General features: G+C 38.4%; 7 protein-coding genes and 1 long non-coding RNA gene across 12 annotated transcripts; 2 read left to right on the top strand and 6 right to left on the bottom strand.

Moving 5' to 3' along the window:
• Positions 1-4,566: 4,566 nt before the first annotated feature.
• On the bottom strand, positions 4,567-13,173 carry tsku (tsukushi small leucine rich proteoglycan homolog (Xenopus laevis)). 2 transcript variants are annotated; one of them, XM_033976951.2, is made up of 3 exons: positions 12,881-13,173; positions 8,729-9,043; positions 4,567-7,703 (listed from the first exon to the last, which is right to left on the bottom strand). In XM_033976951.2, the coding sequence occupies exons 1-3, from the start codon at positions 12,908-12,910 to the stop codon at positions 6,963-6,965; spliced, it is 1,086 nt and encodes a 361-aa protein (XP_033832842.1). In that variant the 5' UTR covers positions 12,911-13,173; the 3' UTR covers positions 4,567-6,962. The 2 variants fall into 2 exon arrangements, with proteins under 2 accessions (XP_033832842.1, XP_033832841.1); XM_033976950.2 differs by lacking the exon at positions 12,881-13,173 and adding an exon at positions 12,460-12,652.
• A 2,912-nt stretch (positions 13,174-16,085) lies between these two features.
• gucy2f (guanylate cyclase 2F, retinal) lies at positions 16,086-26,897 on the top strand. 2 transcript variants are annotated; one of them, XM_055226006.1, is made up of 19 exons: positions 16,086-16,262; positions 16,425-17,204; positions 18,001-18,302; positions 18,791-19,142; positions 19,247-19,331; positions 19,696-19,792; positions 19,881-20,006; positions 20,088-20,168; positions 20,312-20,488; positions 21,107-21,263; positions 21,390-21,539; positions 21,702-21,850; positions 22,716-22,879; positions 23,190-23,382; positions 23,721-23,895; positions 24,394-24,492; positions 24,578-24,672; positions 24,747-24,832; positions 25,760-26,897. In XM_055226006.1, the coding sequence occupies exons 2-19, from the start codon at positions 16,466-16,468 to the stop codon at positions 25,839-25,841; spliced, it is 3,309 nt and encodes a 1,102-aa protein (XP_055081981.1). In that variant the 5' UTR covers positions 16,086-16,262; positions 16,425-16,465; the 3' UTR covers positions 25,842-26,897. The 2 variants fall into 2 exon arrangements, with proteins under 2 accessions (XP_055081981.1, XP_055081982.1); XM_055226007.1 differs by lacking the exon at positions 25,760-26,897 and adding an exon at positions 24,970-25,048.
• A 1,252-nt stretch (positions 26,898-28,149) lies between these two features.
• Positions 28,150-31,566, bottom strand: serpinh1b (serpin peptidase inhibitor, clade H (heat shock protein 47), member 1b). 2 transcript variants are annotated; one of them, XM_033977392.2, is made up of 7 exons: positions 31,438-31,566; positions 30,277-30,426; positions 30,005-30,197; positions 29,633-29,903; positions 29,453-29,551; positions 28,954-29,186; positions 28,150-28,737 (listed from the first exon to the last, which is right to left on the bottom strand). In XM_033977392.2, exons 2-7 carry the CDS (start codon positions 30,393-30,395, stop codon positions 28,435-28,437), a joined length of 1,218 nt encoding a protein of 405 aa, XP_033833283.1. In that variant the 5' UTR covers positions 30,396-30,426; positions 31,438-31,566; the 3' UTR covers positions 28,150-28,434. The 2 variants fall into 2 exon arrangements, with proteins under 2 accessions (XP_033833283.1, XP_055082090.1); XM_055226115.1 differs by lacking the exon at positions 31,438-31,566 and adding an exon at positions 30,979-31,292.
• Positions 31,567-37,928: 6,362 nt separating this feature from the next.
• Positions 37,929-83,974, top strand: gdpd5b (glycerophosphodiester phosphodiesterase domain containing 5b). 2 transcript variants are annotated; one of them, XM_033976902.2, is made up of 16 exons: positions 37,929-38,344; positions 53,555-53,733; positions 62,730-62,833; positions 64,936-65,029; positions 65,846-65,905; positions 67,196-67,294; positions 67,816-67,909; positions 69,169-69,314; positions 71,382-71,464; positions 74,856-75,006; positions 76,047-76,268; positions 77,068-77,228; positions 77,417-77,564; positions 77,696-77,778; positions 80,364-80,476; positions 83,283-83,974. In XM_033976902.2, exons 2-16 carry the CDS (start codon positions 53,617-53,619, stop codon positions 83,366-83,368), a joined length of 1,761 nt encoding a protein of 586 aa, XP_033832793.1. In that variant the 5' UTR covers positions 37,929-38,344; positions 53,555-53,616; the 3' UTR covers positions 83,369-83,974. The 2 variants fall into 2 exon arrangements, with proteins under 2 accessions (XP_033832793.1, XP_055081865.1); XM_055225890.1 differs by lacking the exon at positions 83,283-83,974 and adding an exon at positions 82,106-82,332.
• A 134-nt stretch (positions 83,975-84,108) lies between these two features.
• Positions 84,109-88,977, bottom strand: hspa13 (heat shock protein 70 family, member 13). The gene is made up of 4 exons (XM_033977314.2): positions 88,795-88,977; positions 88,353-88,693; positions 86,850-87,063; positions 84,109-85,916 (listed from the first exon to the last, which is right to left on the bottom strand). Exons 1-4 carry the CDS (start codon positions 88,817-88,819, stop codon positions 85,183-85,185), a joined length of 1,314 nt encoding a protein of 437 aa, XP_033833205.1. The 5' UTR covers positions 88,820-88,977; the 3' UTR covers positions 84,109-85,182.
• Positions 88,978-89,546: 569 nt separating this feature from the next.
• On the bottom strand, positions 89,547-97,045 carry samsn1a (SAM domain, SH3 domain and nuclear localisation signals 1a). Its single transcript, XM_033976954.2, has 8 exons — positions 96,892-97,045; positions 96,118-96,189; positions 95,094-95,222; positions 94,148-94,250; positions 93,695-93,843; positions 92,581-92,802; positions 91,790-91,937; positions 89,547-90,096 (listed from the first exon to the last, which is right to left on the bottom strand). Exons 1-8 carry the CDS (start codon positions 96,946-96,948, stop codon positions 89,945-89,947), a joined length of 1,032 nt encoding a protein of 343 aa, XP_033832845.1. The 5' UTR covers positions 96,949-97,045; the 3' UTR covers positions 89,547-89,944.
• A 2,855-nt stretch (positions 97,046-99,900) lies between these two features.
• LOC129456728 (uncharacterized) lies at positions 99,901-100,502 on the bottom strand. Its single transcript, XR_008648911.1, has 4 exons — positions 100,460-100,502; positions 100,243-100,329; positions 100,048-100,145; positions 99,901-99,954 (listed from the first exon to the last, which is right to left on the bottom strand). It is a non-coding gene; the product is annotated as an uncharacterized LOC129456728 (long non-coding RNA).
• Positions 100,503-109,565: 9,063 nt separating this feature from the next.
• Positions 109,566-116,326, bottom strand: LOC117380386 (P2X purinoceptor 5-like). The gene is made up of 12 exons (XM_033977189.2): positions 116,181-116,326; positions 115,392-115,542; positions 113,884-113,955; positions 112,548-112,623; positions 112,370-112,466; positions 112,223-112,303; positions 111,995-112,136; positions 110,825-110,961; positions 110,663-110,756; positions 110,500-110,565; positions 109,698-109,780; positions 109,566-109,644 (listed from the first exon to the last, which is right to left on the bottom strand). The coding sequence occupies exons 1-12, from the start codon at positions 116,315-116,317 to the stop codon at positions 109,575-109,577; spliced, it is 1,206 nt and encodes a 401-aa protein (XP_033833080.1). The 5' UTR covers positions 116,318-116,326; the 3' UTR covers positions 109,566-109,574.
• Between the last annotated feature and the right edge of the window lie 1,116 nt (positions 116,327-117,442).

The following is a 117,442-nucleotide window of genomic DNA, read 5'->3' as shown; positions in this document are numbered from 1 at the left end:
TACATCTATACTAATATTTATACAAAAACTGAATGTATTTTCTTGATTAAAACTTTACTGTCCTGTCATTAGAATCTGTCACTATTACACTATGTCTTTAGGCTCACCACTTTGTTGTCATTGGCACATCTGTGTTTAAATGGTGATTGTGTTGTGGTAAACTGCAAGAAAAAGTCATGACAAAAGAAAGAAGAGTAAACAACAGAGCTCATTGTTCAGCACAAGGCCGGTAGTGTTACAGCGAGCTCCGGGCTCAAAGTCTGCACCAAACACTCTGCTCTCTACAGTTTTATAAGCTTATTCCAGAACGAGACCCTCAAAATGACCATGTGGACGACTCTGGACCCCCACCACAAAATTAACGGATGCAAATTGTAAGCAGGTGTACTAAGAACTTTAATGTACAGTTTAATTTGCAGCTTGATAAGTCAGAAAATGTCACTTACAAACATAAGATTCAGTGCAGTTTGCTTCAGTCTAAGATGTGGAGACACTTTTTAAAGCGTAAATGTTTCTGTTTGTATTGTCTCTGTCCTTGTCTGTTTTAAAAATGGACCATGAGTCTGGAATAAAAATGAACTGACCTATAATTTGTAAAGTCAAAACATTTAATCACTGGTTTATTTACATTTATCTGAGTAGTTTGTCCTGTCATTATTGTTAAATTAAAAGCAAACCCACGATCTAAGACTTTATTTTGGTGCATAGATCTGAAAAATGAAGCCAAAAGTCATGAAAACCTGTGATGAAATATGTCCTTCCCTTCATCACTTATCGTTATGTTGATAAAAGCTTATATAAGTTTATCAAGCTCAGTTATGACTATCCACACCACTTTGCCCCACTCAGCGGTAAAAAGAAGTTATAAACTAGAATTTAGACGGATGAAGTTTGAATCTTTGTACTCTGTATTTTTCCTATACATTCATGAGTATTTCTTTAGTAAAAATACAGTATAAAACCAAGATTAGGGGATTTTTAACTTGTAGATTTAATGTTAGTGCAGATTTATCAAGTTGATGTGTCTCTAGAACAATGTTGACAGTAATTCACAGTCTAACGGTCTAATTTGATCCTTGTGACACAGGCTTTACTTTAATCATGTTACACTGTCCTTTAAATATGCATTAAACCCTTTGTACACTGTAGTTTTATCAGTTCAATATCCTCATTAATACTTTGTTTCATCCCCTGGGACAGAGTTGGAGATGAAAACCGTCCTTTGGTTGTCGTGAGTTGTGATTAAAAGCAGATGTTACAGCAGCGTGAGGACCGTGTGAGTCCTGGGGAAAGTACCTCCTCACACCATAAACCCCATAAACAAAACTATCACTGTGCATTTCTACACTTTTATACTCAAGTGGTTCAAGAGGTACTATTTTTCAATTAAGTGTTTATATTCATGAAATGTTTTCAAACTGGAAAACTGTGACGCATTTTAGAATGATCATTTAAAAAATATTATTGTAAAAATGATCTGTTGAAGGAAATAAGAGCAAAATAGAAATGATTCACATTCTAATCTATGTGTACCTTTATTTTCCATAGAAGAACTATTAAGATAAAGAACCACGTTTAGCTCTTCTGTATTATTGTTCTGCTATAGTTCATTCTTGTAGTTTTCATGTGAAGACGAGGACTAGATCACAGTGTGTGACGCAGATATATGATCAGAACATGTACAAGATATTCTGTATGTATCTAATCAAATAACTACATGTCTAATAGATAGACATGTGCTGACTCGACTCGACACCCTGATCAATCCACCAAAAGATGCTTCACTAATCGGAGCAAAAGAGATAACCCCCTGAGGGATGCTCGTGTCAGTCTGATAAGACGGTGCAACGTGCCAAGAGCCTGTGCACCAAAGAAGAGGCTCTCAGTCTAAACCTGGTGGCCTCCCACTGTAGTTTAAGTTTAAAACTCATTGTGCAGGTGTAAACATTCAGTCTCTGCCTGTGAATGCCAGTTGCACAGACTCCTTGTACTTGTTTTGCTCTTTACTGGTTGATTAAGTAAATTAATTTATTGAAATAAGTTAAGTAAAATTAAGTACATTTCATCTTTGTTTCAAGGCTAGAAACAAACACAAGAGGAAAGGGCTGTTTTCCTCCACAGAACATTACGTTTGGATGTTTTCCTTCTTGTTTTGCAATAGCCTATTTGAACCTATTTACGGCTTTGTTTATTTTACCTGCTGGTGCTGGTATGTGGAGAAAGTATGGACCCTTAAACTTGTTCAAAACACTTAGTATAACCAGAGGCTCTTTACAGCGGCGTCGTAAAGCCACTAGTTCCTATTTACTTGTTCCTGTCTTTAAAGTTCCTCTTATCTGAGGCTCTTCAGCAGGCCACCATCAGGTCATGTGCTTCTTTTTATGCCCCTGTGCTGCATCTTTGACTCTGCTGAATCCTATTGACAAAGACACAAGCATGTAAACCAAAGCAGTTACATTTTTATCAGATTATCAGCAAGTATAGTCATGTTTGTACTTGCACTGGATATTCAATACTCTGCCCACGCCAAACAAGATATAATCTGGTGCAGTTGTAACTAGTCTGTTCATTATAGAGCCTTGTGTTTAATGCATTCATGGAGAATACATTAAAATAAATGCTGTTACATCACTGACTCCTTGGGGCTGGGGATTTTTTGACAGCCCCTTGTGAGAAACTGTAATATAACTGTACATATACTTTGTGAAGATTAGAACTAGATATAAACAGTGTGGAAGATATTGTGTGTTTTATTATCATCTGAAACCTAAAACCTTGAGTCTGACACTGTTTAGGCCTCCAGGGATCTATTGTCAAAACACCGCTCGTATTATTGCATCATAAAAGAATTAGAAAAAGTAGTTTAAAGCACATTTAACAAACACCTGGAGCCACCCACAAAAGCTTCAGAAACTTCTCATAGTGAAGGTGATCTCAAGTTTCGCTGAGAGAGAACAGAACGACCATGAACTTAACAATTGGTGCATTTAGTGTTTGAGCCAAGAGAACGGGCTGCAGGACACGGGAAAACTGATCTACTCAAATAATCACAACTATACTGCAAGTTTGCGTTTTTCTCTCAACTTTTGTGCAAACTTTTCCTTGAGGCGCTGGTGAATCGATGCCCTGGTGCGCGCATGGCTCAATCTATATAATTTAATAGTTTTAATTGTGCGTTTGATTCATTTAAAACATTTTCAGGCACTCACTCAAGACACTGTGCATTAATTATTCCACTCCTGGTGCTGGTAAGTCACTATTGTAGTCAAAGTTACCCTGGAGTAGACTGACAGACGGAAGTGACGCCTCCAATAATAATAAGGAATAAAAAAACATGCACAAGTTTTCAAAAGTTTGTGCATGTGATAAAGAAATGGCTAATAACACAGCAAGTTTGCACCCATTAGTGAATGTGTATGAAAGAAAGAGGATTTGTATATCTGAAATTGAGTGATTGTGTGTTTGTGTGAACTGAATGTTTTTAGAAATGTCGTATTTAAGGGTCGAGATCTGCTGTATTAGACGTATGTACCATATTTTTACAGGTCTTTTATCCACTTACACCAAACTTTTACTCTTACTTAACATCAGCCTGTGCAGAAACGACACGTGGAAATTAGTGTTTTTGTTCTAACCTGGCACCAAACATCTTTCCTGTTTTTTTAAGGTCAATGTCGCACCAGGAGGAGACCCAAGACACGCTGGATGGACTATGTGTCTCTCTGCTGGCCTGGAAACGCCTTGAGGTCCTAATGGAGGAGCTGGAGGACGTGTCTGGGGTGAGGGAAGTCTGGGAGTCCCTGCTTAGGCCGCTGCCCCCGTGATAGAAAATGGATGGATGTATTGTTGTGCGCTGTTCCTGTCCAAATAAAAACAGACGAGACCATAACAATCTGCACTTTTACCACACCACATCTAACTTCTGAGATCAGTAAATTGCAATTGTCCTTTTGATGGAAGTGGGTGTAACCGGAATCGTGTGAAATACTACATACTGACAGACAACTGCTAATCATGTTTTGACCCCGTTTTACTGTGAGATAGAGAATATCTTAAAAATAACCTGTTGTGCTGTCCTGGTGATTACACGTTCTCGTATCTGCAGGTCTGATAACATCACTTAAAATCCCAGTGAGCACCGTGTTGTTGTTGTCTCCTTCCCTCTGCAGAGAAGATAAAGACGCTGAGGCTATCGCACCAGACTGAGACACATAACGTTTGTCCAACTCCATTATAGAGACTGCATTAGAGTTCACTATTTCTGCAACTATTACTAGCTCAACCATGGAATTACGTTTAAGATGAGCTTTTAACCTTTTTGTAAGAGAGTTTTTTTCTATGCAAAACTATCATAACAGATGTTTGCATGTTGCGTTTATCACTTTAGACCCGGGCATGTTTCCTATGTCCTGCTAAGAGACGTACGACACTGTAGCAGATTCAGTTTGTTAGTTTTCTTTGATTGATTTCCCACAGAGCAGAGTGTAGACTGTGGAACATGCAGTTAATTCAGTCTCATGCCTCTGTAATAAACACAAATCAGGAATGACACAAACACATGTGACTGCTGTCAAAATATTTAGTTAATAAATAATAAGTCTAAAGCCTAAACTGATTCTTAGTAACACAAGTTCTGAAAAGTTTGAAATGATTAACAAGATAAACAAATACCTGCTGTTTGTTGTGGGTAAAATATTGCAAAATCAACCGCTCCTCTGCTTTTAACCAGATAATCTTTTTGTGATTTTTTTTGCTGTGTCACCGCTGACGTAAAACAGAGCTTACACACTCATATAGTTATGTTTTGACTCGGTCTCCATGGACTTTAGGAGACGACGCATCTGGAAGTGTTTAGCGCAATGGGGTCATCCTGAGACAGCCTCCCCCCCCCAAACTGATGACAAATGAGGCACAGAGTTTTCCCCAACAACGGCTTTCACAACCATTAAGGCCCTGGTGACACAGAGACGCGTGTGAGGAGGACTGTCTGTGTGTGTTTTAGAGGAAATCTACGAAGGAAATAGACGATGCTTAAAATTAAAGTGACCTGTCCTGATCTAAGTCATAAATTTCACATAACACATACTTACACTTACAAATATAAGTACTTCTTTTTCCATTACTGTACTGCTAAACCTGCATATCTAACAAAGAAAGAAAACAAAACTTTGACAATCCCAAAATTAGATAGTAGACCCTAGATCAGGCATATCCAAACTGTGGCCCAGGGGCAAAATCCGGCCCTCAGAGCGATTTTTCTCGGCCCTCAAACTCCCATATTATTAAAATGATACTTTTTACTGTACATTTCTGAAAATCTACTTTAACAAGCACATATCAAATATTTAATGTGCCCCTCTGAGGATGTAAGCGTGAATAAAGGTCTAGTGGTTCAATCTAACTGGTAATAATAACTCAGATTGGAAGTATTCACTGTATTTGCGACCAGTCTATGGCCCCAAATCGGCCCTCAGCTTTGTCTGTGTTTGTGTGGCCCTTAATGAGAAAAGTTTGAATACTACTACTACTACTAAGCCTGAATCATTCTTAGTAAAATATTTGCATTAACACTAATTCATTAAGGTGTATATATGATAAAATAGAACCAAATCTATCACATTATTCCATGCTAAAACGTTTACATAACAGTAAATAAAAGCTAGCCCAGTTGAAATAATCTGTTGTACTTTTCAGCCACATCTTGGAAGAGAAAGACAGGCATTTTCTCACTGCCAAAAACACAGGAAATAATCAGCCAACTGTCTCTGGTCCGGTTTCTCCTCGTCTCCCTGCTGTAGTCACCTCTTTGGCAGGACACCAGCGTGCTATAGTCTGCCAAACCAAGGCATGTATCTGCACTCAAATGTCCTAAACTATGTAAAAGCTACAATCGGGAGTATTCTTCTCAAGTAAAACTGAGCTAAACATGTTAAGAGAGCTTTAAAAAAAGGACAGAAATGTTGTCAAACCAAACCACTATTTCTTAGAGTAGAAGGCCACACCCAGGCAGACGGGGTGGAAATGGTCACGTCCAAATAATGCCCCAAAATACAGACTTTTAAACTTGATGATGCAGTTTTTACTCAACCGCTGTGATTTCCAGTAAGTGTTGACATCCCTTGGACACATAACATTGCCAATTTTAAACAATTTGAGACGCGTAATTATAAGAAAAGTACAGTGGATGCAGCTTTATATGTTCAGATTCTTAGTTTGTTCAAAGTATTATGATATTTTGTTGTTTTCTTTCATTTTTATTCTTTATTTTAAGTAACAGCGGCTCTGAGTCTAAGAATATCAGATTTATTAAAGCATTTTTTTTACAAAGATACAAATATAAACCTCTACAAATGCAAAAAGTTATATTCAGTTATCAAAATCCCTTATACCACCTGCAGTCCTGAGCCTATAAAGTATCCACAGGAATGTTGTACACACATAACCACTATTTATCCAGACTGTACTATGTAAATATGGCAGCTCTGGTATCCAAGCAGAATCAGATTACGCAACACTTGTTTGATGACTAATTTGATCCTGACTGAAGTTGCACAATATAAAAGTCAAAAGGCAAAGCATCAGTCAGTTTATCAATGGAATACAAGTTATTTTAACCAGTAGTTTATAGGAATATTTTAACATTTCAATTGCAAATAGCATTAACACACAAAAAACTGTAGTGGTTATGCGCATAGTGGCCTCTATTGTGTCAGTCATGTTCAGAAGAAGTGCTGAAATGTTTTTTTCTACCAAAGTAAGTGCAAAAGGCTTTGTTTGGTCCTGATTAGTTAATATTTAAATCATTATTTGTCAGTCTGTAACAGCTTACAACATATTTTCCAGTCATTTTGAACAACAAATACTGACTAGAGATATTGATTAGAGATGTTTGCATAACAAGGTTCATAAGGCACACCACTGGTATTAGAATGATTGCATCGGGTTCACGGTTTTCAAAAGCCTCACAAACTTATTCCCTCCACGTTACAGTTCAACACCTCTGTCGGCTGCAGTTGCCCGAGGTGTAAGTGAAACTGCCCTGGCTTCTTAGTCTTCCAACAAAGAATATTCTGCCCCAGTTTTATACTTTTTATACTGGGCAAGTGAGCGAGCATTTCATTTGGCAAAGACACCAGTCCAGAGTTGGATAAATTCAGCTCTTGTAGCGAGTCTAGTCCAGCGAACACTTTAGGATCTAACTTTTTAAGATTTGGGTTGTTAGAAAGATCCAGAACTTGCAGACTTTGTAGATCTTTGAAAGCAAACGGTTCGATGTCCTGGAGTTCTCTGCTGCCACTGATCGACAAATAAACCAAATCTTGTAACTGTGAAAACGCTCCTTCTTTAATGCTTTTGATGGGGTTTGCGTCGATGTTAAGGTACCGCAGTGGGAGCCCGGACAACATTGGGACGCTCGTGAAAAAATTGGCAGTCAAGTTCAAGCTCTGAATGTGCAATGTCTTTCCATGCGGTACTGTTGATATCGTTGTAAGTTTATTCTTCGACAAATCCACAGTAACTGGTTCTCCGTTTACTTTGGTTGCAAACATGCTCATGTCGAAATCTGCGAAGTTGTTGTAGCTTAAATCCACCTCAGATAATGGAAGGCCAGAGAAGAAATCTGGGGCCAGCGCTGCCAGACTGTTATGGCTCAGATCCAAGGACTCCAGATAGCGCAGCCTGGACAAAGCATTAGGGCTTACCTGCGAACGATAAGACAATTACAAAGTAGGTAAAGGGTTTATCAGAAAGTTGAACCTGCATGTAAAAGAAACGGGCGAAAGGTGTAAGATAAGAAACTACACAGAGGCCAAAAGAGTAGCAACCTATGTTATGTAACGCAATAAAACTTGATTGATTTAAAAATGGATTTGGAAACAACTCAATTACCTTTTTTCCTATTTCCTAAAGATGATTGAGTTAATGTTGTGTGTGTTAACGCCAAAATCAATATTAAACGTCATCAAGAAAGAGTTGGCAAACATTAGCTGGGTGTCTATAAAAGCCTGGGAACTATAATCCGTAACATTAAATACAGGTTGGTCAAGGTAGAAACAAAAACAAACTGACATCAGCAGAACCAATAATAGACACTGTTCTGTGCAACTGTCGCTGCAATTATATCAAAATATCACCAAGGTATTTTAATTACAATACAACCAGGCGTATCCGCTGGTTTAAATTTCTGCGGACATGTTTGACTTGCGTGTTTTAAGCAACAGTCGTTTTGTGTGTTCAAATATTAATGCCATATTAAGCCATTGTAAATCATAATTGAATCACTGTAATTACACAAAGCTGCCCTCTAATACCTGGAACTGCTAAGTACATTCTGAAGAAATAATCCAGTGAAGTTCAGTTCAAGTGCACCTGAATGATACTTTATTAGCGTTTTTTACTTGTACTGTACTTCATTTGTACTGAGTTGCCTTGTACATTTATAACACATTCTCTCAGTCCTGGGTGAAATGACCAAATTAATTAAAACGTAATATTATTCCTGGGGTATTATGCCATTTTGGTGAAAGTGAGATAGCGATTCAGTAATTCTCAGTTTAAAGCAACTCAATGCTCAAACATAGACACTTTTTCCAGTCCTCCAAATATTAATATACTGCATGTACGAGGGAACTAAATCTAAGTGTACACACATTAAATTGTGCTCAATACAAGTTCATATCCTGTTTTTTAGAGTCTTGTTTCCCTAAATAGTTGAGTGTGCACTTACTGTTGTAATATGGTTGCTGCTGAGGTCTAAACTAACCAGCGTCGTGTACCCCGGCCCGGACAGCATGGTGTCCGTGAGGGGTCCCATGATGGAGATGTAGGACAGGTCCAGGTGCGCCGTGTCCAGTGGGATAGGAATAGGCATGGAGGTCCCGCGGCTCAGCCCACTGCAGTCTACACTGGTCAGGCTGAAGCTGTCGAACAGGCCAAAGCTCTCCACCTCACAGCGACAGCCCGGGTGACAGTTCTGAACCGCGCTGGACTGGACCAACGCCAGCGTGGACACAGCGAGACACAACGCAAGAAGCATCATTGTCTGTGGAAAGAGAGAACGTCATTACCACTCAGATATAACATTATAACTATAGGGATGTTAAGATTTTATAATTACAACGTTATCAGATTTAAATTCAGTCATTTAAGCTACTCACAGCAGGATAGAAAATAACTCTAACCCTAAATCCTACTTCTATCGAGTTAAAATGGTAATAAACAAACAGATTTACAGTTTACACAAAATCTAGAAGGTCAATAGTATAAACTTGGTCAATTTAAAAGCATTTACTTTACCACTATATGAATCAAATAGTAAAAACAAATAGTAACCAATATTAATTATTTGTCTGAAATGATTTAAAATGTTTTGAAATACTTGAGAAACAAACATATTTTCCATAATTGTGTAATAGAAATGCAATGTAAAGGTCAATATCGTGCATTTGTTTTTTTCCTGTTACTATAATTGAGGCAGCATTGTTTCTACAAATACAAGTGTTTTGTAAGTGAAGTTTGTCATGGGTCAAATTGTGATGGATAAACAACTTTGTCGGACATTAGTTAAAATTAAAATCGGTCCAGTGAGTCCAACAGACGAGCAGATTCTTTAAAAAGTTTGAAAAATGCAAACGTTTCACACGTACAACATAAAACAATTTGGAAACGTAATAAAGACATGGTTTTCCATTTGTAATCCCCGGCTTTTACATGAAAAACAAGCAGGACTTAAATGCTTGAGCGCAACATGAGCAGACCTAGTTCTTTCACTTTTAGTCTGTACTCTGACTTCCCAATGGGTGCGACCTAATTTCTTTAATCAAAGCGATCATTTGCACTTTTTTAGTTTCGTAGTTCTTTGAAAAATGCTGTGTAGTATCAAAGAGGCAGTTCTTTTCTTGGGCCATATATTGAACAATACAGGACTAAGCTAAAGTCTTACACTGGGATTTCACAACAAAGTCATCAATGTTAATGTACCAAAAAACGAGAAACGCAAAAGATAAACCACTCTACAAAAGGCATCACCCCAATCTTACAATGAACTGATATAAGTCAATAAATGAACGGTGAATGAGATAATAAAACATTTACCACACTTACTAGATTAAAAATAAAGCCAAGTAAATGGATAGCATTTCCAAGTAGAGTTTACGCTTAAAATTCTCGGTAGTAGATCCACAGATGACACAGCAAATACGAGGTCAATGCCACATTAGACTGATATGACTAAATTGAACCTTTAGCATGCTGTGAAATATTATCTAAATGTGCTCTTTGTTTAAACTGGTTTGAAACAATTATTCAAATATGTTATGAGCAATTATATACTTGAACTGTTAAATGTAGGTCATGGTGAACTGCACTCTCTGTTTGGATAATGCTGCTATCAAAGCTGTAACAAAGGTTAGGCTTCTGTTATGCAAGGGGACAAGGCAACAGTAACAGACCTTCATGACCTGTGAGCTTATACAGGCTATTTACACGTCCCAAAGTCCAACAATGTGCAAAGATCTTGGTGTAAAAAGTAACAACGGAGTTAACTTGCGTCTGACATTTTGCGTTGGGTCATATTAACATGACACTCCACCCACCCTGCCTAGTGTGAATAAGAGATTGGTGGTTAGAGGAGACGATGGAGGAGATTCGAGCCTCAACAGTAGCTTTCCACAACCGAGAGTGTGTGACGGAGTGTGCGGAGCGGCATCAGACACATGAATGTAAAGAAGACATTCGATTGTAGCCATTTCAAAGACAGAACATCAGTGTGCAGAACAGGCCAATCTGAAATTCAAGTTGATTCTTGCGGGGAGGCGTGGGTGTTAACCAATAAATACTCTGCATGTCGTCAATGCATGCTGAGCACTTTATGAAGTTTCCCCACCCATTAAAAAGGATGAGAACATGAGAATTATGTTAATCACTATTAGTTGCAGTGTGTTTTAAGTGGCTATTTGCAATCGTGTGATACAAACCCCACCGCAAACCCCAAAAGCATGTAACATCAGTGCTATGGCAGACTACGCAGAGGGGTGTTGTTTTACTTATTTAGTTGAATACTTCTTATTCCCAACAAGTACCTACTGAATGTCTATCCAGGTGGTTAACATCCCAAGTCCTGCTACCAAATAACACGGCACCAAAACACCAAAAAGCTGCTCCGTGTTTTTACAAGTCTACAAGGTGGTCATCAGCCGCTCATTGCCTCGTCTCTTCCTCTCCTCTGAATTTTTTACCTCCATCTGCGGCTTCACTGATGGCCGTGAACTCTCGAGACCAGGTGGTGCTTCCAGACTTCCAGTAATAAATCTCATCTAACAACAACCTCCTGTCAACTGCATCTCCCTTCAAATCTGTCCTGTAACAACTCCGGCAATCAACAAACAGTAGCTCATTCTCACTTTCCCGTTTATTTTCACACTGTGTTGTCATGGGAAATCTTGAGCTAACCTTCACTGCATCAAACAAGCATTTTACACTTTTAATTAGGCTAATAAATTCTTATTTAGGCTACGTCCCAGTGCCATTGTCTCCACTCTTTACTTCAAAGCACAAAGCTGAAAGTGGTGCCACAATAATCCCTTTAAACCACATCAAGAAAGTGACTGGGAGTTTAATTAAATTGGAGGCCCTTGAGCGGTTTAAACAATTAGGCAGAAACAGAGCTGCAGTTTTTTGTGAGTAAACAAAGTTAAGTTTCTGTCTTAAAGAACAATGTAACAGTGTTGACAGTGAACATTAACAGTTGTATACTAATTTTATCGTAGGGTTTGTCATTTACTTTTCTAAATAAGTCATGGTATTTTTTTCTAAACTGGTACTTCACTTTTACAATCAATGCCTGCAGAAGAAGTGCTCAAAAGCTAAATAAAACTTAAAGCATGTACTGGTTTACTTCCCTCTAAAGCCTTTCAATTAACGTGTAAACAATTTCATAATTCAGAGATATTTTCAAGCATGTCCCACCGGGAGGAAGCCCTAGGGAAGACCCAGGACACGCGGGAGGGAATATGTCTCTCGGCTGACCTGGGAACGCCTTGGGGTCCCATGAAAGGAGCTGGAGGACATGTCTGGAGTGAGGGAAGTCTGGGAGTCCCTGCTTAGACTGGTATCCCCTTGACTCAGCCCCGGATAAGCGGAAGAAAATGGATGGATGGAGATATTTCAGAGATGATGCACCGTTTTTCCATTTTGAAGTTGACTCTAATGACCCCCATAGTACGCTAAATTAACTTAAATTCAGCATATCTCCATCACACCTATTTCAAAATAAATGTGTTAGTATACATTTGTCACCTCTATGATATATTAAATAGAAGAAAATCTGACAGAAACCCTGAAATGTGCTTTCAATTTGAAGAATCTGTCAGTGCTGCCGCCTACATCTGTTAATCATCTGAGAATGAGCAAGGAACAAAACCACAAACCCCTGTCATAGTCTGGGAACTTCATACTTACGTAGAAATCACTGCAAAGTCTCACATTTCTTCCAGTGGTGCGTGTGAAGAGCTGCAAATCAAAACACTGACCACAGAAAAGCTCATGCATTTATCTTTACTAAACCAACCCCGCCCCTCTCTCTGCTGTCACTCAGATCTTCACGTGTTTAATTGGGTTTTACAGCACGTTTCGCACTGATCTCTCTTACAATGACATAACTCTGGTCAGTTCAGTGAGGACAGTCCAGGGGCGGTTTCTTAAACACAAGGCAAAAGTGAAATTTGATCTGACCACAGCAGAAGTCCACTGCTCTTTTCTCTTATCCCAAACCACAATATAACCAACATTTGTAGGGTTAAACCACTCATCAAAATGCATTAAATGATCTTTTCTATTATTTCCTACACGTTCACAGGTCGTGCTTTGAGTTTGCACTTACTTTGGAGACTTTGGTCCAAACTTGCTGCATTTTTCGTGGATTTTCACTTCACTGCTCCCATTTTCTCAAAGCCCGCGCAGACAGCAGCTCCTCGCTCCCGCTGAGACTGCACTCTGTCCCGGGCAACATGAGCTCACGGCCGGCGCTCTGTGCGTCTCATCCACCGCATTAAACTCCACCACAAGAGCCGTGTCTGCTGCTGGAAACACTGGGACACATTTCGTCTGGCCCCATCCCATAAAGTCCCGTCTGCTGCTGGCTTCAGTTTGGCACGTGTAAAGTTAGCTCCTCGCGCATCAAAACTACACCACTTCCGGTTAAAGTTAAGAGTTTTCTAAGCTCTTTTTATAATGATTGTTTTTGTTTAAAAGCCACAAATACACCGGGAATAGGTCGTTTAAGTAGCTAAAACTAATCACGAGAAATATTGTATAACTTAACGTGGTGAATTTATCTTAAATCGGATGTCAAGAGCAGGTCACTGTTAAAATGAAATGCTTGCTAACTTGGCTAACCGTTTCTATATATGTGTCCTGTTAATTGTATAAAAAAAACTGAAATAACTTATACCAAACACTATATTCCAATACTTTATAATTTCTTAATAATTTCTTTAAAATGTACTTTTAAATTTGAGTATTTATATATATAGTTATATTTTGAAAACCGCAGACAAGCTACTTCCGGTATTTTTCTCGTTCTTGAGCGCCCTCTTCTGGCGTACTCAAGGATCGGAAATCCCACAGGAAAAGTTTTTTTGTTTTTTTTTTATTTGCGAAACAAGGCGGTGGTTTGTTTGATTTGGCACCTGGATAAATCCGTTAAAACATTATGCGAAAAGGAAACGCTGAAGTTTCCTGTTGGTACTTAGCAAAATAGTTTTGATGGTCCAACAAGATACTACAGGCCCACGCGCGCACAGGGTAGAAGAAGGACAGGGATGTGTTGAAACTGGCCTTAAAGAAATGTTTGAACAACATAAAGCAAAAGTGTGACTAGAGGCCTTGCAGAATTATGATGTCATAGTTAGACTGATTATAATTACTGTTATTGTATTGATTTGATTGGCCTAAAACTAAATTAGAGCAACTTTAGTTTTTAGTAGGATAACAATATATCTTTTTTTATTTTTATTATAATTTTTTTTTTTTTACAAATTTTGTCCCACATTGGCTATGCAATTTAAGTTAGATTTTTTTCTTTTAAATTTCAAAAAAGTAAAGTAGTTGTGTAGTTGTTATTACCAAGAATGTCCACTAGATGGAGACTCATACAATATAATCTTTAACTCAGAAATCACTAAAATAACAGTTTGTAATTTTATTTATTTGTCAATTCTTACGTTTTATTCAAATTTTATAGTCATTAAGAAGTCAATATGAATTTCCTTTCTTCATCTATGCTGTAATTTTGATGCAATATCCCCCAGAATACTGTTCAGTCCGGAAATATAGCTTTTAAGATGTATATTTAAGTTGTATTTTTTTTTGTGCTTCATGGGTTTTATGCTTTTGTGCAGAAAATCACATCATTATCAATATACCTGGAATTCCGACTCAATGCAAACTCTACGCTGATTCATCATTTGCCGCTCTATTCCTGGAGGAGGACAGTGGTTTCAAGGTGTTACTTTAAGAGGCTCAACAGCTTATGTAGGATATGGGTCAACAAAGGTTCAGACACTCTACGCACACATAAAATATTCATTTATTCATAATTTATATTGTTTTATTTGACCACTAATCGCAATTAATCTTTCAATTTTCAATAATTTCAGAACAATGATGTGTCATACATTACAAAACAGACATTCAAGGAGAAAGAAAGCCAGACAGAAGAAGTGACACGTGACAGGTGAACTTGCATGTCTGTCTCTCCCTCCTCCTTCCCACTCTACCCTGATTTACTCTTTTTATTTTAGTATAATCATATTTTTGTTTTCATTTTCTTGTTATTTCCAAAATGAACCACTCGACATGGCGCTCACTCCACGCTTCAATGCTGTGGCAACTCTTATGTTGTGGCTGCTCGGCTGTTTGTGTCTTTTCAGAAAAAGCAGAAATGACTGACGCAGGAAAACCATAGTTGAACCCAAGGGACCTCAAAGGAGAGCCCTTCGTTATCTTTAATTATTCCCTCTCCGCTGGGGTTCAAATTAAATTAATCTTCTAGACCTGCACTGCTAACATGCTGCAGCAATTAAAGCAGGTGACTGAACAATGTGGCAGTGTCTTTACGGCAAAACAAGTGACCTTAACTACACCTGGAAATCTCAGTGTTCAAATTTGAAAACTTTCCTCTTGATATAAATACTTCACTCACTGTTAAAGCTGCCACAGGAAAATAACTTTACCAACAGCATTTGTCCAGCTAATATTACAATCTTAGCCTTTATTACATTTTAATTTTGATTCAGGGGCTTTCTCCTTATTTATTTACAATTATCAGTGTCAACATCAATGTTTCTGCAGTTATATAATGAATTAATAACATATTTGCGCTATTACAAGTTTTAATCATTCCTCTAACCCAGTGTTTTTGACCCAGGCGTTTGTGAATTACTTATATAAAATGGCCTTAGTGCATTTTAAGCGTTTTTTTTTGATAATTTTGGACATCAGTATCATAAAAACTAAATATATTTGTTATCGTTTGCCGTTTACTAGTTGAATTTATAATGACTAAACAGTTCTGCTACAAAAAAAAGGCTGGAAAACACTGCTCTGACCAATGTGTATATCATGCATTCATTCATAAAACATTTTGCATATGGGATTTTATTCTCGTTTAAGTCTTGTTTTACAGTTTTCCAAGTAGCTATTGCACATCTTTCTCGTACGTCTAATAGCTTGTGATTTTTCCAATAAACATGAATTGATTGAAGGGTCGTGGCCTCAGCAGCCTCTGTAGCCTTCAGAATAACAAAGGTTTTAGAGTAGACTAAGGCCTGTTGTCAATCCTCTTATTTTGTGCCGCAGTGAAAATGGATTAGCACCTACGTTTTGGCCCCGGGTCACTTTGTAAGGATTTGCCTGACTGGGCCTCGAGCAGACACTTTCACCTTTATTTAAATTTCCCGTCTCAAATCTTGACTTTTTCTTGTGTCGTTGAAGTCTCTTGCATGTTCGCTAACTCCTGGGTGATTCTTCAGATATGGTGCGCTGCGTGAGGGGCCCACAGGACGCTGCACAGAGGAGGTGACTAAGTAGCTCTCCAGGGTGCTGAAAACGCAACCGAGGCAGCTGTCAGGGCTTCACCTGTCACTCCCCTCCAGGCCAAAACTAAAGAACAATGGCCTTTCAAGATGAGCAAGAAAATATGTCAAGGTGATGTGGATCCAGAGGGGGAAACGTGCAAAACTGGACTGATATGACATGAAATGGTAAGTGCGTTTTTTTGTGTTTTTATGCAGATTATTTTCCTCTATTTTCCATCCATTCATTTTCTTCCGCTTATCCGGAGCCAGGTCGCAGGGGCAGCAGTCTAAGTAAGTTCCTCTATTTTAACTTTTCATTTTCTTGTCAAACTCTATTGACCTCAGCAGTGAACAAAATGTTTCACTAGCTTTAACAAACTGGAAGTACAATGCAACAAATTCCTCCAAACTTCAAATGGCCACTATGGGAGTCCAGCCAGCCACGTGTGCCAGTCGTTAAAACAAGAAACGTTTTCCCGAATTTGCCGGTTTATAACTTCTCACTATGGATTCTACTTGGAGTGTTGACTTTCCCGTGTTGCGTGCACTGTTTAATTTTCAAAGTTGGAGTTTTAGGACCTTGGAACTGCGATCCAATTTATTACAAGACGTATCCTACTGCCGCAGCCAGACTGGCGGTGAGCAGGATCAACAGAGATCCCAATCTAGACCTGGGCCTAACAATGGATTTTATCATTCTACAAGAACCATGTGAAACTTCCAAAGCCCTCACTGCGTTTATTTACTACGAGGAACGAGCTGATGCATTCGTAGGCCCCACAACCCCCGGATATTGCACAGCCGCGTCGCTTTTATCCAAAAACTGGGGAAAAGCCCTGTTCTCCTATGGATGCATAAACTACGAACTGGACAGAGCGACTGGATACCCAACTTTTTCCAGGACAGTGCCTGCACCCAGCGACGTGTTGTTCACCGTGTTCAAACACTTCAGATGGGCTACAATCGCTGTGGTTTCATCGAAGGAGAACCTCTGGATCGAATCTGCTGGAAGAGTGGCCACGGCTTTGAGGAACAGAGGGCTCCCTGTGAGTGTGGTGGCCTCTGTGGGCAATGAGACAGACATGGAAAGTACATTTAACCAGATCGAGGCAGCGCCAGACGTCAGAGGTGAGTGTGGATTTAAACATAAAGCAAACATTTAGCTACTTGTTGTATAGTTATGTATTGTAAGTGTGGCCATGTTCTAAAATGTAGATGCAAATTACAAAAAAAACATCATATTTAATCACTATTACATCACAAGTTTATATTAAGTGTTACGTAGATGTCTTTATTGTAACAGATTTTTTATGAACTATACTTGACTGCTTTTGTAGCCCACGTTTGGGAATGTCATTTTCCCCATTCTGAGCTTTATCAGACAGGACAGATTAAGTGTGAAACAGGTGTGAGGAGTGGGAAAGACCAAATTATCACTGTGAGACGAGCACAGAGCCGTGTTTAGACCTGTGTGCTGCAGCCTGGATCACTACACTATTGTACAGTATCTACAATTACGTATTTCAAAGTAATTTAGAGATTTTCAATTGCAGTTTGCTTGGTCCACATTTTAGATTTTGTTGAATACTTCATAAGTGATGCATCATATCAGAAAACAGTGTCTTAAAGTTGTGCTATGGAACGTTTCTGATGCAAAGTTAAGCACTTTTTTGTCTCCACTGCAATGTTAGTGCTTTTCCTGGCATTAAACATGTCATCTCCATGGTTACAGGTCAGATCTGTGTCGAGGTGACCCCGTTCACAGTAAAAAATGCTTTCCAAGGTGTTTTTGATCAATAAAAATGACTAAAATTGAGTAAATTCATGGTCAGTTTAATCCAATAACGTGGAACAACCCAAGAAACCACAGTGCACCTTTAAGCTTGTACAGTTCTGCTTTATGTTTTCCCTGTTTGTGTCACAGTAATCGTCATGTGCATGCACTCGGTGTTGATTGGAGGCGAGCAGCAGGCCGTTTTTCTTCTAGCTGCTCAGGAGAGAGGCCTGACGTCTGGAAAGTACGTGTTTGTTCCTTACGACACACTCCACTACAGCGTGCCCTACAAAAACGTCACGCACTTTGCCTTGAAAAACAACAGTCGACTGAGAGAAGCCTACGACGCCGTGCTCACCGTTACCATGGCGTCCGACCCCCTGTCTTTCTATGAGGCGTTCAATGCTGCAAAAATGTCCCAGGAAGTGACATTAACGGTGACGCCAGAGCAGGTAGAGACTGTTTTTTCAAAATCCACTATGTCTCCTCTACGTCTAGTTTTTTTATTGTTTTAACACTGATTGAACTGATAAGAACTAAACTAAACACATTCTTCTTCTACCCCATGTGTGCATCAAATTTACTGGTTTTATGCTTTATGTAACTCTTCAAAATTGAACATTAAACTGATTCATACATTTGTTCTTGAATATACACAGTCCATACAACACAGTACTTGACAAAAGCAGCAATAATTAAAAAAAAGTTATGTTTATTTAACATTCTACCCACAGAGAGAATCTTTTTAGCAGTTGTAATATTTCCTTTTCTTCCGTGCATGGATAAATACTTCTTCTTTATATAAAAACTTGCCTCGCTGTTTTGTATATCAATTTAGTTTTAATCTTTATAGTGAAAGGAATAATGCTAGAAGCTGCACATTGTTTATCTTTCTATGTGCTGTTTTTGTCTGCATTTTAAAATACATGTACTGCTTCAGGTAAACCCTCTGTTTGGCACCATCTATAACAGCCTCTACCTTCTGGCTGAGGCCGTCCACAGCACCAGGAAAGCCGGCATGACACTGTCGGGCTCCAATCTGGTTTATTTCACCAGAAACATTGTCTTCAACGGATTTAACCAACAATATGTAGTTGACAAGGCCGGAGAAGTCAAAACCAACTACATCGTACTGGACACTGACAAAGGCTACACTCTGTACCAAACCTACCTGGTGGATCTAAAAACATCTAAGCTGCAGTTTGCTGGAAAGTCCATATTTTTCCCTGGAGGAGGACCACCTCCGTCTGACTCAATCTGCTGGTTTGACCCGACCATTCCTTGCACTGGAGGTAAAGTTGTAGCATGTGTACTAGATATGTTTAAAATTAATACTTTTAAATTAAAAAGTTTATTGATAATTTAAATGTAGCATATTGGTGTTTTTTTTTCATAGGTTTGGAGGTGACATACATCATCATTGTCTTTGTTGTGACCTTTGCACTGGGTCTTGCAGCTCTTGGAATAAGTTTCTACATAAGGTATTTTTTGATATATCTCACTATGGATTTTGGCCGTAGGGCTTCACTGTACAAGATCAGAGTCAGAAATAAGTTTATTACCTTTGAAAGTGAACAAATTGAACTAACCTGCTTGCTTTGGCGACATCCTGCTCCTGTTATTGTGAAAATATAGGCCCGCCACTAGAGTTTTGTGTATTGCAATTTTTTCATTTTTACTGAACTTCACACTGATAAAATGTATAATTAAAGATGTAAAATTATCAATTAAAATCAAATTTTTACAAAACTATATTCCAATATTGTCACATATTTATTTAATTTTGTGTTTTTAATGCACAGTTTTGTGAGTCTTTGAAAACCTTAAACATGTTTAAATCCACAGGAGGAGGCTTCAGCAAATGCAGCTGATTAAAGGACCAAATCGGATTCTTTTGACACTGGAAGATCTGACTTTTATCAACCCGCAGCTGAGCAGAAAGGTCAGTAGTGTCACTTTTCAACACGTTTTAACATAAAAACACCACAAATGCTTTACAAAATCTCAGTAGTATTTGTTACGTCCTGCAGAAAATCACTTTGGAAGATCTGAGTGAGTCTAAAAGTGCGATAGAAGAGAAGTCGCAGGATCGATCCCACTCTGTGAACAGCATGCAGACGGCCACTCACGAGAACACCAACGTCGCCATTTATGAGGTAGGTTTGGACGAAACGTGATTCAAATCCGCTCTCATTCAGTCCACTTTCATTTCATATAAAAACACATTTGTCTTTCAGGGTGACTGGGTGTGGCTTAAGAAATTTGAGGATGGACAGTTTAAAGAAGTGAAGCAGAATACCACCAAGATTTTCACAAAGGTATAAACTAAACATATGCAATTGTTTAGCCTTTTCTTCGATGTTTAATACAAAATAATCCAGTTACTTTTCCTGATTTTATAGCATTTTGGATCCGTAACACGTTTAGCTGCTCTGATAATATTTTTCCTTTATATTCCCAGATGAAGGACCTCCGAAACGAGAACGTGAACCCGTTCTTGGGCTTCTTCCAGGACACCTCCATGTTTGCCGTGGTGACGGAGCATTGTTCCCGGGGCAGTCTGCAGGACCTGCTCAGGAACGAGGACGTGAAGCTGGACTGGATGTTCAAGTCGTCTCTCGTGCTGGACCTCATCAAAGTATGAAAAACGAAGATTTCTGATGATTCATTTTTCTCATTAAAGCGAATAAATAGATATGTAAATTAATGCTTTCAACTACAGTGCCACTTAATGTGTAAAAAAGTCAAATTATTCTTCTAAAAAGTCTGAAATAAGATCCAAACAACATGATTTTATGACCACAGAATTTGCTATAGACTTATAAAATGCAAAAAAAACACAAAAAACAAGCTGATCATTGACAATTTGAAATTATTTGATTAAAATTTCAACTAACTCCACAGCTTTAATCGGTGCCATTGTGTTCTTCAGTGGCTCTCAGTCATTTTCCACATAATGTCATGTTATTACGGTACTTAAATGTTACAGTAAGTAAGACAAAATACTACTAATACTTGAACTACACTATGGTCTTAAAATGTGATTATAAAAACTAGCTACCAATAACACTAACCTGCATATTTATTTTAATATTAGATCAATTTTATCCTCATGTTCAGTGTCAAATTTACATCCCCTGTTTCTCCACCTGACCGACTCTTTCTCCTGCAGCCCACCTCGCCCACGTCCAAAACCAAAACACACACATCTGACACTCTTGTGCTTCATTAACAACAACATTTGCGTTGATTCCAGGGGATGAAATACCTTCACCACAGAGACTTTCCTCACGGGAGGCTGAAATCTCGTAACTGTGTGGTCGACGGTCGCTTCGTCCTCAAAATCACAGACTATGGTTTTAACGAGTTACTGGAGTCGCAGAAAGCCCCTTATGAAGAACCACCACCTGAGGGTAACATCGATTTTTCTGTATTATTCTGTATTATTACCCAACTGTACGGAGAAACTGTATTATCCTGTTTATTCTGCACTATCATCTGATTTAAACAAGCTTATTTTACTTGATTTCTCCACCCAGAGTTGTTTTGGACCGCTCCAGAGTTCCTGAGAGACCTTCCGAGTTCCCGCAGAGGCACATATAAAGGAGACGTGTACAGTTTTGCAATTATCCTCCAGGAAGTGGTGGTGCGAGGGCCTCCGTACTGCATGCTCGGACTGCCTCCTCAAGGTTATATCAGATATATTTACACAGAATCTACACAGTTGATCATTTCTCATTGTTAATTCAGTGTAGTACAAGTTCTACAACTGATTAAACGGGACCAATCAATGTGTCAATAACTAAATACTAAAGTTTCTATCTCAGTTTATGAGTCTTTTCTGCTTTCAGAGATCATCCGTAAAGTGAGGAAGCCCCCTCCGATGTGCCGTCCCACTGTGGCTCCTGATCAGGCGCCTCTGGAGTGTATCCAGCTCATGAAACAGTGTTGGAGCGAACTGCCCGAGCGAAGGCCGAACTTTGACGAGATCTTTGACAGGGTAAGTTTGGGTTTCTGTGACAGTAACAGTAGTAGAATAAACAATATAAATGGTATCACTACTCACACAAAAACACTGAAGTTCTATTACTACCACTGCTGCTGCCACTATGGTATTTTACTAGAACCAGTATTACTCTTATCCCGTTTCTATCTGTTAAAGTATGTGTTTTAGAAAGTGTTTTAGGTCTAATTTGGGAAGTGTCGTAACAACTGACAGGGGGAGCAAAGGTACAGAACTCGGGGAACAGTTTATCAATGTTTATTTACAGTGTGAAATGTGCAAATGAAGGTAGATTGATCAAGAAATAGAGAGCGGGGTTGTTTGCACGACAAGGTGAGCTGGGTCCAGAGTCAGAGACAGAGTCCAGGGAGCGGGATCACTGTGGATACATGGACAATCTGGCGCCGAGTGTCAGGTCCCTGGCTCCCTTTGTCCTCCTCAGGTGCAGCTTGATTAGTGATTAGTTGCAGGTGTGCGTGAGAGGAGCCCGAATCTCCGCCCAGCTCCAGGCTCTGACAAAGAAGGGAGGGGAAAACAGCACAAAAACATGAGGCAGACTGGCATCTTGACAGGGGGAATATTTATGTGTGTGTAAAATAAAAGACATTTGATTTGGTCTTAATACGAAAAATAAGATCAAATTGAAAACTGTGATTGATTAATTTGAGGGTCTTTTTTACTCTATTGCCAGGTCCTACTCCTACTACTATTATACACTTTTACTGCCAACAAAAATCTGTAAAAAATCACTACAACTACTTCAACACTAACTAAAAAAAATGACCGTACACTGCACCTACTAATGGAACAGCTACTACCACTATTTTTACAATATATTTGAGTGTCACTTTTCTTTGTCCAGTTCAAGATCATCAACAAAGGCAAGAAGACCAACATCATTGACTCGATGCTGCGGATGTTAGAACAGTACAGCTCAAACCTGGAGGACCTGATCAGGGAGCGCACGGAGGAGCTGGAGGTGGAGAAGCAGAGAACAGAGAAACTACTGTCAGAAATGCTCCCACCGTGAGTCACTGATATTAAAGATGACGTAAAGTCTTTTTGCATCCACGATATATTTGAATTTTGATGGAAGAATGTTAGATTGAGGGCAGAATAACAACAAAATATCACCTGGCCAGTGTCATGTGACTGATTGTCTCGATTTTAAACACGTGGCAAGGACATTTAATGAGAAAATATTGTCACTTAAAGTCCTTTCAGTTGACAACAAAGTGTGTGCGTGTTGTTCTGTGTTTGAACAATATCAGCACTTTTTTATAACGTGGATTCGAGGCGACGCTACATGTTGTACTTTGCTGTTGTTTCTTTGCAGTTCAGTAGCAGAGGCCCTGAAAACCGGTGCCACAGTGGAGCCAGAGTACTTTGACCAGGTGACCATTTACTTCAGTGACATCGTGGGCTTTACCACCATCTCCTCCCTCAGTGACCCCATCGAGGTGGTGGACCTCCTGAATGACCTCTACACTCTGTTTGACGCTGTGCTTTCCAACCATGATGTCTATAAGGTACACTGTTACTTTTATGGTACACTATTACTTATGTTATTTTAGACAAACAAGACTGACAGTGGGTTATTTACGTGGCCAGTAAAATCAGATAACTATAATAATCATTTACGGTAATTAAATCGAACTGGGTGTGTGTTTACATGCACAAAAGAAATCTGATCATCAAAAACACCTGGTGACCTGTGTCACCAGGTGTGAACCACTGTTAGCACATATCACCAAAACATTCAGTGCATGGCAAAAAAACTGATCTTCTATTGTCAACTCTTGGAATTTGATTTATATTTCACACACAAGCCTTGACAAATGTAGTTATCAGTCCTGTATTTGTGCAGGTGGAGACCATAGGCGATGCTTACATGGTGGCGTCCGGTTTACCGAAGAGAAACGGAAACAAACACGCCGCAGAGGTCGCCAACATGTCCCTGAACATCCTCAGCTCCGTGGGGACTTTCAGGATGCGCCACATGCCCGACATCCCGGTCCGGATCCGCATCGGGATCCACTCAGGTCAGCTTCCGGGATTTCAAACAACCGTAGTCTCTGTTATTTAAAGGTGTGCCATGTAACTTTTCTGGTAGAGGGTTTGTGTCCATAGAAATGTTTATTTTGCGTTGCCTTGTAATTGAGTAAATCTTGCGTTTATTCAATTACAGGTGTTTTATTATTAAAAAATGGCTGAAAAACATCCATTCTTACTGTGAGTGGGCTCACCTTTCTATATATCAAACCACTCATCTCCATGGAAAAAGACTTTAATGTCATACTGTGGAACCTTCCATGGAGACAAGCAGGTGACAAACCCTCTCCCAGAAAGTTAAATAGTGCACCTTTAATGAACACTGTTTGAATCTGGGTTTAGTTGTCTGGGAGTACCTCAGAATATATATATATATATATATATAGTCATCAAACATCAAATTCATTTTAATTAGCTGTATTCCAAAATTACATTAAAATTACATTAATTCAAAAAACAAATAAACATTGCTGTATTTGTTGGTGCAGGACCATGTGTTGCTGGAGTGGTCGGTCTCACGATGCCTCGGTATTGCCTTTTTGGAGACACAGTCAACACTGCCTCAAGAATGGAATCCACGGGACTGCGTGAGTTTTAACATGAAACACTATTTTCCTTTTTCTCTTTTTCACTGTTGACTTTTTGAATAATTATTTTTTCTACTTTTTGCAGCTTATAGAATCCATGTAAATCTTACCACTGTAAAAATCCTGCGTTCTCTGAATGAGGGATACAAAATCGACGTCAGGGGCAAGACTGAGCTGAAGGTTTGTTCCTGATAAACACTTTTCTCAAGTCTAGAAGCCGCCCTCTAATTCACATGTGTTTTAATCTTTTCCAGGGTAAAGGGATTGAAGAGACGTACTGGCTCGTAGGAAAGACAGGATTTACAAAACCATTGCCGAGACCTCCAGACATCAGACCAGGGTACGCACTCGCTCAAGTCCTCATTACATTACAAAAGTTTTGAAAAGCTGTAATTTACTTAAGCATCAGCGTCGTTACTTTTCACAACTCACACACAAACTCTTTTGACCTACAAACTGAATCATGCACTGCTCCAGAGAGGACAATCATGGATTGAACCCTGAGGAAATAGATAATTACAAGAGAAAGAAAGCTGAGCAAAAAAGGCTGAAATGAGGAGGTAGTGTTGCATGTTGTGTGTGTTGTGTGTGTCCTGTGTGGTGTATCTGCTGTGTTGTGTGTGTCCTGTGTGGTGTATGTGCTGTGTTGTGTGTGTCCTGTGTGGTGTATGTGTTGTGTTGTGTGTGTTGTATGTGGTGTATGTGTTGTGTGTGTTGTGCGTCCTGTGTGGTGTATGTGCTGTGTTGTGTGTGTTGTGTGTGTCCTGTGTGGTGTATGTGCTGTGTTGTGTGTGTCGTGTGTGTCCTGTGTGGTGTATGTGTTGTGTCCTGTGTGGTGTATGTGTTGTGTTGTGTGTGTTGTGTGTGGTGTATGTGTTGTGTTGTGTGTGGTGTATGTGTTGTGTGTGGTGTATGTGTTGTGTTGTGTGTGGTGTATGTGTTGTGTTGTGTGTGTTGTGTGTGGTGTATGTGTTGTGTTGTGTGTGTTGTGTGTGGTGTATGTGTTGTGTTGTGTGTGGTGTATGTGTTGTGTTGTGTGTGTTGTGTGTGGTGTATGTGTTGTGTTGTGTTGTGCTCTGAAGTTTCATTTTTTTTGTCTGCGGTTTGTAAATCGTATTGTTTTGTGATCAGCCCGTGTCATTAATCTTTTGATCTTATCAGTGTACTCTGTGCACATTTCCTTATTTTGTGACAAATGTGATGTGTAGTTGTTTGTATTTATCATGTATCTACAGAACTGTCTAATATAAACAACTGTCTTCACCAGGGACAACTGGCAGGAGATGGTGACAGAGGAAATCAAGACTCTATTTCGAAAGGCAAATCGGTCAGTGGACAAAAAGACTTGAATGAGGAGACCTGAGGACGGACACTGCAGCTCTCTCTGAGGCTTATGCAGACGGATTTAAAAGGATTGTCCATCGTCAGGCTAATCTTCCTGCAGCCAGCGCAGCAGAACAAGATGGTGCTAATGTAATGAGAGTGGATGCATTACCCAGCGCTACAGACGGGCAGTGGTCCCATGCACTCTGCACTCACTGACCACTGGGTGGTCACCTACAACTAACATGAACTTTACCAACTTCAATCAGACTGCCTATTTTATTCTCTAGATATTTACAGTTTTGCTTCGACAAAGGGCCATTCGCCTCATAAATCACATGAGGCCAGTAGATGTTAGTAGATGTTCGCTCTCCAGAGTTGGAGCTGTTGGCTGCTAAACTACTACGACACTTTATGACATTTTGATTCTTTAGAAATTTAAATGACAAAAACACTAAATGTCAGCAAAAATCAAGCCCCTGTAATGGTGAGACTAGCATTTTGAATTTATCTGAGTAAAGAGAGCTGTAGAAACGTGCTCACTGCTCCAATGATTTATTACAAACTCACACATTTATGTCATATTTGATCTATATTTTGTGAAGTGTTTTCGGTCACAGCGTATGACTCAGTTAGTTTTTACAGATGCATAATGTAAAGATGCAGTGTTAAAATGCTCAGCAGGCTTTTGCTTAACTTTGACCAAGATAAACTCTTTAAAAGGATTAAAGGAACTCTATTCTTTTAATTTTTTGCAGTTCATTGATTCTTCATGGAATTCTTTAACAATAAGTGTTAACTTTTAACTTCTTAATTTTTTTAATCTTTAATTGATGTAAACAGTATATATTGTTTTACAACTCTGTGAGCACTGACTTATATTTTCAACTTATTTGAACAAATAATTCAAATACTTTGTATAAGATTCGCAATTTTATTTATTAATTTTGGCCCATTTTCTAAATGAAAAATATTATGACAATGGTCAAAGCTTTGTGAGCAGATACTAACTGTATTATTTATTTTGTATGTTAAACCTGTCTTGTGCAATGCAAAACTATTCATAAATCTAAATGACAGATAATTATTGACATTTTTTATAAAACATCATTATTCATGCATGTCTGTGTAATCCCAGTCGTCCGGGTTTGATCCAACATTCAAATCTGTCGCTGGACAAAAAGTTGACAGATTTGGATTTTTCTTTTACTATTATTCATCCGTCTTCACTTTTATCTCGTTTCATTTGGCCAGAAGAGGGCGCTGTGGACTTGATCAGACTAGAACAATGGTTTTGTTCAGATCAAACTAAACTTGTGTTTCAGAGCTTAGCCTTAAACTATGCGTTACTTGACATAAATGAGTGCTACTTGATATTATGTAGGTTATGTTGAGGTTTTATTACTTTATTTCTTTCAACATTTGTGTATTTAAACACTGCGTTTCCTGGTCACCATGAGATCCTTGTCCTCCAGGTTCTGTCCTCTTTTAACTCCTCTATTATCTTTTTATTTAAACTGTGTAAATGTGTCTCGTGGACTCGACCATGTAATCCGATGCTTTATGGTTTGTGTGGTTATCTTATAGTTGAACGGCAGGAGTAAAAGCCTTGTGTGTTTTGTCTAATCTCCACATACCAGACCAGGAATGCACAGACTCCACTCGGACGGAAAGATCGTTGTCATTTGTATTTAAGGTTCACCATAGAGTTTTTTGCCATTGCTGCGTTTCCCTGAGACGTTTGCCTTCCCTTTTGGCCCTTGTAGAGTCATCACAGTCAATCATAGTATTATTCTGCTACTTTTGTGCAGAGATTAACATATTTATTGCGTATTATTTTTGCCATACTCGCTGCAACCAACATTTATACTGTACACAGGCTTGGGACCAGCAAAAAGGAATAATTGTGTAACCCCCTGTATATTTTTCTACTTTATACACTTTGGCAGAAATCATTTAGTTGCCTTTATGTGGTAGGATTATTAAAATGCTGATAGTAATGTTCTTTGTCACATTTTCCAGATTTGAGACCAGCACAACGACACTAACCTCTGATCTTTGGTACAATTCAATCTCTTACACATTTGTATTTTTCATTTTTTTTATTGAAAAATTCACAAAACGATCACAATTTATTTCAACAGCGTCTTTGTGGAACATACCGTCAGCAACAAAAATGACACGATATGGCAATGAGTGGACACATAAATATAAAAAGCACCAGACATGTGCCACCTTTCCAATGCGAACAAAGGAACAATTCAGTGCAACCGGTGGCCAAAGACGTCTGAAGACAATGGAGTGACTGTAACAGAAGCTTGTGCAAAAATCCTCTTTTTCTTTAAACGTTAAAGATAATGCAAGAAAAACGCACCTGAATTGGACACCACTGGACCATTGATTGCAAAACAGTATGTCATAGGAAGAGGCCATACTTAATATAAGCATTTTCAGCTCAGCCTTTTCTTAATGGACCTCTTGATCAGATGTATGTGTAAAGCGATGCTGTCAGTTCCACAGTTTTGCCTATCGGAAGGTGAGGTAACAGTAAAACCACAAACATAAAACAACGTCCTGTCATAGTTTCATTAGAAAAAGCTACCCAAAAACATCCAGACACTATAACTCATCACGCATCTTGTCCCCCTTTGGTCTAACGACTCGTCCGATGTACAAGATTGAGTTGGTCTTGTTGTCTTTGATGAGGAAAATGAAGGGGTGATCTGCGTAGAAAAGTTTGGGATTTCTCAGCTTCTCGTTGCCAAAGATGCTCGGGTCAAACGGGTTTCCGCCAACGTCAAACTCGAATGCAGAAGCGTGGAAGACATTGGAGAGGTACAAGTCCTTCTTTCCGGAGATGTTGGACAGATCTGCTTTGGTTTTGTCGACAGCCTCGGTCAGACCCAGATCGGCGAGATGTTTCTGTGGAAATAATCGAGAGTTTAGATTCAATATATTTCATTTTCATTTGATCATTTATTTATAACATTGCAGACATTATAGATCACTTGACTGCCTTTTAGTTATAGCTTTTTACTTCTAAAAACTTAACAATGTCAGTAGGTTTTAGGCCCTTGTTGACAAATACTAGTAAGATAGATGAAGTTCAGATATGGGAACACATTAGTTTATATTTACCTGCAGGTTGTGGCTGACTTCCAGAGAAATCTTGGGCAGGGAGATGGCCACAGCCTTGTTCTCCATCTTACTGAGCCAAGTGTCCACCTGTTTCCTCGTCAGCAGCTTCTCGAGTCGCTCCAGAGGCTCCAGGTGATAGGGCATAATGTAGATCATCGACGTCTGCTTCTGTCCCAGAGGCATGTTCAGGACATACAGTTTGTTCTCAGTGTCCTCATAGAAGTCGTACAGGCCTGGAGGAAGCAGGATCAGATGAGTTAATGTCGTAGCATAACATTAAGTACATATTTATGGGTTTCAAGATGATGGAAAATGTTGTTGCGATAGTGATTGACCATTAAAACTAAATATTATAACCACTAAATGAGAAAAGTCCTGCATTCTGTCTCTCTAAACCAAATGAAACTGAGGATTTAACTGGGAAAATATAAACCATATAGTAACTAAAACAATAAGGCCGCACAGCTCTAGATGTAGATTGTAAATTTAAAGCTCTTACCAGTGCGGTGCATCATGGGAACTGACACTGTGAATGAACGAGTGACCAGGAAACCACGGTTGTCCACCATCTTCTCATGGAACTTCTCATGCCAATGGGCTGAAGGGAAAATAAAAATGAAGTTCAACTCCAACTTGTAATAATAATAATAATATGTATCACTATATCTAATCTTCTCACGTTTGAAGAACATGGCGTTGACAATCATCGCTCCATCTGCGTTCTGCACGTCTTTGGTGATCTCAGGCAGCTTCCCGTCTGTGGACTTTGCTCCCCACTCGTTGATGGAGTTCAGGGTGCTCCTCTTGTCTCTGAAGTTGATCTTTGTGTGGTCATAGTTGTAGTGTTTCTTGCTGCTTTTCACAAAGTCGTCAGCGAAGGACACAGAGCTGGGGCCATACAGACGGTTGTTGATCTTCCAGGTGGTGTTACGGGTCTTGGGATCACTCACCTGCACAGACAATGTAAAATAAGTGTCATCAGTCCCTTAGGTAAAGCATGTTTTTATTAAATTATATACAGTACATCTAATTTACTGAGAGCACCCCATACCTCAGAGAGCAGCTCTGACAGACCCGCGTGCAGGTGCTCATCCTTCAGCTTGTCTGCGCTCAGAACAGTTTTGACCTGAGACGCAGTAGATGCTTTTCCTCCCAGAGCCACCAGACCCAGAGAAGAAGCAACAACCACAGGAGAGATCAGGATGTTTTCCACTCCCTTCTCCTTTGCCATGTTGTGGTACAGGCTGTAATGAGAAGTTTACATGTTAAGACTTTCTTAACCATCATAACCATGTTTAGTGATAATACTGTGACTTTTCTGACCTGAAGGCCAGGTTGGCGCTGTTATCAGCCAGCGTGGTAGCGTGGCTGCTCAGTTTCTTGTCCTCTGCGGAGGACACCAGGCCCAGGAGGCACAGAGCTACAACATTTGTCATCCACATCCTGTCTGTCTCCAACAGCAGCACGAGCAGCCTGGGAAGAACAAAAGGAAATCACAATTATCATCTGTCCACTGAATGCTTTAACTGTGTCACCTAAAATGTGTGGATTTAGTCTGAGATCCCAGTAAATGTAGTTGTTTCTAATTTACTTTACTTAGTACAGAGCCATTCAATGTGAGGGCTGAGGGCAGTGGGGGCTGGGCCTCCTCCTTCAGACATGTCTGTGCCACGTCAGCAGAGGCTGAGGCCTGCACAGCTGGAGCAGTCGACCACTCAGAGTCTGACTCCAGACTGTAACATGAGCCCTCTGTTCTCTGAATGTCTCCATTATGAGATCAGCCATTTCAAGTTATAGTCAGTGTATGTTATAAAGCTCAACTGCAAACCTCGTTAGAGACAAATCCATGCCTGCAGGCTCCATCTAAATCTAATCTTTATTTACACATCACAGCTTCTTTGAGCTACTTGAATAACCACAGTGACATTCCTGAACTTTACACATCACTTCTCCCCATTGAATGGCATGTTATTTGCATCTGTATTCACTGTGTAATTCTGCAGAGCGGCTTTACATCATGGATACCTTGAGTTGTTTTGAAGTCTGTGTTTTTCATTCTGAAAGACAAGAGGTGTATGCAGTAATCTCCAACGAGCAAGAAACAACAGTACTGAGGCTCTGGTGGAGACAGACCCACTACAGGTTAGATTTTATATTTGTAAATCATACTTTTCCATGTTAATCTTTGACACAGTCATTCAGAGTTCATTGAGTGGATGCATTTGGCCAAGGAAACAAAAATCAGACCATATCTAACTACAAGACCAACATGAAACCAACTATGATCCCAGCTCAACTATAAGAAAAGAGTCAACAACTGTATTAGTGTTTTCTGTAATATCCTGCAGTTTGGTTAGAATATAAAGGTCGTGCAGACTTTCCCATCATGCATCAACTCTACAGTCACTACTCGCATTCACATGGTCCATGGAAAAACAAAGAAGTCTATTCATTCTCTGCATTCCTCAGTGAACTCAGTCTTACCTGGCACAGATTAGCAGAGTATCTTCTGTTCTTTTGTCGAGTTGTGTCCTGTAGATGTAGTGTCACAGTCACGCACGGTGGGCCTATATATCCTGCACTGAGAAAGTTCTGGAAGTGGGACTGGTGTATTCAAATAAGTGTGTGTGAGCTCAGGAAGTTGGGAGTTGGGAGTTGGGAGTTAGGACATCCCACTTTTGCAGTTTGGTATGAAGAGACCAGCCTGGAAACTGAACCACCTCAAAAAGCAGAGCACAAAACTGACCCTGAATCAGATTATCATTATTTTTTTCTGTATCTGACTCAATCCTGATAAGCCATTTCATCATATGTCAAATATTAATATCATACTTCATGAAAAATTAAATAGTTGCATAGACATCCTCACAGTTTGTTCTGGTTTAAACTTTAAGTGCACCCAGCTATAACAGCAAGAACATTTAAGATTTGTATTTGCTCAAAGCCAAAACATAACAACAGCTATAATAAACAGTATGTGTATGTTTTATAGGTCTATATCTGATCATAGATTGGTCAAAATGATGTGAAATTTCCAGTAGAACCATCCAGAAATCCTAAATTACTGAGTGCAGTGGTCCCCGCATGTCTGGCCCTGCCCCCGTCTCACTGCCACGTCTCTCCAGCTCAGCAGCTCAGGGTGGTGCAGAGATGGGGGAGCCACAAAAGGCCGGTCTGTCGTAAAAGTAATTGGCTTTAAGGACCTAACCCCCCTGGACCTGTGGCTTCAATCCGATGGTGTTTAGTCGAGTTAAATACAGAAATGTAGTGACTTGTTGAATTAGTCATATGACATTTTTTGTTACTAGAAGAATCAAAACAGTGATGCTCCAAGCGAAATAACAGGAGCATTTTGTCTCAATATCAGTAATTAATAGTGACTGAATATAATAAAATAAATAATCAGACTTGTATTTAGTTTTGCATCCTCTTTTCTTTAACATATATTTACTCTTTACTTAAAACATGCAATATATTTTTCAATGTAACAGGTTCTTTTCATTCAAGAATTACATTAACAGGAGTTCAAAACCAACATAAAACACGACTTAATAAAATATTATGACATTATTATATTCCAGTAATAGCATTTCAATAATAATACTACTTTTCCATCCAATATGATTCATACATTTTGTTTTAAATTTAGCTTTTTTTTCCTTCTAAACCCTCCTTCTCTCACAAACATGTGTCAATTGTCCAGACTTGCCAACTCAGATTATTTATTTTGGTAAAAGTATCATAAAAAGTAAAGTTTAATCTTAGTAAAAGTACAGATATTAGAGCAGAAAAATCCTCAAGTAACAGTAAAAGTATTACCTGAAAAAACTACTTAAGTAAAAGTATTAACGTACCTGTTTAACAATGTACTTAAAGAGTAAAAAGTAAAAGTATTTTGCACAGATTCTGAGGTGTTATAAAGTTTCAAATGTGATGATTTTGATAAAGATTTGTGCTGTTTTTGTTCAACAGAAACATGTATAAAATGTTAAAAACAAATCCTCTAATAAAAATACTTTTACTTTTCAGTCCAGTTCAAAAAAGTAGTGGAGTAGAAAGTACAAACACTTGCTCTCAAATGTACTGCAGATACCTCAAATCTGTACAGTACTTTACTACTTGTACTTTGTTACATTCCACCACTGAAATTCACAAATCTGTTTTTATTTACAGTGTTATTATTTATTTTTAAAAGAAAGAATGCATTTTAAACTCCTGTTAAACACCTTTACTCCTCCAGGGGATGTTGACCGTCAAAAACCCCCAGTAGAAACAGTTTACGCTCAAATTCCACAGCTCCAGGCCACACCAGGGTCACACAAGTCCCTGCAGTGAACCTAATACACATGTCTCCTAATGAAAGAAACTGCAACGTCTTCATAAATATCACCCACACACTGTAAGACTCCCACAAAGAGTTAAAGTGCCACATCTGTGAGGAAGGAAAGGCTTCAGAGATGGTCTAAAGTGGGAGAACAATATGGTGACGTGTGTTTCAGGAAGTCTGCGAGATACATACATGTAGACCTCCATAAAAGTATTTACGTGGTACTTTGGTTTTATTTGCAGTGGAGGAAGCGAAGTATCAAAGCAAAGAACAAGTACAGATGAGATGGAAGCGTTTGGAAATAGACACAATCATCAAATTATCAAATATAATCAATCACTGACATTTAATCAGTTTAATTATTTACTGTATTGTACATTTTTATAAGTACTTTTCAAACTGTACAATATGTTTTTAAATCTCTGCATTTGAAAGTGAGTTTTTAAGATTTTACACCAGCAATGTTTATGGTTTTGCAAAGATTTCAGCCTCTGCTCATACCAAGTCTATAATTTAAGTATCAAAAACCTTCTGATCAAGAAGATTTTGGTTTAATCGCAAATTTCTTCAAGGCACTTTTTTTCCTGACGTAGACTTTTGGTTTGGGCGGAGCTGTTACATAAGCCCGACTCTAGAGCATCTGAGGACATGAGGCAACATCTGGACATCATTGCATCGACCTCAGCTCTGGGGCTCACGGGGAGATGTGACGATTCACTAAATTTAGTCTGGCCAAAGATAATGAATCAAAGTCACTGCTTAAGTCGTCTTCATCTTAAGTTTCATCATTTTCCTTTTTTAAAGTCAGGATTCATGTTTAGTGACCAAATAAGGTGATTATTGTATCTCTGAAACATATATATCCGGTATTTTCCTCGAGGGACTCAGTATGGGAACTTTGAAAGAGCCAGAGTTTATTACATTTCTCTAAAGAACTCCAAGTTCTTCAATTTTTTGTCCCCAGACGAGAACTACAAATATTTACACTATGTGGGCAACTCTTGGGGGTTTCTAATCATCCTATTGTGGTTGTGCAGCTATGAAAAAAATGTCTTTAACAAAGTTTAAGCTTATTATTTTTCTCTTAAAGTCGCACAGTTTATCTCACACATTCTGCTCATTAAAGTCTGAGTGGATGGCTCCATGTGTAATGTAGTTTTGCATCACATATGATTTACTTTTTAGAAGAGTAATGTAGAGAGTAAGCTTTGGCAAGATAAAATATTGAGAAAAAACATCATGTTTTATTTGCCACTTCTCTTTGAAGTTAAACTGCAAACTCAGCAGCTATTATCACTTAAGTAAAGTGGATTTCAAAGGCTCTGATGGAAAAAGGAAAGTGTCAATGATGCAATAACTCAAAAATATTTCAGAAGGTCTGATCTAAACTTTCAGAGTTTGGCATGAAAACAATACTTAGTACTTTTAAACAAGTTTCTCGGAGGCTGTTGAACTGTAGACCAAATGTGTGTGTGTGTGTGTGTGTGTATGTGTGTGTGTGTGTATGTATGTATGTATGTATGTATGTATGTATGTATATATGTATATATATATATATATATATATATATATATATATATATATATATATATATATATATATATATATATATATATATATATATATATAGTATAAAAGTATATATATATATATATCCACGCTCGGGTCTAGGCAGTTTGGTTGTGCAGTCTTTTGCCACATAGACAGAAGTCAGTTGCACTGTGGACATTCATCCACTAGATGGCAATAAACACTCAGAGATAATTACATGAAGCTGAAGTTCAACATAAATTGGGTTTATCTTTCATGTCTGAACATCAAAAGACATTTTACCAGCTCCATTTTACTCACACAAATATATGCATATGTTTTGCTCATTATTTGGGTCACCACTGAAAATCATCTCAAAATGTGCAGTGATTTACATATTTCAAATCTGGTGCAGCTCTCACACCAGATGCCAAAGCTGGTGTAACTCTAGTGCCGTCTGTTCAGGTTTGGAGCAGCCAGTCTGGTCACACTTGTTGAGAATCTTTGTAACTGGATGGTAATTATTAAAATGTATTTTTCAAAACAACTTTACAATACAAGGTTGGATTTGCTTCTCCTAAATGAAAACTGACAAACTCTTTACAGTGAGAACAATACAATTAACAGGACCCCACACTGAAACATTGATCCATCCCTTTAGGCAACATTAGTCACAAAAATCCCTCCATCGTCGCCCGCTGAGCCGACTCAGGGGGGTTGTGTCCGATGCCTGCGGCAGGTGGATGCTGTTTGGCCTTTACGAAAAGGTGAGTTCAAAATGCACCACAGCAGCCCATCCCACTGACTAATGCCAACCTGCAGAGAGACGAGAGGGAAGCCCAGGTCAAGCACTTCAAAAACAGATATGCCACAAACAGGAAGTCCCCAGCTGGAGACGTGGGCAGGAGCAGACGGATCATTAACAATTCTGAGCATAAATGTTTACCAAGTATAAAAGCACATGGGAAAAATAACTGCATGTTTGACACTGAAGCAAAAAGAAACTCCACACTTTGATTTCATTTTGTGTGGTAGATGAAAGAAAATCTATCTTGACTATTGTCTGTGTCCCTCAGTCGTCCAGGTCTGATCCACAGTGGTTTGGATCTGAGGAGGCCCCCATTTCTGTTCAAGGAAGGATTGTCTTTCCTAACAGAAATATCTTCTTTAACTCTCCTGTCAAACCATTTCTTTTCTCTGGCTCAGATCTGAACTTCACTCTCTTTAAAGAAGTGGTTAGTGTCTTTGAGATGGAGATGCACAACAGACTGTGGTCCTGAGCTGCTCTTGTGACAGTGTTGGTTCATTTTCTTATGAAGTGGCTGTTTAGTTTCTCCGATGTAACAATCACTACAGTTTTCACAACACTGAAAGGAATAGGCCACATTACTTTGTTTATGGCTCTGGGTTTTGTGTTGAATGAATATGTTGATTATGACTCAGACACAGTGCGAACTTAGTTTAGCTCAATAGACCTAGACTACAAACAGACACTGTAAACAAAAGCTGTTTACAGTTTCAATGTAGTTAGCTCCTCCCTTCAACGTCCAGCAGTAATCTGACTAAAACTGAAGAAGTGGTTTGGATGAGCAGCCAAACATCTACACTCCAGTTGACAGATTTAACTTTCGGCTTTTATTATCTTGACTATTCTGTGTTGTTTTTGTATTTACACTGATTTTGTATTGTGTCCTACATTGTGTCATGCCAGTGAACATAAATTAACCCCTTTGCTATGATTTTGGTATGTCCATATGAGAAAAAAACATAAACCAAACAATCCTGATCTCACTTTTTTTGTAATTCTCAATGTGCAATAACAAAAGCCTACACCTACCACCAGTAAAACATGTTATATAATCTTTTTATTGACCTTTATTTGTCTTTAAGAGTAAACCAGTCACATTAAGAGAGCTACACATAAAACACACTTTGATTAGGCTTTTGCAAATATTTCACTTCACTTCAACTTCTTTCCTTGGTGATGAACCAGGCAAGAAGCTCTGCGTTTACTTGAGCCATCTACTTTTTCTCATTTCGAAATAAATAATCAATATGGTCTGTTTAATTTACTGTATTTACTTTGTTTGCTTTAGGTCTGAGGATGGAGTTATAGATGGGAGACAGATGACGTCTAAGGCCTTGATTCTTGTTTAAGGAAGGATTCTCAAACCATTTCTTTTCTCTGTCTCAGATCTGAACCTCACTGTCTTCAGGAGTGTTTAGTGTCTTTGAGATGTTGATGTGCAGCAGACTGGGGTCCAGAGGAGCTGACAGATTATGAAACATTTTAAACATTTGCCATGATCATTTTGTCACTTTATCAGCTGTGTCTGAATTTTTAAAAAAAGAAAAAAAGAAAAGAAAGTTAAACCATAACACCGACAGGGGGCAGTCTGTCTCAGTAATAAAATCACCAATATATAAGGATAGTTTGGATTATTTTTTTCAAGTATTCACAAAAAAATCTGCCATCAAAAATGACAATGTGTCCTACTTAAATAACCAAATATTAATGAAAATAATAATAATAAAAAAAAACAAAACACCAAAACATGAACCTTACCCTCTGTTTATTTACCACAGGTGATGCTGCTTTGGGTTCACCACTGGACAAGACTCATATAAAAAGCAAGTAAGTTCAATCAAGAGGAATAAACAGTCAGTTCACTGCATGTGGACTCGGCTCTGCTATAGGAGGACTCGGCTCTTCTGTGGGTGGACACTCGATGATGCGTTCAGGGACCACAGGGAGCTCTCCAGTGTTATTGTTCAACACAGTAACATAAAATACAATTATTAATAGGCTACGTCTTTACTCTTTACCTTTTACTATCACCACAAATTTCGGTGATAATATTAAGCTTTACTTCACCTTTAGCCTGACGTTACCCAACAACTATCGCTTCATTTTTAGATTTTGAAAAATATTAGTGATAGTAAAGGGTAGTGTGGGTAGTAAATACAATATTGAGGATTATTTTACGCTTTACCATCGCCAAAATTTGTTCAAAATATCTAAAAATGACGCGCAGTGCTCCATTTCTCCTGATCTGTGGGGGCGGTCCTTCACTGTGCGCTCTGGAGTTAAACAGAGCGACTCTCCTCCCTTTCTCTCACTCATGCTTTGAATTACTACGGATCGGGACAAACAATACGCGGACGCACGCTATAACCCAGTGAAACCTTCTCTCAACCAAGATGCAACACTTAAAGACTCTCTAAACTAAACAATCCGCCCGTGCGTCCCGTGCGTAAAACCTCACCCGTGCGTAAAAGCCTAATTCGCATTCCGTCCTTTTGTTTTCGCCGTGAGAACTTCAGCGCTGTCAGCATTTTGCCATCGCGGGACCGGGGCCACCCACCCACCTACCTTTGGTTCGCTGCCTCTGCTCGGGCTGCTCCTGTTGGGTTTCCCCCCGTTTGACCCTCCTGTCTGCGGGTACAGCCCAGAGAAGAAAGAGAACAGTCTTATCTGTGCCAAAAAAGACAGGAAGAAAGAGGAAAGAGGAGAGGGTACTCAGCCTTGGACAGGTGAGTTACTTTATGTTTGCCCTCATGTTTCTAGCCTTTGCAGAGAAGAAGAATAAATGGACAAGTCTTTATTTTACAGTATGTTGATTGGAAAAGTGACAGGACAACCTTTTTTCTTAGCTTTAGAAACATTTCCTAGAGCTACAAACACTTGCTCTCAACCATTTAAGTATATTTATTTAGAATACTTATTTAATAATTTGGTCTAATTGCTGTTTAATTATTAGGTCGATGAATTAGCAGCCTATTCAGCACATAAACCTCTTCAATTTGGAGTAGCAGCCCTGGTCACACATGGTTTGTGTTAGATATGGAAGCTAATTGGGCCAGTTACTTCTAACATGGCTCATAAACTTTATTTCATGTTGCCTTCATGTTCTCTGTGTATTTTGTGACTAATTGGCTGGCTGTCTCCACTCTCCATATTGTGTAATTTTCATTTCAAATTAAAAAGGCGACAAAATTAAACCTTATTAATAATGAATGAATCTTTTGTTTGATCAATTGCTTCTGAAAATGCTGGAAATCTGAATAAAACAAGAGCAGATGATAAGTGAGCTCAGGTTTGCTTGCCTTTTTAGATGTTAAATGGGAAGCTTCACTGAATTATTCATAGCACTTAAAATGTCTGAACGGATTGTCATTGATATTAATAGTTAAAACTCCTTCATTTGACTTTAACCATCTTGGGTATGTTGCTTTATTTTTGTTCCTCTACATGATCTTCCATTGAAAACATGTACGGTCGTTAAGGGTCCAGATGATTTGCTGTTCATCATCTTTTCTTGACATGGTTTGGACTTTGGTGGCTCAATGCCCAGTGCTCATATTTTCTGCTTGGTTCAGATGAGTGTAAATCACTTCAGTTTGCACCGTGGTGGTTTTTCCTTTTGCAAAATGAATTCAATGATTGGTCGTTCCGGGTTTCTGCCGATAACTGGAGCGGTGAAGGTTATGACACGTTGTGAAATTGGGTTTGAAGCGATTGGGTTTTGAAAGTTGAGATCTTTCTTCACGCAATATAATGACAGTCATGGCAATAATATGTGCTCAACTGGGGCTGTCATTAAAAGCACTGGAGTTAGATGGTGAATTTAAACTGTTTTTTCGTGCTATAAAGTGCGTTACGTTTAAATTTCATGTTAATTGAACGAGTTTAGACCATAAACCTACGCATCATGTCTTTATTTTATCCTAAAGCTTGTACCGAATAGTTATAATGTTATTTTCTTTACAAAAAAAATCAAAAAGTACTTGTCTTTTGCCAATACTCAAAAGTGAAGCCCATGTTCTCAACGCACCTTCTCTTACCTAATGAGCTCTCCTGTTTTACACATTCCTGGACAAGTCGAGCTTCGATATAACACCTCATTTGAATGTGGCCTGTCTAGTGTCTGTATCCACGCAGGACGGCTCATTTGAGACGTGCATTGATTGTGTGTCCTGCCGTATTACCTTGCTCTGCTTATGTAACTGCAGTTGTGCTTACCACTGTCTATCGCACCTTAAATTAGATAACATGCCAGAAAGTCATCCCTGGATCAATTGAGTGAGCTGCTGCGGCTTGGATTACAGCTCGGTTGATACTTGCCAGGGTTATAGTGAAGTCGAAAGGTCGATCTCCAAGTCAAAGATCAGTTGTTTGTGTGAAGAACGAAGAGAAAACTGTTTTGCATAATAATGTAAAGCTTGTCCTACATTGCTGTTAAATATAAATTTGCTGACATGACTTTAGTTTAAGGATGTGCGCTGCCTAAAGCCCAGAGCTACTAGAATAGACCTGATTAAAATAGCTTAATTCACAAATAATCAACAACAGTAATGCATGTTTTGGGGGTGATTGTCGTTGTGTCCTTGAGCAAGACCCTTCAACCATCTGACTTTTCGTGTGGAAAAGACGCCACGTGATTGTGTCCGTGTTATCTTTGTTATTCACTGGACAAACGGGTGACCCTGCTCTAAGTGAGAATGCTTTTCTTTGTATTTGTGAACAATAAAAACACTGTAATTGGGTAAATGTATCAGCGTCAAACTAGAGGGATTCTAGGCAGAGCATTGTCATATCCATGGAGACAAGCAGATGGCACATCCTCCACAGGAAAAGTTCGATAGTACATCAGAAATGTGCATGTATTCGATAGTTTTATACCACAGCATGGCTCTGTTAACCTCCAGGATTCATTCTTATGGGCAGCGTCTGTGGTCGTTGTTGGTGATGCTTGATTCTTTCTTGTTTCATAAGAGACCTTGAAGCATACTAAGACAAACAGTGGCAGTCAACATAATGGAGTCATCCTACCCCTGTGGTTTACAAAGTGAATCTCCTCCATTTCAATTGGATGCAAGCGGCAAATGATGATTGGTGAGGCCCATTTGTTGTTTGGTGAGGCTAAATGAAAAGCTGGAAGTCACGACCGGCACTTAAGGCACCACTGTGCTACAAATAAGGCAGGTATTAAAACAAGGCACCAGATGTTTGTCAGGCCCTTGTATTTTTTCACAGATTGTGTTTGTTGATTTATTCTGCGTAAAACTCAAGGTCTTTCCAAAAGTGCAAAATGATAGAAACCTTGGTATTTCACCTGTGAGGCTGCAGAAATAGATGGATATATTGTAATGTTTATTTATTTTTTTCCTCATGCTGTCTCACATTGGCTATTCAGATATTATTTGGGAAATTCCTGTAATATGATGAGGTCATGTTAACGCAGAGATTGCAGTAAACTGAACTCACATCTAGGGCTGGGCTGTGTGTTGATAAAAGTCAAATCATGATCCCTGAGATTATTACTATTTTAGTGCTGTTGTCTGTGTCTGTTTAATGCAGCTCTTTGCTCAAACACTGACACTTTCTCCACCCACTCCTTAATGAGCAGCAGGTCACATAAAATGTGAACTTTCTGAAGAAGGAGAGACTTTGTTTACTAAATGGCAATAGAAAGACACCAAGTGAACGTGAATCATGATAAAAATTTAAATTATCATCTGGAAAATTGTGAAAAAATTAAATAAAAAGACTCTGGACCTAAACAAGGATTGTCTAATCCTGAGCAGGTGCTGCAGTGTTTCCCATTAATACTTGAGATTATGAAGGCCCTCCCTATCCCATCTGAATACACAGGAATAATAAAATCACACAGTCATTTGTAATAACAATGTAATGTTGTATAATAAGATAAACATGTAAGAATTATGTGTGTCATCATAGTCTTAACCAAGTCCATGTAAACACTGCTGATTAGCAATGTAGGAAATAGACACTTGTATTGATGTATAGATTTGTTTCTTGAACCAGGCAAACTATTGTCATGTGCTCTGCTTGTGTCCCGCTGAGTCCTGGGGGGTAGCACCCCAGCTGTTTGTCTATAGTGATGCCCCTCTGTGTCAAGCATGGCTGACATTTGTGTAAACACCACAAACTTCCTCTGTCACAGCTGATGCTAGGGCTGTAGTCGACTAAAGAGATCGACTTTGTGACTAAAAAGGGGGCGTGGCAAAAGCTCTTGAAACTATTGTGGACTCATAACACCACACCTGCACAGGAATTCATGCAAAAACAACTATGTATGGAGAAAAAGCACTAGTAAACAATGTACTTATACAAAGACAGATTAAACTAGTCAGTTATTAAAGCTGCCTTTTATTAAAATATACCAAATCTTCAGCTATCTCACTGACTTCTCCTTTCTGCTGTTGTCCCATATAAATCCTTATCATCTAAATAAAATGATTAGTGGACTGAGACGCAACGGCCGATTAATTCTCATCCAATCAGACAGAAACCATTCAGACCAGTAACATAAGGTAGGCCTTTGAGCAGGTGTATGGTTAAGACCTAATTGATATAATTGTCTCTATATTAAAGGACTACAGTAGACCATTGTGTCAGGGCAACTTGAGCTTTCTTCAAAGTCCTCTCGGTTTCCTATTGAAATAAGCAACAATAGCTTTGTGACTGGTTAGCAAGTGCGCTGTATTCCTCTCATTCACAGTAAAAATTCCCACCACTTGATCCCTTGACTCGATCATTCATCACTGTATTGTATTGTATTGTCCGCAGTGATATTATTATTTGTATTCAGTCTAGACATGCTATATTAAAGTTTACCTTTCACATATTGCTTCTTGAGTGAAATGAATGTTGATACAGAAGTAACGCGTGTTCCCCTGAGGCTGCAGACGGTACAGGAGAGGCAGGAGTTGACAACTGTAATATTGAGATGCCACCGTGCCAAATCGGAGACAAAACCAGATAAACAATGCTGTATCTTTCTCTTGCTGTAAACAGTTTATGAGTGTATAAAGTTAACCGCAGTGGTGCATAGCTTATCCTCTGCCAACTCATTATTACCTTGCAGAAAACAGCTCAATACTTTCTCAGAGGTCGTTGAAACTAGTACAGCCCAAGCTAATATTCAAAGGAAGACATCTTGGAGACTTTGACGCATTTATTTTAGTGCGTAAATAAAATATGTTGAAAGTTTAACTCTAAAATCGATCAGTCAGCATTGAAAAAATAACCGTACATATATATTTTTATGAACTCCTCACATCTTTTACCCTTTTTTTTGTACAACCAATTTACAAACGATATCCAACCCCAATATAATAACCAAAATGTTCAAATTATGTCTGTATATGGGCACTTTTAGAATATTAATGACCCAAATTCTGTCTTTAAAATAAGAAGATGGAGCTGTTCTTTTATGCACAATCTCCACCACGTCTCGTCAGGATTTTATCAGCCAGCAGCAGATGTTCCACAAACCGTTCAGTCTATTGTTTTCCCTTAAAAGTCCACGGTTACTGTCTCTCGTGGCCCCTCCCCGTGAAGAAGAATAATGTAATCACAGTTATAAATGATGTTCACTAACGTCAACACAAGGGCATTGCATAAACTAGAGACTTAGTGACCTGCTCCGTGCAACATCGACTCAAACCATAGGGAGTTAGAATATGAAATAGGTTCTCGCGCTGCACGGCTGTCATCAGTCATGTCATTATGTGTGGGTTGAATTTACAGTAGAGCCAGTATCTATCTGTTAACAGAGATATGAGCAGGTTTGACGTGGACTAAATTGTCTAGACGTCGAGGTCAGACTGTCTCAAACTGCAGCTTGAGTGGGATGTTTCTGGTCAGTGTTCAGTCTTTTATTTATTTTTATGATTTTACCCTTTGATCTGTTGATATTTTTGCTCTTATCTCTTCTTAATAAGGCAATAAAACTAGTAAAATCATGAGGACTAGTGGAGTTAAAGGGATTTAATATCTGTATTGTGCAACACTTTGAAAACATTTTTTTATGAAATGTTCTAAAGGTGGATTGGATCGTTAAATTAAAATATTGAAGGCGTAAATAACTAGATTTCGTAATTGCACATTGTTCTGTAGGTGCACAGAGAATAACAGCAGTGTTATTAAACCAAAATGCCTTGATAAATTACACGGATTTGATGAAAAATGCTCTTTATTTCAAAAGAATTCACAATAATTAGTTCCTACTGTTCCTCGGCCAGTAGCTTCAGCACAAAGATCAAACACACCTGAGAAATATTTCCTTCGTAGCTGTGATTTCAAAGCCTGACATTTGAAGCATATACCTCTAGGCAAAACCCACTTCATTGCGTTACTATATTCTGAGTCCATTTCGCCATCTCGCTTTGTCAGATACAGTCCATTCTCCAGCACCAGTTGCACTCTCTTCTATTAAATCACCTCGGCTCAGAACACGGCCCCTCTCGCTCACGCCCAGTCCTTTAGCTTCAAGCCCATGATTATTTTTATCTTGTCATGACAAATGAGAGTAATATTTCCACCAACGTTTGACCCACTTCCACTTTTGTTGTTCCGTCTTCTCTCAAAACGAGTGGGTTGTTTTGTTTTTTCCCCTTGACTTTTTCGCTTCAATAATAAGAGTAATTGATAAAGTAATGGCTTTCGCTGTTGCAAAATCGAACATTATATTACATTACACGAGTTTGCTGCATCGGTGACACATTTTTTTCCGATGAACTGTCTTTTTTGAAGATCGTAATAGCTGCGAAATCACTGTTGGCACCTTCCTCCTCCGCTATTATCCTACGTCGTGCATCCATCAAGAATATTGATATAGATCTTTGTGTTCACCTCAAACTTGACTCCTCTTGTTGTTCTTGTTTATATGTCGTTGTTAATGTTTCTGCTTTTGTGTGGACACTTGTTTGTTATGCCAACACGTTGATGTGGAGGTTTTATTCATCAGTCACTGGTCTGTTTGGAGACTGGCTCCAGTGAGATGACTCTGCTGTTGTTTTGCTCTTGTTTGGGCGTTGGTTACAGTTTACAGTAGCATTTGTGTTCAGAAAATAAGCAACCAGAAGAAATTTGACGTGTTTCTTTGCACCAGAACGCTACAATATGTTCACCTTCCCATCTGGAACTTTTTTTCTTTGTTTTATGTACGATTTATTTACAGATTTTCCAGAATTTAAAAAAACAGATTACATAGAAAGGTGGTAGTATCCAGGGCTAAAATGAGAGATTAATGGTTTACAATGTATACACCCCTAAAAAAAACCCAAAAAACTAAACAGGAACTATAAACAGACAGAATATGTGCTACTAAAACACTGAGCATAGTTAGATCAACCACTTTATCCCTAATTTTGATAATGAATTTTACTTTTTTTCATACATTTTGACACCAGAAATGTCTTGCACAGGTTTGGCTTTTTAAAATATGTTTACATTTTACATAAAGATGCACCGATCCAATACTGGTATCAGATATCAGCTTCCAAATATCGATTCATATGATATCCTGGTAGGAAATATAAACTGATGCAATAAATCAGGTCGGGTTTACTGGTCATAGTCCTGCCAGAAACTCTCAGAATGTTTGGATTTTTATTTATGCAAAGTTGTTCTGTAGTTACTTGAGCGATAAATAACAGCTACTGAACACTGTTGGATCAGTTTGACGTGAATGCTGGTTGGAGGAGCGGGTAGTAGGAAGCTGGGTCGGAGGCTGAGGTGCAAGAAACGGGATTTGGCGAAAAACGAGAAACGCCAGCTGAGTACTACGACCGTATCCACAAAAACACAGACTGTAAAACTGTACCACGGAGGATACACTCACGATCTAGCAGCGTGTGTAGGATCTTTGGTCCTTTTGTGCTCCAGAGGTGGATGTTTGGTTGCGGATCAGCTGCAGGTGTGTGGCGGGCGGTGCCAGAGTCTCCTCCCAGCTCCGGGCACAGAAGGGACGGGGGGGAAGACGGCACAGAAAACACAGACAAACTGGGATCTTGACAGTGATATTTTGTTTTTAAGGAGATAAATGCTGTTTTCAGTCTCTGCTCTGGTTTTGGTTGATATTAGGTATCGACAAACACTTAAAGCTTTAGTATCTGAGCTGGTATTGGAACTGAAAAAGCTGGATCGGTGCATCGCTAACAGGCAGTTAATAGAACATATGTAAGCTGTGGATGAAGTGTCTTGCCCAGGGACACAACAACACTCAGTACGCAGTAAGCAAAGTGTGGTTCATTTCAACTGTAATCAAAATTCTAACCTATTTATTGCATTTAGTAATACTATTTTGCAATTACACACTATTTTCTCACTTTACATGTCAAAGCTTGATCGTTCTTTTAAAGTTGTTCTACTCCTCCCAAGTCTTATCTAAATGCCGTCTTAATCACAGTTTAGCGTCTTCCTATGTCCTAAAACATGAAAGTGAAGGATATTGGCACCAGCGTCCCAGGAGTCCTTATGTAACCCGTTTGCAGTGGTCCTTGAAACTTTTGTCAGGCCAGAATGTTCTAGCGAGGGCACGTCTCTGCGACTATGTGAGGAGCACTGAATCATTTTGTTTGGTCAAAGGAAAGTTCACATTGATTGCCTACTCTGACGCTATTGTGTTCTTCTTTAGAACAATTTGTGGCATGTTAGGGAAAATGTAGTTGCATTTTATCATCTTTCATCTATTTTATCTTTGTATTTTCTCTTCAGTTTTGTGTTAGAAGTAAAACTGGCAAAGCGTATGAGGACCAGGTTGTGAGGAAGAAACAAATACTACAAGTCCAAGTTCCTAGTTTTGTTTGCGATGTGATGTTCAACGTGGGAAGCAAGAGATAGACCGATATATTGGTTTGACGATATATTTGGCAGATATTTTGTCTTTTTACTGTATCAGCTATCGGCCTTAAATCTCCCGCATAGGCCTATATTTTGTTTTGGTCAATCTGCTGCCTAAAAAATACACATAAAGCTTTATTTTAACACTTTAATATGAAGAAATAGCTGCACAAAACATGACCACACAGCTCTCTTATCGGTATGTGGTATAAAAGGACTTTGGGTGAGTTTGTAGTACATTTAAATGGCACAATTTGGGGAAAAATCATCCAGATCAGTCTTGCGTATCGGCCAAAAACATCGGCAGAGTTTATCAGCCATTAGTCGCTCTTTAATCTAAACAATCGGTATCAGTATTGGCCATGAAAAACCCAATATCGGTCGATCTTTAGTATGTAGCCCAATCCAAAAGGGAATGTTAAAGGAATTATTTTACAAAGGGAAAATATGAACAGTATTAGGAAAATCTATATAATAACCAGCCTCATTTGTTTCCTAATACGCTCACTCTCGTCTTCACTTGCATTGACGGTGAGAAGACAAAGTAGTTTATAGTTTTGGCAACACTATTCAAACCCTAAACTAATGAAAAGACTCGATAATCGAACACTAATCTTGATACTAGTTTGAAATATCTTTGACAGCTCCAGTGGTATTGCATCATGTGTACTCAATTCTCAGTATTTCAGATCTTCAAACACGTTGCTGATTTGCCAATCATTGCAGCATTGTGAAGTAATCTCTCTTTATTCAATACTCTTTGATTTGTTCTAAGCGATCATAATGAAATCACACTTTTTCAAACTTCAAGTGGCTCTTAATTTATCACTGATATTTTCTCCTGAAAAAGTGCATTATCTGTACTTTAAGCTGCTGTTTTGTTGCATCTAAAAGCCCTTATAAGAAGACAGCGGCGGTGTGCGTGTTTTTATATCATCGATCTCATCCCCGCCCTGTCCGGTTGTGATGACTTTAGCTGACGGAGCAGAGGGAGGGGTTTGTGGTGAGGCTGGTGTCAAACTCTGGAGTGCACCTTCATTAAATCTCCTCCTTCAACAGTGGAGCGCTCTAGAGTGACATAAATCAGGCCCCGGTCGACTGCAGAGCACAAAAGTAATAAAGTGAACAGAAATGAGCTTTTAGTTTAAGTCCCAACTCTCCACAACACACTGCATTATATGAGTAGTTTGCTGTAGAAAATGATATACACATTGCATTTTTAATTCACTCTACAGCTTGAAGAGGCAAGTTTCATCTCGATCACGAAGCGCTCACCCAGTGCACTCCACATTTTCTTAATAAACGTAAAGCTTGACTTTGTTTTCTCACATCTTTGAAGGCTAAAACCTACACCTACATTCAGAATCCTGCTACAAAACGGCTTTGAAAACCTCTTTCTATTTATTTTTTCAGCTTTTTCACATCACTCTTTGTAGATATAATGAAGAATCTTGCTTATTTACTTTGCACACTTTTATTAAATTCCAAACTTCTACTTCAGAGCTTGCCAAACACCGACTTTCACACTGTACAAACATCAGTAACCACATATACATTAACTCTGGATGTTAGGAGTGTTACTTATTGGATGTATTTGTCTAACAGTGAGTGACCTAGAGTTTCCAGTCATGCTTTAGTGACAGAATAAGCAGAGAATGATCATTTAAAAGTAGATATCGTAAAAAAAAGGGTATTATTGCATATCATCTATAATAAAAACTGTAAAGATATGGACAAAAATCAGCTTAAACAGAAACTTTCAGTATGATCTTCCCAAAAAGGCTGTACATTTTCATGGAGAATAAAATCTTGCCTCTTTTGACCATTGTTTAAACATGCAGAAAGTTGACTAATATTGTTTTATGGACTTACATTTATAACGTTCACTTATTTACCTGCTCCTTCATTAAATCCTGAACTAACCTTTGTCTTTTTCTCGTTCTAAACTTGCATATCGTCACTTCCCTTTTACAAACCCGTGCGTGATTTATGTCAAACAGTGAAGAACATTTCAGGTGCTAATTATCCATGATGTGTCTTTCTTAAGCCAGTTCTTTGGCAGAAGGACCATGTTTTTGGGTGAAAATGCTGAAGCAGTTCCTTCGCTGGTTTTCCTCCAAATGCTTTTGATTGAAGGAAATGAGACAGCAGAAAACGACGGTGTTTTTTTGTCTTTTACTCAGGTTCAGTGTCATCATCGTGACTTGGCTTTTTTTTTCCTTTTCCAATCAAAGTTCTCTGTCCTTTTTTGAACTTGTCTTTTGAGCAGTAGTTTTATGTCAAATGCCCTTCGTTATGTTGTCCTGTGCATAAACTCAGCCTTTTTCTATTGTTTTGACCCCTGGATTACTTATTTTACTCATGCAAAATGTCTGATATTTACCTTTTTTTAAACATATTTGGATACGACTAAACACGATCCAATTTGCTCTCTAATCACTCACTTTTTTAGTCTAATTCTACTCAGTCTAACATTCCTGGTCAGTGACATTAGTTGGCATTTATTGTACTGAAAATATACCATCGTGTCCTTATGATCGTGATATTGCTTTACCTTGAATGTTCCGCAGTACGGCATTGACTTCTCTCTCTTCGTCTTGATGGGTACAAGCAGGTATTTCCCCCAGACCAAGTTACCAGTCAGATCTGTGGTGCAGTACTACACTTAAACCTAAAAAAATGCATGGTTTTCAAGACACTTTGGCATTAATCTGTCTAATCTAATGTTTGGTTTCGCTCCAAACTGTGAAACATCCATCGCAAAGTTATAACATCTTCAGGAAGACAAGTAGGTGTTGGATCCTGCTCCAGAATAAATGCGCAGTGCAGTGTAACCTGTAATTACTGGCTCTGCAGTGGTGGAAGTGAATATTGCTTTAGCGTTTTAATTATTTCAGCAGTGCATTGTGTCTGTTCATTTCTTGTTGATGAGTTTCCAGTAGAATTTCATAATGTGGGGATTAACTTTTGCAAATTTGCTGCTATGCTAACACATCCCTTGAAGATTCTTGCATTTTTTACTTCATTTTAATTTCCTCCTCCAGGTGATAAGTCTGTGGTCAGAGCATTTCTCCACCTAATTATGCTAAAAAGACAAATATATTAAACAATTAGGCCTGTTCTGTGTTGTTGGATTAATGGATTCGAAGACAATTAAGCAAATATTTCTGACTTGGTGCGTGAGTGTTTTTAGTACTTTTAGTTTTAACTTTTTCCAATATAAACATGTTGCAGCATAAACTCCAGAAACCAGTCAAATCCAGGAGACAGACTGAACGTTATCATTTGACAAGTGACAACACGGGGTAATGAACTCGTAACAAACATGTTTGTTAAAGAGAGGCTGGGCGTGCGTGCCGGGACATCTCCAAAATATTTATGGCTTACCTGTGATCCAATATTATGCATTCTCACGAACTCAGTTTATTATTTCTTCCCATTAAGTTTTTTTTTTTACGTGTGATCAACTGCACAGAACATTACACAAATTTGTATTAAAACTATTTGAGTTTTTTGATTCACGAGTGAGGACCAAGGACCACATCACGACAGCTAAGGAGATTAAACAAATGTAACAGATGAAACGCTGAAAAGATTTACTGGTTTATTGTCCAGACACTTTCCCTTTACTGTAAGAAGATGTGTAGTCTGGTATTATACCCAAGTCTCCTCAATTTTGGATTCACATGTCTGACAGTTTAATTAACCAATCAGAAAAAAAAGAAGGGACAGATGCCCTTCTTAATACAAACCTCCCTCTAGTTTAGAACAAAATAAACACAGCCTGGCCGAAAAAAAACAGGTCACACTCTAATATTTGGTTGTTCCGCCTTTAGATTTGATTACGTCACACATTCGCTGTGACATTGTTTTGATTTCGCTTCTACAACATCACAAGATTTATTTCCATCCAGTGTTGCATTCATTTCTCACCAAGATCTCACATTGATGATGGTCGAGTCTGATGCTGCACAAAGCTTCTCCAGCACATCCAAAGGATTCTCAATGGGGTTAAGGTCTGGACTCTGTGGTGGACAACCCATGTGTGAAAATGATCCTGAACCACTCTTTCATAATTTGAGCCCGATGAATCCTGTCATTGTCGTCTTGGAATATGCCCGCGCCATCAGGAAAGAAAAAATCGATGGAAATTGATGGAATAACCTGGTCATTCAGTATATTCAAGTGTCAGCTGACCTCATTCTTTGCTGAACCTAGACCTGACCAACTGCAGGAGGCTCGGACCTATTTGCTTAGTTAAATCCAGGTGGTGACTTTTTTTCTTAGCCAGGCAGTGTACAAGCTTGTGATTAAAAAAGCACAAAACAGACTGGTGCTGATTAGTCCAGTATAACTTCTCACATTGCTACGATTAAACTTGTATTAATTGCATATTCGTGCTTGTAACTTCATATGGTTTGATTTATTGGCACAAGCGCGTCATGTTTTACTGCCGTGATTCGACATCTCCTCTCTCCCTCACATTAATAGACCAATTGCGGCACTTGTAAAAAGGGGGCGAGCGTATGACCGAGTCCTTGATGTTTAGGGGCACATTTGGACGTTAACTACCCTCTTCCTGCTGTAATCAGTGTCTTGGGCTCTGGGCAGCGTCTCATTAGTATCTACAGCAGAGATGTGTTTCCTGTTATTAGACCGACTGCATCGAGGAGGTCGGACATGTCCCGGGGCCCTCGTCTCCACGCAGCAGGAACACAAGGGGCGATGACGATCTTCAATGAGAATATATGTCCTTTTTATAACAGCTTATTTATAATGCACAAAGGTTACGCTGATGGGGCTGCTATACATGGTGCTCTGTGGTAATTAAACGTACTGGAAACTAGTGACACAAAACAAAATTGAGTTATAAAATTGTAATAATTATGGTAAAGTATCGAGAAACTACAGGGAAAAGCCTTGATCTATCAGTTTTGATTCCACAATATAAATGGAAAAAGCCCTTTTTTATACTAAAGTGTTATTTTTTTGGTTTGTTTTATTGTTTTGTTTTTTTCTAAGGGAACGTCCAATGTTGTCCAATGTTAATACTTGAACTGAGTATGCAATTTCGATACTTGTTTTAATATTTTTTAGTATCTGAGCATCTACTTTCGATAACCCTGATGGTGACCGTGTTGTAAATGGTTTCTAATGACTCACTTTACTAATCTGATGCAAAATATAAAATAAAAATGATATATTCTAGGCACTGTACCTGTCTTAAAACATAACAAGTTCATTTCAAACTGTTTGCAGTGGTCCTAAGTTATTCCTCATTAACCTCATGCATTCAGAGCATCCTAATTATTCACTGTAATGAGTTTATAAGAACTTTCACAACTTTAAGAGGCCAGAGTGGTCACAATAATAAGTAGCATGCTAACCACAACTCTAAGTGGCTTTAGAATTGGATGCAGACCATAAACAGTGGACTTATTTTGACCTCAAGAGCTGCTGATGCAATATATCTGTACTGGGGCAGGGTAAATTTGTTCAAATGCATGGAAAGAATCGAGTACAGGCCTTTTCAAATTCGCAATGTGTGTTGGATCTGAAAGCATGAAACCGTCCAAGTGCTTCTTTGTTGTATGCAGTAGGTATGCAGACGGCTGATTCACTTTGTCATTACTTGCCAATAACAAGCTGTGGAGATGTGTTTTGAAGCAGAACTGCAGCATAACAGGCTGGGTCATGTTTTTGCAAAGTGCGTGAACAGTCAACACTACTGTAATATGATTATCATTACAGCTGAATCAGCAATTGTTCACTGAGCGACAAACGCTGCCAAGATGATAGGCCAGTGTTTGTGTTTTGTGTGTTGTACTGTGTGGCGCTGACACTCCAACTACTGTACTTTTGTGCCTTTTGTAAGAACCAACAATTTGATTTTCATAACATTTTTTTGTCAAGAATTACAGTTGGATTTAGATGTTTTTGTATGGCTAAAATGTTAATTAACGAGTCCAAATGACACATGATCTATTATATTTCAAACATTTCATTTATTTGAACCATCTCACACTCTGCTGGTTCCCCATGTTCACTCCCGGCTTAGTCCTCAGTCAGTTTTATGCAGCTAAAACCTGTAACAATCTTCTTGAAGATGTGAGACAGGCCTCTACTTTGACAATGTTTAAATCCAGGCTCAAAACAGTTCTGTTTATCTGTGCATATGACTGAAAGGGTTTTATCCTGCACGTTTCTCCTTTTAATATTAATTTTATTTGTTGTTGATTATTTATGTTCTGACTTGTTGTATTGTGATTTTAATGTCTTTTTTTCTGTAAAGCACTTTGAATTACTTTGTGTATGAATTGTGCCTTACAAATAAACTTGCTTTGCCTATTACTGGTTTATTATTAATTATTATTACCAGTCACTCCTAGGACAAGATGGCACGTTATCCTTTTCTGATGTAGTAAATACCAGGGTGGTGCAGTACATTGTAGCCCAGGAGGCATTCCTCTCTTATGTCTGACCTCGACTGGAGCATGTTCCTCTGTGATGTATTCATGGACACACAGATCCAACACGGAGTTTAATATGTGGTCGCTTCAATTCATTTAACTTTCTCAGTCTTATCGATGAAATCTACCCGCGGCGTTGGTTCATTGGAAACTGCAGCTTGAAAGAAAACATCTAATTAAACCTGTCTAAAAATGACAATCTGGAAAGGACAAGAAAGTTCAACATTTTTATCTTTTCACGACACAAAAAATAAGCTGTGGATCTTGAGAAATAAATAAAACGGATATAAACCTAAAAGTCTTTATAGATAATTAAAGGTGCACTAAATTTTGTGCTGCCGTCTCCATGGAGATATTATTACTGTGTCTGAAATGTTCCATTATATGACGTTAAACTTGTCTATACAATTCATTCCATTATGTTTTTATTTTTTGGGTTTTTTTGTTCAAAGATGAGTCCAAAACACAAATTCTTTAAGCAGAATTGCCTTTCCTAATATCTGACTTGTAACTTGGCCTGCTACAAGATCAACTGCCAGACACTACACCAGAAAAGTTCCATAGTGTACCTTTTGAAAGTACTTTAAAGTATATTCACCACTGTCTGTATCGATGTTCCAGGTTCCTGTCTGTCAGTGGGATGTTCGCGGCCTGGAGGCAGCTCAGGCACTGACTGAGGGAGCATGGTCAAACACCAGCCTCTGCAGGTGTACGAGCGACAGCTGTGCTTGTCCTGCATCACCGGGATCTACGGTTGCCGCTGGAAACGATACCAACGCTCCCACGATGACACCACCAAGGTTAGTCCAACACAGATCCCAAAATGATCCAGGGTCGTCAGTTTGCAGTGTGGGTGTTACGTGTGTGGACCAGGCTTGGCTTAGTTTATTTCTTGAAGCCTTATCCTACTGTTGCACACAAGCTACATAAAAATTGGAGTAAATTGGGACTAGACCAGGAACCAGACCAGGACTAGATCAAGTTCCAGACCAAGACTTGGATCCAAAGTCAACATTAGAACTAAAATGACTGAAATCAGGAAGAAACCAGGACTAGTGTGAATGCATCTTATTTATCTTCATCAAAACTCTGTGATTCGGTGACTCCATCTGTCAATTTAGTTCATTTCAGTTCAATTCAGTTCAGTTTATTTTTGTAAAGCCCCAAATCACAATAGCAGTTACCTCTTAGGGCTTAATAGGATCATTGATTTAACCTACTGAAAGTTGGAAACAGTCCAGTTCTTGTCCTTGGACACAAAAGCTCAAAAACCCAGTGGGAAAAAGGGAAACCTGGAGAAGAACCACAGTGAAAGATCCACTCCCATGGACAAGCAGTTTACAGATGTGTTCAGGACGGGGCCTTGTGTTTTAATGGAGTTATAATGTCAAGGGAAGTTTTTAGATAGTGCAGAGTTATCGTCACTTCAGTTGGACTAAAGACAGGACAGGTGACATGTCCCTGGATGTTGGCTCTATTATTTCTTAAAACTTTAGAATTAGAGTTTTCAGATATTGTTCTTTCCATTATAGTTTTATTCTGTAAGGATAAATTGAAAGATAATTGGGAAATGGTCTGATAATATTGAATTTTGTGGCACTCAAAACATAGCAGAGGCTGTACTGATCCAGATTGCCTCCATTTGTGTTCAAAATGTTTCCTTAAAGCCAAATATTTTTCGTGGAAACATTTAACATCTTACCCAGGGCTAGATATTCTGGGGAAGCTTGTTCATTTCACATAAAGTCTCTCGGGACATATCCACCGTATTATCTACTATCCCCTCAATCTGTTAATGGACCCTCAGCGACATTAGATTGACCTTGGAGCAAAAGATAATGTTTAGATCCCTGTATTTTCAACACCGCACGAGTAGACGCATGAACCAATACATCCAAAAACATGGCAGTACATACAATTATACTGATGACTTTTTTTTTTGTCCTTCAGTACATTTGTATGAGATCTGCATGATTAAAAAAGGTCTAAAAACTTAAAGGGTTCACCGTTTTTTCCTGAATATTATCTAATTGTTGGCTGTCTTTGTAATTGCACCTACTCAAATTGCGATTTTGATTTGATTACTATACAATGTGATTCCCTAATAAGTATCTATTACACAGATATTTAATAACGTGTAGTGTAATACGTACTTATATTCAAAAGAGACATACATTTACAGTTTAACGCTTGGCCTGAGATACATATAAAGTTACTGACAGATGGTTTTGTCCTGTTCATTTCTCACTGATTTGTCTCCGACCTGCTTTAAAACCTCTATCAAAATGGGTTTTCATAAAAATTTTAGAGCATTCTCAAAGCTTTACTGAATATAGTTGAAAATGTGCGTCAGGAAATGACACGAGAAGAAGCAGAAGCCCGTCCCCCGAGTCCCCAGATGCCCCGCCTGCACTATAATGTTAGTTCATGGTCCTGCATTGATTTTTAAATAACAATTATCTGAGAGAAATGACCTCGTTGGTTTGTTTCCTCTGGAGTAACCTTGAGCTTTCCACACCAAATTTTAATCAGACTCACGCGAATCCAGTTTCCAGTTTGTCTGTCGGCACTTGGCTTCAGATTTTTATTATTAGTTAAGCAGCAAATTAATGTGGCTGTTATGGGCCAAGGCTGAGTGATAGGAAAAGTTAATAAAATGTAGAAAAGCTGCACATCGTGAAGTCACTGTTACCATTTTTAAAGGTGCATTATGTAACTTTTCTGGTGGGGAGTCTGCTGCTGGCCTGTCCCTATAGGTTTAATGTGACACTGTGGAATATGTTTAACTATTTTTGCATTTATTCAATTACAGGCGTCTTTATTGTTTAGAAAAAAATACCTTGAAAAACATGGAGCAGTCTCACCTCTCCACAGAGCTGCTCGTCTCCATGGAGATGGATGAGTTTATTGCAATATTGTGGAACATTCCTGGCAACGTTATAACATGTACAATAAATAAAATGCGTAGGTGACGCTCTACTAGAAAAGTTAAGGGAAAATAACTCAATTTATCTTTGTTTTATTTTCTTGGTCTCCACAAATTGGGGATAAATCAAAACATAAATGAGAAAAGGAAAGGGGAAAAGAAAGAGAGAGAGAAGGGGTAAAGAGGAAGAGGGAAGGAAAAGAAGAGAAGAAGGGGGAGAGAGAAGAAAGAAAAGGAAGGAAAGGGAAGGAAAAGAGGAAGAAAGGAAGGAAAAAGTAAGGGAAGAAATGAAAAGGGGAAAAAAAAATCAAATAAAAGAGAATGGACATGTCAAAACTACTTTTATCACATTTTATCACTCATTAATTAACTTTACCTGCCCAATAATAATAAAACTTGGGCTCATTGTAAGACAACTTTATGTTCCAAACAGATTCATTTCTGCCGTTCTAATTACGTGTTTCTATGGATATTTTATTTCTTAATCATACTATACTTGACAAACTATTTCAAACGTGTTGCACTGTGCAGGACTGAAGTGCAAATCGAGCCTTGGCCTGGAGAAACTCTGTCCTTCACTGTATCTATGTTGTTCTGTAGTTAAGGACAACATAGAAAAACATGCTCAGACATAACTTTAATGTTTTACTGAGGACGTCCCAACTTGCATCATTTATTCATGCCCCCATACCATCCAGCGGGGCACCCTCCCAGGTCACCAGCTGCTCCAGTAAACCCAAAGCCCACAGTCCGCTCATGCATTGTCTAACCATAATAATAGAGCTAAGGGTAATATTTGATAGCACTTATCATAGAAAAGGCTTTGTGGTCCTAAATAAAGACATATTGATTTTTCCTTTCTGAATGCAGTAACTTGATGCTGTGTAAGTTTTTCCTCTGGCTCGTGCTTGTCTTTTGGCTGATAGGATAGTGCCACGTCAGCACTCTGCCTTTGTTCACTTGTGTGTTTGGATCGTGAATGTGTCCAGTCTCTAGTGTTTCTGTTCCTAGTGAACCAGGCAAAACAGGAGGCCAGTGCATCAGGTGGAACAGAGCAATGTCCCTGATATGAAACTGTTCACGTAAAGATGTGTTCTGATGCAGGATAAGAAAGACATTAAAATCACACAAATCAAAACGTAAATAATCTCTTTTAATGTTAATTTCATGATGATTATTTGTGAAGAGTGAAGAATAAAACCCTCTGTCATACGCACAGATAAACAGAACTGTTTTGAGTCTGGATTTAAACATTGTCAAAGTCGAGGCCTGTCTCACATCTTCAGGAAGAATGTTGCAGGTTTTAGTTGCACAAAACTGAAACACTGATTCCCCATGTTTAGTCCTGGTTTAGTCCTCCTCATGTGTGATGGTTCATGTGGCTCATGTGGGAGATGTTCTTTGGTGCTGGTCCATGGAGAGACTTGTTCACACTGAGCTGCTTTAAAGTCTCTGAGCCACAGGAGCCAGAGACCTGAGCCACAGGACACATGTGTGAAGTACTTCCTGGTTCTAGACCTGAGCCACAGGACACATGTGTGAAGTACTTCCTGGTTCTAGACCTGAGCACAGGACACATGTGTGAAGTACTTCCTGGTTCTAGACCTGAGCACAGGACACATGTGTGAAGTACTTCCTGGTTCTAGACCTGAGCACAGGACACATGTGTGAAGTACTTCCTGGTTCTAGTCCTGACCCGAGCAGCAGTGTTCTGGATGTTCTGTTCTGTCTTAAGGCTCGTTTGGAGAGGCCAGTGAGCAGGAGGTTACAGGAGTTTAACCTACTAGATGGAGATGTTCTTGTTTTTCCTGGAATGTTACACCATATAGTATTCAACTTATCGATCTCCATGGAGACAAATGGGTGATAACACCAGACCAGGTTATCTGTGGAGAGTCCGCTCACAATAATAATACATGTTTTTCAAGTTGTCTTTAACAACAGGATAATCTGTAAATGATTACATGCCAGATGGAGAAGTGCAACATCTCAAACAAAGCAATAACATCTCCATGGAGACCAGTATGAGGCAGATCCTCCACAGAAAAGTTACATGGTGAAAACATTTCACTAATGAACTTAAGCTGAAAAACATTTGGTGCAGGGCCATATCATAGTGTGACAAAAGACAATGTGATGATAAGATCTGGACATTGGAACTCAGGAAGTGGATTAATCAGAGATATTAACATTATGTTGGGGGATATTTGTGTTAAATCAGGTGTTGTTTTTGTGTAATATGTGTTTTATTTACTTTTTACATTCTTTATATGCACTAAAAACGATCTTTGTTTCCATCCACCTTAAAAGAAGTGCAGCCGCTCACAGTTATGTAAATGTCTATTTCGCTTCAGTAAAGAGAAGCTTTGAGCACAACTGACCCGTATTCGCCACATTTTAATTTGCGTTGTTGTTTTTAAATTAAGCGCAAAATAAAATATGCTTTCATGCATCTGTTAGAACTTTACTGAAAGTCCTGATTGCGTAATACTGTTATGCAATATTCAAACTTTATTCTAAACTCTGAATTGACTCGTTCGATTAAAGATAAATGAGCGTTATAGCAGGTTATGATCATATTATTCCCTATTTTATTAAACCAGTTCAGATTTTGTGTGATTTCTAGCTCCGCAGCTGCACATTTCAGTCACAAAAGCCGTCAGAGTCGAGGTGATGTGACTCGACTACATGTTTAAGGATCCCAGTAAACAAACTGTGGCCAATCAAGAACACAGGTATCAGCTTAAGGAAACAGGACCCCTCCAAATCACAGGAGCGTGAGACCTGACTATCTCATGTTAAAACAGCTGTCCGCTCATCCATAATCCAGGCTCCCATAATGCATTTTGTCTCCTCTCATCGCTGCGCACAGTATCCAGTAGTTTAGGATGAGCCGCGCGGTTTGTCCAGCTCCTGACCGTCTTTATTCAAGGCGCTTTGTAGGAAAACGAACCACGTCACCACCTGCAAACCGATCCGGCCGCTCAGTAATAATTGAAAGTATTTCCATTTAGCTTTAGTCTTTAGCATTCAGCAACACAAAGAATCAAAAATAGACTCACTTGTTTGCGTTTGAGTGCGGTGTTGACAGGAAAATAATGAACCGTAATCCTGGTTTGTTCCTGGCAATCGTGGGATTTATTTATATTTTAAATTTTGTGAAATCCTGCAACATAAATACAACTTCAGCTACCGAAAGTGTCACATAAAACGTCAGCAAATATACAGATAATGCAATCAAACGCCAATAAAACACCAAGATATCCTGTTTTCTTGCTGTCCTATTAGCTAGAAGTATATGCCAGGGAGAAGAGGTGGGTTTTCAGTCGAGTTTGTGAGGATCTGATAGTTTCATAGTCAGAAAGAAAAAGCTCCGTCACCTCCAGCCTCATATTGATCAGCAGGAAGAGCAAAAAACTACTGCTGTTATGTGCGTGGGGCTGAGTGGCTGCTGCCGGTGGAGTGCTATATCATCTGTGTATAGAGCGTCCAGTTCAATATAAGTCAATGAGTTCTACCTTTGATGTTTTAGCCCGGTGCCTGGATAATGGAGGGGTGCTGCAGGAGTCCATGCGTGAAATGCCAGGGACTTATCGGGATACGCTCAGGAATGTGACAAGGGACTGAGGTGTTAAGTCCAATGAAGACGAGAGCTCTGAGAAAAGCATGTGAACTTCACTGGGAAAAGGGGCGCTACAACTCGGCTTACGCAATTAATTATAACTGAATCAGAATCAGTTATCAAACCGCAAACGCTGTAATTACTTAGATGATAGACTGTTCTGCAAATGACAACACATCCTGTCTTTTTATAGTTTAAACCTCATATGTTAACGCTCCTGGAGGTGTTTACAATGTGCAAATCTAATCAAACTCGCAATACTTGACAGAAAAAATGATCTTTTTGTTTTGGAAATCATATAGTACGGAGACCGGCGTATGACATTTGCAAAATTATGATATTAATGCGTGGCTATGAGATAATATCACGTCCCCACACGATATTATCTTGAGGGAACGACTTAATTATCACAAAGAAATGACTTAATTATTGCGAGGGAATGAGAGTTTATAATTTAAGTTAAATATCTGGTGTGATCGTGGAAATGCATGTATAGAAATGATTATGTTCCCTCAAGATAATTATGTCGTTCCGTCAAGTTAATGTCTCGTTAACTCAAGATAATACGTTTTTTATTTTGTATTTTGTATTTTATTTTCTCCTTTCTGTCATCTACAGGGCTCCGTAGTACAGGTCACCTTTTCTACATGAAATTGCAGAGATGTACCAATTTACTCCAGGCACTTCAATGTTTTGTCCACATTTTAGATCTGATTTTGCAGTTTAGTGTCTCAGAAGATAAGAGACATTGTTGGTGTGTAAAAATAATTCATAATAAGCTTGTTTCATTCATTACTATTCCTAGACTATAACGTATCCCATAACCTTAATTACGTACATCTTATTTAGTGTCTTCTCTATAGTTCCTTATGTTTACTTCAGCATTTTCTATATTTTAAAGCGAGTGTTTGGGGAGAAACTCAGAGCCCTGTGTGGTGAGGGGCCTAGACAAAATGCCAGCAGTGCACTATGGTAATGTGAAGTCAATAGGGCAAGTGCTGCTGAAATATCAGGGAGAAGAAGATGCTATAAAACACCGTAACTCTCACAAGGCTAAAATGTCATTACAGTGTTTTATGGAGTCTTATGGGTCTTTATATGTAACGTAAGACAAAGATCTAATGGCGTAAATGCAGGAAGATGTTACTGAGCTGCAGCGTCGCCTCTCGCAGGTATTTGAATCTGTCATAAAAATTAAAAATGGGAACTGGAGATACTGCTGTCATCACCGGTAAAACTTTGTCAGTCTGGGTTGTATTTAAGCGTTTTTATCTTTTCTCATTAGCGTGGAAAATACGATAAATCAGTGGCGGTAAGCCTAAGGTAAGAATGTGGCTGATCGCAGTGTAATCCCACCGTGAAATGTATTTTAGATCAGATAAATGTTTCAGCTTACTCTTTAAAAAGGTGCAATATGTTATTTTAACTTTGCTGGTGGAGTTTGTGCCACAGATCAGTGTGTTATGCCGTGATATTTGGAGTTTAATCAAAATTAAATGCATTTTTAGTGACATTGATCTCAACATATTGTGTGAAAGATTAAACGCATCCACTTGAGACGTTCAGATGATCAAATGAATAAAAAAAATACCACTGATTTGCTGTGGTATAATGTAAGAAATGTATAAAAAGTATGTTAAAGACGACATATTGTGCTCGTGTCTGCTCTATAGCTATACTCTATGACACTCGGGGATCATTATGTTATAATTTGCACATTTTAAATCACAATATTCATCTGAAACAACTTAATAAATGCAAGAAATCCGCTGACTTTAGTGTTAGAAACTGCAGTGCCCAATGGGAGCTGATGTCGGCGTAAACAAAGAGTTGGCACCTCCGATGGATATCTGCAGATTACGCTAGTGAGCACCGGGTTTTTTTAATCATTTGTACCAAAATGACTAAGCAAAGCTGCCGAATCCTGCGCATGTAATCGATTTAAGAAAATAAAATGGGAGAACGAAGTAAGAAAAAGAGGTGGCGGTGAAAATTAGGATTGATCAGCAACATGGCGTCTTATAAATAAGCAATTAAAGACGGCTCAAACATCACAGATCACTCCAAATCCAACTTCGGGTGAGAAAATGGTGAATCAAAACAACTATAACATGGTTAAAAGCTTTAGAAACTGAAAGTACATTTTCCATAGTAGGTCTGCTTAAGTAAAACAGCTTCCAGCGAGTTCCTTGTGGCCGGTCCCTCGTGTCTCTTACTGTAAATGAGTGGCTTAAAAGTGGCTTACAAGGTTACAAGGTGATGCATAAATGTATTTAAAGATTAATTTTGCCCGCAGCTGCTTGTTCGTTGGGATTTAGCCGATTTAATATATGTGCAGGTGAAGTGTGAAACGCTTGGTCGACAAGGACAGTAATTAGTCGCTCTGTGCAAAGACGTCATTAAAATAAGTTGGTTAATTAGGGGAGAGGATAAGGGAATACACTGTCTGTTCACTTCTGCTGATGTGATCTGGACCAAAGAGAAATGACAGATGTGCAGAAGTTTGGAAAGACATTTTTTTAAAGATTATTTTCAACATACCGTGATTGCAAGTCAAGTCAATCCATACTAGAACTAAACTAAAACCAAACCAGTCTTAAAGAAAATGAGACCTGATTTATTTCTGTGTATTTATTTAAGCCAGGGCTGTCCAAACTACGGCTCAGGGGCCAAATGCGGCCCTCAGATCATTTTTGTTGGCCCTCATGCCTCCTCCTAAACTGGCCCAATGGATCAAGAAGCATTTTTTACTACAAATTTAAGAGATTCTACGTCTATAACCTGAAAAATATCACTTTACTTTGTGACACAGACCTAAAAATAATCTTTTAAGTCTTATTAACGGTAAAATGGCTCGGTCAAACCTGTGTTAAATGCATCATTCGACTCTCTGTATCGATGCAGAGAGTTGAATGTTTCAGTATGTGGCCCTCGGTGAAAAATGTTTGGACACCCCTGATTTAAACCATAGTCCCAAATTGTCTGGAATCAGCCTTGGTTTTGTATTGTATTTTTTTTTATATTGGTTTGGCTTTAATCTGAGTTCAGTCCTGTCTGAAGTCTTGGTTTAATTCTTTGCTTTTAACATGATATATTAACTTTAACACAGTTTAGTCCATATTTCTCTTCTAATAATTGTATCCTGGTCTGGTTCCATTTTTGTCCTTTTGGTGAAATGACCCTATAAATCGCAGATAACGTGTCTTTGGGGACATGGATAATAAATGGTGTTGTCTGATGTGTTTCAGTGGGAGCTGCTCTGGTCCTTCGTCCTGCTCTTCACCTTCGGCCTGCTCCTGCTGTGGTCCTACTTCTGGTGGGAGGCGCATAACGACTACAGCGAGTACAACTGGTGAGGAGACTCTGACAGGTTAAACCTACAGGACAAACGCAGACATGTTCGTATTTAGTCCCCAAACTTGGATGCAACCCCCTTTTGCCTTTTCTGTCAAACTTTCTCCTAATAAAAGTTTGATTTCTCTGCTTGTTGTGACACTTCGCCACGTCAGATTCAATCATTCATCCTGACATCCCGCCTTTCCCCGAGAGCCGTTCAAAGAGTCAGTCTGGCGTCAAGTGGCAACGCATCAAATCAATATATCCTCCTAACACTGAATAAAAAGTGAGGAAACGAACAGAAACCATTTATTCTAAGAGACATGTGTTTCATACAGCGACCCCTCCCACTCAAACCTACACAATGTCACCTCTTCTTTTTATTATTACCCAGCGTTCACCTCTCACTCCGCCTTTCCGTGTGGTCTATAATTATCCCGTTCTCTTTCCTCTCCCATTAATCTCCTCGTTTTACTCCTTACTCTGACAAACTGTATAATTATCCATTTCTTTGTTATAAATGTAGTCGTCTTAATGCGTTTTATTAATGAGCCATGTCCTGCTGTTTTCTAATTTTGTTTGTATTCGTACTTTTCTCGCTAATTTCTCATTATTTGCTCGGTTTCAGGCGACATCACAACCTTAAAGGCCAATAATATTTAATACACATGAGAGGCAGCTGGAATAAATATGGTTAAAATGCAGGTTTTTGTTGTAACGCAGTGAGTTCTTGGGTCTAGTCAGTAATAAAAATGATCAGGTTCAACAGTTATGGATTGACGTGATAGATATTACTATTAAAGTGCAATGAAATCAATAGGCAAATCTGGCTATTGCTCCCCCATCTGGAAGTATGACGTCATGGCATTGTACAATCTGAAAACCACCGACGTTATGTTATCTTTTTTGTTTGCACGCAGAAAAAATATATATACAGTGGTCCCTCGTTTATCGGGGGGGTTTTGTTCTAAAAATAACCCGCAATAGTCGAAATCCGCAAAGTATCAGCTTTATTTTTTACAATTCTTCTATATGTTTTTGCTGTAAAACCCCTCACCACACACTTTATACACTTTTCTCACACCGGCATTAACATTTTCTCACATTTCTCTCGTTTAAACACAAAGTTCAAACCTTCGTAGGCGTCTTTGTCGGTGCAGAACGTTTCATCGACATTGTGGGTTTTGTCGGGGAGAAAAAAAAAAAGCAAACATACAGCACTTCAGAGTCACACCGCGACCCAACATTTATGTAAATTTGTCTGAACACATTTTGTACTGTACAGGAGACACGGCACGGAGGAGACTGATGGACAATGGTCTACAGTCCAACAGCCAATCAGGACACAGAACACAATGCACGATCATATACTGTAAAAAAAGCATGTGAAACTGCACTAAAAAAATCCGAGAAACGGCGAGATCGCAAAAGGTGAACCATGATATAGCGAGGGACAACTGTATTTCAAAACTTCTAAATATTTCAGTGCACTGTACAAACTTTAATGTGTAACAATAATCTATTTTCAGACCAGTTTGTTTTGTCTGCCATTTGAAAACTACCGTGTTGAGTCTTGACCACACTCTTTCAGTTAGTCATTATTTAAAGATCCATCCAGGGACGTCATAATATCAAATTCTAGCGATACAAATATTGGGGGGTGAAAAAAACAATGCATTTTTTGTATGATTAATTTCAAGTATTGATGTCATGACCAAAAAAACGTGAAATCATAAATGCATAAATTAGAATTAAATGGATTATAGTTGCTCTCTTATGTGACTTTTGTTGATATTAAGTTAATCTGACATGAAACCACATAAAAAGCACTTTTGTTTACACTTTTGGAGCACAGAATTAATACCAGTGACATATTTTTGCGTATAAAACAATCAAGTGTCCCTCCTCGTGTTTCTATCATCCATGTCGTCTTAGAAACCCCGCTGCGTTGCCACCTCTACCATCGCCGCTCTGAACGCTCTGAATGTAATTAGTGCAGCACAGGGCCCAGCGGTCACGTCACTCCCACACTTTGTTATACTCTGTGTTTGCTCCACAGCTGTGTCCAGGACTTTTAGCACAGACCTTTTGAACTGTGAGTCTCTGTTGTTGTGACAGGTTTCTCTATAACCGATCTGGGGAGTGGAGCGATGGCACGGCACCCATCGTGGCCTCCACCGCAGCGGGGTTCACATATATTACTTTTTTAATGGTACGTACTCAGTTTAATCAAATACTACATTATAAACACTGATGGGAAGCTTGTAAATGTCACAATGTTGAGGTATCGTGCAAATAGTGAACGTAAACTCAACCACAAATGTGCAGCAATATCACTTTTTACACTCTTGTTTCAGCAAGTTTGGAGTTTTAGATTTGTTTTAAACCTTTTCCAGTCACTTAAAGATTATACTTTTTATAATCTCATTTTAAATATGTCCAAAACAACAACTGCGATTAAGAAAAAGGCTGCTGTTACATGCAAAATTAAGATCTGTTTAATATAATTTTGGAGCTAAAAGATGATTAAAATGAAACGTAAAAAGCTAAATCATCTCATTTCTTTCAGATCATCGTCTCTGATTTAGTTTGCATGTAATAGAAGTAAACCTAAAGGTCCAGAAATCAGATTATAATCAGATTTTGCTGTGCATTTGAACAAATCCAAGAGGTATATTCCTGTCCCCAGTTGCACACAAACACCATGCCTCATAAAGCAAAGGCCGTACTTAAAAAGTGAATTTAACGTCAGAACATTTTAATTATAAAGGGATAAAAAGTGTGGTTCATATGTGTTTATTGTAACAGGAGCAAACAGGGTTATAGCAACTCCCAAAGTTCAGATTGTTCACTGGAGACTGGTACAAGAGCTGAAGTTGTGCAAGAAAGTGTGGAAAGAGTAGCTGATAATGCTACTTTTGAAGATAAAACTGTCTAACGTACTAGTCCAATGTAATAAATGATCAGGTTTTTATTTTAGAACCCGTCAAAGAAAGCTGTAAACATATTATTCCTTGTGTTTTTTTAGGTTTTAGCACTTTGCCACGTTGCAGTTGGCCAACAGTTGAATTTGCACTGGCTCCATAAGGTAAAGTGTTGAAAGTGAGACTGCAGCTGATTGTGCCGAGTGGGTGGAGGATGGTACATACTGTTGTTCTCTTTTGTGTATTTAAGCGTGGGAACTGCAGATAAAAGGTGTTGAAGAGGTATTGTGAATTAAATACTGAGAGTGCTCGACATTATATCAAATGACTTCACAATCGTTACTGCTCAGGTTTTGATTTATACGTATCTGAGGGTCATATATCTATCATTAAAAAGTTATACATAAAATAAAGTGGAGATTTAAGATGTGTTGTTTAACTAGAATCTGGTATCTGCTTGTTTCTGTAGAGATGTTCTTGGTTTTCCTTAAACGTTACATAGTGTGGCATTAAACCCACCTCATAAACTGGCCAACACCTTCTTAGGCCAGTCATTTGTTCTACCTGATGTTCCATAGTGTGGCATTAAACCCATCTTCAGTAAAACAATTACCGTATTTTCCAGACTATGCATCGCACCAGCCAGAAAAAAAAGCATAATAATGAAGAAAAAAACATATATAAGTAACATTTTTGGCGGAATTTATTTTACAAAATCTGGGACCAAGAACAGACATTTTATTATTATTATAAAATAGAGAACAACAGTTAATCAGATAAATAAAGCAGAAAAAACAAGCAACAATTTTACTCTGGATCCCACAAAAAAATCAATAAATCTTTTCATTTTTTCATCCCCGTGTCGCTTTTGAACAACTCCACCAACTCCAGAGGAAGATGAAGCACCACTATTTTCTTTTAGGAGCATTTTTGTTCAGTCTTTCTCAGATGTCTTTTAAATTACCATAATGTTGAAATTTTAAGTTTTCAATGGCACAGGAGGAGTAGATACTGGTGCACAAACCTAGAGTACCTTCTCACGGCGTCACTGTGACAATAAAGAAGATGTGAAATTATATATTTTAATAATTTCACATGTAAGTCTCATCTGAGTAGAAGTCGGACTCCCAACTACACTATGAAAAAAGTGTGATTTAAAGTCCGGAAAATATGTTAATCTTCATTAAGACATGCAGGAGGCAGACTCTCCACAAGAAAAGTGACATAGTGCACATTTATATTCATGTAAAAGGGCGTACATGTGGTAATTGTGCTGTTTCCATATTAAGGTTATCATTTATTTTAGTATTGTTTTGCCCTAAGCTGTGCCCACAGAGTCATCACTAAACCGTGGAGCCCTGTAGTCTATAAATGTGTGCTGTGTTTTTTGTTTTGTTTGCGTATAAATAAATCCAAAGTGACATTTACTGTGACTTCCTCCCTTGTCCTTGCAGATAGGAGTCACAGCAGCTCTCCTTACCACCGTCGTCGGGCTGATATCGGTCACCCAAACATGGGGCTACGAGTGGGACGTCGTGCCCATCTCGCTGCAGGTCAGTAAATCAAACGAGCACAGATGTGACACAGCTAATTCAGGGGAGCGTGGGTGACTTTGTGCCAAAAAAAACTGACTGCCCCCAATTTTATGAATAAAATAAATTGAATAAAATGTTAGAAGAACCATAGTAATATTTTGAGTTTAAATTTCCTTCAGCAGAGGATGAGAAAAATGTGAATGTGTCCTTTTTGTAGGTTAACGCACTGGCTGAGATTATAGTACCTTTTAGCACGCAGGCTACTTACCGTTCCTTTAAACTTTGTTATTGAAATCTATGCTTTATTGTTGAGTGAATGAGGGCAGAACACAGAGCCGTTTTGTCCGTTGAACAGCCGGTAACTATTGTTCGTCATTGTGGTTTTCTAGCACAAGCTCTTTAAAGACTCAAGTAGGATCATTGAAACTGCCAGTGGCTTTAGAATTACAGCTATTAACTTAGATTGAGGCTGCTGATGGCGTGATGTCAGTATTTATTTATCTCTCGACTTTAAGGTAACCCATATTTTTTTCTCCCAGGCGACCGGCCCGTTCCTGCACATAGGGGCAGTCGCCGCGGTCACTGCTCTGTCCTGGATCGCGGCGGGACAGGTGGCTCGAGCCGAAAAAACAAGTGAGTCTTTTGTGAAACTGAGATTACGAGTGATTACGACGTGTCTGTCTGTTACACACACATATGAACAGAAGAGTCAATGATTTACTACGTGTGGACACAGCCACCCCCTCCGCCCGCGCTGTTGTGATAATGGACATTCCTACAGGATCACGTGACCGTTCCCAGCCGGGACATATCGACGTTTTCTCCTTTGAGTGGATGACCTTTTTACAGGATGAGTGAGACTCCCTCCCTCCTTCTCCTCACTCCGAACAAGTGATACTTTCTTACATCATGATTTTAAGGACAATTACTTAACCCTGGTGAGAGAGAGAAAAAAACATAAGAGTTTTGAAATTTGGATGGCATAATAAGCTCCCATGGGACAATGTTTATGGGGTACATTTTCTGTCATTGCTTCTTTACCCTGTCTTTAATTTATGCGCAAAAAAGGGGGGGTATTATGCATTTTACTGCCAAAATTTTACACTCAAACTCACTCAAACCACAATAAAATGCATCCCGGTGTTTGTGGCTCGTCTTTGTGGATGAGGGTTGTGTAACAGGAGATGTGGCCTGGCCCCGCCCTGTGGCTGACCTTGAAACCTATACACTCCCCGTGTGAGCGCAGATCTCTTCACTGTGTTCACTGTTGATTTGAACCAACGTTTGTGTTTGTTGTCCATGTAGAAGCTAAATCTGTACAAGTGCAAGTCAGAAAATCCTCATAATAATCACTGAAAATGTTTTAATATTCTTCTACCTGCTAAGTTACTTGCTAATTGGCTCAAATAAAAAAGCTTTTTCGTTGGATAGTGCTGCTATATTTCATGATCAGTGCCTTGGATGTTGTCGTCCTGGTTTAAATCTATGACTCAATGTCTAATTTCTGCATTAATAGAACATTAAGGGGGACATATTTTGTAAAATTGACTTTTATGAGCTTCTAACTATGTCATAATCTTCCTCAGTTTTATTCTGATTGATTCGTGCATGGTTGAGCAATTGTTCTTTAGACTATTTTAGGCTTGATTGCTTTTTGAGTACTTTCGATTATTCAAATTCAGACGCTGGAACTTGCACGCAGAGTCGTGTAGGTATTTTTCAACACTTACAAACCAAAAAAGTGCAAAGCTGAAGACGCAGGACCAATCAGTTCTGCAGTTTTTAGCAGGAAGTCAGTGAACATGTTTCTATTATCAAGCCATTTTAGCATCTACATATGTTACAGATGAATACTAAATATCAAAACAATAACATTATGTCTCTTTTATCAGTTTTCCAGGTGGTTGTGGTGCTGCTGTACTTCTCTGTCCTCTTGGCCCTGTACATGGTGCCTTTGTACATTACCTCTCCGTGCATCATGGACCCCTCAAACCTCAAATCGCGTCCAGAAGTCATCGGCCACCAAGGAGCGTCCATGGTGAGTCAGCCGACAGCCGATTTACAGTTTAAATTGGCTTTGACAAATTGAATTCTCCACACTTCCATATACAGGGCTGCACAGTTGCTTGCATTGCACTGTTTCTTATCACTACATCGTCGATACTTGGCAGCGTCGTTTGACAGATACAGTTAAATAAAACATCGAGGAAGGGCGTGAGGTCGAGCGTGTACTGTACCGTGCTGCGCTGGACAGGCTTTTTGTTTAGGCTACTCTTATTTTTAGAAGGGATTTGTACTAATTAAACCAAATGTATTTTTGTGAGCGAGTTAAAATGTCAAAAATGTACAAAAGAAACAAAACAAAAACGCATTTTCAACAAACTTATCTGTCTGTTTATATCCAAACCAAATCAAATTCCTCATTATTTCACCATAATTTCCAATAAACAGCTAAAATTTACTAGTATTACATTACCTTTAACACCTCCTCGCCTATTCCTTTTAAAACAGTTTTTCAAAAGTCATCATATTTTATTCATTACTCATACACCCGGTTACTCTCTGCTGCGTTCCCTGGAATTTGTGTAATCAATCAGCTTTAGTCTAAATTTAGGCGTGGCTGTGCGGCTGTGAGAGGCTCCCACTGGGTTACACAAACTCCACTCGCTTTCCCATAAGGACTGTATTGATTAAAGCATTATCCCTCCTCTGCGTTCTAACCTTCGGCCTGTGTTCTAACCTGCCTTTCAGAGCGTGCCCTCGGGTTCATGTTTATTACACAATTTGGTATATTTTTTGGGAAAGAAATGTTATTTTGAATCACGTTTTGGACATTTTTCCATCATGTCACGTGTTGATTTTCCTAAACACATCTGGTGACGGCACTAAACGTATTCATTTGTTGTCAAAATTGCATCTGAATTTTGATTTACTTTATAAAACCAAATCTGTATTGAATAAGAAACTCCTACATATATTAAATTCATCACTTCTGCTTCCCTGTTTATCTTATTGTTTGGAAATTTGGTAGATCCTATAATTAAGCTACAGAAACGGGCAATAAGAATCATTAATAAAGCAGGATTCTATGATCGACTAATGAACTACTTATAAAATCGAATATATTCAAATTTACGGACGTAGTTAAGTTAAAAATGTTGACAGTTCTGAGGATATTCCCGTCAGCATCAGTCTGTCCTTAAATCAAGAATTAGTTCCTATAATTTAAGAGGTTTTTAAGAACTAATGTGACAAAGACGTGTCTGTTTGAGGAATAAGACTTTGGAATGAGCTCGATGATGAATTTAAGTTAATTAAAACTCTGTCTAAATTTAAAAAAAAACATTAAAACAGGGATTTATTCACACACATACACTGCTGTAGGTTTATATGAGTCAATCCATCTGTGTTTAAGATACCGATTAAAGTAAATAAACTGTGTTATTTGACTGTATTGTGGAGTTATGTGTTGGTCAGGACGGTCGTACATAGACACATCGCTTCAGTCCAACCCTTTTTTGGTTGTAATTAATGAAGAAAATGTTTTGATTTGTCTTTTTCCCCCCAAAAAAAGTGTTAACAACCAAAATAAAATGCATTCATTCATTAATTTTGCCACTCCCACAATAGAATAGCCCAGTCTAGTCTGAATATCAGCATTTTCACTATATCTAGGATCCGTAATCATGATATTTTGGCAATCCAACAGAAATGTGCTAAAATGTAGTTGTTAAAGTAGATGAGAGTATGAGACAAATGTGAAAAAACATAAATTACCCACAGAAGTGCAGGAATTTCATTTTATATTCATGTTTGAAATATTACTATATACCCTTATTCCAGTTTTTTTTTACCCATTTTGTGATAGTTTTTATTTTACTTTTATTATTTTCTTCAAAACCATCTTGATAATTTGATATATTTCCTAACTCTAGATGCAATATGAAGCTTTTTTTTCCCTATAGACTCTCACAATTGTGTTCTAAAAGCTTTACACGAACAACTTAATAACTATAAAACGTTTCCAGATTTTTTTCTTTTAACGAGGTCAAATGAAGTCAACAGTTTAAAGTTTAAATAACGTGAGAATCGTTTGCGTTCCCAGCTCGCTCCAGAGAACACGATGTGGTCCTTCCAGAGAGCGCTGCAGATGAACGTCACCGGACTGGAGACGGATGTAACCATAAGGTATCTGCACACACCACACACACACACACACACACACACACATACTGACACACACAGAGCCAAATCGATAAGGTAAACCTCCAAAGTCAAACAGAATCAGAGCTGTGACCTCAGTGTTCAAATACACCCTGTTTCCAGTCACTGTTTTTGCAAGAAATACCAATTACGTCCACTGTGATGCCATCTCCACCGTGTCATCTTTTATCATCTCACTCAGCTGATGTATTTGGTCAGAAATATATTTTAAGACAAACTAATAACTCCACATGAACTTGAAAAGTCTGGGTGTCCTTTCTTTGTCGCTCAGAGCAGTAGTACTCGACTAAAAGCATCTATTTTAGTAGGTGATGATGTAATGGAGGAATATTGTGACCTTTTGCAGAGGCAGGATCATAACGCAGAAAGTTTGAGAACATGTTAGAGAGAAGCATCTTAGATTGGACTGGAGTGGAGAAACGTGTTCACTCAAACATTTGTCCAACAGAATTAAATTTCCCTTTTGGCTGTAGTTGTTCTAGGTTTGGGTTTCTTTCCAGTGCAAAATGTTGAGGTTATATTATCAAATGGACAGTATTTTGAAATGTATACAGCTAAATTAAAGGATTATTTAACATGATTTTTGTCTAAGTCAACAATTGTTTATGAATTAAGGCTGTGAAATAACCCTTTTTTTTTTTTCTTTTTTTTTAACTATTTATTTTGGTTTACACAATAACAAAATAAATACATACATACATACCTACTAATAGTAATACAAATATAGAAAGGAAAAAGAAAGAAATCTAAAAAAAATAATAATAATAAATAAATAAAATTAATAAACCTATAAAATGTAAAAATAAACCTTATTGTTACAGTGATTACAATTAATTACAAAAATGGATAACAAAACGATTGAATAATTCAGCTCTAAAAGTGGAAAAAATAATAATTCATTAATATTACAAATAAATTGTCTTAAGTCTACAGCATGTGTCTTTTTTTTTTTAAATAATTAATATATATAAGAACTTTATATTATGAACTAGTTATGCAGCTTCATGCTTTATGTTCTAATGGAAGACGATTTATTAAGTTTTCTTCTTCCCACTTCTTTTCTAGCTTAAATAAGGAAATAAATGCAAAATGCACATTAAGTGTTTTCCTTAATCTGCTCTAAATAAATAAATAAATCCTAAACAATTACTATCTGCAAGTGTGACATCAAAATATTGCAAAAAAGTGGCAACATGAAACTCTAAATATTAAAAGATTGAACCAGTGCGATTTCAAATATGACCCAAACAACTGTGATTATGTTGTATATAATTTTGCAGCCCTTGTGTGAGTTGTGTGTATAGTGTAAAGACAGTGCATTGAGGCAGGACATAGACAAACCTAATGAGAGAGGACAGGCCGTGGAGACGCTTGAACAGAGGAAGTGGAGGAGTAGGACGCTGCTCTTTGTGATGTGGAGATAGGATGGAGTCACTCGTGTTCCGTCTCGTCTCTTTTGTGGTCAAGGTTTTGTTATGAATTGGAAAAACAAGTCTAAGAGTCCAAAGTCAAAATGATAAAAGGGGGTCCATTTTTTTTGCCCATCGACATCAGCTTTCCCCCATCTATAACTCCAACCTCAGACCCAAAGCAAACAAAGGAAACAAAGAGAGAGCCAGGATGCCAATAGGAGCCATTAAGAGCTGAATTACGCTAAGTATGTCTCAGGCACAGTGCACACTTAGTTTCTTTATGCAGGGTAGGTCTATTGAGCTACACTCAGCTATTGTTTTCAGTTTCAGTGTCATTAGCTCCTCCTTCAGACAGATAGGAGCTAACAGATGCAGTGTCCAGCAGTAATCTGACCAGAACTGAAGAAGCGGCTTGGACGAGCAGCGAAACGTCTCCACTCCTACAACTATTTGTCTAGTTGACGGATTAAACTTTTAGCTTTTACTGTAAATTTAGTATTTTTCCCCACGCTTTGAACCCTGCGGCTTATACAACGGTGCAGCTAATTTATAGATTTTTACTCACTAACGACCACCGGGGGGCGCTCTCTTCCAGTGAATGTAGTGAGACAGACGTGGGGAAAGATTATGCGCTGGATAATACACTAGTTTTGATTTTGAACTGTCATTTTGTGCATCGTCATCATGTAAAAACACGACGAGAAATAAAAGCAGATAAAATTTTGCCGGTGAGGTCTATATTCAGGTGCGGTACTGAATTTACTGCACTATTTCCCCCATAATTATAACAAATAAAATAAGTAGGCCCTAATAGTTTTAAGTTTGTATGATTTATGAAATATATGAGCAGTTTGTCTATACCAAATAACTGTGATCTGACCTTATGACACATTTTGGATTAAGAAGGTAATTGTGTATGTTTTGTGCGTCAGTAATTTTCGATTTAAAGCAGCTCTATTGAAACACACTGTCTACTTTTACCCAGCTATTCCTCCTATTGGTCAGCCTCAGTGAGTGACAGGTGGATTCAACCAATCACAGTGAAGATTGACTCATCTGAAGAACAAAATAGAGCAAACTCCAAACTGAACTGAAGTGCACGACGACTGTGAATGAAACTGTGACCCTAGGCTCTCCCAAGAAAACATATTTTAAAATGTATTCAAACTATATTCAGTCTAATGCGTTTTAATGCTTGTTGTGTGTCTTGTTTGATGCTTGTTGACAATGCTCATGCTAATTAGCTGCTCGTGTCTCCGCTGGTTTAGTAACGGCCTTACGGATGCGTGTTAGTCAGTCTTTGGAGAGGTGAGCGTTATGTTATTGGTGCGGGCTGCTGACAGGTGAACTCCTCCCTAATTAGACGTGATGACAGTCGGAGAGACAGAGGAAGCTCCACTCTGGCATCACACAGCTCTGACTAACAAAATGGACTAGATAATAGAGTTATGCCCTACTTACTCTTAGCTTCCAGATTCTGCGGTTTCAAAATAACAAGCTAACAAGGCGGGGCAACGATTTGAATTGCAAAACACAAACACGTGCTCGGTGTATAGTTGGTGTTTTACATTTATTTTGGAAAATGTTTTATCCAAATCAGGGAGGAAAGGTGTCGAGATGAGATGTTACTGTTAGATTTACGATACCGTGACCCAGAAACGGTGAAATCCTTTGTTTTTTCAACATTCCTGAAGTGTGTGATCAGTGTTATGAAATCAAATGTTCTAAATGACAGAATTAAAGCTGATGTGACAAACTGACATTTATTTTACTTTTATTTGTTTAGTAAGAGGATAAACCCCCCGAGATGATGTTTTCTTTTCGTTTTTGAGAGGGTTCTTAAATCACTGCACTTAAACTGGGAGTAAATTAGTTGTGGCAAATCTCAGGAGGAAAAAAAATGCTTATAATCAGCTTCCATGTTTGTTTATTTTCGCCCGTAGTCTGGATGGAGTGCCTTTCCTGATGCACGATGCCACACTGCGCCGGACCACAGATGTACAGAAGGTGTTTCCTGAGCGACAGTGGGAGGACGCCTCCTCCTTCAACTGGACAGACCTGCGCCTCCTCAACACGGGACACTGGTTTCTCAAGGTAAATTTTATATGTGGGGTTTTTTGATGTAGTGCAGAGTGTTTCTGTGTGGAGTTTGGATGTTCTCGTTGTGTCTGTGCAGGTTTCTTCCATGTGCAATAGGGTTTCCTCTGGGGTTAGGCCTTCCCTGAAAAAGAGATTCTTAAGCGGGACTGTCCTGGTTACATAAAGATCCAAAAATTGTATCTTGAAATTCTTTAAAAAATAAAATCAAATTGGCAGATGCAGTTAGATTAAGCAGCGTCATTTTATGTACATTTCAGTTATTCATAAAAGTTCTGTGTCCATATTGTGTGTGCGTTCTGTTTATATTTGTGTTGTTTTTCATTTTGGCTCAAGTGCATTGTGTTCTTTATGTCCAATGGCTTCAGGACACAAACATACATAATTTCCCAATGTTCTTTATGGTCAAATGTTGCTTGGATGTGTAGTAAATATCAACACACTTTTGAAACATAAGCACTTTTCCCACACACACTGATGCTGGATAATTATTTCAGCCACTTCATAAATTGTTGAAATTGAATCATCTGTGTACCAAATATCATTTCGCTCACTCAAAAGCTCAGAGCATTTACTGACACTAAAATATTTTTACGTAAAGGACAAGGTTGCATGACTGTTCTGTTCTTAGTGTGTCACTTTTCATTCACATCAGGATTACAGCCTCTGAGTCTTTCCCAGTTGTTACTGCTACTTTTGGGTCTAGTTAAGACAATTTTCTGTCATGCAATGATTGAACTGTTGTGAAGAGAAGAGTATGACTAAATATATATATAAAAAAATAAAAAAAGTGACCTTTTTTTGGATTAGATAAAAAATCTCACTCACATCCAGTATGAAAGTGTTTGAATCGAGGTAAATCAACAGGTTTGGGTTCATATGGAAGGGCGTCTGGTACAAAACCTTTCTTGATAACTGTGTCATGTCGATGTGCTCTGTCTAATCCCGTAATGCCAATGCTTTCTCAGTAAATAAGCAGACAGCTTGTTGAACACACCTGCTCTCTCTGACCCCCCTGCCCCCTCTCTGTGCCTCAGGACGATCCGTTTGGGACAGTACAGACCCTCTCCCCTCACGAGAAACAGCTGATCGGGAACCAGACTGTGTGCAGCCTGGAGCAGCTCCTAAAACTGGCCTCTTTTAACAACTGTACGGTGGTTTTCAAACTGGGGAGACCGCCCCCTGAGCACCCCAGCCACTACAGCTGGATCAACGACACTCTGCAAGCAGTGCTCAAATCAGGCATTCAGCAGAGTCTGGTGAGAATATTTTAGATTTACTGAGGATGGCTCCTTGCAGTGCATCTTGTCTGTAACAGAAAATGACTCGATGATAGAAATAAAATAGATGAGATACAGTCACATACACTTTTCAAAAGTACGTGATTACAGAAAAGCACTTCACCACAATAACACTTCAGCATGGAAACAGACCCAGCCCTGATAGTCATAACTTAATATGTACAATTTTGTATTGGTGGTGGTTATTTGCACATTATTTTTCATGTATTTGTTCGTATTTATTTATTTAATTTTAGATTTTTTTAATTTTAATTTATTTTTTATTATTATATATTTTTTTATTTTATTATTATTTATTTTATTTTATTTTAGACTTTTTTATTCTATTTTATTTTATTTTTGACTTTTTAAATTCTATTTTATTTTATTTTTGACTATTTTATTTTATTTTTGACTTTTTTATTTAACCAGGTAAAATGTTTGACAACTAATTCTCCTTTACAATCATGACCAAAGCCTCCAGCAGAAAAACACACATGCACACAACTGTACACGCACAAAAACACAGCACATGGAGCATAACGACGTTCCATAAAAGCAAAGGAGACGAGCGTGAAAGTCTAAACAAGAACATGTGTCAACAACCATCTGCTGGAGTTTGAAAAACCCATGGACATATCACACATAATTACCATGGCGACAGTGCTAATTTTTCATCAGTCTGTGTTTAACAATGAAACTAAATATTTTATCTCCTCAGTGGTCCGCAAAATGTCACCCGTAAACATAAATGTGTTGTATGTTTTTTACTCATTAGGTGTTTTGGACTCCTGAAGAGGAAAGGGCAGAGGTGAGAAAGATGGCGCCCGGCCTCGTCCAGACGTCGCTGGTCAAACCTGAGACTCCAGAGACGCTACAGCGAGAGGGAATCAGTGCGATGCTGCTGCGGTACAACCAGGCCACCACACAGGAAATCGGGTAAATGTACTGTACTACTAGTGCCAACGAGGCTCAATATATCACAAATGTATAACAGCAAGATCAGAAGACACTAATTATAATAAAAGGAGGCTGCAACAAGTAGAGACCGTTTGTTTTTTTTGTTTTTTTACTGCTTTGTTAAAGTAAATTATACGCATGTCATGTTATGTTGTATTTGTTTGCAGAGCTCTTTCCCAGAACAACATCAACCTCACTCTGTACACTGTAAATGAGCCCTGGCTGTACTCTGTGCTGTGGTGCAGTGGGGTGTCCTCTGTCTCCTCTGAAGCTCCTCATATCCTCAAAAAGGTGCCTTACCCCATCTGGCTCATGGTAAGTGTGAAAATACATGTTTATATAATGCTCGTTGACAATGGTTCTTGTGGAGGATATTTATTTTTTAATCTCTGGCTCCCTCTAGTGGACAAAGCGCAATCTTACTTTAGGGTTTTGTGTATTTGCAGAAACCTGATGAGTACTGCGTGCTGTGGGTGTCGATGGATCTGGTCTCCTTTGCTGTAGTTATAGCAATATTCATATTCCAGAAGTAAGTACAGTCCAGTGTTTTCTGTTATAATACTCATTTATTATTTAGTTGTGTGGAATTGTATTGCACTTTATTGCACAAATCAGGCTAACCTTTGAGTGTAATAGTTTGCACTTTTATTCAAGAATATTCAGGATGATATAAGGATGATGATTAAGATTAAGATTGCTTTTGAAATGTTATGATTTGTGGAACATTCCTGGGTAACTATGAGATTACAGAAGTCTTACAATCACAGCAAAGTGTTAAGTGATAATAATAACGTCCTTTTTACTTTACAGTGATAGAAAAGGTGTTGAAGTTTGCGCCTTTTCTTTTTTGTAATGAATATTCACTATTTTTACCAGCTCAAAGCGGTTCAATTTGTTGCTTAAATTAAAATTCTGACTAGGAAATGCCTCAATCTCTCAACTTCGCACTATAGGACCTTGACAATTATGCCATTAAAGTATTTCTACTTTCAATATTTCTCATTTTCCCTTGAACACATCTCACGTAGACTGTGTTCCCTTCTGATTAATTTAAACCAAGCTTTCACTACAGATAAAGTGAAAACTGTGACCTACCTATTGAGTTTATTTTCAAATCTCAAACTCTCCAGTGATGAGCTTTATACAGACGTGTGTAAAGTGTTGCTGTCCCTTTAACTTTGCCGTCTGAACTGACTGTCTCTTTTCTCCTGCTCTGTTTTTACCCTGCTTTTTGTCCTTCTCTGCTCTGCCCGGTGTGCATGCTCCTCTCTGCTGCACTCTGGCCTCTCAGCTATCACACAATCAGGTAATGGGTTCCTCACCTAAAATCCTCCCCAGAAATACTCACTTTTTTTACTCTCCATCCTGTCCTGTGTTGCATTTTCCCATCTCTTTCATTATTTCTTTTCTACATTAACAGAATCAGCACTGAGTTTCGTAGCCTCATATCTTAATTTCTGTCATTTTCAAGTTTTTTTTTTTTTTTTTAAATACAAACATAAAACACCTGTATCTATAAGATGACAAGGGAAGTGTGACCCGATTACACCTCCTGATACAGCAGAGTCTGGGGAAAACCGCTGATATTTAAACATTTAGACAGTTTCAGACGCACAAAAACAAAACCACAAACTGTCCCATTGATCATTTACTACTATTACATCTTTTATATTCAGCCAGTCTCTCGTTTCACATTTATTCTTTGATTCTTAATGTTATTTATTTGTCTCATTTTACTCTGTATCCCATTCAAACCCATGTAATGTGTTTTAAAATTGCATTATAAAACTCACCGTCTAGACATGTTCTTCCATTGGATTTCATTTCACTTCATGCACTTTCCCTCTGTCCCATCTCCTCATGTTTACAACCTGAGAAGATTTGTGTTAGATTGAATTAAGCTTAATAAATTAATGCAGCTTAAAGTGACGGTGTGTAACTTTCTGGAGGTGGATGAGGTGGTCAGCTGCGTGATAACTTGGAAATAATAAGTTAAAACCACATATTAGAACATTTTCCATGGAGATGCTGTAAGTTTAAGTCGTACTGTGGAATATTATAGCCAAAGGAGGCAGTAGAAAGCGCTCCGTTAGCCCAAATAACTGTCTGTCAGGTTTATGGAGAGGCAAGCCCACTCAAATCAAGACAGAGAAGGTGTTTTTTCTATATTTTAGTGCAATAAACACACCCATAATTTAAATTACGTGCATACTGCGGCTTTAATCATTACTATTTTAACTTAAATAACACCACTGTTCATTGGTTCATAAAAAAAACGTAATATTTTCCATCTAAATGATCCACTCGCTTCATTTCACCTTCATGTCTTTGAATAAGGAACCCACATTTTCCACCTACACAAAAATCACAACAAAAGCTTTTTATTACGCATCTCATTAAACCAAAGTGATCACTTCTAAGAGTTTTATTGATACTGACGTTTCCATTTCTGCCGTTTATAATGTTGGCATTTAAGACCAAACGCTCGGACTAATGCTTTTGCGCCAATTAAATTCATTTTGTTTAATTAGAGGAAAAGACAGAATGATGATGGAACATGAATCGTGAGAGTATGGACAGTTTAGAGCATTAGACAGATTGATAATTTAGTTCTAATTGACTACACAACTGCATAGATCACACTTTATACTTATATTTACTCTTGATAATAAACTTTTGGACGGTATTGCTTTAATGTTTATAAAGCAGCAGTTTAAAATGACACGCTTTTCCCTTATTTCAATCTTAACATTAAACTTTCTTCATAAAAATTAAAACATTTTCCTTTCAGATTCCAGTTTTAATGTTGTAATTTCCCATAAACCTTCACATTATTTATTCTAAAGAGGAGATTTAACAAAGTTGCATATACACAATTAAAACTGTTTTGATTGTAATGTTATTTTGTTGAGTTAAACATGTTCGTTTGTTTGTTTTTTTACTCTCATACCGCTGAGTTTCCCATGCCCAGAACCTGATTCGTTACGTCTCCTTCTCACCAATAAAAGAAAAATCTACTGAGATGCATTTGTTCTCCTCCTAAAACCACACGTCTTCTCGAGTGACCTTCAGTTCTTACTCTCCCTTATGCGACGTTTCCTTTGAATGCTGCAGGTATCGCTCCAGTGGCATTCACAGCTATAACCCTGAGCAGATCATGCTGAGCGCCGCAGTGAGGAGGGCGAGCCGTGACGTCAATGTGATGAAGGAAAAACTCATCTTCTCTGGTAGGTCACTTTTATTCTGGCGTTTATCTTTCTCTTTTTGTGATGTGCTCATGCGATCTTTTTAATGATGGTAGTTCTCAAATGACTGTTCTGGCTGTAGAGCGTTGCTTAGAATAGACCTGATTCTCACTTTTGTCCTGGTTTATCAGTCTTAGTCCGCTCAGTACCAGGTTAGCGAGTTTTGTCCTGCTATTAGCCTGGGTTTACTTCTGGTTTGGTCCCAATTTAATCCCAGAATAAATCCAATTGTCCTTGTTCAGTCTTGGTTTATTTTGGCTCGAAGACTTAAATAATTGCCCTGTTTTTTTTAATTAAGGTTTAGTACTGGTTTGATTCTAGTTTAGACCTGGTTTAGTCCCAAGTTAGTGCTGATTTAGTCTTGATATAGCAGCAACGGAAGATTTTTATGGGAACTTACATTCTCCTTAGTAAAAGACAAAGTTAAATCTGTCACTGGACAAAAAGTTATAGAAGTGAAGACGTTTCGCTGCTCATCCAAGACGCTTCTTCAGTTCTGGTCAGATTACTGCTGGACACTGAGTTATATATATCTATCAACTCCATCCTCGGACCCAAAGCATATAAGGGAAACAAAGAGAACAACAGAGCGAGCCAGTAGGGCCATTAAAGGTTGAATATAGGCCATTTAGGCTGAAACTGTAAACAATAGCTCAGGCATACCCCGTGTACACATTTCCACTGACCCTCAGCCTCTGGAATAAAAATAATTATGCGCGACCCATCAGTGCCGTTGACCAGTTTAAAATGCACATGTACAAGCAATGTTATATTTCACCAGAAGATGGCAGCAGATCCAGCCGTGCTTCGAGGCTACGCTTTCGCTGACTTTTATCACTAACTGGATAAAGACGGGTTTAAAGAAAGTCGAACCTTTGCTGAGAAAATGCTGAGTTTGTTTGGTTCGACATTTGTGTGAGAAAACATTCTTGGTTATGAACTTTAACGAGAACTATGTGACATTTGTGCATTAAAACCACCGTCTTTGAGATCTGTCTGTAGGAAATAGGCCCGGTCTGGCTCAGTTTCACTCTTCACATTAATCCAAGCAGGTTATTTGTCGCCTTCTGAGGTGAATAAATTCTAAAATCTCAGTGAATTTATTTAATTGCTTATCAAAACCACAGTTTAAATGTTCACTTTTTCATATTTATAATCTGCGTATCATTCATTTTGCTTTTGAAAGATGAAAGCCATTTGCAATAAAAAGTTTTAAAAAGGATTAAAATAGTTCATTTGTGTTTTAATTTTAATGGTTTTCACACATTTTCACCTCACCAGATCTGTCCGTCTTTGCAAAACGTTTGGACAACCCCTGACGTAGATGTTTACAGACTTGGACCAGCAGCAAAACGTCTTCACTTCTACAACGTTTTTGTCCAGTTGACAGATTTAACTTTGGCTTTTTACTGTGGATCAGACCTGGACGACTGAAGCTGCTCCAGATTTAGTCCCATTTAGTTCATCCAAACACAATTTCACTGGACTATTTTGAGAACCACTGTTTTACTGCCTGCACGTTTCTTTTAAAACATCCAGTCTGAGCATGTATCTCTCTGAGTGCCTACCAACGTGTGCTTCCTTGTCCACTTCCTGTTTCCTGTGTCAAAGGTCATGCCGTGTTGTAGCTGTGTGCCTCCTCCTCATCTCCACCAGCATCGCCTTTTGCATTTACCCCACTCACCTCCATCTCAACCACTGCCCCTAAACTCTGTGCCCCCCCCATCCACCCCTCGCCCTCTCTCCACCTCCCCTGCATTTGCTCTGCTCCAGACGTCTTCAAGTGTAGGAGTCTAAACTAAACCCTAAACGGACTTGAATTAGTCCTGACGGGGAAAGGTAAGACGCAACGAAATAGATATTCAGCTTTTACAGTGAGAGAAGTGTCTGTGAAACGTATGGATCGGTAATAGCTGGTTGCACTATGATAGAAAATAAGGACTCTTGCTGTAGATGTTAACAATTTAAAACAAAATATTAAGCAAGGCAAGTTTATTTGTAAAGCACAATTCACACACAAGGCAATTCAAAGTGTTTTACAGAATAAGAAAGACTTTAAAATCACAATACGACAAATCGAAACATAAATAATCACAAGTAATCATAAAATTAACGTTAAAGGAGAAAATTGCAGAATAAAAACCATATTGTGTGTCATATGCACAAATAAACAGAACTGTTGAGCCTGGAGTTAAAAATTGTCAAAATATTATATAATTTGAATGGAAAAGGTGAGCAGCGTGATGGTTAAACTTGCAAAGATTCAGTTTGGGTTTTTTTTTAGATTTATGCTTTAAAAAAAAAAAAAAGTTGTACCTTACATTTTTTTCCTATGTTAATTTTCAAAGTAATGAATTATAGCATGAATTAAAGGTACCTCTGTAACAAATACAGAATGCTACAGTATATTATACCCATCATTCACAGTTATGGCTAGTGATGAGTTAATACAATACATTTCAGTCATTTTTCCCTATTTCATGACTATAAAGTTCTATTAATCATTTTCAGATTGTAGATGTGATGATGTGACACTCCCAGGTGGAGACAAGAGCCAGTTTTTCCTCTTGATTACTCTATATTTTATTAAATATCCAAAAGGTAAATCCATAAATGTTGAACCTGATCATTTCTATTTGTGACTCGACCTTTGAACTCACTGTATTACAACACAAATCTACACTTTAGCCATATTCACTTTAGTTACCCTCATCTGTATTAAACATTATTGGACTATAAATGTTGTGATGTCATCTAAATTTACTCCATCTCTTGTGTCGCCCTCTAGAGGTGGAGAATGGTGTGACCAGTTCTGAGGAGCTGTACATGAACAACGGCTACAACTACTACACGAATCAGGGGATCGGCCAATGACGAGGACACTGTAGCTCCCTGTACATTGTGTAAAATGTTTTTGTTTTGTGCATAACTGAAAACACTAGCACTTTTATTGATTCAATTCACCAAATATTTTGGCTCTACTTGATGCTTGATTTTATGTTTGCTTAATATCGATACCTGTTGTTTTCTATTGAAGCACTGCCTTGGAAATCCTCACTATATTTCTGACTTTGCAGCATGACACAAACTGTTCTCGAGACTACTATAATTACTGACACTTATATTGACTATTATTACTGACATAAATATTTAAAATGAAACTAAGCTGTTTACAGAAGCCCTGCCTTCCTCTTCAGGTAAATATCGTCAATGTAATAATTCTTGATGATCAATGCATGTGAATAACAGTAATGACCATATCTAAATGTGAGCTGTTCTGAGACTGTAACACGGTAGAATGACGAGTTGTAGTATTTTATGGTTAATGTGAATGTTTGAGTTTTTTTTAATGTGTTCGATGTATTTTGGTGGGAATGTATTTTTAAGCTTGGCTGCTGTGCTGTTGAGTGTTATTGTAAAGTTGAATTGATGCGTGACCAATGAACAATGTGACAGTAATAAACTGTGTCATTGATAAAACTGAGTCTGATCAATCCTCACAACTTTAGTCCTATAATGAAATGATATATGGTAGAAATGATTTGCTGCTAATGTAAACTAATGAGGAGTTACACATTTGTAAATTGTGCCACAAGGAAAGACGCTAAACAATTCAAATTTCTATCAAAGTTTTTTACTTTGAAGATCAAATTGCATGAAAGAAATGACTGTACAAGTAAAATAAAGTATTTTTTAAACTAAACTGGACAAATGATATTTACATTTCCTATCAGTACAGTATACTTCATATTTCATGAATCTGTGTGTTTGACAAACGTGTCTTTTAAAAGCATATACATGATATATGCTATAATAGCGGTTCATACATTTGTAAAAACACACAAGGCACTATAAACCTTTGGTCCTGCAGTGGGACGACCAGAGTTGACCTGCCTATCTACAGCAGCAGAAGAACAAAGCATTAATTTAAGACATAATGAGGTCAAGCTGGTCAACAGATGGAAGTCCTCAAAGTGCAACTCTCTCCTCTTTTGACAGAATTAAGTTTCAATGAGGATGTTATTTGACACGTTACATTTTCTATTTCATATTGCACCGGAAATGCCAAATAAGTGGCCATTTTAGCTTCTGCATGAACAGTAGTACAGTTGATGGCAAATAATTCCTTCCCTGGACAGACCAAGGAAATGCAAAAGATCAAAAGCAAATGAAAAATAGTCCCAAAACCGACAAGGAAAACATGTCAAACACAAAATTAATCCATAGTAAACTTTGTTACTTAAATATTAACTTCACTGACATTAACCACTTTGTTGTGTGTAATTGTCTAGAATAGACAAAAGTTCAATTTTAACGACAGTATAAATAATTTTGGCTAAGTGGACATGAAAAAACAGCTCTTTTCAAAAAGGCACATGCGCTCGCACGATCACACAGTAAACAAAATAAATTATAAAATAAATACATAAAGATGTGCTTGTTACTTTAAAAGTGGTTGGTCTTAATAATAATAATATCTTCTATTTCTCTTTCACATTAGACAGAATTATGCTCCTGGCGGCATTGAGCTTAATAACTTCCCTTTCTTCAGAGGAATGTTCCCACTACTCATCCCAGAGAAAACCTCTTGCATTTCTCCTGGTGATGCTGTGCAAATGGTGCTCCAGTATTAAACGTATTAGAGAAGCATTAACCGGTACTGACGGCAAGTTTGGAATAGTAACAACTCAGTTCAAGTTTGTTTTGCGTAAGTGTCTATTGGGAATCTCTAACGCGCTCACTTGTAAAGGCCAAGACCCCCCCATGATCCCGGCTTGAATGGCTACACCAGTGACCACAGCTAAGTCTGGGTCGACAGATGTATTAGGCTCCTTCCCAAAAAACTCCGTAATAATTTTTCTGATGCGTGGTATCCTGGTTGAACCTCCAACGAGGACAATCTCATCCACTTCTTCTTTTTCCAAATATCCTTCCGCTAAAACAATCTTAATAGGAGTTAAAATTTTCTGGAAGAGGTCCTCGTTTAGCTCTTCAAACTGTTTGCGAGTGATTTCTGCATTAAACATGACCTTTTTAGGGGGGTCGGAGCTGTCCTGGATTTGGAGGTGGAGTGGTACATGAATGTTCGTTGTGGGGTGGACAGTGAGGTTGAGTTTTGCAGCTTCCACAGCCTGTCGCAGACGGTGAATATCTTCTTTAAGGGCAGGAGTGACGCCAAACTCTTGTGTAACGCGCTCTTTGGTAAACTGAAGCAAGCGCTGGCTGAAGTCTTGACCTCCCAGCTTGTTGTTTCCGGCCATGGCTCTGGTGAGGAACATTCCCCCCTGTTTGTTGAGCAGAGACACGTCCAGAGTCCCACCCCCCAGGTCCACCACCAAAACATTCAACACGTCCACTTTGTGCAGCCCGTAGGCCATGGCAGCTGCGGTTGGTTCATTTATGACTCGCAAGATCTCTAAACCTGTAAAAAAAAAAATAATAAAATGTTAGTAAAAACTGAGCTAAAAGCAGCTAAAAAATGGACAACAGGGAATCTGAACGAGAAGGAAAGGTGTAACTATTCCTTATATGCGGGTGTGTCTGAAAAACGTCAGAGAATTTTCAGACTGTACGAGATTCCTCTTTCAAACCTACAAACACTTAAACAAAAACTGGTTCACCCAAAGGACAAAACCTGAAGCCAAAAACAAAGTAATTTGGTCTACTCCATTCAGTGTAGTGAACAGTGCAGTGAGCGTTACACTGGAGAAACTAAGCAGCCATTTCATAAGAGAATGTACAAACACCAGCATCTAAAACCCACTGACCACTCCTTTGAAGATAGTGAGGTGTAGATCTGAGCCAGAGAAAACAAATGGTTTGAGAGGGGAGTTAAAGAAGCTATTTTTGTTAGGAATGGGGGCCTGATACATCATCTATCTCTCATGTATAACTCCATCCTCAGACCCAAACAAAGAGAAAAATAGCAGGATCGTTAAAAGCTGAATAGGGTAGTTTCAGCTGAAAAGGGAGGACAATATCTGTTTACAGTTTCAGTGTAGTTAGCCCCTCACTTCAGACAGATATAAGGCAGTGTCCACAGTAATCTGACCAGAACTGAAGAAGCGGCTTAGACGAGCAGCGAAACGTCTTCACTCCTACAACAATTTGTCCAGTTGACAGATTTAAACTTCGTCTTTTGCTATTATTTTGTGTTGAAAAATGTATTCCAATGGCTTGAGATTTCCAGATCGACACACCCCCAGCAAAACATCCAATAGAATTAATCTGTGTGTCTGTACTTAAAGATGTTATTTTCAAACTTCATTAAAGTCATCAAAATAGTATTAAAACAATGAAAAGCCAAGTCAAAACAGTGTCTAAATAAGTTTGCCACATGGTAAAATGGACTGACCAGCGAGGTTAGCAGCTCTGATGGTATAATTCCTCTGGTGTTCATCAAACTCTGCAGGAACCGAAATAACGGCTTTCTGGATGGGGACACCCAGCTGCTGCTCCGCCATCTTCTTCATCTTGAGCAGTAGCCTCGAGCCGATGAACTCCGGGCTCACAGTGAACGTGTGGTTAGTGGAGATCTCAAACTCAGCGCTGCCATTGTTATTTATCACCTGAGGGGATTAAAAAAAAAAATCACTTATTAACATAAAACACATTATCACAACTTTACATGCTTAAGGAGGATCAACAAATGTATAACCCCCAGTCAATCAATAAGTCTGTATAATTTACATCAGATTTCTAGTAAAATAGAATTGTATCGACTTATATTCCCACTCTGTTCTCACAAGGCATTACATCAACAATCCAAAATAACACAGGGTGGGTTACGGTAAGTGTTGCACAAAATAGTTCCCAACAGAATTAACATTTGATCTCTCCAGAACATATTTTTAGAAAGTATTTCAATTGAGCAACCATATGGACTAGTACTGGTAGTACAACCCTTGCTTACAGCTAATAATACGTTTCAAGGGGATAACTGAACTTTAACAGCCACATCAAATCAACATCTACAGCTTTTTACCATCTAAAAAAACACTGCAAATGTCAAAGGTAAACTGTCAAAACCAACCAAAACTTAGAGAGACTTATCCATGCATTTGTGTCCAATAGGTTAGACGACTGTAACGTCCTGCTCACTGGCCTCTCCAAACGAGCCTTAAGACAGAACAGAACATCCAGAACACTGCTGCTCGGGTCCTGACTAAAACCAGGAAGTACTTCACACATGTGTCCTGTGGCTCAGGTCTAGAACCAGGAAGTACTTCACACATCTGTCCTGTGGCTCAGGTCTAGAACCAGGAAGTACTTCACACATGTGTCCTGTGCACAGGTCTCTGGCTCCTGTGGCTCAGAGACTTTAAAGCAGCTCAGTGTGAACAAGTCTCTCCATGGACCAGCACCAAAGAACATCTCCCACATGAACCATATGAACCATCTCACATGAGGAGGACTAAACCAGGACTAAACCAGGACTAAACATGGGGAATCAGTGTTTCAGTTTTATGCAGCTAAAATTTAAAACAGTCTTCTTGAAGATTTGAGACAGGCCTCTACTTTGACAATGTTTAAATCCAGACTCAAACGGTTCTGTTTAGTTGTGCATGTGACTGAAAGGTTTTTATTCTGCACTTTTCTCCTTTAATGTTCACTTTATGATGATTATTTGTGATTATTTATGTTTTGATTTGTTGTATTGTGATTTTAATGACTTTCTTATTCTGTAAATCACTTTGAATTATATTGGATACAAACTGTGCTTTGCAAATAGACTTGCCTTGCCTATATTCCTTGCAGTAATGTGTTATTATACTTGTGTAACTCCTGAAAATCAAGTTAAGACGCCTTTTGTTCATGCCTGTGGTCATTTCCCCATTATATTAAACCACAGCCTTGCCTTGAATGGATATCGTGCGCTCTCCCTCTCCAGGACTTCAGGCTCAAATGTTTTCCCTATAAACCTCTTGGCGTCGTAGATGGTGTTCTGGGGGTTGCTGTCCGCCAGGTCCACGGCCTCGTGTCCCGCCAGGACCGCGGTGGTGGTGAAGGAGACGGCGCTGGGGATGCTCCTTCTGCCCTCTTCATCCGCCACCACCTCCACCTCTCCACTGCCCGGGTGAAAGACGCCCACGGAGCAGAAGGTCGTCCCCAGGTCCAGGCCGATTACTTTGGGTTTGGGAGGTGGTAAATACTGTTGTCCCAGGTAACCAGCCAGAAACAGCGCTAATATGACGGAACCTGTGAACACGCAGGTGAAACAAACCGTGAACACACCGGCTAGCACCGAGCAGCTAAAAACATCAACATTACAGCCAAAGAGCCGTTTGTGACTCACTTACCGATCATAGATATTTCCCCCGCCATCTTCCCACGCTGTCCTCAAAAGGACTGACACCAAAATGTAAAGTTTATCAAAATATGTAGCCTAAAGATCGTACCAGGATGAGTGATGTGGAGCAAATGGGACTTTTCTGACCACCAATAAACTACACGTCAACGTTACACGCTCTCAGGTGCATTCTGGGTAATGTAGTTATAGCAGGCTGGCTTTTCCAACAGAAATGCGCACAGCCTTTTAACAATTTAACTTCACTTCCCATGAACACTTGCGGTGTATTACGAACAGGAAGTTTTTGTGACGTAATTGAACTAGCAACCAATCAGCGCATAAAACTCTGCTTCGTCACATCAGAAGCACAGTCCTGTGGTCCAAAGAAGCGCTATGACGAAGGCTTTTTCTCGAAATCTTATCTAAAAAGAAGATAAAAAATAAAAAGTTTTGCATATGGGCCGTCAGAGTGCGCTATGCAACTCTTTTTTTTTTACTTTTTTTTTCTCCACTGCTTCTTGCATTTGCGCCATTTGCTCGATGACATTGGTTTTTGTTTTATTTTTTATCACCAGGTTATTAGTTGGCTATTACAAATTATTACTACTACTGCTACTATTATCATTACTACTAGTATTACCACTACAACAACAACAACAACAACAACTACTACTTCTACCATTTATTGTTACAAATAATAACTACCACTATTAGACTTTGACAAACGCAAAGGAATAATTGTTTTGTTTTTATTATTTATTTACTTTGTAGGTTAATTACAAAATGTACACAGCCTGATACACACACATCTGTCTCAGAGTTATAAAGATATGTACATCCAGTATTAATTTCATTTTCTTACTTTTTAAAGAAAAGAAAATTCTGAAATTCACCAAAAAAATATTAACAAATAATCTGTGATAAGAGGGCTACATGTTAAGTATGATAAATTATATAGATTTATACAGGGGAGATAAATATAAATGTCAAATACAAAATCATAATGTACAGTCCAATGCAATGAGGAACATTTTTTCATTCACAAACATCACAGCAGTTCTGCAGTTTGGTCGACTGGAGAAACATTATCTCTCCGTTGCTTTCTGCTCTTGTCATTTGGTGGAAATATTCAGTTTTCCGTGTAAAAATCTCTGGAGTCCTCACGAGCTCACTGCTTCTGTCAGCCCCTCCGAGTCCTCTTTGGTGTCAGAGCACTCGGACGGGATGAAGCAGCCTGAGTCTCGGGGGCAGTCGCTGTCCTCCTCCTGCTGGCTGTGGGTCGAGTTGTCCTCCTCTGTGTCCGCAGCATCGTCTGTGGAGACCGATACAAGATGAGATTAGAAAATGTTACCAAATAAGCAGCATTTAGCATTTAGCAGTTATTGTTTTCAAACTGTGTGTGACAAAGTTGTTGCTGTTTAAACTTTGGAAAATGCAGTAGATCAAGACTAGACTATAAGTTGCTCCGGAGTATAAGTCAAAAAATGCATAATAATGACAAAAAAAACACGGTTGTCAGTGTGACCGTAACAAAAATGTGAAATTATACACTCAGATGTGACTTAGATTTCACATATAAGTCACTGTATCTAAGTATAAGTCGCACTCCTGGCCAAATTATGAAAAGAAAATAGTTCTAATAGGTCTAATTTTGACACATTAAGGTTTAGTCATAGTCACTTTTATTTGAGCGTTCTTTCTGCACTTATATCTACAGTTTCGTGAAATACATTAAAAGATATACAGGTACACTTCCAATGTAGTATGTACCGTATTTTCTGGATTATAAATCGCACTGGAGTATAAGTCGCACCAGCCAAAAAAGGCATAATAATGAAGGTCAGACTATGAAAAAGTGCCACTTATACTCCGGAAAATATGGTACTATTCAGGCAGAGAAACAATGTAAAAGATAAAGGCAACAAAAAGCACAATTTTATTAATTTCTCAAATAGGAAGCACTAATCCCCGCACTGTCAAACCACTAAACTAATAGTGTCTGCACAGCCTGATTAAATGACTGCAGTGTGATGAGTGAACATGCACTCGGCTTGGCACAGCGCAGCCTCCACATCTGCCCGTCACAGAGCAGCCCAAACAGGAAAATAACAATGAACAGCAAACCACGCAACGCACACGTGACATCGAGCAGAAATATCAGACAGATTCATCAAACTATACGAGTAAATTATGCAAAATAAGTTCAGATTTCACATGAACGATTCCTTCACGATTTGCAGGTTTTTGTGAGGATCCTTCCCCATTCAGCAGGTATAACATTTTTATTTAAATAGTTTTGTCGCCATAGCTTGAAACCAATGTAGAGGATTATTATTATTCCTTCTTTTTTCCTGCAAAGCTGCTGAAAACAGACCATAAATTGCTAAATCTACTGAAAATATATACTAAACAAAATACTACAGTGATTCCATTCCCAATTTACTAAAACCCACTGTGTCCGCTTGTGTAATTTTCGTTTTCATTCAGACTTTAAAGCTTCAAAGTACGCAGACGTCCCATTCAGATTACAGGAACAGCTTCTGTCTCTTAAGCAGTTTCTGTCTGAGTCACGGGAAATCAGTGTTAAGCTCCTCTCAGTGGCACAATGCTTTTCTGTTCAGACTGGCACCAAGTTTTGAACCAAAGCCCTAAATCCCGTTTATATCGCCCACTGTTTTCATGTTGATCTGGCTTGAAAGTAAATTAATGTGATGCCCAAAAAGCAGAACAGTTGTGGGTTGTGTCATATCTTTTCTAATGTCGGTACAGCTCACCGCTTCCTGTCTGCTACGTGGTTCACAGTATTATACAGTATTAAGTAAGTAAGATACTAAAGAAGACTCTATATACAGCTGCCAGACTGGGAAGTGAATGCTCTTTTTAAATTGTGTGACAAGTTGGCAGAAAACTGTTCAGAACCCTGGTCAATGTAATATTTTGAGAGGGAAAAAATTTACACATTGGACCTTTCCTGTTGCCATAAGTCATGATTATTTTCCTCTGACCTTCGGTGTAGTGGAGCTCAGCGGCCGCCAGCAGCTTCAGTCGATGCTCTGGGTCTTTGACGTTGAGCTCGATCAGATGTTTCTCCTGAAGGTGCCTCAGATCCTCCACAGTTTGATATCCATTCAGCAGCAAAGCAGAAGCGTACTCCTGCGACAAATAATAATCATTTATGTCATTTAGCTCATTGTTTTATGTGTCGATAAACTGATCAGGCACGGCACTGAAGAGAGTATCACCATCACAGAGCGTAAAATATTAGACAGGTTCATATGTTTATAAAATATGTCTTTCATACGTGGGAAGAAATGGACAATACAGGGAAGTAACTAAATGCATTGACCAAAGACACATATTTTAGTAAGATTTGGTGATATTTCCTGAAAAAAAAACAAAAAAAAAAACTGACTGTGCAGATTGTTTCCTGTTACATGGCATTAGTAAGAAAGAAAGAAAAAGGTCATGATTTTTACATTAAAACATCATGCACCGGTATTTTAAGTATTCAGAATGCAGTACTCGGATTGAACCATGTAACAAAATGTGCTACAAAGTACATTTTAATGCAGGTATTCAGTATTCTGTGACTAAACACATTTAAAGAGCGGTCTTCCCATCACACAAACGATGAAGATCCAAGAGCACATCGTGTCTGGTTTTAAATGTCCAAGCTCTTGCATCAATATTTTCTTCATTGATAAGCAATAAGTCAGGAAATCAATCATCTAAAACACTGCCAATCATAGGGTTTTGTCTGATTTGCAACGATTTTGTGCTTGAACTTTCACCTCACCTCCAGACTGAGCCGTTCCAGTAACTCCAGCAGAGTTTTAGGTCGTGGCCTTTTGCACAATTTCTGCTGTCGGATCACTGGAGTTTCTTCCTCTTCCTTCTCTTCCTCTTTTTCCACTAAGACGTCCACATAGATGAATTTAAAGTTGCCGACTTTGTTGTTGAGCATGCCGGTCCAAATGCCCATGGGAGGTTTACTGATGATGTTTATAATGTCACCAGCCTAAACAAAAGACAAATGCAGTATTTTACAGCAGGATACTTGTTTTATTCTAGAGCTGAGACGTGAAACTTGAGTAAACGCTGCAAAAATGATATACTTTAATTCAGTGTAAGTCTAAACCAGGTCTAAACTACGACTAAACCCGGTCTACAACTGGACTAAACCAGGGTGAACGTGGTCTAAACTACCACTTAAGAGGAATTAAACCACAACAATCTGAATCTACAACAAGAACTACAACTAAAAATACTGTGCAGAAGCCGGAGCGAGTGACACGGTGACAATTTCAAAGTACCAGAGTGAGGCGTGTGTTGCATTTCACAGAATTCACATACTTTATTCACACATGATGCAGTATTCTTAACCACTGACACAACTTAAACTGATTATGCCTGCAGAAAAATAAAAGAAACTAACAAGAGTCACTAAACTGTCAGGTCACTAGTTTGTCAGTCATTTTGTTTTGTTTTTTTTGTGTCAAATATAAGCCTTCTCCTAGCTCTGAAAAGCTCTGATATAATTGTCAAGGCGTTGCAATTACACGCTTAAATCCTGCTTGGAAGAGTAGTACAGTAGCGTGTAGAGTGTATACATGAAATACCTTTGAAATCTAAGGTTTCTAGTGCCAGAATCCTTCAAATTGTCACTATGTAAAGTCACTTGGAAAGGTTTTAGCCACTGCATATACCTGTAGTTTTTATTAATAGTTAAAATATAAGATTGACACATGTGAAAAGTAATAAAACCATGAAATGATTAGTCCAAACTGTCATTTTTAGTCAAAGGGTTGAAGACTTGAGACGTGAAATCGCTCAGTCAGTAGTTGCGCTTTCATTTGTTCAGGCCTAAAGTTAAAGTATTAAAGTAAAATTATAAAGTTAAAGCATTGCACCTTGAGCTTGAGAGAGTCTGTGTCGTAGGGGCTGGGCACAAAGTCCGTGTGGACCCGAGCTCTGCCACAGAACTGCCCCTGGTACGAGCCGTCCTCCTCCAGCTTCACACTGTCCCGAGCAGCAGAGGTCAGCGGCTCGCTCAGTCCACCTGAAAACGCAGGAATGGTCAGTGTACTTAACTCTGAACTAATACAGGGCTGAGGTAGAGTTAGTGAGCTTGTAAGAGGAGAAATATGAACACAGAACACAGAAAAGTGAATCAATTTCCTGCAAAAAAAGCCCAAATCTGACCTATTTTCACGTGGAGAATGCAGACTTACACCAGTATTATAAAGAAAACGTTCAAAACTTGTAAGATTTTCTAGTTCTACAGAGTCATGTTACAATATTTTTTATAATAAATCATGAAAAAGTGATGTATTTGTAGTGATAGTGGTGGTTCAGGTACTGACTGGAGCAGCTCTGTGCGCTGTAGAGACTCTCCAGGGAGTGAGCAGAGTTCTTCTCAATCCGAGCTCCACTCTCCGACTCTGCCTCTTTGTCTGTGTCGTCCCCCTTTAACAAAATGAAAACTTTAATTTAAAAAACAGATAAATAAATAAATAACTTCATCGTTTGTCAAAAGATTTAACAAAAACTGAACAGAGTAAAAAGAAAACCGACTTAAGACAATCATAACGTAACATGTACTTCATATTTCACATTATGAACGCACGTATTTTTCTTTTTAAATGGATTTTCTGCTTATTAGACCATTTACATCATCATCCTTCTGGTTTTCTCTTGAAAGATAAATTTAGTAAACAGGATGTACAAGCGATTCAAGCCCAAACTAGAATTTTACAACACTAAAAATACAATAAAACGACTCCTTTCATAACATTCAGTTCAAAAAAGCAGAGAAAGGTTTAGATTTTTTTTAAATATTCTGAAGACATTGTGCCAGTGCTATATATATACACACACACCTTTTTAACATTTAAAGTTATGCAACCTAAAGCGAGGAAAGAAAGTTGTGTATTTCCCCTTCTTCTTATCTTATCAAAAACCACCTCCACACTTTGAAAGGTTCAGAAAAACAGGTCAGGGATGTGGACTGTCTGATGTGTGAAGGCGATAGAGCTTCTGAAAAGTTTCTAAATGAGTCTAGTGATAAATACAACAGCTGTATTCATGGGTAATGTGATGTGACGCTGTTAATTTAGTATAAAATGTAATAATTCACACGTACAACAGTTAAATTCGGCGTAAAAGTGAGAATAAGTGAGATAAACTGTAAAAGAGAATGACTTTGGACTAACGTAAAGACAGAAAAACATGGTAAAAACAAACAATGGTAATATAATAATGATATAATAATAATAATAATAGTGTGTTTGTGCGTCTTGAATCACTCACTGTCTCTTCAGAAAGTGACTTGTTGTGTTTTTTGCCCATCCTTTTACGCATGGTCAGAGAAATCACTTTTATTTTCTTCCCGAGTCCAGCAGATTTATTTGTGTCTGAAGTTTCACTTTCTTCTGTGACCTACAAACACAGACAGTTTTTTTTTTTAAACAAAATCGCCCCAAAAAGTTTTCAGCACATGTAAAAAGTAACATCCTGTGCAGCGACGGGGATTTTGGTGGTTTGAAAATTGATATTTTTCAGCCCAAAGTTTACATAGAACTTTTGGGGCAGGAAATATGTTTACTGGTTTGGACGTGCACGAATTCAGCTTTGATGCAAATATTGATACTTTATTTAAGTATAAACATGTGTGTAGTTTGTTAAAGTATCAATATCTGTATCAAACTGCTTTGTATTCTCACGTAACGCCACTAGATGCTGCTGGAGAAAAAAATACAATTGTAGATGATGAAATGAAAAGTGATTCATTTGCGAAGCCCGGTGAGTTTGGAAATACACAAAATGTTCATTCTTTGTTATAGAAGATACAGACAGGACCCAAACCTTCCCTGGACACAGACTCGTCCCCTTCTGACCCTCTGGTCCTTAGAGCTCAGAGTGTTAGGGGTAGAGGAAAGGGGGGAGACTAACGACAAAGCTACATACATTTCAAAGCAGTGTGACTTTTGTTTCACACTTATATGATAATGAACGTTTACACTGACACAGGTACAACAGCCTAGAGTTTCCTGTGGGACGGAGACACTGTTCACACTGTAAATGTCTGGTCTGGGTCTGACAGCCACAAATCTGACAGAAATCAAATGCATTTAAAGACAGATTATAAGAATATTCTCCTCACAACATGAATATACTTAAACTTCCATCATAATACTGTATTTTATTGCAGTCTGATTGTGATTTCTGCAAATTCTGCTTTGGCCTGACAGAAAAAGACCAGGCGAGTTAAGAGGAAAACGCTCTGGACAATTTCACAGTTTTAGACAAAAACATATAAACCAGGTGCACTAACCCCATTCGGTCCGTTCTCTTCTGTTTTGATCGGTGAATGATGCTTGTCAAATCTGCCAAAGCTTGTGGAGCGCTGTGCAAAAGAACAAAACACAAAATGAGGTCAACTTCTGCAGTAGTAAACCGATGATTAGCAAAGTCATTACACATATATATCCTAACATCATTGTGTGAATTAATATCTGCAAAAAACATCAGAAAAAGCAGATTTTTGGGTTTGGTTTTTTTTTGCAAGTACAAGATACACCTCCTCATTCACCCCCCAGACACATTTTTTTCATAAACTAAAATTATAATCTCTCCCAAATCTCTCCATCCGCAGCAGCAGCGCCACAATATAATCATATAAATGGATAATCCCTGGAGAGTCTGCTTAAATGTGAGCTCCACTCCTCGACAGCCGTGCACAAACACAAACCTCTGCGCTGCTTCCTGCTACAACTCTTTACTTTTCGCCACAACTCAGATAAATCTTAGTTATTGTGACACCGAGGCTTTTTTATGGCACTAAACATCTGTAACACACTTTAGTCTATGTTGTCACAGCTTCATTTTACTTAAAATTATGAATAAATCCATGTAATACACTCACTATGTTTGTCAAAGTTAAAGTCCATTAGAAAAACTTAAAATCCAGTGATGTTTCTGTATAAATTGAACAGCAAAATGTGAAATAAAAATCTAAAATAAACAAACAGGGATTTACACGTCACATCAGGTCCAATCAAAAAATGTGCATAATTGTCTCAGATTATTTCATTATTTTTGTACGTACCTTGGGTTTGCTGGTCTTTGCCTTGTCTGACACATTGGATGCTGCTCTGTGTAACATTTTGTGTATTTCTACTTATTACAGATACTACTACTGGTACTTTAGACCGTCCTGGCTCGTGGTCTCTGTCCCTAATTGCAGTACAGACTGAATTGACTGAAGTTTGGGCTCTGCTTGACTTCCTTTGTGCTAACAGGATGTGAGGCAATTGAGTCGTGTAGTGCAGTATCGCTTTGAAGGGAAAAATACTGCTGGGGTGAGCATTTGTGGTGTGTTGAAGAAAACATCAAGAATCACTTCCAGTAACCTCTAATAAGGTTTATGAGCCTGTGGTTTTTGATTATATCAGTGTGTGCACCGGGCTGTCACTGAATAAACTGTGGTTCGTTTCAGTTTCGTAAGATAAAAGTATCAAAAATGTTCTTTAGAAACGTTATTCACTCACAAAAGATGATTATTATTGTTTGAAACTCTGTTTTTGTCACGTAAAATAAGATACAACTTTTCAAATTAAAAGAACAAAACTCCTTCTGTTGCTGGAAATAATTTCAGTCCTCAGAATATGCCAAAGAGGAAGTTAGTTTTGGTAAGTGACGTTGGACAATTTGTCTTTTTTTTTCTCATTTATTTCATAATTTTGGGGTGAAAACTTTTGAGGAAGTGCTGATTAAAGGATGACAGATGAATGAATGTCACTTTTTCATTCTGTGCCACTTGTCGGTTTGTCAAATTTTAATCTAATGTGAGTTTTTATTGGCTGAATTTGAAACATTCTTTAAAAACCAGACTTTTTACTGAAGATCCCGGCCTTACTGTGACCGTGCTGATGCTCCGGGACGTTAATGCCACACTGGATTTGCCCTCGTGTTTACACAGTGGCAGATTTCGCTCAGTCATTGACACAAAAGGCACTTCTGTCGACAAAGGCCGTTGCTTAATCTGAGTACTTGGAATCGCCCGTACGCTCCTCTCAATCCAGATTAAAAATTTCCAGAACTGTTACTGCAATGGCCTGATTTTTCAGAGTTCACAACTGAAAAAATATGTTTCTTACGTGAACGTGGCATGATTTTCTGATGATTAAAGTTAAGAGATCACAAGCATTGATGGCAAGACTTCATATAGAGTGAAATTGTCCAATGGATTTGCTAAATAAGGTCAAAAAAGTCAAACTAAAATACATAAGAGTTTCCAGCCTCTAATAAGAGCAAATTAGTATTTATTTAAAAAATAAAAATAAAAAAAGGAAGATTTGGTTCATCTAATTTCTAAAAATGACTTAGTTCAGGGCTTTATTTTTGTCTTTACATCATTTTCGCCTCATAATACATTTGTTTAAACGTTCATTATCCTCTGTTTGTCTGTACCAGTTGCTTTAAAGTCACTGTAGCTCAAATAAAAACCCCGGGGTCTTTAACTCCATGTCCTGCGTCTTAAGAGCGTTCTGTCCAGTGACACTGCACATCTATAGGATCTTATAATCTCACATGGATCATCCTTTTCATCTTCCATGATTTTCCTCTAAAGTGATTTTAAGCCCGGGCTTTGTGTCGCCGCTGCACGTGAGGCTCATGAGCTCAGGACGGGTCAGAAAGAGAAAGACAATGGTCAGGAATCAGCGGCCACAGGAAATAGGATGACCACTGCAGCGTTTCATGATTAAGCTTCATTCATGTCGCATTTGTTTATGTGGTAACTGATTTTTATAGCACATGAGTATGAGGTACACCTAAACTACATCTCACAAATGTATTTATGTTTTTATTTATCTATGTATTTATTTAGAGCACATGTGTATCAGGTTCACCTAAAGCACATCTCACAAATAAATTTATGTATTTATCTATCTATTTATTTCTTCATCTATTTAAATATTTACTTATTTATCTGTGTATTTATTCATTTATTTATTTAGAGCACATGTGTATCAGCTACACCTAAAGCACATCTCACAATTTAATTAATTTATTCATCTATCTATATATTTACTTATTTATATTTTTATTTATCTATGTATTTATTTCGAGCACATGTGTATCAAGTTCACCTAAAGCACACGTCACAAATCTGTTCTTATTCAAGCTCAAAAAGGAGTGAGAAGAAGAAAACGTATCAAATCTCACCCTCGTCTTCCATCAGGACACAAAACAAACACTTTATTTAAGCTTGAATTGATTCAGTGGAGACACAGTGTCGGGCATATTGGATATTTTAATTATTCAGTGTATTTTTTTAAGTTTAGGTCTGAGTCTTAAATGTTTTTACTGTTCCTTTTCTGGACACAGTGATAACTTTCCTGTTTGCACTTTCTGTATCACCCATTCGTTCTGAGCTGTAAATATGAGAGGTGCAGTCTTACATTCGCGTGGGACAGTTCTGCATCAGTACTGGACCGTGGCACTCTGGGAGGAACTGCAGGTCTCTTGTCACGTTTCAGACTCCCATCCTGGAGTGTCCCGTGCCTCTGCTGCCCCTCCTCCCAGCTCTTCCCGGGTGGCACTCTGAGGTCCTGCGAGAGGGCCCTGTACTCGGTGAGGGGCCGGCGACACGTGTGCGGGACGCTGCTCCAGAGGGGGCTGCCGTCTCCGGGGTTACTCCAGCGCTGCGTGTGGGTGGGCGTCGCTCCCCCGGGAAGACTCACTTTATCCAGTCCACGTCCGTGAGTGTTATTCTCCTGAGCAGGAAGTGTGGAGCATTTGCCCAAATATGGTCGTCTGTCGCACCTGTACTGGACGTCCAGGTAGTTTTCAGCGAGGGGGCTCATGGCAGGTGGAGATTGCACTAAATAAATACAAAAAAAACATGTGAACTGAAGTAACTTTTATACAACGGGTGGGGAAAGTTTCACTGTATGAACAATATCATTAGCAGAAGTCACTCATTACTCATCACAGCACAGAAAAATACTTCAAAACGCACATAAAAACTACAGTAGCTCAGAGTTTCCTGGTGAGTACCTCTGGAGTGCTGTGTCTTTTTTGTCCCATCCTTCCCACTTTTTGCAGTTGTTTTCTTCCCAGTTTTTTGTCCTCTTTTGACAGTGTTTTTAGAATCGTGTCCATTGCCCTGAAAAAAGTTGCAATAAAAGTAAAAAAAGTAACTAAAGATGACGTAAAAGTTTAGATAACATGTATTTGTTTAGCAGAAAGTGTTATTTACCTGATTTGAAGTAGATTTTTCCTTTTTCTTTGAGCCAGAATGACCCTGATGTGCTCCTTTTCCTTTGTTTTCCGTTCTGTGTTTGACCCTTTTCACTTCTACAGAGCAAAAAAAAGTGAAAGACAAAAACTATATTTAATCATGTACCTCCTAAATCCTAAAGTCTAACACGTATAACTTCAATGCAGCGCTCACCTTCACTGTGGCGATGGGGGATGTGAGTTAAATCTTCTTGACTTCTGGCTGATTTCCAAGTAGTGGCATTATTACAACCTGGACTATCTGCAATGCACCAGCGAATTTAAAGTGCAAAATCGGAAAAAAAGAAGGTAAAAATACATGGAAGTAGAACCTTTTGAGTTTATTTATGATCATATTCTGCTTGTTTCTTCGTCTTAGTCAGTCCACTTACCTAAAGCCTCAATGTCTGACGCAGATTTGGATATTTGTGTTCTGAAATCAAAATGAAACACGCACATTACATTTAAATTCAGTTTGTTTGGTGTTTAATCAGTCTCAGCTCACACATGTTGTATATTCATAGCTTTTTTTAACGTTATACTTATTAACGCGCAGGTAAACTGGACTCAAATGCGACACAAAGAGCAGTCAAACATCTTAGAATATGGTAAATCAGGCAAATAAACAACTGAGGAATAGTGTCTTATTTAATGTCAACAAAAATCTATTCCACACATGGCAAACTCAAGGCCCGTGGACCAAATGTGGCCCTTCAGATCATTTTATATGGCCCCCGACAGGGTAAATTAAAAGGTATGATGGTCTTAAAATGTCGTTTTAGCTGGAGATACAGTTACACAGACATATTTTTATATCTAGGCAATATTTGTAACTTGAATAAGTAATAAATACAGAAAGTTAAAAAAGTAGTTGAAACAGGCTGGGGAAATAAACTCAGGAACAGGTAACTCGGATAAAAACGCAAGTTCAGAATTACAGAAACGCAAACAGAGTATTTCAGATGAGCTTGAATGTTGCTCTGAACTAATCAACAATCGAGGACGAACTGACAGAACAGAAGCAGTTTATATAGACGACCCTGAGCTGATTAATAAAACGAGAGGCAGCTGCAGGAAAAACAGGGAGGAAACAGAAGAAGGGCTGGAAAACGGAGCCGGACTGAGGGAAAAACATGCAAACAGACACAACTATGACACTTCTACTGTGCAGGAGTGAAGGTGTTGACAGTATTAGTCAGTGGGAGTTGAGTCTGTGTTATAATCTGCGCTGGACGATTGCGTCACAACCACTCCCCTCAGCAAATAAATTAAATGTTTGATCTCTGCCATGGATATTCCCAGTGCGAGCTCCCAGTTCAACCTCGTGTCAAGTGAAAATTCAAATGTCTTTTAGTGCAATTTTAAACAGTTTGATCAAGTTTATCCTGTGCTGAGACTGACAAGACATGAACTAAGATCGTTTGGTACAAATACACGGTTATATTTGATGCTAAAGTTGCACAAATGTAGAACATATTCTCCAGTGTGGCTGTTTAAAGAGGAGAGTACAGATGGAGTTCAGTGGAGCAGCAGTCAGAGGGATTAACCCTGAGAGAAATTAAACAGTGAACCTTTCAAGCCATAGTATTACTGCAGTGTATAAGGAAAACCCTTTCACTGCTATAAATAGTAGCTTTTCATTACAATCGGACGAATTCAACAAAACAGAGCCTAGATTCACAGTGGGATTGAGAATAAAATCGAGTACTGGTAAAACGACAACGACAAACGCATTCGGTGTGGACAGTTTTGTTTTTTGTGCATCGATAATGACAAATATTTGAAGCTAAATGTCAGTACGAGCAGAGCATCTTCATTACTGCAGCTTTATTTATATTATATTTATATTAGAAGTATCAGGTCTGACTTAGAGGGTCACATATCACCAGGTTTAACCACGTGATTATGAAGTATTAGTACTAGTATAAGTATTGTGATTAGATTTATGTTTTAGTATTTAACAAATAATACAAGAATGACATGTATTTTGAACACACTCAGATATAAACTACAGGATTAGCAGCTTTTTTATGCAGAAAAAGAGGAAATTATGGTACTCGATTATGCAGAATCTTGCTGCTCCTGACGTATAATTAGTTGTGTTGCCCGTTTTGTTTTTTGTACGTTGATAATGACAAAGACTAGATGCTATATTGTACGTCAGGGGCTGAAAAATTAAACATAATCGCATCAAAATCACAATCTGGAAGTCGCAGAGACCAGAATTTATAGTTTACATCTGAGCGTGTTCAAAATACATGTAATTCTTGTATTATTTGTTAATTATTAAAACATAAATCACAAATCTAACCGCAATCACAATACTTGTACTACAACTAATACTAACACCAAATACTAGATGTTTTTTCCTCAAATGATGTGGTTCAACCCGGTGATATTTTACTGTAGTTCTTCTGTTTTGCAGTTGGGCTGTGTTGAATACGTGTAATTATTATAAATTTGTGTTTCTTTTTATTGCTTATTTATTTATTTTATTTTAATTTATTTTATTTTAATTTATTTTATTTATTTAAATTTATTTTATTTAAATTTATTTTATTTAATTTATGTATTTTATTAATTAATTAATTAATTTTTATTTTCCCATTCACTATTCAGTTTTATTCCATTTAGTTATGATTTTTGGGGTCTTTATTATGCTAATGTATAACTTTTGTCATAATGTTTTTTCTATAACATGAAAATCTTGTGTTAAAAAAATTTATTGATGAAATATAAATATAATTGAATCTGCAGTAATGAAGACACCGACTCTACTGTCTGCTCAAAATCACAATCTTTGACTTCATTATTCATCCAAATCTCCGCATTTTCTGCTTCTTAGACCAATATTTTAGTTTAATCCCATCAGGACATTAGGATGAAATAATAATCTGCTCTTTAATGAACTCCCAGGGCTCACTCCCGCTCACCTTTTCTTTTTGCTGGTGTTGCTGCTGTTCGTCTGAGGCATGTCCTGGACACAAAACAAATAAAAAACAAATTGTCCATATTAGATTTAGGCACATTTAATTTATGTAATCTTTGGATTTAGCCACAGCAGCTGTCTGACAGTCCGACATTTGGATTTTTAAGCAGCTTTTTGCACAGTTGGTCCAATCTGGTAATTTTGTCACTTTGTCATTTGTAAAATTGTTCAGTGCCAGCTCTTTTACAGCCATGTTTTCTGGTATTGTCTTTAACTGAAATAAGAAACAAGAAATGAAAACTCGAGCTGTGCAGAACCAGGAATTGACAAAACTATGACTTCTGAGATTTTCTTCGTACTTCCACAACCGCATACAACAAATACTTACATTTTCTTGCTAAAAAGTGCAACTCCAAGCTAATTTATTTCAAAATCTTACTCTGGTGATGACAGCACCAAGTATGACTAATGTTCCTCTTTCTAAAAATAAACATAGCAAACTAGAATATATGTTTCACATCAGTTTAATGTCAGATTACCACAAAACCACTAAAGGACTAAAACAGGACCCAACCAAAGCTCCACTGATACTAAAACATATCCACAATCGAGTATGTAAAAACCAGGGCTAAACCAAGAGCAAAAAAGGACTGATAATGGACCAAACCACTGCTTAATATTGATAATTCATCTTTTTTTTTTTTGTAAACAGCACATTTCTTGACACTTTTCAAATGATTAAGACAAACAAATCCAACTTGTGTCACATAAAGACAAAAATACAGAGAAATGAAGAGTGTCCTTGAGTTCTGCTGATTCCAGACTCAAACTCTACTCAGAATCGTTTTAATTAATGCAAAAATCTGATGCTATTTAATTACCAACGTTACAAGATTAAACGATAAGACGCCTCACCAAACGACATGTTACATAAAACATGAATACATAGGAACAAAAACAAAACGCAACCAAAAGCAGCTTTCAGTTCGTTGGTGCCGTTTTGTTTTATAGATTATATATTCAATTCATCTTTATTATTTCAGACTCATGGTCCATTTTTAAAAACAAACAGGGACAAAGACAAAACAAACTGTAACATCTACATTTTAAAAAGACAAATCACACCAGTGTCTCCACATCCTGGACTGACAATGAACTGCACTGAATCTTATGTTTGTCAGTGACATTATTATTCAATTTTCTGACTTATTCAGCTGCAAATAAAACTGTACATTAAAGTTGTTAGTGCAGCTAAGTGTTCAGTCGTGCAGTGACAAACATCTCAGTCGCAGTAGTCCGTCGTGGCTTCCTCAAGAGCACCCACAAAGAGCACCCATAAAGCGTCATGATAATCCACCTGCAGCTTTTGGAGATCAGAACATCACCCAAATGTGAACAAAAGAGTATGAGCTTGAGCAACAACATCCTGCATCATCTATAAATATCATCATCATCATCATCTGCCCTGTCTGCAGTGATGATACGCCCAAGATATTTCATTTTAGATGTAAACTTCAACATCAGGACGTCTCATGTGTTTATCCTCTTTGGTCCTACACATCATGATCATACTTTTAGTTGTGTTATACTTAATATCATACTCCACACCATAAGATGAACAGATGTGGAGTAGCTGCTGTAAACCAGTGGTGCTCGGACTAAACATAAATATATTTACTCATGATTTTGTTGGTTATGTTTGTTTCAGTCGTCACTGGTCTGTTTGGAGACTGGCTCTAGTGAGTTCAAACTGCTGCTGTTTTGACGTTGGTTCAGTTCAATTCAACTTATTTTTGGGATTTTTTATAAACCACAACAGAAGTTTCCTCTCAGGGCTGAACGTGAAAACTGATTTAACCAACAGAAAGTTAGAAAATCAACAATGAAACAGAAACAGACAAGCAAATAAATCAACAGAAAACAGGCAAATGGAGAAGTGAAAGACAGAATGACATTAAAGTATAAAATGTACTAATCATACCATAGAAATAGACCTCCCAGACCCTTTCCATTTCCTCTTATCGTCCAGTAGAACCGCAGGACTCCCAGAGCGGCTCACACTGCGGCTACAGGGGCGACTGGAGGCCCGGCTCGGGACGGGCTGCGGCGGGACGTCTCCAGAGCTCTGCACCGCCTCATACAAACTGTCCATGGACCCCTCCTGGTGTAAAACATACAGACACAATTATTACAACATGAAGGTTTAAGGTGATGGATTATACAAGTGAATCAAAGGAAAAAGCCTCAGAGCGAAATAACAGGTTGAGTTTAGGACATTTTATGATGTTAGATTGAGGGCAGAGTCTTATTTAACTCTGATTTTGAAAGATGTGGAAACTAAAAAGCTACTATTTGTGATGAATTAGGTACAGAAACATGTCATATTAAACAAAAACTTCTTGAAATTGCTTTTATCTTAGTTTGGGCTCACAGAGAAACTACACTGCCTGGACAAAGACACAGTCACAGTCTGTCAGAAACAGAAACAGTCACCATCAAAAAAAAAGTCACACATGCACGCATTTGCTGTGGCATTGTTTCGATTTCTGTCACGCTGGTGAACTGGACTCAAATGCAACAAAAAGAGCAGTCAAACATCTTAGAAACTACAACAGAACGTGTCCTTTTAACGGGTAATTCAGAGTATAGTAAAAATGTCTTGTTTAATGTCAACAAAAATCTCATCCAACACTGGAATTCAAAAACAGGCTGGGGAAATAAACTCAGAAACAGGTAACTCAAACAGGGATAAATGCACGTTCAGGATTTCAGAAATGCAACAGGGTATTTCAGACACAGGGCTTGAGAGTTGCTTTTGACTGTTCAACAATCCAGCAAGATCTGACAGAACAGAAGCAGTTTATATAGACGACCCTGGGCTGATTAACAAATGAGATTCAGCTGCAGCGAAAGCAGAGAGGTAACAAAAGAAGGGCCGGAACAGGCTGAAAAATGGAGCCGGACTGAGGAAAAAACATGCACACAGGCAGAACTGTGACAAAAGTTTTATTTCCATCCAGTGCATTAATTTTTCCCCAAGATGTTGCATTGATGATGGTCGAGTCTGACGCTGCACAAAGCTTCTCCAGCACATCCCAAAGATTCTCAATGGGGTTAAGGTCTGGACTCTGTGGTGGACAATCCATGTGTGAAAATGACGTCTCATGCTCCTGATCCACTCTTTCACAATTTGAGCCCGATGAATCCTGGCATTGTCATCTTGGAATATGCCATCAGGGAAGAAAAAATCCATTGATGGAACAACCTGGTCATTCAGTATATTCAGGTTTGAGCACAGACTGTTGCTGAACGTAGACCAAACCAACTGCAGATACACCAACGTATTTGCTTCATTAAATCCAGGTAGTGACTTTTTTTTTGGCCAGGCAGTGTATTTGACTGTGCACTATTGCTGTCTTGTTGTGAATAGGCCCAATATTTACAGATATTAACCATAAACCAGGACAAAACAACTGCATTTTGACAGTTTTGACATGTTAAAAATGGTCTGTTATTAGTTAAAAATCCTGTGAAGCCAGTTGTCGTCACAGAAACATCACGACACAGACTAAGAATGACTAAAAGTAAATAGTAGATCTAATATTGTGCTTTATATTTTCAATTATTCGAACACAACGTGGCCAAAATACTTCATCTTGTCTGTCGTTTTCACAATTTTGGGCGAATACCAAACACAGCAGACAAATGTTCGCACATTAATCAGATTATAAAAGTCGTCCATGATATGAGGTTTATGGACGGGAGCCAAACCAGAATATTATCGTAGAATATTTTCAGTGTCTAAATACGGTTTATACTGTATTTGCTTGTAGTTTGTGCGTGTAGAACAAGATTGAAACGTGTCAGACAGGATTGTGTTGCTTAAAATGTGTTTGAGTGACGCACAGAGCTTTGAGTAATGTGAATATTTGATTAATATTCTCATTTTGTCTGGTACGTAAACAGAACGCACACATTATATAACACTAATAATATAACTCAGCATCATGAAACTTGATTTAAAGTTATTACAAGCCACAAAAGATACAGTCCGGCATAAATAAGTGAGATTTATTTGAATATTAGCGAGACTACAGGTTGTCTTTGCACTAAAACTAACAAATTAACTACATTTGTAAGTAAAGTATTTGCAGTGCAGTAATGAGTCTTTTTTGATAATAGTGAAATATTTGGACCAGAGCCGTACGATGAGTCCACTAGAGTTGTTTATTGTGGCTGGATGAGTCTTAATAATCCTGTCAGCTATCGACATCTGGTCAGAGACAGGTCCCCACATTCACGCCCCGTCCACGTGGAGCTGTGCATCTGCTGCAGCATCTGAGGCGCCATATGGGACGTCCTACACGGGCCACACTTAGACCTGCTGCCACTCCAAACATGGACTTAATGCACACTTGAAACTTTGTAATACTGGCTGCATCCAAGTTGACAACAAATAAAAGTCTAGAGAAGTCAACTATTTATGAAGTGTAGAAAAGAGATACAAAAATATACACACACCACCAAATAAACAGCCATATATTTGTAACCTATTTAAGATAATGCATTCAAATAACCTCAGTATCAAAGTCTGTGCAGTGCTACAATAAATAAATATCCACTATGTACAGTTATTTTTCAGCTGGAGTCTTGCTTATCTCCTTGCTCCTCTCTCTGTTATACTCACAGTTAGAAAAAAAAGGAGAAAAGTCGCATAGTTGCACCTTTAACTAAAAAGTTTAGTTTGTAAACCTCAGATTCTAAGTGGAGTAAACCAAAATGACCTTAACTTTGTAGGTAGGATATATCAATGTGATATTCTAACTGTGGGCCAATAGTCTGCAACAGAATAATGACCAGCACTGTTCCCCATGAAGAGGGTTGGACAGTGCAGATTTAACCAAGCCCCGCACACCTGCACCAGACCAGAGCAGAAGCCCTACAACACCCACACCAGAGCAAAAGTCCCACATACCTGCACCAGAGCAAAAGTCCCACACACCTGCACCAGAGCAAAAGTCCCACACACCTGCACCAGAGCAAAAGTCCCACACACCTGCACCAGAGCAAAAGTCCCACACACCTGCACCAGAGCAAAAGTCCCACACACCTGCACCAGAGCAAAAGTCCCACACACCTGCACCAGAGCAAAAGTCCCACACACCTGCACCAGACCAGAGCAAACCCAGTATCAGCGGTACGTACCAGTGAGAAGCAGAAGAGGTTCATGTTGGAGCAGGTCCAGTAGGTTTGAGGAGCCCGGGTGCAGGACAGAGACCGGACACAGAGACACAACAGCGGCTCGTGCGTGAGTTTGCCCGGGCGCCTGCTGTTGTCTCTCAGATTAATACCGCACTGAAATCCCCACGTAATCCAATAGATGGACCACTACTCTACGGCCTAAAGCAGGATCACTGTTGACAACACACCCACTGGAGGGAGAATGCACCATGTTTTTGTTTTATTTAGACAAACATCAAGTGATTTTTTTAGTGATGTAGTTTGATAATTGGCCTCAGTGTCTCATTGCCGTGCAACATGTGATAGATATAGGCTGGTGCTAGTCTAACTGGTCCATAAGGAGTCATTTTAACTTTGTCCTGCCTGGTCAGCCTGGACATACATCCACGGGTCTTGCACACATCAGATGTCAGCACTTGATGCAATAGTCCACTACTATCACACACAATTTAAATCAATTCAGTAATAACCTGAACAATCTGTTAAATATCTACATCTCTGGATTATTTTATGCAGCTATCAGGCCAACATGTTTCTGCAAAAAAGAACAAACAATAGTCCAAACTTTCAACTTCCTCAGCTATTTTAGTGGGCTTGCCCTCTAAATTAAATCTGCACATTACTTCTGGAGGGTCCCTTTTCTGCCTTGGCCCCTGATAATGAAGCTCTCTTTACCCCCCAGTCCACTGCCCCTGGTTACAGTGAATATTTGGTGTGAAAAGGTGCGGGTGTGTGATGGTGTCAGCTTAATCCTGTCTGGCTATATCTAATGTGCAGACAAACAGCTGTAAAGATTACACTTATGACCCATTTTCACTCTGATGTGTCAAATCTTTAATACGCATAAATGATCCTGCTCTGATAGTTTTCATTCAGACTCCGCAAGCTCCTCTGCAGCACTACTGTATCTGAGGTCTGATACTATTTCCTCATTGCCTGTGTCCAGATATTCTGCATTGTTTTGTTTTTGTTTGTTTTTTTACCTGTTATCTATTTTTTTTAATGCAGTCACTTATTTTGAATGATAGAGTAGGCTGATCTATTCATTCTCTGGCACATTTTAGGCAGGACTGCATGCAAATTTAATGCAACTTGACAAGAAATATTAGCAATTTGATGACAAAATGAGAAAGGAATCCATTAAACCATTAAAATAGTTCAGAAAAACTACTAAGAAAAGTTAGAGCTCTCTTTATTCTTGAAAATGAAGATTTGCCTTCTGCCCTCTAGTGGAACAAATGGGTAAATACAACACAGACACTAAAATACTATATAAGCAAATTAATGTATTCTGTTTGTAATAAGCAGATTAAAATAAAAGGTGCTATTTGACAGATTTATCTCGTGGGGTCTGTGCTGTTCCTCCTGTCCTCCACACTGTTGTCTTGTGATGTTTCTTTTGCTTTCCTGTGAAAAAAATACATTAGCAGATATAAAGACACATGTACAAAGTGTCGTACCTTGTTTCCTCATATTTCCTCTCTCGATATGAGGTGCTCGACTTCATGAGGTAGAGGAGGACCATGTCACAGAAAAACGCTCCCTAAAAAAGAGCAATTTAACACAAAACTACTACTACTAATCTACTGTTAGTATAATTATTGTAACTATTATGAAGTAGGCCATTATACAGAGTGGCCCAAAAGTCACTGACAGTTGAACAAACTTCATAACTCTTTTGTTTCTAAATATTTTTATTTTATATTTTCAGAGCATTTAGAACAACCCTTCCGACATTAATCTGAGCAAATCCAGCACCGAGGAACGAGCCCTCATTGTACAGTGGAACTTTGAGTCACATGGGTCAAATTCACAAACCCAGAGGTGTTAACGTCGACATTAAAGGAATAATAAGGGTTTTTCAAAGACAGGGGGCAGTATGTGATCTCCACAGACCTGACTAGTCCCGATTTCTTCCTGTGGGGCGATCTTAAAGAAAAGATGTTTGTGAATAAACCTCAGACGATAAACGACTTAAAACGTAATATCGAGGATCAAATAAGAGCCATAAGCCTGGAATTGTTTTCAAAGTTATACAAAGTGTGTTGGATCGGCCAAACCCAAAATGGTGGACACTTCCTCTAGTTTAAGTCGTGATAAGTTCAAGTGTAAGTGAACAATTGTAACCGTATATATTGCCAAAAATCTCAGAAGGTTCAGTTTACCTACTGCTAAAATTTGGTGAGTTTAACTTAAGAATTAGAGGAGCTACTGAAGATTTAAAAGTGTCAGTGACTTTTGTATGAGACGTTAATGACTTACTGCCCCCATCAAAGCCAGGCCTGAGCCAACACTGATCGCTGTTGGGATGATGCTGAATTTTCCTGCCTGTGTGCAACAATCCAAAACAATTCATTTCCTTATTATACTGTATGTGTGTGTATGCGTTTCCTTTTTATACTTTAATGTGATTTCATGTTCCCACCTTCCCATGCACCATAATGTTGAATCGGACTCCGTAAACTTTAAACAGCGATCGATGTATCTCACCAGTATGATGTTTAAAATAACGTGTGTGTCTGTTGAAGGGAAAACTGTGCAATCACATCTAGAATCATGTCATAAATCAGTGACATATGAACTTTACCTGAAATTAAATCCCATTGCGACGCTTCTGTTGCAGGCGGTAGTGTCCAGGCGGGTGAAGTAGTACTGAGGATGACACTGGGAGTAGCCTTTATCAAGATCACAGTCCCAGTCGATCATAATGCCCACTGAGCCGCCCTGAAAACACACTGTGAATCAGCCACAAAAGAAGAAAGCTGTAGAGATGGGACAATAAACAAAAAGGGTTGACAATAATCATTCATGGGACATTTTATATAATCGTGATAATCGCCAGCAAAGATAATCGCCGATTATTTCACCAGAATGTGCAGAAAAAACAACTTGTCGACAGGCGGGACAAAGGGTCTGTTGTCCGGGGCCCCAGAATTGAACCCTCTTCCAATTTATTTGTATTACGGAGGGGCCACGTTTGGCTTATTGACCCGGGCCTCCAGATTTCAGCTGACGGCCCTGCTCAACCATAATATTCTCTGTTAAAAGTTGTAATTATTCATAACCGTAACAACTTTAATCGTGATATAATCGTTAATCGCAATTATTTTGACTATGATAATCGTCACACAAAATTTCAACATCGTCCCAGGCCTAGAATGCTGCAGTTTATAAATTATTCAATCAGTAATAAGACATTTTGTAATGATTTAGCATAATTAAAAGGCAAACTTGCAATTATAGTGTACCATATTTTCCGGAGTATAAGTCGCACCAGCCAAAAAATGCATAAAGATGAAGAAAAAAACATATACAGTGGTCCCTCGTTTATCGTGGGGGTCACGTTCTAAAAATAACCCGCAATAGGCGATATCCACTTCATTTTTTGCAATTATTCTCTATGTTTTGGGCTGTAAAACCCCTCACCACACACTTTATACACTTTTCTCACACAGGGATTAACATTTTCTCACATTTCTCTCTTGTTTAAACTCTCTCAAAGTTCAAACCTTCGTAGGCGTCTTTGTCGGTGCAGAACGACATTGTTTCATCGACATTGTGGGTTTTGTCGGGGAGAAAACAAATTGCAAACATACAGCACTTCAGAGTCACACTGCGATCCAACGTTTATGTAACTTTGAACACATTCTGTAGTGTATTTCACATATAAATCGCATCTGAGTATAAGTCGCACCCCCGACCAAACTATGAACGAAGGTGCAATTTATAATCTGGAAAATACGGTATGTGTTTTTACATAGACGGCCATGTCTTGGAAGTTGTATCCCGCTCTCCTGGTGATGTCTCCGAGCTCAAAGATGGGACAGTACGGATGGATCTGTTCATCGTATCGGCACGACTTTAAGTACGATTCATCACTAGTTTCCAGAACATTAGACCTTAAATACACAAAGAAACAGTAATAAAACATCTTATTTCACTAGGAAGTTTAGTGAGATGTTTTATTCAGGATCAACAAACTCACTTGGAAAAGGAAAATTTAGGAAACTGTATGAAATTCTTGATGTATATAGTGAAATTTTCTGCATTTGCCAGTAGTGCTCGCCTGGAAAACAACATAAAATAACATGTACATTCATATTATTCATGATTATTAAATATTTAGGCTCACTGTGGTTTGAATTTCTTTTCCACAGGACACCAGCCATAGATTTCACACGTCCCAGTTGAATTGACGTCACTGACTATGCACCGACCACTCATCAGGCCTAAAGAAAGAAAAACACAAAAGGTCAAGTTTAAAACAGTAAGTACACTGGCATTTCACTCTCGTATTAAAAATTATTTACCATTTCCAGCTACAACTGTGTGTCCTCCTCTACAGTCTGCATCCGACCGACAGCGACCATCCACAACTTTTGAGCTCTGAAAATAAAAACTAATAATATAGACAAACCCAGGCCTGTTTGGGTCAACGAGCTGCTTAAATATGCATAAAAAAATACAAGCATAAAGTGTTTTTTGAGCAAGAGAGTATTGCAAAAATGAGACTACGCTGCTCTTTCATCTAGTTTTTTAGTAATACAAGGTTGTGGATGAGTTTGTAGTAAACGCATATGATATAATTTGGGGAAAATAATCAAAATCTGACCTACATATCAGCCAAAAAATATCAGTAGAGCTTATTGGCCATCTGTTTCTCTGGATTCGATACAATCAGTATCAGCATCAGCCATGAAAACAAAAAACAAAAAACACATCGGTTGATCTCTAACAAATAAATACAAAATTAAGCGAAGACAAAGTATTGTTTTGAGTGGCGTCTACATCCAAAATTGATTATCCAGCACCAGATAGTCTAATAGTAGTTCACACATGGTATAGTTTTGTTGTAGATTGAAAGACTAAATGTTTCTGGCTCCCTCTAGTGGCCAGAGTGAGACATGACCTCTGCATAACAACAGTGAACAATGTCTCATCAGGAAATACAAGTGATGCTGAATGCAAAACATGAAAAAATGTGTCTGGTTTGCAGTGTTGTTAAGCCCAGTGTTGTGTAACGCTCTGGTATTATTGTTTATCTATGTATCTAAATGAAAACAGATGCATTAGTGTGAGGATGTAGCTTAAAAGAGTGGAATTGACTATTAAAAACATGACGTTACTTTTCAACAAAACACTCCTGGTCCATTGTGTTCTCTGCTGCGTGAGTCAGAGGTCTGTGCATGTCTGGTATTGTGATGATTGTTCAGTTTCAGTTTATATTTCAGACTGGAGAGTGTTAGTCTCAAAGGGCAGCCCCATTGGACGCAGTGAGGACTGTGTACAGAGACTTAGTTTATGGGTAGTGCGCGTTTGAAGAAGCTGCTCATACGTCTCACATGCAGTGGGGTACGTGACCATAAGAGGCCTGGTTTACATACCGAAAAACTATTTATTGCAATGATTTACTCTGCAGTGGAAAAAGTATTCATCATCACATTAATTTAAGATGCAAACGTTGTCTGCACGATATTATAATACTGTATATTTATTACTACGAACAGAAACCAGCAACAAAAATGAAATTATGATGATTGATTATTTTATTTTTTTTATTCTTTATTAAATATGTATAAAGTAGAATTAAGAATAAGGAAAAAAAGACTTGATGGAGTTAATTTTTGATGACAAATGTGATCTTACCTCTGCACAGTATCCAAGCTGCTGATTTGGAGTCTCTAGGAAATTAGTCACAACAAAAAGGACGCCTTCTCCCTGAGGAAACATGTAATTATAATAAATATGTTACAGTTCAATGCTAAATACAAGAACTAAACACAAGTAGAACATGATTTTACACTGTGTTCACTCTAAACTCTAATACTGATGTAAAAAGGCTCAGTAATGGAAACTGATCGATGGATTTCCTGTTCAAAGCTGCAGAACTGAAGTGGCACATTCATAGTGGGATTTCCGCAGAGCTGTGTCCTGATTGTTTATGTGCATGTTTGTATTTATTCAAGTCATTTTAGAATATTGCTTTTCACATTTCTGTACAGGGATCTGGCTGTGGAGGATGAACACGGTGCCTTTTTGAACTCAAGTCTGAATGCAGCACAATACAGGATTTCTGAAACGCGCATGAATAATAAGACAGTTATGATGAAAAGGTGGTTTGATAAGTTGAAAAGATCATTCAAGTTCAAGTCTCCTTTAACAACTGTCTTACTGGGCAGTCTCTACGTTCTGATTGAATCCTGAAAGGTCTGGAACCAGGTGAAAATCCTCCATTTAACTTGAGACCACAGTCGCTAATGTATCAAAAAATTCTTGCATCATTCAGAACAATATATAACTTACCTGAGATAAATAAATCTGGTGCTTTGATTGTTGATTCTGCAAAAATCTGCTCTATTTTTCAGTCATATGTTTTTTTTCTTTCTTTTTTACATGTTTTTTGCCTTGTTTGTTTTTAACATGATCAGATTATGCATCTCTCTTATTGGTTAATCCACCTGTCAGTCATGCTCTCTGAAATCAGGGAGGCGGGATATGGCTCCAGATCCAATCGTTGGTTCTGTCTTCCTAGGAAACGTTAATAACAGTCTGATATAATGTAACAATATGATATGTCCCATCGGGAGGAGACCCAGGACACGCTGGAGGGACTGTGTCTCTGGGCTGAGCTGGGAACGCCTTGGGGTCCCACTGGAGGAGCTGGAGGACGTGTCTGGGGTGGGGGAAGTCTGGGAGTCCCTGTTTAGACTGATGCCCCCACGACCCGGAATAAAATGGATGGATATGATATAAAATGCTGTAATGTTTCGTATAATATTCAGTTAACCATAATTTGATTCATTCACTAAATTTCCAGATGGTGAGGTATCTTCATAATAGTAGTAGTAGTAGTAGTAGTAGTAGTAGTAGTAGTAGTAGTAGTAGTAGTAGTAGTAGTAGTAGTAGTAGTAGTAGTAGTAGTAGTAATATAGCGTATTTGAGGGGCGAGATGTGTGGTATTTCATCCACTTACACCAAACTGTTACTCTTATTTAATCAGACTGTCCAGGGACGACTGCTGGAAATTAATATTTTTGCTTTAACCTGGCACCAAACATCGTTTGTTTTTTTAAGGTCAGTGTATTGTTGTGCACTGTCCCCGTCCAAATAAAAGCATAATATACCATACCATAGTAGTATAATAGTAGTTTTACCTGTGGAGGGATGACATAATCTTCAGGGCCCCACACGACGACCCCAGACTCGCTGGTGTTGGTGACAGAGACGCCTTTGAGTTTAGTGATGACTGAGCTCTGGATGGACTCGTCTGTCTCCTGGTAGCCCTTTTTACTCAGAAACACCCACCTGACACAGAAAAAGAGTGCCAATGTTAGACACGTCACTGTTTTATATTTTTACTGTTGATTTGTGAAAAGAAACATCACAATTTAAAGCGTAAAACCGTGACAAAACAACTGTGACTGTCCTTATTTTATATATAACCTGTATTTAAGTCATTAAAGCAAAACTAAAGGTAACGTGGCATCAACAGCTGGAGAGAAAAGCCTTTACGTTTAGGTTTACTTTGTCTAGATTGCATTTAAATGATTCAATTTTGCTTCTAAAAATGGTCATATTTTTATATTCATGCGATTACATTGTGACCTGAATCATACAGAAAACTTTACTGTGGCTCAAATACTGAATAATCTTGACTATTATATGTTGATGGAACATTGTTTTAAAAAAGAAAATAAGAATAATATGAGAAAATATACAGGAAACAAGCACGCACAGCAAATTCACTGTGTGTTCGCTCTGATACAAGCCTCAATCTGTAATTAGTTTGGATTTGGTGCTTTTTTTATCATATACCAAGAGTGGAAAGTGAGAATAATAAATTAGAGTAGCTAATTTTTAATATCATCATCATTTTAATCATCTTAGTCCTGACTTAAAAGACACAAAACGATAAATTATAACAGGTTGAAAATGGATCTTACCCAATGATGTATCCGATAATGGTGAGCTGAATGAGTCTGTACAAAACACCGACTTTTTTGTTCTTTGCCACGATATATTTTTCCGTTTTATAATCGCATAAAGAGAGAAAACGAGCCTTAGAGCAGCTCCCGGCCATCCCTGAGTCTGAGCCAGAGCGCTGTCCTTTTGTGGAAGAGAGACGAGTTCATCCATACGTCAGTGTCAGAGGGTAAATAGCAGAGTGGATTTGCAGGATGATGAAAAACTAGGGCCATTGTAGAGAAATTAACTATTCGAAACAAAATATATCTGTCTATTCATGGTTTAAATGGTCAAAAGTCCTCAAAATGGCTCCTGTAAACAATAAACTGAAGCACCAATTCATCATGTTCCCCTCATTTGAAAACTCCAATTGTCTAATACACTTTTAGTCATATTAAAAGTGCACTATGGAATTTCTCAGGTGTTAGAGGTCAGATCTGTGGAGAAACTGCCTCGCTCACAGTAAAATGTACGTTTTTCATGGTATTTTTGAGCAATAAACACACCAATATGAAATCATTGCTAAACAGATGCATTTAAAGTCATTGGAAAACATTGACTTTGTTATCTTTAAGCCACTTTGTCACCAGTTTGGCAGTATGCTTCAGGTCATTGTTTATTTGAAGACCCATTTGTGCCCAAGCTTTAACTTCCAGGCTGATGTCTTGCTTCAGTATTTTCACATAATGTTCTTTCCTCATGATGCCATTTATTTTGTGAAGTGCACCAGTCCCTCCTGCAGCAAAACAATCCCACGACATGATGCTGCCACCCCCATATTTCACAGATGGGATGGTGCAAGTTTCCCCCTTTATTCTCCAAATGTAATGACGCTCATTATGGCCACACATTTCAATATTAGTTTCATCAGACCACAGAACATGTCTCCAAAAATTAAGGTCTTTGTCCCCGTGTTCATTTGCAAACTGAAATCTATGTTTTTAATGTCTCTTTTGGAGTAATGTCTTCTTCCTGTGTCCTTTCAGTCCATGTCTGTACAGTCCTCGTTTCACTGTGGATAATGACACACTCTTACCAGCTTTTACTTTACCAGCTGTGTCTCTAATTAACTCAAATAACTCAGAAGCTTGACATCATCACCTGAGTTTTCCCAAATTGTTTAACATCATAGTAATCTTACTGTATGTAAACTTCTGACTTTGAAGAATGTAATGAGAAATTGTCTAAAAAAAAAAAATCCTTCTCTCATTATTCTGACATTTAGCAAATAGAAATAATT

The sequence above is a fragment of the Periophthalmus magnuspinnatus genome, chromosome 13 (genome assembly GCF_009829125.3).
Source record: "Periophthalmus magnuspinnatus isolate fPerMag1 chromosome 13, fPerMag1.2.pri, whole genome shotgun sequence".
In the NCBI taxonomy this organism is placed as follows: domain Eukaryota; kingdom Metazoa; phylum Chordata; class Actinopteri; order Gobiiformes; family Gobiidae; genus Periophthalmus; species Periophthalmus magnuspinnatus.
Note: the sequence above shows the minus strand (reverse complement) of the source record. Positions and strands in the feature narration are given on the sequence as shown.

Excerpts from the sequence above, each read along its gene's own strand:
- tsku (XM_033976950.2), bottom strand. The coding sequence starts at position 12,549 with ATGCATGAGCTTTTCTGTGGTCAGTGTTTTGATTTGCAGCTCTTCACA. Across the intron at positions 9,044-12,459 it reads GACTTTGCAGTGATTTCTAC|ACAATGATGCTTCTTGCGTT; the intron begins GTAAGTATGAAG and ends CTCTTTCCACAG. Across the intron at positions 7,704-8,728 it reads GCAGCAACCATATTACAACA|GTAAGCCCTAATGCTTTGTC; the intron begins GTAAGTGCACAC and ends TATCGTTCGCAG.
- gucy2f (XM_055226006.1), top strand. The coding sequence starts at position 16,466 with ATGCAACAAATTCCTCCAAACTTCAAATGGCCACTATGGGAGTCCAGC. Across the intron at positions 17,205-18,000 it reads GGCAGCGCCAGACGTCAGAG|TAATCGTCATGTGCATGCAC; the intron begins GTGAGTGTGGAT and ends TTTGTGTCACAG. Across the intron at positions 21,264-21,389 it reads TGAAGAACCACCACCTGAGG|AGTTGTTTTGGACCGCTCCA; the intron begins GTAACATCGATT and ends TTCTCCACCCAG.
- serpinh1b (XM_033977392.2), bottom strand. The coding sequence starts at position 30,395 with ATGTGGATGACAAATGTTGTAGCTCTGTGCCTCCTGGGCCTGGTGTCC. Across the intron at positions 30,198-30,276 it reads AGCGCCAACCTGGCCTTCAG|CCTGTACCACAACATGGCAA; the intron begins GTCAGAAAAGTC and ends TTCTCATTACAG. Across the intron at positions 29,904-30,004 it reads TGTCAGAGCTGCTCTCTGAG|GTGAGTGATCCCAAGACCCG; the intron begins GTATGGGGTGCT and ends TTGTCTGTGCAG.
- gdpd5b (XM_033976902.2), top strand. The coding sequence starts at position 53,617 with ATGGTCAAACACCAGCCTCTGCAGGTGTACGAGCGACAGCTGTGCTTG. Across the intron at positions 53,734-62,729 it reads CCCACGATGACACCACCAAG|TGGGAGCTGCTCTGGTCCTT; the intron begins GTTAGTCCAACA and ends GATGTGTTTCAG. Across the intron at positions 76,269-77,067 it reads CAGGCATTCAGCAGAGTCTG|GTGTTTTGGACTCCTGAAGA; the intron begins GTGAGAATATTT and ends TTTACTCATTAG.
- hspa13 (XM_033977314.2), bottom strand. The coding sequence starts at position 88,819 with ATGGCGGGGGAAATATCTATGATCG. Across the intron at positions 88,694-88,794 it reads GGGGGAAATATCTATGATCG|GTTCCGTCATATTAGCGCTG; the intron begins GTAAGTGAGTCA and ends GCGTGTTCACAG. Across the intron at positions 87,064-88,352 it reads GCGCACGATATCCATTCAAG|GTGATAAATAACAATGGCAG; the intron begins GCAAGGCTGTGG and ends TAATCCCCTCAG.
- samsn1a (XM_033976954.2), bottom strand. The coding sequence starts at position 96,948 with ATGTTACACAGAGCAGCATCCAATGTGTCAGACAAGGCAAAGACCAGC. Across the intron at positions 96,190-96,891 it reads CAAAGACCAGCAAACCCAAG|CGCTCCACAAGCTTTGGCAG; the intron begins GTACGTACAAAA and ends TCTTTTGCACAG. Across the intron at positions 95,223-96,117 it reads AAGAGAACGGACCGAATGGG|GTCACAGAAGAAAGTGAAAC; the intron begins GTTAGTGCACCT and ends CTGTGTTTGTAG.
- LOC117380386 (XM_033977189.2), bottom strand. The coding sequence starts at position 116,317 with ATGGCCGGGAGCTGCTCTAAGGCTCGTTTTCTCTCTTTATGCGATTAT. Across the intron at positions 112,624-113,883 it reads AGCTTGGATACTGTGCAGAG|AGCTCAAAAGTTGTGGATGG; the intron begins GTAAGATCACAT and ends TTTTATTTTCAG. Across the intron at positions 112,467-112,547 it reads CACAGTTGTAGCTGGAAATG|GCCTGATGAGTGGTCGGTGC; the intron begins GTAAATAATTTT and ends TTCTTTCTTTAG.